General features: G+C 38.0%; 1 protein-coding gene across 9 annotated transcripts; it reads left to right on the top strand.

Annotated features, from left to right (window-relative positions):
• Positions 1–73,233: 73,233 nt before the first annotated feature.
• Positions 73,234–143,901, top strand: DDHD1 (DDHD domain containing 1). Of its 9 annotated transcripts, XM_032482064.1 has the most exons (16): positions 73,234–74,279; positions 74,667–74,774; positions 94,949–95,122; positions 95,758–95,778; positions 102,507–102,608; positions 104,911–105,039; positions 106,124–106,271; positions 111,573–111,679; positions 116,593–116,699; positions 122,650–122,912; positions 124,286–124,361; positions 127,981–128,130; positions 132,250–132,502; positions 133,498–133,689; positions 136,266–136,349; positions 141,336–143,901. In XM_032482064.1, exons 1-16 carry the CDS (start codon positions 73,451–73,453, stop codon positions 141,515–141,517), a joined length of 2,925 nt encoding a protein of 974 aa, XP_032337955.1. In that variant the 5' UTR covers positions 73,234–73,450; the 3' UTR covers positions 141,518–143,901. The 9 variants fall into 9 exon arrangements, with proteins under 9 accessions (XP_032337955.1, XP_032337957.1, XP_032337956.1 ...); XM_032482066.1 differs by lacking the exon at positions 136,266–136,349; XM_032482065.1 differs by lacking the exon at positions 95,758–95,778 and having other exon boundaries at positions 73,235–74,279.
• Positions 143,902–144,179: the final 278 nt, after the last annotated feature.

Genomic DNA, 144,179 nt, shown 5'->3' with positions numbered 1-144,179 from the left:
AGTCTTTTGAGGAATCTCCATACGGTTTTCCATCACAGCTGCACCAAACTACATTCCCACCAACAGTGTAGGAGGGCTCCCTTTTCTCCCCACTCTCTCCAGCATTTACCACTTGTGGATTTTTGAATGATGACAATTTTGTCTGGTATGAAGTGTTACCTCATTGTAGTTTTGATTTGCATTTCTCTTATAATTAGCGATATTGAGCATTTTTTCATGTGCCTATTGTCCGTTTGTATGTCTTCACTGGGGAATTGCTTGTTTAGGTCTCCTGTCCATTTTTGGATTGGGTTGTTTGTTTTTTTCTTATTAAGTTGTATGAGCTGTTTATATATTCTGGAAATTAAGCCCTTGTCAGTCTCATCTTTTGCAAATATTTTCTCCCATTCCATAGGTTGTCTTTTTGTTTTGCTTATGATTTCCTTTGCTGTGTAAAAGCTTGTAAGCTTAATTAAGCCCCATTTGTTTACTTTTGCTTTTATTTCTATTGCCTGGGTAGAATGCCCTAGGAGAACATTGCTAAGATTTATGTCAGAGAATGTTTTGTCTGTGGAGGGACCTTTTGAAAGAGAGAAAAACAGAGACTCCAATCCCTTCTCTCTAAGGGTTAAAGTGGTTGAAATCTCTCTAGGGGACTAGGATGGCCCCTCACTGAAGCTAGATGGCAGTACAGGACACGAAACTCCAGAGGAGAAAATTTACAAGAGTAGGAGGTTCAACTAGATTGAACAAAGACAGGAAAGTAATGCCATGAATCAGAAGGCTAAATGGGATCTGGGAGCTCAAGCCTGCTCACCAGGTATCTAGCCTGGTGGCAGCACACTGGCACCCTGAGTCCTGATCCTCCTCCCCAAGGGCAGCTCATGCTCTTGCTATGTTTCCTAAGCTTTTCAGGGCTGACCCAAGAACTGAGCACCAGCAGACCACACTCTGGGCAGCTGAGAAAAACTAGGGCATTTGACATCAGTCCTAGACTTGGGGTAAGAGGGAAATACATATTTTTAAAAGGTGGGGCAGGGGCGGTAAGGAGAAAAGTAACTCAGAGAAAGAATTCTGTTGTTTCCAAGGGCTCAGTATACATAGCCATGCTTTCCCAGAAATAGTTCTTTTGCCCCAAACTCCAGGGGTGGAATAAATGGTCCCTCCAAACATTCTGAGGATAGAAAGCAGAGGAATCACTGATACCTTTGACCATGAGACTCAAGATAGAATAAAGGAAGGAAAAACCCAAGATCAGGATGGAGATTGGAGCTGTTTGCCTCTAACCAACGGTAAGAAGATTTTACCAATTCTTAATTGAGTGAGGCTGGAGACAGGTAATTAAGTAGGAATACTCCTAACACTAATTAGTCCTAGTGCCCCCACATTAATTGTGAAGTATAAAGTACATAATTCACTCATTGGAATTCAGTATCTTTTCAGCAAATTGGAACTTTTCACAGTCCCTCCTAAAAAGGCCCTCTTGAACATTGCTAAAGTGGAAACTCCTGAGAGAGGCAGGCTGAATCGACCACATGTGATATCTTCTCATCGGTGCATGGAAATAACCGCAAACCCCTTCAGGCCACCAATTATCCAAATACCAAATGTATAGGTGGCCTTGGGAATGGAGCCTGAAATATTGCCATAAGTATAACCTAGGACATTCTGTTACAAGCAACAGGAACCAAGTCTGGCTAACTTAAGGCCAGAAGAGATTTGTGGGGAGGATGTGGCAGGAGCTCAGAGAATTGTGAGAACAGATGGACAGCTGGGTCTTGGGAAGTGCAGACACCTGGGAGCTCCTGCAGGAGCAAATAATGTAACAGTTCACAGCATGGGCTTTGGAGTCAGACAACCTGGGTTTGAACCCCAGCTTTGCCCTCACTAGCTGTGTGACCTGGGATGTTTTCTAAAAGATGGGTGTATCTAGCCACCCTCCACCTTTCTGAGCATCCATTTCTTCAACAGTAAAATGGGGAGAATGTTTACCTGTATCAGATAGGATGCCCTTGGTGACAAGTCATAAGCCCCAAATAAAGAAGGGAATTTAATGTCTTAAATTATTGAAAAGTCCAGTGGTAGAGAGGGCATCAGTGGCCCAATGATTTCACAACATCCCCAGCTTATTTCCATTGCCTGTTCCGTTCTTTGGAGCATCCACATCATTCCAAGCCCGGATGCACTTTGATAGCAAGCTGGCTGCCAGAAGCTTCTGGAGTTTCGTGTTTTCTCATTTGTAGTCAATAAACAGGGGGGCTTCCTCCCTAGCCATCTAACGAAAACCCGGGGCTTTCCCCTCATTGAACCACCTTTGTTCGTATGCCATGAGCCACTTTGACAAAAGGGGTGGTTCTGAGAATCACAGCAGAACACGAGGAAAAGGGGCAGAGAGAATACTGACCCATCATGTTACATCCTGAAGTTGGTCCGAGGACTCAACATATGTAAAGGACTCAGTAGATGAGTGTCAAATAAGTGTGTGTGTGTGTGTGTGTGTCTAGTGAAAGATCTAGAGATAGAAACAGAACTCAAGATATAATTTCCAATTTAAGACCTAAAGAAGGCCTAAAAACCAAAAAAGTTATAGGACCAATATACACAGTATTAACCCCAAAAATAAGTGTAAGAAAATCTAGTAGAGCTAATTTTTTCCCAGGATAATCATTTTAATCAGGTTTTTCATATGTCAAATATCAAATTCTTTCTGAAACACTTTGGTACTGTGCTTGAGAACAGCTTAACCCACCTACTTGATAACCTAACATAATGTGTATGTGTGGGCGGATAGAAGAGTGGAAAGATAAATGAAAGATAGATACATAAATGGGTAGAAGATATATTTTAACTGCTCACATATTTCAAAGCCTACTTAAAGGCAGATATAAGATTAATTTGTTCAGATGTTATCTTTGTGCTACAAGTGCCTCAAAAATGACCCATCTTCTTCTGAAGGCAGAGTACAGAATTCTAAAACTAGAAGAGACAACAGAAATCATTATGCCAATAACTTTCCAGATAAGGGAATCTGGGCTAAAGGGATCTCTTAGCCAGAACCATACAGTTGGTGAGCAGCAGAATAAAACCTCAAATGTCCTGACATCCAGCAAAGCACTTCTCCACTATACAACCCCAACTCCCTTGATAATATTACATTTCTTAGCAAACAAAATCTTCATAAGTGGTACAAAGATAAACTTCTTCTCAGTCTGCCTCCAGCAAATAATCACAATTTTGGAATTAATGAAACCCAGATAATGTAGACATTGTCATCCAGGGTGAGACAAGCAACTTGGAAGAATGTTTTACTTAATACAAGTTTCCCAGGTGTGAGAAACATGGTAAGAGGTGAGATTTATTATTATTGGTGTTGTTGCCTGTCACTAATACTGAGAAATTGAGAAATGGCATGTTAATCAGCAAGGGACAAATTATGGCTATCCTTTTTTTCCCCTAAAAGGTAAAGAGTTAACAGGTAAATTGTGTCCCCAGGAACTTTCCATTTTTTACAGTCCTACTCATAAGTTTGCTCTCTAAGTGAGACTCCAGCTTTAAAATTGCAATGAAATGAAAGGCTACTCTCGATATGGAATATTCCACGGAGCAAACCCATACCCCGCTTTTCTTGAGTGCTCTATTGTTCTCACTTCCGGATGACCACAAATAGCTTTTGGAAACTGGACCAGGTACAGAAACTAGTCAAAGAAAACAAAAGTAGAGGATAAAATTTGGAAAAGCCTGTCACCGATTTTAGCTTCCAAGCACACCACCAAAACTTTAATATTCAACAACTTAAGCAGACCTTTCTCAAGGACTGAAGTTGACTTAACGAGGGTGTGGTGAGGGGATAGCTCAGTGGTAGAGCACATGCTTAGCGTGCATGAGGTCCTGGGTGCAATCCCCAGTACCTCCATTTAAAAAAAAAAAAGAAGTTGACTTCAACAAATTCTGCTTCAGTTGACAAGAGATGGGTCTCCCAGGAAAGAGCTCTCCTACAGCCATACCCACCCAGCTTAGGTCTGAGGTCCTGATACCAAAAACCTAAAACACAGCAGAAGAGAATTCCTGTGCTTCTAGAGCCCTTTTTTCCAGGGCGGGATGCTTCACTCCTATCCAAGCCAAGAGGCAGGATCCACTGAATGCTGCCTTGCATGCTCCTTGTCATCAGCCTGTCCTTTGTCAGAACACTGGATGCCCTTTTCCTGCTGTAAGACAGATACTGAATCACCACATTATACTCTGACCCTGCGGGGCCACGGAACAATATCATAATGTCAAACTGAGTCTGAAAAGAGCTTTGTGTGGGATGAGACAAGACTCTAAAGATAGCAGAGCTGCTGAATCACTTAGGGTATGACCACACATGGTGCTGTGCTCAACTTTGCTGGGGAAAGCTGGTGTCAGAAGCCCCTGGTAAATCTCTGGGCTGATGATGGTGGGTGGGAGGGTGAGCTTGGAAGCAAGTTGTACTTAACCCAGAGATCAGGAAGCCTATGGGAAGAAACCCAAGTTGTAAACCCTAGTAAATAAAATTTTAAATTTGCTGATCGAATAAAAGCATGCTATTGAATAACAGGTAGTTCTCCTTGGAAGCAGGTGCACTGCATTTTTTTTGTTGTTTTTGTTTCTTGTTTTTTGTTTTTTTAATATTAAATCTTCAGAGAGTTACACGATAGATGGCAGCCTGGAAATATGCTGATGTGTCCTGGCAGAATTTCAGACATAATGATTTTTTTTTTCTTTGTAAGCCTCCCATCAGTGGGAAGGCAAGCCCTGCCAAGACTGAGGAACCCAAGCTGAAAGCAGGGAGGCTCCACCACTCAGGCCATGGAGACCCGCCAAGACTCCAAGGCCAAATCGGAAACAACCACGTTGAGTTCATTAAAACAACTGAATGATCAAAGGCATGCAAGCCTTCACAAAGGCAAAAAATTAATCTGTTTAATACTTGGCTAAATTCTCATCTGTTGGAGTAAATTTGAAACGAAATTCATCAAACTTCCCCTCTTCCTGTGGAAAAATCCTTTGCATTCCACAAAATGTCCAGAAGGTGGCAGAAGCGTTCTTTGTTTCTGCAACAGCTGTTTTCCCCCAAATTAATGTGAATAGGTGTGTCTGGGTATAATGCGTCAAATGTAAATAAACATTCGCAGGACATAAGGAATTATATTCAAACATGAATAGGCAGAACTTCACTTGTCAATCTCTTTTTGAAGAAGGAAATATCCCCAAGAAATGGTAAGAATCAAAAAATAAACCATGACCATCAACGAAATGGCCGATGGGAGAACCACAGCCCAACAACTCGGACCCTGTAAATGTACCTCTTGTGGCCTCTGTGAGCCTCTCTTCCCCCAGACCAGCTTCTCATCTCCCTTCCCTTTAATCCTTAAAGACTTGTGCACATCCCTGAGTCATCAGAAATCTGTAGCCCCACCATTAAGCTGACAAAGCTGGAAGATGCAGAGGGAAATTTCTTCCTGCAAAGACCCCTGTCCTCCCCTCAGCCTGCCTCCTGTGCGAGGCCAGCCTCCACAACCAGAGGTTTATCCACAGCCTTGGACATTAGGAATATTGATTCCTGTTGGACAGACTGCAGCTGGTGTAGGACCTCAGATGCCTCAGCTTCCTGGGAGGACAAGATGTAGAATATTCATGCGGTCCATCATGAGGAACAAAACTCATTAAAAAGCCATAGAAATTCACAAAAAGTCTTTCGCTGTTCATTTCATGAAGTGAAAACATTTATTCCGGCCAGATCCAGGGAGGGGGAGAAAATGTTTTCTGTGGCTCCAATTTCCCACTCTCTAGTATGGAAATGAATCAGTAGTAGCTGGGAGGAGTGAAATCAAAGATTTCCTTTTCAACGGTCATAAATCCAGGCAAACCCTGTCTGGTGCAGCACTTGACAGGGCTTGTAAATTCTGAAGTGACTGAATTATGTATTTCAATAGTAATCCCTTACAAAATTAATAGGAAGTGCTAAATTAGGACAAATGGCCTCCAGTGGGACCCAGATGCTTAAGTCTAGATGAGGTAGAAAGTGTGAAAAGTTAGGAACGATACTGATTCTTTCCGAGTTTCTTGAAGGAACTAAGTTCTCCGAGCATGGAATGTAAATACTTAGGGAGCAGCCTGAGTCCCAGCTGTGTTTGTAGGAAGATTCCGAAATATCGGGGCCTGGACATAGAACTGGTGGTGTGAGGAGGGACACGGGAGCCCGCGGGGACAGACCGATTTCAAGGGGAAAGAGAGAGGCTGCTTCAAGACAAATGGGAGGTGTGACTGTTGACAGAGCACAGTGCCTGTCACTCAGCCTGTCTTGCAGCCCTCTTCCTGGACTCACATCTGACTCCCCGACGGACAGAGAAAACGCTGAAACATGGCAACGTTCCTGGTCTCCTTCGCAGTGGTGGCCGTGTTGATGGTGGCAGCAATAAGGCAGCCTTGGGCAGTGTCCAGGCTGACACCACCACCCTCAGGCTGAGGAGCAGCAGGGCGCGGTGCCTTCGGGGTTGGAGGGCATCTGGGGCACTGCTGCTCTGGCCGTTGGTGGGAAAGAGGCATCAGCACCAGACGAAGCTGCATCACGGTGACCTGGGGGAGGAAGAAGAAAATAACGGACCTTATGTTGTGACCAGAGTTAGTCTTCAGAGAACTTGATTATCAGAGACTGAGTAATGACCCCTCCAAAGATGCCCATGTCCTCATCCCCAAACCTGTGAATACGTTAACTTACATGGTGAAGGGGACTTTGCAGACATGATTCAGTAAAGGATCTTGAGATGGAAAGGTTATCCTGGATCATCTGAGTGGGGCGCATGTAATCCCAAGGGTCCTTATTAAGAGGAAGGCAGGAGACTCAGAGTCTGAGATGTGACAACAGAATCAGAGGTCGGAGACACAGAGATCTAAAGGCCCTACATCACGAGCTCTAAAGATAGAGAATGGGGCCCCCAAGCTAAGGAATGCAGGTGGCCTTTAGAAGCTGGAAAAAAGGCAAAGAAGCTGGTCCTCCCTTAGAACTTCTGGAGGGACCATGGCCCTTCTGACGCATTTTAGTTATCGTTCTGACCTTCAGATCTATTAGAAAAGGAGTGTATGTTGATTGAGTGTGCGGTGATTTGTCACAGCAGCAATAGGGAAATGATACGCTGGTGATAGACTCCTTTCAGAGCTTTCAGGATCACTTGTGAGACTAAGGAGGCTCAGATTCCCACAGAACACAAGGAAGCAGAGCCAGGAGGTTTGGGGGCCCTTCTCACTCCATCTGTGTGAATAGGGGATGAGGGCAGAGTAGGGGTGACTAGACCTACAGGTCTACTTTACAGTCCACATTTCTTCAGCAGAACACTTCATCTTAGATCTCACCCGAAATCTTCCTTCCAATAGTCAGCATCTGTTTTCTGCATCACTCTAAGATTCCAGACCAAACTATGCATTATTCTGCTCTCTTCCCTTCCCTTCCCTTCAAGAACTTCTGAGAGGCCAGTGGTGCCATGAGCCCCTCAAAAGATACCACATATATCCATAAATGAGCTCCCAAGTCATTCGAAACCCTGAGCCCCAAGCCCATCCCTATCTTACGGATACTAACAACGTAGCATTTCTGAATCACTTGCTCTAGATTTTAGTTCAACCCTCAAAAGCATTTTGCTGACGAGACATTCTAGAAATGTCTTCAAATGTTTGTCCTAAGACTACAGAAAAAAAATCCAGCCTGCCCACCTGAGGTTCAGGGCTCTCTTCTCAGCCAGGTCATCATTAAAGATGGAGGACTATTTTTCAGGGCCCAGAAAAGTATTTGAGTTGGCTGTATCCACCCAGTACTTTCTGCCAAATGAATCAGTTGTTTCTTCCCCAAAATCAAATGTGTCTAGATCTGAACAATAAATACAGTCCTCCTATTAGTAGCCATTACAGTTCAGTTTTACTAATATTGAACTCTTATCTCTGATTACAATGGAGATCAGGGAATACACAAAAGATTGCAATTAACAAATGATTTCCAAACTTCATTTTATCTTTGATAAAATTTCTCTTAAGAAGTAAACCTTGACCCTGACATTCAAGGGCTGGAAACAACCTGCTCCATGGTCCACCCCAGCTGGACGTGTCCTCTGAACAAATTAGACAACCTTGGACAAGTCACAACCTTTTTGAATTTCTGTCTCCTCCAGTCTCCTGCACAATACTTCCACATTTGTTTTAATATTAAATGTTTCATTTACCTGCCAGTTAAATTATTTAACATTTCTTCTTTACATTTTCAAGTTGAAATTGACACTGGAGGAAATGCTTCTCATTTATACTGTGAGGGCAAGTATTCTACCAGGGAGGTAAGTGCCTTAGTTTGAAAAGCATGGGTCATCATCCCTGCTAACATGCCTGCTAGCTCTAACACCACGCGTGCCTGTATGCTATATACTCCCATCTTCCTTGCTTGGGCTCACTTCATTTTTTCACCTTCTTCTTTCTTCACCATTTGGAAATGCCCTCTTCTTCCACCAATTTTCCAACCTTTGAAGGTCAACTAATGTCCCACCTCCTCCAAAAAGCCTTCCCTGATTACAGCTGCTCTAAGAAATCCCTCTCTCCTTCAGATTCATGGCACTCATCCTGTGTAGCATTCAGTTGAAATATAATTATATCTTCCTTATGATGCCTTCGACTGGCACTTGTATTTTTTTCTCTTGTTTTTTCATGCCTCTGATCTTCCAGAGATCAGAGAGCATGGAAGCTATTGTTTTGCATTCCCTGCAGCACCTACATCTGTGTCTTGCCCACGAGAAGCACTCATTCATTTATTATTTAGCCATTCAACATTTATGTATTAAACTACGTGCTAATTCATAATTCTTGCCTTAACAAGAAGTAAAATGACTCATGTAACAAAAACTGAATAGTTCAATTCTTAATAACTCAGAATTTATCCTTCTCATTTAAGCTTTACTCTTGGTTAACATTACAGGGTAATTTCTCTATTGGCAAGTTTAAACTGCATATATTCTAAACAGGTTTTGAATATGGGGTGGCTGTGCATGTTCTTGTAATTACAATTGACACAAAGTGCTACAGGTTAATTAAGTGCCTACAGGAAGCAGATTTTGCAGACTTATAAACTGCAGAAATTACCAAGACTGACAGAAATAACACTTCCTACAAGCTCACTTGGGAAACTGCGTGTTACATGACAACATACTTGCTTTTATTTAATCACATTTTGCCTTTAGGGAACATAGGTGTGTGCTTGTTCAGTTCCTTCGGTGGCAATAAAGTAGATGCCCTTGATCCACTTTGTAACCAGAATTAATGGCTACCTGCTGTTTCTCCCATAAATCTTGAGTTTCAAGTATTATAACTAAGTACATAAAAATCACATTAAACTGAAAGTTACCATCAAAATTATTAAACCAGTTTCCATTTTAACACAAATCAAAGTGGATTACATTCCTCACATAAATTGTGTACCTAAGAACGGAAGTCCCCAGATAGTCCAAAGGGTCATTCCCGTGTTTTGTCTCACAGACTACACAAAATAGTCTCCATTTCAAAAATACATGCATTTACTTCGTTTTATGAACTGGTTGTCTTTTGCTATTTCACCTGCATGGAACCTGGCAAATTATTTCACTTGGGAATGAAACCATGTGAGGGGTTCTGAGCTGTGAGTGTAATTGGAGAATCTTGGTCACGCGCCACCTGGTGGTCAAATAAATATTTTCCTTCCATAGGTACCGGTTTTTCTGAGAAGTTAGTCAAATATATTTTTGCATTAAAATCACTAATACTTTATCAACTCTTAGTCTTGTGGTGTATTGAGCTGCTGGAGGAAATATTCAAATCATATTAATACTGATTCAAATCTCAGCTCCGGTATTTTTTGTTGCCAATTTCTTTACTTTGGACCAGTAACTCAAACTCTCTGGGGCTCAGTTTTCTCATCCATGTCATAAAGTTGATGTAAGGAAAGACATAAAGTGAACAAAATAATGCCTCGGATAGAGTAGACATCGATAAGTGGTACCAATAGTTGCTCTCATTCTCATTTTATCAGCGTTATGTTTGTATGTATTGAATGCTTACTATATACCTAAAGCATATGTTCTTTACCTATATTACTTCAGTCAATTCTCATAAGAACCCTATCAAGTTGGCATTATTATTTATCAGTTTAAAAATAACAAAGCTAACAGTAAGTTAAATGATTGACTCAGGATCATACAGCAGATCCCAGCCGGAATTCAGACTTGACTCTGCTGTGCCAATGCCTCACCACTATGCTTAACTACTGCTATGATCATGAGTAATGATCACGGTGGTAATTTTGATAATGATAAAAATATTTCGTGGGATTCCCTTAATAAAAATATCTTTTCCTTGTACAAAGGTCATTGGAAATTTCATGAGAACATTTCTCTCTTTTTCCTCCAGTGTACAAAAAGCACAGTGAAAAGCTACCCATTCTATCTTAGACAGAGGTTGCTAAAACGATTTCTTTGACAGACATTATCACCTCCCAGTGTTTCCTCCCAGGGGAATATCTGAGATGCTTCATACACTTTTCTATCAGAAACTTTTAGCAATAGAATTCACTTAGATAAACTTTTGTTTTCAAGCCAATTTGTTTCCAGGAACAGCCCAGAGGAACTCAATGTTCTGCACTCTGTTGCCTTCTTATATTAAAATAGAATATAAATATAATAAAATAAAAATGTTTGAGATATTATCTTTAACATTTTATTACAAAAGTAATTATTATAATTATAGGAAATTATAAGTAATCCAAAAGATAAATAGTAACCATAGTCATACCATGTGGGGAGCATTATTAATACTTGCGCTGTAAGTCCTTTAGTCCTTTTCTCTTTGCAAATACATTTTTTAATGGCACCATGCTATATATCCTGTTTTAAACCTAAATTTTCATTTAATATTAATTAATAAGGACTTGCTCTGCCATATTTGGGTGCCAACCAGCCTCCATCTTTCTAGTCCAGAAAACATTCGGGTGACTTAAAAGCCCCTCAAGCATTTTAAATTAGGAACTGAATAATTCCGTAAGTGAAGGCACAGACTGAAACCTTGTGAAATACAACCTCAACTTTGCTGTAAACAACTCTCTTCCTTGTCTTTAAAGCATACCTTTATTTCACTGAGTATTATTCATTCACTTAAAACATAAACACTAGATAGCACAAGGTCCTGTGCCAAGCACATAAGAGGCACTAATATGAATAAGATACACCATTGTGGCATGTTTGGGGGAGCCAGGTGCTATGCTAAGTACTTCATGAATATCAAAGGCATGCAGTATGGGGTGAGGCTGAGATACAAATATGTTTTAGGTCTAAAGGCTGGACACTTCTTCCCCAGATCTGTTGTGTTCTCCAGTTTTTATGGAGTCTGTTTTGTAAATAAGTTCACTTGTGTCCCTCCCCTCCTTTTTTTTTTTATTCCATTTATGAGTGATATCATATGGTATTTTTCTTTCTCTTCCTGGCTCAGTTCACATAGTATGACCATTGCCCAGAGGGATCACAGGCCCTGAGACCTCGAAGGGCTCAGTGGGAAGTGGAACTAGAGGGTACAAGTATCAAGCTCTTGAGTTTTGAGTACAAAAGACAGAGCAAGCAGCCAATGCAGAGGGCCGGAGCAGGTGATCTGCATTGTGCAGTTGTGAGCAGCCACTGAAGCCACGCCCAGCACTGCAGACGGGAAGTGGGCTTGTGACAAAGCATGAGCAACCTTTGACGCTTACCTTCACATGGTATAACATGAAGGAGCCACCAAACACCCGCACTCGAAATATCTCCCTGAGGAGTCTGATACTGAAGCCAAAATTCCAAGCTGTCAAGTCACTGATGAGTATCTTAGATTTGGTATCTCTAAAACCATAGATGCATAATGAGATACTGGCTTCATTCCCCACTAACAGCTTAGTGACACCTGCTTTCCCTAAGGAAGCAGAAGCTGCCTATCAAGGCTCTGGAGCCAGGGGATAAGTGATGGAGATGGCAGGACCAGAGCACCCAGAGGGCAGCTAGCTTCGGCGGGCTGCAACTGGGTTCAAGGCTTGCGAGCTGAGGAAGGGCAGAAGCAAAAATAACAAGGTAGAGAGGACCTTCCAGTGAAACCCACGTGTGGTTTGGATAACTCAGCACATGCATTTATAGCTAATGGCAGCGTAAGTTATCCCTGGACATTAGTAAATCATGAATACCTCACTCAGTGCCCGCCTCTGCAGCCCTCATGGGTTAGTGCAATGGTCAGCAGCAAGTAGGGTGAGCACACAGGACGAAGATCACAGCAAGCCATGCCCCTTCCCTTTGTCCATGCCTCTGTGTTCTATTTCTCTGCCATGTAATCCAATTTTGTCCTCTCAAGTTTTTGAATCCTAACAAATGGTTGTTTTCCAGAGGAATAAATAAACCTGTAATTATTTCATTGACTTAAATGCACAGTGAACATTAGAGCAACTCCAGGAGCAGAAATGTCAGATAGATGTCTTAGGGGTCATGCCCCAGAGCTAACCACATTGACCTATGGAACAACCAGAGCTGATACCAAGAAGTTAAGGCATTTTAGGTGAATAAATCTCTAATTAACATCAATTGTAAGCAATAAACTGCTATATTGGGAAGACATCTCCGTAGAGATCATGCTGTGATGGCCTCATATGGTTCCGGATTTAGTCAGCACTCCCATTTCTAAGCATACATCCGATACTAAATGGTATCAGAAACCATAAAAATGATCAGCCCACTGGCCTAGTAATTTCACAGCCCCCTCAAAGAAAATTTAACCTGAGCATACCACAGAATCACCCAGAGAGCTTGCTAAAACCAGACTCCTAGGCCCCACCACCACCACCAAGTCCAGTTCAGTAGGTCTGAGAATTTGCAGTTCCAATCAGCTCTCAGGCGATGCTGTTGTGCCTTTCTGTGGATCACACTCTGAGAACTGTTTGAAAGTGTTTGCCCACCCCTTTTACTTTTGTCCTCCAAGTTGCCTTTAGAATCTAATGCTGGTATAATATTAGGTTCTACAGATGAAGTATAAAGTAAGTGCCCAGAAGATGCCAGGCCACAACAGGGCCATTATCATATATTGGGCACTAAAATTAAATTGTGTAGCATATAACAGCATAGAACTGCACAGGACATTACCTTAAATAGTTATATAGAAGTCCCTGTCTTTCAGAGAGCTCAGGGTGCTTCCTGTGTCTTCTTTTTACTTTATATGTAAGAACTATAAAAATGTATTTGATAAAGAAGATATTTACAAAAACAACTGATTTCCAAATCAACAGCCTGTGACTGCTCAGACCATAAGACTAACCACTGTGCTTTGTATTAGCTAGTGCAATTAAGTGACTTAAGAGAAAAAGGTAATGGTGTCATTACATTTGCTAGGATGCAAACAATTAAGGTTTACATTTAATAGGGTATATGCAAAAAGGCACTTTATTGTTAATGTATCAAAATAATTGGATCATGTCATTGAAATGAAAGAGGAAACTTAATTCAGAAAAGCAGGGACATTTTGATCTTGAAACACAAAGACAGTGTTTGTCCGTTATCTAATGAAAGATAGCTGTTGCTGTAGAATTGTATTGCCAAGTCAGTGGCTTTACTGCAAAAACCAGCACCACAATTACAGCATTAGAAATGCACATTATATATTCCATTAATTCTGACGCTTAAGCTTGTATGTGAGGAAGAAAATGTTATTTGGCAGCAAGAAGCCACTCGCTGAAATTTTAGCTTAAAATATAAGAGCTTGGGAAACTAATTTAGATGAAATGTATAGAGAACAGCTGAAAGAAACAACAAATTGCTTTAAAGGGAGGTTTTCATAACTGTGTATTTAACTTTTGACCTATCCTAAATGCAAGACATCTTCCCTAAATGCAAGGAGAGCATTTCCCAAAATATTTTCTGAAAATTTCCTATAAAGATCAAGAATCTTTAAATCCTAAGAGTTTTCTATGTTTATCTCATACAACTGAAATATGTTAAATTAGTAGATATTAAGCAATATAAATTCTGTTACATTGAAGAGAAATTATAATCTATATTTTGTGTTTCATGTTTGCTTTTTTATACATCTAAGCAACTTCAAGTTTGCTTAGATGTATAAAATTTTAAATTTAATGTTTAAATTTTAAACATTAAACTCTACTTGCTGGCAGTTCAAATATTTTTCTGACCTTATGTTAGTAGACACATTCATTCAGTAAATACTTACTGGGTGTGCACCATACATAAGTGAAGGCTGTAAAAAAAAAATACAGATATAAACTCTTCCCTAAAGAAAAAAGCAAATTGCTTTAAAGGGAGGTTTTTCACAACTGTGGAATTTTAACATATGAACTACTTTTAATATAGAATACCCTTCCTATATGTAAAAGAGAGGGTCTAGCATAAAGTTTTCCAAATTCAGAAAATTCCATGGCTGAATAAGTTTTAGAAATACTGATTCTCATTTATAGACTCATAAGTAATTCTCGTATAAGGATCATAAAAACCAAAAAACATGGCTTTCATAAAGTTGACTACTTCATTTACCTCACTTTCCACCAACTAGTCCATCACTAAATCATGTGGTTTCTACTTAAAGATGTATCTCCAATCAGTTTGTGAAAAGACACCATGCAATAATAACCAAAAGATTTATGTCATATAGCATATATTCTCTGACATCATTAAATTAAACTGCAACTCAGTAACAGAAAGATAACTAGAAAATCTCCAAATGTTCATAAATTAGGTGACATACTTCTAAATAACCATTGAGTTAAACAAGAAATCATGAGTGAAATTAGAAAATATTTTGATCAGAAGAAAAATGAAACATGACACATCAAAGCTTGTGAAATGCAGGTAACACAGTGCTCAGGGGGAAATTTATAGCTCTAAACACATTTATAAGAAAAGAAGGAAGGTTGAAAATCTGTAATATACCCCCTAAATCAAGAAAAAGAATAGTAAATTAAACCCAAAGTAGAAAAAAGTTAATAATAAATTAAAATAAAAGCAAAACTCAGTGAAAGAGGAAATATATGTATAATAGAGATAATCCACAAAGATAAAAGTTGGTTCTTTGATAATCTGAAAGAAATGAAAGGGAAACATCAGCATATAGATATTAAAAAGATCATAAGAGGCTATTGTGAGCATTTTGGTGCCAAAGTTAATAATAATAATAATTTCATCTGAAAAGTCAGGTAAAACAAATTCCTTGAAAATTAAAACTTACCAAAATTGACACAAGAAGATATAGAAAATCTGTATAGTCTTATATCTATTTTAAAAATTAAATCCATAATTAAAATTCTTCCAACAAAGAAACTCCAAGATTCAGTCGCTTTGCTAGTGAATTTTCCAAATATGCCCAGAGCTCCACAAAACCCTGTCATCCTCCTCCATCCCTCCACCTCAATGCTCAGATCCTCACTATCATGCTCTGCTTTGAGGAGGACCAATGCCATCATTTTCAAGATCCCTGTTTATGTCAGTCACCACCTGAAGCCCAAGATCATCTCCCATCACCCTCATCTCCACACAGTTCTGAACATTCCTTAAATGAATTCCATTTCTGATGCTTCTCTGATTTTCAAAAAACCTTCAGCTCTGCCCTTTGGAAATTAATTCACTGTCAACTAAACCACTTGTAAATACAACCTCTTCTCTGAATAATCCCTTCACCTTGTTGCTCTAATTGAAATTGGCTTTTTTCCTGAGGACACATTTTTTTCCCTTCAACTCTCTCAGGTGGTGGCTGTTTCCTTTCCCACAGTCTTTGTACCTGGGTCAGGAATATGGATAAAATGCTAACTATACTGGAGTCTAATGGTCTAGATCTATACTGCTTGCTCCTCAGTGCCACTTCCATAATGCTGTCTTTACTTTCTTCCTAAAAAAAAAATCTTGTCTTGAAAACTATGCCCTCAGACTCCACTACTTTCTCTTCCTCATTGTTGTAGCCATCTACATACCCCTGGACCACCCCTCACATGCCTTGATGATTACTGGTACCTGTCACTATCACTTTCTCCTATACTATTCCTGACATATTTTGCCAATTCAATATACATGTTGATAATTCTTCTAATCTCTAGCATTTCAATTCCTTAGCTTCCACTTCCCAATCTTATCCTCCATACTGCCTTAGTGACACACTCTCATAGACATACCATAGACCATGTTTTTATCCATAACTACATTGCTTTACTCCCCTCATACTTAGCTTAGCTGCCATGGACCATCATTATAATCACTCCCTGTCATACACCCTCAAGCTTTTTGTCTTTGTCTGTCTGTCTGTCTCTCTGTCTGTCTGTCTCTCCATCCATCACATTCCCCTAGTGTATTAGTCAGGGTTCTCCAGAGAAACCAAACCAATAGGCTATATAGAGAGATATATTTAAGTGGAGATTCATTATAGGAATTGGCTTATGCAGTTATGGGAGGCCAATAAATCTCATGATTTTCCATCTCCAAGTTGGAGAGCCATGAAAGCCGGTGGGGTGATTCAATCCAAGTCCAAAGGCCTGAGAATTGGGAGGCTGATGGTATCATTCCCCACCTGAGTCCAAAAGCCCAAGAACTAGGAGCACTGATATCTGAGGGCAGAAGATGGATCTCTCAGCTCAAGCGGGGGGGGGGGGGGGGGGGGGAGAGAGAAAGGGAGAGAGAGAGAGAGGGAGAATTAACCCTTCCTCTGCCTTTGTTCTTCTCAGACCCTCGAAGTATTTGATGATGCCTTCCTACATTGGGGTTCACCAGTTCATATGCTAGTCTATTCTGGAAGCATCCTCACAGACAACCCAGAAATAATGTTTTACCAGCTATTTGTGTATCTCTTAGCCCAGTCAAGTTGACACATAAAATTAACATCACACCTAGTAAAATCCAACTGTGAGTATATCTAACTCTTCACCTCCTTTGTACCTGTAGCTGAGTGTGGGTGGAGAAGAGCACACAAATAGGTTGACTAGTCTCATGTAAAATTTTGATACCTAACCTCAAGTAGGTCATTTGTGCTCCCAGGCAACCCGACTGTATTTTCCACCTCCAGAGGTCACATCTCCTCTTACCTTAAATTCCTTGCCTGGTGTTCATGACCTGGCTACCTAGTTCAGTGAGAAACTTCACTGTGAGCACATCTATATGATTTCCCCACCACATATCCCCATTACTGTACTCTGACTTTCCTCCTGTTACTGTGGATGGATTACACATGCTCTTAGTTAGCTAACCCATAGCTCCCAGCTAAGGTCACCAGGTCAGATCCCCCTCTCACCTACTCAAGGACATCACACAAGGAAATGTCCCCACTCACTCCTAAATGATTAAATGCTTCCTTATTACTGGATGATCTCCAAAAATATGCCATAAAATGTATCCCATTATAAAAAAAAAAAATTGGCCCCACTGACCTCTCTAGTCACCATCCCATTTCTGTGCTCTCCTCTCCATGAAGATTTCTTGAAGAAGTTGTCTATACTTAGTCTCCACCTTCTGTCCTATCATTCTCTCTTCAAATCACTCCAGACAAAAGTCTGTCCCCATTATTCCACTGCAACTGCTTTTGTCAGGGTTGTTGGTGATCGCAGGTCTAATGGTCAATTCTCAGACCTCATTTTATTCAACTTCACAACAACATTTGATCCACTGATCTCTAGCTACTTTCTCCTCTTGATTTCTAAGACACCAGTCTCTGTTGGTTCTCTTCCTGCCTCACTGACAGCTGTGTATCAGTTTCCATTGTTGGAAACTTCCTCTCTTTGATCTCTAGATGTTAGAATTCCCCAGAGTCAGCCTTGGACCTCTCTTCTTCTCCATTTACACTCATCCCTAATGACCTCACACAGTTCCATAACCTTCTGTTACATATACATTGACAATTCCCACATTTTCCCTCAATCTCTGGCTTTTACCTTGAGTTCTTAGCTCACACAGGATCATGTAAGATCCTAGAGGACACCCTTAACCCACAGGGAATGAGTTGAAACCAGAGGCAAAACCGTGGGCAAGAGGTGGAACATGGCCATCAGAGTTCCAGTAACTGGAAGACTTCACCTATTCCTTTAAGAAAATACATTATAACATAAATTATTTAACATTTAGCAATTATTAGATCTATAACTTTGAAATATGAAATTATTTATATGATATATAGAAAAAAGGAAGACCAGTACAGATACAAAATCTGATGGAAAAGATTCTGAAATAGTCAGATCTACTTAGATAGTTTTGTTGTCCTACCTAATTCTGAACCATTTAGCTGACATCAAAAGATAAGGAGTCTTCTGAGCAATTAAAATGAAATTAGTTTGCCTGGACAAATGTCATATAAAAAAGCAAAGTATTAGGGGAAAAGGTAGATTTTTCAAAGCAGTCACCTTCTAATTGATATGAAAAGGTAACAAATAGAACCAAGTAATAATATAGATCTTCTTATGATGAACAATAATAACTTCCAAAATGATATATACAAAGTACGTCTGTAATTAGTGGTCCACAGTTAAGAAGAAAGAAGATTTTAAGAGAATGGTTAAATTAAAGGAGTATTAAAGCTGAAATATATTAGGTAACCAGAGCCTCATAGACACCAGAGATCAATGGAGGAATCAGAGGAAAACAGAGACCTAAGTAGAGTACAGGTTGTCTTGCAAGAGAATGGAGATAAGTGTGGGATAACCTCCCACATCCTATTCGCTGACTGGCTTGTTCATCTGCAGCAAGTATGACAACATGATTTCACAAGAGCCATCCCTGTCCTATGTTAGCCAGAGGAGAATATTCTGATTAGCTCCTGCAAGAAACCGAGGATATATTTACACTACCTCCAGTTGATTGAGCCTGGAACTAATTCCCGTCAGAACTGAAAGAAATAGTATTAGAGGTTGCAGACTGTGAGGGAATGCTAACGACTGGAACTATAAAGAGATACAGCAGGACTGAGAACTGTTGGGTACTTAGCCTTTTTTTTTTTTTTTTTTTTTTGAGTCCTTCAAATGATACCTGAAATGTTTTGCTTCTTGGAATGGCAGAGAAGACCACTTTAAAACCAACTCTCTTGCAAAGAACAAGTGGGAAGGTTAGATGAATTTTTTTCTTAGAATCTACTGAAAGGAACTGGAAATCTCTCTAATTGAAGAAGATTATAAAATCAAAATCCAGAAGAGGATGGAAGCCAAGAGAGGATAGTGTAGCATTTGAAGATGCTTTTCCAAATTTTCTAATTCCCAAAACAGCATCTGAAAGTCTGAGTAGCTGAATAAAGACTTTGTGGGAACTCACTCAGAACCCCGAAATTGGTATAAAGATTATTTTAAGAGGAAACAGTTGAGACTCAACAGATGCAGAAAGAAGCTTTCTTGGAGCTTCATTTATCTGACTAAACAGAAAATTCCGAGAAATGAGGCTGCTATAAATTCCTCTTCGGGGCAGGTCTATTCCCAGGAGAGAGACCAAGAGTAAACCTACCGTAAATCTCCTCTCCGAAGAGTTGCATGGCCATGAAACAGAAAGACCGCTTGCACCTGCATAAGCGAACATTACAGACCTTCTTACCTTTCGTTTATTCTCCCAAAAAGCCCATTTGTCTTTCCTAAAGAAACCTATTTGCTCTTTCTTTAGGAGCCTTTACTCCCTGCTCTCTTTCTCCTCTATATTAGGTGTATAAGCCCCAAATTCTAACCACCCATGTGAGTTAGTCATCACCGAGAACTCCTGACATTTTAACAGTTAAATCTAACTATTTTTCAAGAACTAGGAAATTCTACAATTGAAAAGATAAATGAAATTAAGAACTCAGTGGGTGGATTTTTAAGGTTGGTTCAGGTATAGGGGTTCCATTTCTGTGAATAAATAGCCAAGTAAATTTCTGTCACACCCACCATTTCAGAAATAACAACTCCAGGCAAATTATAAAACAGTTCTCTGCAGGCACCAGAGAATGACTGAAAGTAGGCAGGTTCTGAAAGGGAGTCCACACTTGGAAGAACGGGCTGGCACTGAGTGAGTTCTCCAGTTTTAATATTTCTAGCTAGAGGAAAGGTGCCAGTCAGATCCTTGCAGGAGAGCTAAAACTCCAGTTTTTAAAACCCCACCATCCTTCTGGTGTGAGGAGCCAGAGCGCAGAATCAGGGCACCCACAGCAGCCGCGAAGTGAGGAGGGGCAGAGAGGGGAGCCCCACGTCCTGCTTTAACTCACTGCTTTCCCTCCATTACCAGCATGTGTTCCTGAACTTAGAAATTCCAAAAGTGAATGGGCCAGCCTCAGCGGGATAGAGACACCTAGAGATTGTGTTGTGTTCCACATCTGGCTGGGACAAGGAACCCTGAGCAAAACTAGTAGGTAGCGTCAGAGGGAATAGGAGCAGCAGCCCTGTCTTTGTCGACATTAGGAGGAAAGAAAGAGGACCACCAGGGAATCCACCCAGTAACAAGCATCCCACAGCAGGTCCCCAGCACCCCTCTCCCAACTCCTACTGTACGCAGGCTCCAACCCCTTCCCCACCCTCTCTTTTACTCCAAATTTGGAGACTTGCCTCAGGGCATTAGCAACCATTAGTGACCAGAGTATAAAGATCCCCATTCCAATTGCAGGGAAGAGTGAATGGTGTTGGCATCCACTAAAATGAAGGTTAAATCGTTTGATGTTATCAGTTGGGGGTTGAAAACTGTACCGCATACCCTTGTCTTTCCTCCTCCCGTTAATATACCAGTGCTCCCACCTTTGTTGACTTACATGGTGGAGATAAAAATTTTCCATGCCAAACCATGGTCCGATTCACATAAGAGTTCATAATAACAAATAATGTTGACTATGTGCTTCCTGCCTGATAACTCAATTCATGTTCATAACAATGCTCTGATGTAGGGGTTATTCTTACCCTCATTTTCCAAATGACCGAACTGACACAGAGAGAGGTTAAGTAACGTACACAAGTTCAAATTACAAATTGCTAGCAAGCAGGTAGTCTGTATTTACACCTAGGCTCCAGAATCCATGCTCTTAATCACTATACATGCAGTTTCTCATGGGCTCATAAGACCCTTCACTAAAAATGTGAAATACGAGAGTGAATTTTCATTCCGGTAGGCATCAAAAGATTACAGATATTTTTTTCATTTTCCACAATTTTTCCCATTGATCAATACCTGCATTTTGTATAATCCTATGCCAGGTTAAACAGGTAGAAAGCTAGAAAAGAGGTATGACACACACACAAAAAAAGGCTAGAATTGAAAAGACAGCTCACAAGTTATATGAGTCTAGTTTTTATCCAGATAAATAAAGAACTGTGGAATCTTAATGCTTAGGGACTTTATATCAAGAAATGCTTTGAACTGGCTGAACCTAAACATATCAAAAAACAGTGTTTCCATGGAAAACTATATTAGGATTGGCAAATACAGCCTAAGTTTTTACAATTAAACTTACTAGTACTTATTAGCATACCTTTAAAACAAAAGTAGGTATTAAAACATATTTTTACATTTATTTATTTGTATAAATGCATAGAGTAGGTCTTATATTCTCGTGAATAATTTATGTCTTGTAGATTCATTTTGTACGTTTGGGGCACCCTTTGACCAAAAATTCTTTCCTGAGGAAAGAAGAATTTGCAGATTGTCACAGAACATACAGAGAAAAACGGTCTTGTTAACCAAAAGATTTTGATTGGTCATGTGGTAATAGTTGGGTTTGATGCACAGAAGACTTTTCATTAGTGAGCTGATTCCTAGCTAAATCCGTGGGAAAATATAACACAAAAATATAGTTAAGAGAATCAAAAGAACAGAAAGGCAATATCAATGAAGGTATTTTGTACCTTTTTGCAACTTAGATGTGTGTGAAACTAGGTAGTTTGTTGAGATAAGCAACTATGCTGGAGATGGAAGATGATTCTGTCCTAAAACACCACTCTGCTTATGTCAGTCTTATGAGTAAAGCTCTGCTGATCTCCACCTTCTGTAGGTTCAAACCCAATTCCTGCAATCCAAGGCCATCTTCCAGCTGGCACAGGCTGGGCTCCCACTTAGTAGCGATGAGACCTGAATTTATCACTTAACCTTCCCAAGCATCAGCTTCCTCAGCCCTGAAGTGGATTCTGAATACAGTCTGCCTCCTTTGGAGGGTGTGTCAGTCTGGGTCCAGTCAGGAAAACAGAAACCACTCTCGTATTTCAAACAGGATATTTAATACAGCGTGTGAGGTAACCAGATGATGAAAGGGCTGAGAAGTTAAACAGGGGACCATCAGGCAACCCAGAGGTCTGCAACAATAGAAAGTTACTACCAGTCCTAGGACTGCAGGAATATAGCATCCAGCCCCACCTGGCAGGACGCTGGTGAGCCTCCCTGATGGGAGCTGGACCAGCAAACAGAACATGGGAGCAGGCTGTGAGCAAGAACCAGGACCAGAGAGGAGATGCAGCTGCTGTCAAAGATCAGAGACAGGATAGTTGTCTTAAGAGGGCCAGGTGACTTGGAGCAGAAGGATAAATATCCCTGACTGGGGACAAATTAGGAATCACAGTCAAACTTCAAGGGACATTCAGCACTTAGCATACCAGGGAGGACCATAGGGCCCTAGCTAAGCAGGAAGAAGAGATCAAGGGTGTGCCAGCTGCCGAGTTAGGACACAGATGCCAGTGGGGTGAGCAGTGGCCACAAATAGGGACATTATCTCTACATAGAACAGCAAGAACTAGAGAGAGGCTCATGGACACCGCATGGACCACTGCTCCTCCTCACTACAAGGACCTGGCAAGTTTCTCCAGATGTAGAGTCACCACACTGGGGAGGAGAAAGGAAAGGAGAGGGAATCTGAAAGACTTGTCATTTATTTTAAAAAACTCACATGGAAAACCAACTGTGGTTACCAAAGGAGAAAGGGCGGGTTAGGGATAGAGAGACACACGTTGCTATGTATGGATGGATAAACAACAGGGACCTACTGAGTAGCACAGGGAACTATGTTCAGTTTCTTGTAGTGACATATAATGGAAAGGAACCTGAAGAAAATATAAATATATCTATGTATATGTATAACTAAATCACTTTGCTGTACACCTGAAACTAACATTGTAAATCAACTACACTTTGATTTAAAAAAAAAATTTAAGGTAGAGGGAGGGGAAGACTTTATTCACTTGGACAAAGTTGGCTACATTGTTTTTTTCTTCATACTTGATTTTTTTGTGAATACTTATGTATTGCTTGAAATTCGCTTATTTCACTTGAGACCATATTCTGGAGATATTCCTAAGTCAGAACAGTAGGTCCACCTCATTCTTTTTTCCCACCAAATGCTATTTCATTCATGACAACAATTTATTTAACTAGCATTCTAGACAGAGAGTTAAGTTGTAACATATTTTTTTCCCAAAACCAATAGAGCAGCAACTCACACCCTTGGGAAACACTGCCCCTGCATCAAACTTAAGGGCCGGGTTCTCTTTCCCAAAACTACCCCATCTACCTTCTCAGCTCCTCACTGAGACTGGGGCAGGGCCCACCAGGCCAGCACCAGCAGGGAACACAACTTAAATTTGGATTTGATTCCCTGCTTCCAGCAGTTGAAAGTCAAAGTCACCAGAAAATTCCAGTGGCCTGGTTATTACTGTCATCACCACACGATGCTTACCACACACCAGGTATGGAGTTATATCCTGATCTATGTTTCCTCATTAAATGGTTGGGAAATACCTGGCTGACTCAGAGCTATTGAGCATGGTTAATTCATTATATGCCAATAGGCTCAGGCAAATTCCCTCTTCTGAAATGAGCTTCCTGGACCACCTGCTTTTCTCCAGCTATCCTTCTCAGGCTGTGCCTCCCACAGGGAACAAAAATTAATGTATCAGCCTCTGCCACTATTCCTCCACCTAGTTCCCAGCTGCCTAGTGGACCCAGAATCACAGCAGTCTCCCTGAGGCTCTCCAGATTACTCAACGGTTTATATAAAAGCAGCCTCCTTTGCTGGAATGAATCAGAACTGCAGCTTCAGGGTGTTGACTCTGGAGATGCAGAGCAGGGTTACTGAAAGGCCTCATATATCCTGGATTATCTGCCCACATGGCTGTAATGTGCCCCAGACATGGGGCACTACAATATTTTATGTAAGAAACACTCAGCAGAATTTCAAAATAATTTATTAATTTATTACTTAATTGATATTCTCAAACTAAAATGATTAAATACATTCATTGCTTAGAAATTATTGTGGTCAATAAATCTTATTAATTGATTTATAGTAACATTAATTATGGATTATTCCAAGCAATTTGCATATGTGAATTTATTGTCTTCCTGTATGCACATTAATTTTTTATCTTAACTATTTTAATGCATTCACTTAAATAAATTCTTTTTGTTTGTTTTTTTTTTTTTATTCTGAAAGACTGTGCTCTGGAGAGCAAATTTGAATAAAAGTAGATGTATGCCTTAGTCATTATAAGGGTTACCATTCAAGGTACTGATTTCTATATTAGTTGTGGTAACAACAGCTGTAACAAGTATCTTCAGAATCTATCCTAGCTTTACATGTTAGAATTTGTTTTTCACTCATCTCAATTCTAAGCAGTAGAGAGGGAGTGAACTAGAGGCTCTGCTCCATGTAGTCATTCAGGGTCGTAGGCTGTTGTCAGTCAGCCATCCTCACCGCAAGGTCATGTAAGGCACAGACATCCAGGAGAAGAGACAGAAGGAGATTTCAAAGGATTTTTTTTGGACTAGACCCCAAAATGAGGGCATCACCCATGCCCTCATTCCACCGGCAAGAGTCTGCTCACTGGCCACACCTTGCTGCAAGGGAGATTGAGAAATACTGTTCACCTATGGGCCCAGGAGTAAAACCAAATGGTTTGGTAGACAGCCAATCTCTGTCTTATGCTGACCTAATAATGTCATTCCTGAACTCCATCCTAAATAATCAATCCAAAATATAGAAAATTTTACACAAAGAAGTCTTATAATAGTGAAAAAAAAACCTGGAAGCATACAATACATGCAAAAATAATTAAATTCTTACTACAGGCATTTGATAGACTGAATTTCATGCAGTCATTTTAAAAGTGGTACCACTGAAACTATGTGGAAACACTAGTAAATACTTAAACTATGAATATGATGGAATAAAAGCAGCATCCGAATTTTTATATACTTATTATGATTATATTCAAATGTTCACAGGAAAATAAAAGATTGTAGAAAAAGTACTAATAATGTTTAAAGTTCTAATAATAATGATCATTTAAATCCTGTCTGGGATAGGCTAGCCAAAATGCTAAGAGCTTTATACACTTGATCTCTAATGCTAACCACTCTGTCAGATAGATTTTACCTGCAGCAGACAGAGTTAGTTGCCAACAGATCTCTGCCAAGAAGAGAGGCTCCACCCCATTCCAACACTAAATCACTGGTTGATGGGTTCATATATGACCCAATTCTGGCCATGAGATGTAAAGGGAAGTCAGCTAGATTTTGGGAAATGGTTTCTTCCCACATGAAAGATAGAGTTCTACCCACCCCACCCCACCCCCACCCCATGCCTTGCCTTTCTGCAATGGATATGATTATGTGAGGCATTACTTTTGAGCTAAGGTGGGCATCTTGGCACCATGACTTGACCAGCCTCATAATGAAAATATTCATGATGTGAAAAGAAAAGAAAAGAAAAGAAAAGAAAAGAAAAGAAAAAAAAAGAAAGAAAGAAAGAAAGAAAGAAAGAAAGAAAGAAAGAAAGAAAGAAAGAAAGAAAGAAAGAAAGAAAGGAAGGAAGGAAGAAAGAAGGAAAGAAAGAAAGAAAGAGCGAGCTTAGACCTTTGATTACGTCGTCAACATTCTGCTTACCTTCTTTTTTTTTATCTGCTAACCTTTTTAACTGATATACTGGAATGTCTCTACTACTTAAGGCACATTTGGTTGGGTGTTCTGCATGTTGAGCTAAATATATTCCCAAGTGATACTTTATCCTTCCTTTAGAGGCCCCACAGCCAGTTAGTAAGAAGCAGAACTGGGATATAAACCAGGTTACTCTGTTCTAAGGTCCAAGAATTCTCTCTTCCACCACAGTATGGTAAAAATCAAGGCATTTCCCCCTCCCCTCTTTTCCTGCAAGTTATTTCCTATATTCGCACATGCACTCTCAGCACAGCCAACAAAATCCATTTCCCTCTCTCCTTGTTACCTTAGATGCCTGTCAACTTCCCTCATTAATTTGACAGATGGTATTTTCTGCTACAGGTGTTTCCGAAATTTCTGTAAATATTACTCCCTTTTGGCATGTGTCTTGATACAGTGATCTTGCAGGTAGGTGTTTGAGAAAGGAATGATAACCCCCAAAACATGTCTTTTTCTGACTAGGTTAAAAATCACTTGGTTTTGTTCAGTTCAACAAATTGTACATGAATCTTTACTTTATTCAATGTATTCAATCACTATATATATGCCTTTGGTTTTGAAACTACACTTCCTCCAGTGCAGTCCTTTGTTTCCCATGTGATATCCTCCTGCTGTATGCTTAAAAAAGGAAACAATCTGAAAGAAATCTAACATGGTAACAAGAGATACATAGTTGAGATACTCTCAATACTGCCAAAATCACCTTCAGACAGATTCCTACCCACTTTGTGTCTATGTTACATATTTTTCACTTTTTTCTGCTTTATGACTACATAAAATGAACTTTGTCCCTCTGGTTACAGATCTCTCTGGCACAGTTCTCTTCTGTTCTCATTTATTTCTACTCTCACTTAACTAGAACACGAGAAGTGGGAACATCATGTAGAGAGGACATTAACTTGCTCATCTGGAGAAAAGGACACTTTATTGTTTAAACCCAATGTCTTGACCTCAAGGAGATGCTTTGGAGGACCTCCATCCGTGATGATCTTTCAGATTTAAAATTGTGTTGGGTATTCTGGAGGTATGTGATCAAATACTGTGGAACAAGCTCCTTAATATCCTCTGTCACCACCTATTGTAGCAGAGAAGGCAAGGTAAAGATGAATTCCCCAGATATAAAAATATGTCCCACTCCCGAGAAGGGCAAACAAATAGCCTGCAGAAGGGAAATAGTACCTATGAATTTTCTCTTTCCTCTAAATTCAGAAAATTTTCATGCACCTCAAGTCCAACTCTAAAATTGTAAAGTAGAAAGACACAATTTAAATGTTTACCTTATTTACTATTCAATGAAACCAAATCATACAAAATGAAAGAGAAAGAAAAAACACAGCTCCTACAAGTTGAAATAAAGCACTTCAGAGAGAGTCGACAGGAAAGAACTCAGTCTACGTATTTGGACACTCAGCTTTTAGTTCCTGCTCTCTTACTAATAAGCTGTGTGTCCTTAGGGAAAATACTTACCTTTCTGAGCAGTGTCAGCTTTCTCATATGTCAAATGATAGCAGTGATAATAATATATTTGTACTGAGCTTCATGGTTACAAGGTCCTTTTACATACTTTGATACAACAACTCTGTGAAGTGTGTTAGACAAATATTATCCCCATTTTAGAGATGAGGAACTAAGACTCAGAGAGTTTAAATGACTTGGCTGAAGTTCATACAATTTCTAAATAGAAGGTGGTATTCAAATGTAGGTCTTCTAAGTCTGAAACCAACTCTGCTAAGCCCTAATGAGCAGATAAATACCCAACATGATTCAGTCCCTATGATGCTTTGATCAAAGTTCCTAGAAAGTAAGATTAAGTTATTTGTGTGTGAAAAGAGAGATTAAGTCCTTGGTTTTGATTTTCTTTTTCTTACCTGTACCATTCTTAGGACAAAGGCCACAGAAGTGAAATGAGAATAAGCCAACGTTCAGAAATAGGAGAAGGGGCTATGTAATTACACAGGAAGAAGAGAAAGAGAGAGTAATGACAAGCTGGGGACAGGAAAGAAGGAGCTGTTGAGCGCTTCCAAAGAAGAATTTTTATGAGCCAGGAAATCATTCTGATTCCAATAAATCAGTCCTCTTTTTCTCCCTTGTGAAACATGTCTAAGTACTTTGATTAAAGGATTTTTTTGTTTATTTGTTTTTCTATCCACTATTCTATCACAGGCATTTTTATCATCTCAAAAGAAAATCCTGCTGTGAATTGAACTGTGCAACATAATCAGCTACTATTACAAATATGTAATAGTTACAAATATGTTTTCCCCTTTCAGTCATCATCCTCTTGGGGTATACAAAAGTAATAAAATGAAATAAGTTCGTATGCTTTATTACTCCCCTGATCTAACCTGTTGCCCATTCTGAAAGTGAGAAAGAACCAGTGTATAAGATTTCCAAGAGTTGAGGGATGAGGGATTAGGACCTCAGAGATACGAAGGAGGGGAATTTTTTCCTCTGTGAGTTTATTTAATCTTTTCGTATGTAAATGTACATTTTTCTAAAATGCATTTGAGGCAGCTTAGGGTAAAAGACACACATAATGAAGTCACTAAAATAGAAGTAAAAACAGCTTTCATTTTTCTGTCCATCCTAATTTTCAAGGGAAAGTTAGAGTGAGAGTGTCTCACTTCGAAAGCAAATAATATTAGGAACATATATTCCATCTTCTCACTGCTGGTAGGGAGAGAAGATAGGGAGTAACCATGTACAGTCTGCCTATCAGGCGGAGGGGATATCTCAGTGGTAGAGCACATGCTTAACATGCACAAGGTCCTGGGTTCAAGTCCCAGTACCTCCATTCAAATAAATAAATAAATACCTCCCCACCCCCAAAGAAATAACAAAACCAAAAGAGAAAGAAAAGGTCTGCCTATCAAAATGCTTCAGGGGACTTAGCCCAGGCTATATTTTCTGAAGATACGTGGCTCTGCTCGTATACGTAAAGCTCAAGGTGAAAGGAAGGACAGAGCAGTCACAGTAATTAATCAATACAGACAACCAAATTCAGATAATTTAGTGACAGTCAAATATTTGCCAACTTTTTCTCTGTGTGTGTATATTAGCCAATTTTAACTCCGTCTGTGAAAATTGATGGTATGTCATTGCAATTACCTAATTATCAGATAATGATATAAAATGGTATGTTATCCTAAATATCAGAATGCTGTAAGGATAAAAGGAGTAAAGTATTAATAATAAAACGTCAAAGAGAACACTTGCTGTAACCAGGGTTAGCAATGTAATATGAAGACCTACTTCACATTTTCAATTCAGTAATGTAGGATTTAGTTTTTTCCAGTGTTTATTATCAGACTTAGAAAATAGCTACTTCTTAATTTTGTTTATTCAAAACACAGAAATCTCTGAGGGGAAAGAAATGAACTACCATTTCCCTTCAGCAGAAATGAGAAAAAATAGTAGTTCTATAAAATCTAAGAAAACATCGATATTTCTGATCTGATCTACCTGGAAAAGCTTCATTATTTCAGAATTCTTAGCCGAGTCTGATAAAATCCCCCTAACTCCCTCTCTCTGACCACTGTTCTTCCAGTTCTTCACTCCTTTAATCTGACCTCATTACTTCCTACCTTTCATCCCAGGGAGCTCCTGTCCCACAGGTCCCACTCTCCTGATCTAATTTATCAGCTTTCTACTTCCACAGACATCCCAGACAGACCCACAGGTTCTCTATTTCCAGTACGCTCTTGACAGAATCCTCAGACCCCTTTTTCTTCACCCACAGATCAATCCAATTTTCTACTTGTATATGCTCCTGCATACTGTGGCCAGGTGGATTACTGCCCAAATAAATGCATGATCTCCCACTGCAGTCACTATTCTGTGTCAGACATTATTAGGCACAGGAAATATAGAAATGACTGAAGTGCCTGTCTGCAGGCAGTTCAAAGTCTATAGAGACGGACCAGTAAACCAAAAACTATATGAGAGACCAGAATGAGATACCATTACACATCCACCAGAATGGCTAAATTTTAAAAATCTCACAACACCAAATGCTGGTGAAGATATGAAGCAACACATTTTTGGTAGGATTATAAAATGATAAAACCACTTTAGGGAGAATCTGGCAGTTTATTGAAGGGGAATTATTGTGGGTTTTAAGCATAGATTGTGGGGTGATCCACCTTGCACTTTAGAAAGATCAGTCTGAAAACAGTGTGAAGGAGAAATGTCCAACTGCAAGACGAGGCAGGAAAATGAGGATGAAGCCTGCTGCATCAGCTCCGATAAGTGGTAAGCATGGCCTGATGTAGGAAAATGGAAGTGCAGGCATTAAGGAAACACTGACTTTGAGATCTATTTAAGGTGTAAGATTGACAGGAGATAAAACTGACAGAGGTGGTGATGGAGTGGTTGTGTGGGGAGAGAGAAGGAAGAAGAGTTGAGAATGATCCTAAAGGTCCTGAGTGAATAATGATAAAATCTAAGGAGTGGGAGGAGCAAGGTCTAGGAGAGAATATGCACACAAATAATGAAAGGTTTATTTGTTAACGCCTGTATGTCCAGGTGGACCTGTCCGGGGGTTATTGAACATAAAGCCTGGGCCTCAGCAAGGAAATCAGCATTGGATTGATTGATTTTCTTTTTTTTTAATTTAATTAAATGTGTTTTTATTGAGGTATAATTAACATGATTGATTTTCTTTTTATCATCTACTCACATCTAACTCCTTCCAAAGAGGATTTTGGAGGTAACACCCAGTACATAGCTAAAGCCGTCAAACGATGTGACCTGGTGAATGACTAGCCCCTTACAAACTGCAAAGGGAAAATCAGTCACTGTGTTCTACAGGCCCTCACAGTTTGTGCTTACCCCTCGGGGATACAGTCTTCTGTGCGTCCATGATGTAACAGAAAGAACACTAAACAAGGAGTTTGGAAACGTGATTTCTGTTTCCAGCTTCCCCATCAGCCGTGTGATTGTGAGCAACTCTTTTAAGCCCTCAGAGGCTCCAATGTGAGACAGCTGAATGATCTGACCTCTGTGGTCCCTTCCAGCTCTCAGGTGGGAATTGGCTTTGCACTCTATGTCATGGTTTATTATCCAGGCCCTTAGGCCCTTTTCCTCTCTCAGTGACCTTCACTTGGCCTCCAAGGTACTAACTAGCACTTCAACTTGAGAAGGAGAGGAAAAAAAGTGAAAAAATGGTAATAATAAATTGAGTAATGAATGCATAAAAAAAGACTATGAAAGCACTTTTACAGTTTAAGTGCTATGAAAAACATACTGCAAACAAATCTCCTAAGATCTAGTTATAAATGCAGATTCTGATTCAGAAAGCCTGGGGCGGGGCCCGAGAGTCTGAATTTTTCTAAAGTTCCAAGGCAGGCTAATACCATTCCCAGACCACACTTTAGGTTGGAAGACGCTGTAACTGTAGTTCCCAGCCTCGACTGTACATCAGCGTCCCCTGTGGACCTGTGACAGCATAGCGTCGGGTCCACTTCCCAGACCGATTAAGTCAGAATCTTAAGCTGTGGGTCACAGGCATCAGTGTCTTGTCAAAGCCCTTCAGTTATTTTAATACACAACCAGAGCTGAGATCAAATGATACCTAAAATAATCACATATGATATAGTCACATTACCTTAAAATCCAGATTTATGTGATTCAAATCATTGGAGTTTTATATTATTTATGATTATATTGATATTGACAAAACCAAATATATCATTTTATTTTCTTTAAATCACTTAGCATAAAATCATATTGTCATTCAGAAGATATCATCTAAATCCAGCTAGAAAAGAAATTTCTGACAGCTTTTAAAATAAAGCTTTGCCTAATATTTACTTCATGTTTCTCAAACTACCACGTTTTAAAAGATCAGTAACTATTTTAGACAATTATAATTATGATATGTATTTTTCTTAGAAGTAGGGCAATGTATCCCTAAAGAAAGTGCCTTCAACATTAATCGATGCCAAATGTCAGATTTCAGGGCATCTGGCCCTGAAATGCTGGCTTCCAGAGAGGACCATTATTTTTACAGTCTGTCTTAATGAAGCAGAGTCAGGCTTTTTTCTTTTTTTTTTAATCCATTTTAAGAAAAATTATCAGATAAAAGTGCATATTTACACAGAAGATACATTAGCGAGTGTTCTTTCATACTACAGAAGATGTTAGTACATACTTTCAACTATTAAGCCACCAGAGTGCCTTTAAAATAGAATCCAAACTGCAACTCAGTTTCTACCAACTTTCACAAACACATCCATGCCACAATGTAAGGAATGCGTCTATGGTGTTTTAAAAAGCAGCCGGAGAGTACTAAACTTTCCAGAATTGTGGTGATCTGTTTTGATATTGCTCTAGAAATAGGCTGCCTAATCCATCCCAGGTCCCTGCCACCCAGGCTCCGAACGACAAGTTCTAGAGTCACCATTTGCCAGAATGCGTGTTAAAACGTCACGCACAATACTGGGTAGGTACTTGGCCAGTGCTGCAGCCGCCAGCGTTCTGTGCCGAATTCTCAGGGTAAGAAAGAGAAGCTCAGTTATGCATTTGGGTAAGCCAAAGCTGAGCGCAATGAATTAGGCCTCTTGCAGGCCTCTGATTCTTCAAAAATAAAAGATTGGAATGAAAAGCTTTGAAAGACTAATAGTTAAAATTCTTTATTAGGTCCCAGCTCTTAGGATGTTTCTTTTCTGATAATCTTAAATATCCAGGCAATTGTAATCATCAAAGACACATTTTAAACAGCATGATTTGCATATAAGATTGAGTAGGAATGGTGCCAAGTTCAATAAATTGTTCTGGTAGAAAATAACCACCTGACAGAAAGGAGACATGACAAATAAGCCCAGAACTGTCTATACATAAATTGCCTAATGGACTGAAATTCTTATTCTTGTGGCTGAACTCAAAACACAAAGGTGCTTTGAACACATTAAGGAAAGGTATTCTGAAATCTAAGCTCTGATTTTTATTCCCTTCTGATTAATCCAACACTTTAAAATCTGGTTTCCAGTTTTATCTTTTTTCTGAAACTTTTCCAAGATCATCAATAGCATCCCGCAAAAAAGAGAAGAGGTACCAGAAATCTGAAGAGTACCCTTTTTTATTCTTGACTTTCAACAAAGGGCAGAATATGACTTTTTCTAAAAACCGATGGATGGGAGAAAACACATCCAGGAGAATGCTCAGCACAGAGCCTGGCACGTAGTTAAATGCCCCAAAATGCTAATTATTATTATCGTCTTAATTATTCATCATTATTTCCTTTACTTCATGAGTCTCTGCCAGGAAAATAAATCTGTCTTTTAAAACATGTTTCAGACAATTGAAAAGTAGAGTCCTGCCCTTCATTCCGTGCTGTGTTTTCACTCTGGTGAATGAATGACTCTATGATCTCTTGCCTAGCTTCCTACATTGGAGAAGAAGGGTGCCAATTATGCAATTTCTGTCTAGGTTAATGTGTTAATATCTGGCCTCCCACAAGCTCTTTATTTGGACTTTCCTGAACTTCCTGCTGTATAGTTATTTCTAAGTAAATCTGAAAAATGTTTATAAACATAATAGCTACCATTTATTCAGTGTTTCTTGTGCACCTAACACTCAGCAAGGTATCCACAGATAATCTCTAAACCTCACCAGAACCCAGTGGGGTAGGTATTATTCATTCCATTTTATGCACGAGGAAACTGAAACTCAGAGGATCTTAGAGGCTTGTATGTTCAAAGAATCAGCTGTCAAGTCCCAAAGTCACCTTCTCTCACTTCTTTGAGGCCAGATAATTGTCCTCAAATATTTTAGCCATCCTGGAATGGTAGCCTCCCCTCCAAGCCCCAAACCCCAAGTTCCCCAGCAGTTCTTAACCTTAATAGGATATTTTCACAGATGCATTTCACACTCAGTGCAGAACAATCATAGCTTCACCTGATCCCTGAGAGTCACCCGAATCACAGTTGTGGTGAAGGCATCCAAGATTCTGAAAGAATTCTTCATTAAAGTTCCAATTCTCATCTCTCTGGACTCACAAAGGTCAGTCCTTACTGACAGTGACACCTCTTCACCCTGGTCACACTAGGACTCCAGATGTAAGCCCTCTTTCCTGTGACTTCTCTTCCAAAACTTAAATGACCCCATAAGAATACACTCCTGCCTTTGAGCCCCCGAGCCACCCCATTGTAAGAACAACACCCCTCAGGGACTAATTCAATTGAGTTACATAGAAAGTGTCATGGTAATATGCAGTGGAAAATCCATTTTCAGCTGAGATTACATTTATGAAGTAATTAAGGAAGATGTTAAAGACCTCTCCATCACTGCAGTGTCACCAATTGCTTATCCACAAAGAGTAGATTCAAACATATGCAGGGACATCTCACATAGGAGACCAGAGCTAAAGCAGCCAGGATTCCAGGCTATAAATCAAAGCCAGAATCTCAAGTCTCCCACATTCTGGGTTCACCTTTTCTCTAACATCCAAATGTATTGGCTGAAACCCCCGTTCTAAGTATTGTAGGCAATCCAGAATGTCTGGTGGGATTTTCATTCATTCTAACAACTTTTTATTGAGTGACTACTGTGTGTCAAGCTCTATTCTAGGCACTAGAGATAAAGCAAGCAAAACACAGGTTAAAAAAAAAAAGACCTACCCTCATGGAGCTTATGTTCTTTGTGTGTTCTTGGAGCAGGGGAGTTGGGGATGGGGTAGGCTGTTCTGGTGAGTCCATTCTGAAACCTGTAGTCTCCTGTATCCTGGTAGCTGCTCCTCTCTCTCCCTGCCCTGGTGGGAAATACCACCCCCATATTCTTCACTCTCCACAGATGCCAGCTAGTGTGTATAACAGGTTTTTGTAGTAGGTGAAGGGTAACAGACGGAGATCATAGCATAATGACATGCAAGCACCAACTTAAAACGGAGTATTAAATACTGCTGATCTAAAAATCCACTACCTATCCTCTCTAGTGGGCCTTTTCTTGCTGGCCATATCCTCGCTCTGGCTCTGGCTTGTTGCTGTCTTCTCCCACCTCTCTCCCAAGATCCTTTTCCCAGCCCCTGGCTCTCCTAACTGCCAGCCTCCGACCCTCAATTTTCTTTTACTTTTCTCATGCAAAGCAATTCACCCACAGCTTCTGGACCTGCCCTGGGGTGAGGAGGATGGAGAGAGAGGGGCTTCACCTTTCCCATCCCAAGTCAGCCAAGATATTTTTGAAAACAAAGAGCCATCTTTCCTGTTGTAAATCACGCCACTCCCCCACCACGTGAAGGCAGCTGCAGTCTGTTCTAGTTTCAATAGAATTTTTTTCTCACTGCCGTCAGCCAGCATTTGTGGGAAAAGGATATGCAGAATGAATTGCTAAAGACTACCCCTAAAGTGGAATTTTAAGCACTCTCATTAACAAAGCCTTGGGGAAATGTCATTAAAGATTCCAAACAAGTTAGCAATTAATCCCAGTATACTCCATATTGAACAAGTAGAAAGGGAGAGACTTTGCAGGGGAATAAACAAGCTGGATCACTACCTCACGTATTATATCAAAATGACTTTCTAATATATGAAAGACTTAAACATAAAAAAGAGACCACAAAAATAATAGAATGTGATTGAGATTTTGAAAAATAATATTCTTAGAGTGGAAAAGGTTTTCTAAATATGATATTGAATGTAGAAAAATAAAGGGGAAAAGTTAGCAATCTGACTACATGGTAGTCCTTTCTCTACTGATCCAATACCAGTCTAAAAGGGGCCCCTATGAACTGTTTTTATGATACTCTGGAAAATGCAAAGTTATTTTGGAAAAAAAAAACACATCAGTAGTTTCAAGGAACAGGGGCTGGAAGGAGGGTTGATGACAAAGGGTAATGAGGGAATCATTTCAGGTGATAGAAATATTCTGTATCTTGGTTGTGGCAGTGATTACATTACTGTATGTGCTTGTCAAAACTCCTAGAATTGTACACTAAAAAGGGCAACTTTTTCTGAATACAAAGTAAGGCTCAATAAATCTGACTTTTAAAAATTGCCAGGAGTAGTTACAAGAGATCTGTTTGGAGGTGTGCTCCCCAGTCTACCTTCACAACTTTACCAAGACGGTGCTGGTCACAAATGAGACATGAACCAGAAGTACCCTCCATAGCTTGGCAACAATATGCAGTAAGTACAGTACCCAGTTCATCCTTACTCTGGTGGATCTCTTCATGTACATTTTTTGCAAAGTCCCATTTGAGAACCTCTGTTGCTATCAAGAAGCCAAAGTGCCAGAGACTGTTCTCACGTGATTTGCATCCAGATTTCTCCCAGTGTCTTTCTCTGACTCTGAAGTTAACCGCTGCCATTTTAGAATAGACTTTCTGAGCCTCTTGAAAAACTTGGTCTCAGGATTTCATAGGCGCTGGGGTATTAGCAAGGGCTGCCTGTGAGCCGTAATGATCAGCCTGAGCGTTTCTCGTAGCTTCCGTATTATCCCCTCTTGCAGGAGCGCCTGCCTTTATAGTAGCTACCTCCTTAGGAATCATTAGATCACCTAAAAGTTCTTTAAGCTGCTGACCATTTTTAGACTGGTTTCCTACTAACATTAAAAACTTTTATTTTCAAAGCATTCCAAAACCTTGGATTTATCCAAAATCATTTCTACTTTCAGTGTATGTGTTAACTCTTTTAGCCCCAGCTAACTGACAAAGTTTGATGAGTGCCATGAGTCCTGCCACCTACACAGGTTTTTGCCTCTGGCAAGAGGTCATATTTTGGAGGCGAAGTGACATCTATCACAATGCATCCCACTTGTTTCAGTTTTAAGGTATGACCTGTCAACGAACAAGATTAAGTCTGAATTTTCTAAAGGGATTTTAGTAAATCAGTTTGGGGCACAGTCCACAAGCAGAGGCTGAACAGTTATGAGTTTCTCCTTCTTCAGATAATGGAAGGATAACAATTTTAAAAACCACAATGATGACTGGGAGAACATACTAGGATTTCATAAGAAGTAACCCTGCTTGCTCAGAGTGTTGCACATTTTCAATGTGCAATGAAGATTATACAGCATGAAGGACCATTGGGTTTATTTTCAGTCTTTTGAGGACTTTTCATACTGTTTCCATAGTGGCTGCACCAAACTGCATTCCCACCAGCAGTGTAGGAGGGCTCCCTTTTCTCCACAGCCTCTCCAGCATTTGTCGTTCGTGGGCTTTTTTAATGATGGCCACTCTGACTGGGGTGAGTTTTGATTTGCATTTCTCTGATAATTAGCGATATTGAATATTTTTTCATGTGCCTATTGGCCATTTGTATGTCTTCACTGGAAAAATGCTTGTTTAGGTCTTCTGCCCAGTTACTGATTGGGTTTTTTTTGTTTTGTTTTGTTTTTTTGATATTAAGTTGTATGAGCTGTTTATATATTCTGGAAATTAAGCCCTCTTATCTTTTGCAAATATTTTCTCGCATTCCATAGTTTGTCTTTTCGTTTTGTTTAGTTTCCTTTGCTGTGCAAAAGCTTGTGAGTTTAATTAGGTCCCATTTGTTTATTTTTGCTTTTATCTCTATTGCCTAAGTAGACTGCCTTAGGAGAACATTACTAAGATTTATGTCAGAGAATGTTTTGCCTATGTTTTCTTCTAGGAGGTTTATAGTGTCTTGTCTTATGTTTAGGGTTTAAAGGAGACCCTGGAACCAAGTCAACAGAAACCACTAGTTTAGCTGCTGCAGCTGTTGCCCTTAGACAAGTCCAGCAGGTTTTGCCACTGAGTCAAGGGTCTATAGTGAGCATTGGTGTTTGACAAATGCCAGTAAGGTGGAGGTCAGACCTCTCAAGTCAAAAAAGGTAGAAAGAATTATAATTAGGCAAAGCCAGGCCTATTAATGTTTCAGGTGATGGGGAGGTGGTTTGGGTACCCATGACTTAAAATCATGTGATGGCATGGCAATTTCGGTAGCCAGTGAGATACTGGACTCATCTTAAATGTCTCTTCGTACCAGATGGGAAAGTTTTTAACAGTTTGTAGTCTGTCAAAAGTAAGGGATTTACTGCTGGATAAACTAATGTCGCAGCTCATGACAAAGTTGTAACTTTCTTTCTTTGGAAATCTTGTGTCTTTCTGAGCTAAAACAGCAAATTAATAGCAGGATTAGTTTTAGAGCTTAACTAATCTTTGAAACACAGCCAAAAGGTCATCCACATATTGCATGAGACTAGAACCACGAGTTGTTACTGGGGACTTCTGAAATGTAGGAGGACACCTCAATGAGCCCTTGGGGCCCGAGAGTTCAGGTATATTATTGATTTTCCCAGGAGAAGGCAAACTAGTACTGACAGTTTTGATCTAAAGGAGCACTAAAGAAAGCGGAACACAGACCCATAGCTATAAAATATACAGCCTCTGAGGCACCAAAGATGAAATCGTCTTTGGGTTTGTTACCACAATTTTGTATAATAGAAAGTTCAGCTGGCCTTTGAATGAAGTTGTACTGTCCAGGGATAGAAACAGCCCACTAGTTCTGTACCTATGTAACTATCAGCCTAAATAAAGAGGTCCACTGAGGGAAGCTCGAATTATGAGAGATTGAGTGTATTCAGGAATAGCAGAGGAGTTGCAATTTGGGAAAAATGCATGCTGTAGCAAGCTACGGGCAAGTCTGTTGAGGGTTTGGGGTGGGCTATATTTATAGGCAAGGAGTACAATGATGGGGGAGTCCAGCCAGGGTCCAAGCAGAAAGTACACTGGCCTGAGGATGGGGAGAGATTCCTGTCAGATGTTTATTGGTCAGCAGATAAGTCTCAGTTTTCTGTAAACCAGGCATTTAGGGCAAATCAAAACTACAATGAGGTATCACCTCACACCAGTCAGAATGGCCATCATTCAAAAGTCCACAAATGACAAATGCTGGAGAGGCTCTGGAGAAAAGGGAAACCCTCCTACACTGCTGGTGGGAATGCAGTTTGGTGCAGCCACTGTGGAAAACACTATGGAGATTCCTCAAAAGACTAGGAATAGACTTACCATATGACCCAGGAATCCCACTCCTGGGCACATATCCAGAAGGAACCCTACTGCAAAAAGACACCTGCACCCCAATGTTCATAGCAGCACTATTTACAATAGCCAAGACATGGAAACAGCCTAAATATCTATCAACAGATGACTGGATAAAGAAGAGGTGGTATATTTATACAATGGAATACTATTCAGCTATAAAAACTGACAACATAACGCCATTTGCAGCAACATGTATGTTCCTGGAGAATGTCATTCTAAGTGAAGTAAGCCAGAAAGAGAAAGAAAAACACCATATGAGATCGCTCATATGTGGAATCTAAAAAAAATACAAACTTGTGGTTGCCAAGTGGGTGGATGGAAAAGGACAGACTGGGAGTTCAAAATTTGTAGATACTGACAGGCATATGTAGAATAGATAAACAAGATTATACAGTATAGCACAGGGAAATATATACAAGATCTTGTAGTAGCTCACAGTGAAAAAAAAATGTGACAATGAATATATGTATGTTCATGTATAACTGAAAAATCAGGCATTTAGGGAAATCAGTCTCTCATTTGTTAATTTCCTTTTTTCTGAGTGGGTGTGTGTGAGATTCTCCATTTCATATCCTCAGGTTCCACTTTTTTTTTTCTTTTCTATGAATTTTTGTTATTTTAAATTTTTTATTGAAGTATAGTCAGCTTACAAAGTATCAATATCTGGTGTACAGCATAATGTTTCAGTCATACGTATACATCCATATATTTGTTTTCATATTTAGATTGAAATCCTTTTACATGACCAATCTTTTATGAGTAGATGTGGACAAGGGGGAGGCACTTGCTAGGTGGATATTGCTGACTGTCATCTAGAACAGCACAGTGGCCTAACATCCCTTCCAAAGGTGGAAACATTCGCCTGTAAAGACAGAGAAGGAGGAACCATAGCTGAGGGTAAAGGAATGAATAAAGGGGTTATGCAGTGAGGTAAATACAGTGCCACATCATCAACACTTCTAAAGAGACTCAGGGCAAGAAATGATATTGACTCCTAGCTCAATCATACCAGATGCCTTTAAAGGTGAAGCTATATATTGTTGAGATCATTCCTGCTTTTAGAACCTGACAAGATCTAATGGAAGCCTGCAAACCGGAGTGACCACACCCTGGAAGACATTTTTATCATGTGATATGATGATGGGCTGGACCAATTATTAAAGACTAAATGGGATGGTAGTAATGTGCCGATCTCTTTTGACTTTATTTTTCTGGTTACATCTACCATACTGTACACTGGCATTATCAGTAAGATTATGATACTGAGTATAATACTGGCATTGATAGTCAAGTGTATTAGGAGATTGAGTTAAAATCCTCCTATCCTTATGCCACACTGGCTGCTCCAAATGTTAGGCATTTAATAAGAATGATGGCCAAAGGCCAAGGGGTGGCCTATTGTATAATAAAGAATTTCACTTCCCTTTACCCCTGTCTCCTGTGAGAGGGACTCCAAATTCTTGTAATATCTTGAGTGATAAGAGTCTTTTTGTTATTTGTGAGCCCCTTGGATCACACCTGAGTTTATACTAAGAGGCAAGATGGCTCAGGATGGGGGCTGGTCACCAGAAGAAGCAGCCTTGTGATTAGATGATTGGGAATTTGAGCCAGCTGCCCTCAGGGTAGGAGAGGAGGACTGGAGATTGAGTTCAATCACATGGCCAATGATTCAGTCAATCACGCCTCTGTAATGAAACCTCAATAAAACTCTAGCTTCCTGGTTGGTGAACACATCAATGTGCCGTGAGGGGAAGGTACCTTGATTCCACTGGGAAAGGGCATGGAAGCTTTGCATTTGAGACCCTCCCAGACCTCACCCTCTATGTCTCTTTTTGGCTTGTCCTGATGTGTATCTTTTCTAAAAAAAATTTGTAATTGTATGTATAACACTTTCCTGAGCTCTCTGAGTCATCCCAGTGAATTATCAAACTTGGGGGTGGATTTGTTGAAAACCCCTGGATTTGTAGCTGGTTAATAATCAAAGCAGGGGCCCTCACTTGCAGCTGGAGTCTGAAGTGGAGCAGCTGTTATGGACTGTTTCCTTTAACCTGCAGAGTCTGATGCTAATTCTGAGTAGTTAGCATCAGAGTTGAATAGTTTTGCATCACAGTATTTGGGTAACAGGGTAGTGTGGAATGACTGTCTTATGACCCCCAGGTCCTGAATGAATTTCCATCCCTGCCCACTGAGTTTTCTGACTCAGAAGATGGGAGAGAGACAAAGACAAGAACAAAGGGCAATGAGTCCCTTCACTGTGAGCCTCTCAGAGTCTCTAGAGCCACTAAAACCTTTGGTTTTAGTCTTTCTTTAGCTTCTGGTTTTAGTGGGTGATGCGGTTCAGGGCTGGCCACCCCAGAACATGCCACTTAGGCATGTGGATTATTTTAAGCTAGAGATGATCAAGGCCCAACAGACTCAAGAAGAGCTTTTTATCTCCTCCTTAACTGTCTAAAAGAATTTAGATAGAGAGTCTGGTCCACGAAGAGAACTGTCATTAAAGATAATCACAAAGAATATAGACTAGATACGGTAAGCTGCAGGGGAAGCTGGGTAGGGCCTGGAGATCAAATTCCTCTCTGTGTCCATTGTCTCTGCATCACATGGCAAATATTTATTCACCAAACATTTGCTCTCCCTGTCTTCCTATAAATCATCTTTCTCCCCTTTGAAGTCCCCAATCTCTACCCTCTTCTCCTTAGCTCAGGATGGCATATAAGCTTCAATTTCCTGACTGCCTGTGGGTCTTATATTCTTATGGGACTCCTGTACATATGTAATTAAATTTGTTTTCCTCCTGTTAATCTGTCTTATGTCAATTTAATTGTTAGACCAGCCAAAGAACCTAGAAGAGAAGAAAGGAAAAGTCTTCCTCCCTACAAGTGTATTGTGCAAGCTTGGCTAGAGGTTTAAACAAGTCAGTCTGAACTTTGGTGGGTTCAACCTAGTAATCCTGCCTACATCAGTATAACTTTTTGTTGGCATTCTGATATCCTCAGTCTTGGCTTGATTCAGACTCAAGGATACCTGAAAGTCAAAGTCCAAATTAGTTATAATTTCATTATAAATAGAGAAGTGTCTAGCAGTTTCAAAGAAGAGATAGTTGAGAAAGCATTTAAACTGGCAATTTCATTTGCATAATAAATCCCTCCCTACTAAGTGAGTATAGTGTCACCAAAGAGGAAAGATTCTTCCTCAGTTAAAGGTCCTCTGGTAAGAGTTAAGATCTGGGCCATGAAGAATATCTGAGAATTATTGGAGATCCCCATTAACTGAGTAGTTTGTTGACCCTGGAGAAGCGGTTGTGTGACAATGGTAGGGTCTTTGGTTGATATTGTAGTGTCCTATTTGGAGAAATTTCTCCTCATGAGCTTAAGGGTAAAACAAAAAGTTGGGCTATTGATTCTCCCTTAGAGCACCTTCACTGATCACTCACTTCGCTATTTTCCCCTCTCCTTTCTTAGTTAACACAGACAAGTCTTTTTCCAATGTCTTTTCTATTTACAGAAACCACAAGTGTCTTTAACAAGAGACTTGCTTCCAATAGTTAATGACAGGGGGTGAGTACATCTAGTTGTTTTATCTGTAAGACTATCTATCTACTCTGAGTCTTATTCTGTTTTTATTTTAAGACTCTTTTCAATATGTTCAGCAAGGTGTTAGAGTTCTGACAATGGAGCTCTTTCCCATTCTGGTTCTTATTGCTTACTAAATCCCCTATTTCTGGCTTAAGTCCATTCACAAAAAGATAGGAGAGAACTGAGGTTGCATTTGTGTTAGAATCTACTAAGATGTTAAAAAGTTGATTATTGACATCTCAAATAAGACACATCCTTTCTTTGCTTACAGGACTGAAACAGAGCCCAATCTATTCTCACAGGGAAGACTTTGGGGTAGTCTGCAAAAGAATAGACACAACATCTATAGCTTCTATAAATTCCTCTAATTTCCTGCACACTCAACATCTTTTAAGTCACCCCAGGGTCATCTTATTCTATCTTTTCCATCCAATTATTTTGCATTTGAGGTTTCCTCTAACATATGAGCTATTACACATTCCAACAGCAATGTAAATTTATTTGCAATTTTTTCTCCATTTTACCTAGGCTTTTGAAAGTCTTTAAAATGGCTCTCAGGCCAGAATGAGACTAGGGAATAAAATCAGCCATCGGTGTTTTTTATCCTGTTCTTATTTAAGGGATAACTGGTATTTGGGGAGATTCTATCTGGCCAAGAGGGAGGGGGAGCCTATCAGGAGATACAGGGGCAGAGTGAAATGGAAGAGCAGAAATAGTAAGATAAAGGCCATTAAGTTATACTGTGATTTGTGGAGATTACTTTATGTTTTTCACAGTTGTGTTTTGTGCCTTGGCCAAGCAATCCTTTCAGGAAACAATTTTGGAATCTGAATTTCTTTTGATGCTTCTTTGTACCAATCAAAAAATGTAGAACATTAGATGTTTTAGATTTTGTCCACTAAGGCACCTCTCAAATGAATGCTTTTGTCCATATCGAAGTGTCCCCAAAGTGGCCACGGTAATTTTAAATTATCATTGGTGAAATTGTACATTTAGAAAGATAAGTATACAAGATTGTGTTATAGCATAAACATATGTAAGAAGCAGGAACCTGGCTCAAGAGATGTACGAACTTAAGCTTAGTCCAGTGTGGGCAAACCAGGGTCCTTGGGCCATATCCAGCTCATTGGCTGTTTATATAAATAAAGGTTTATTGGAACACAGCCTTGTCCACTTATTTACACATTGTCTATGACTGTGAGAACAGGACAGTGGCAGGGTTGAGTAGTTACAACAGAGCCTGTATGGCCCACAAGTCTGTAATATTTACTACCGGACTTTTTACAGAAAAGGTTAGCAAGCCCTCAGTTTAGACTAAGACAAACCCATGAAGGCCTGGAAATGGTCAGCTATTGTTGCAGTTAGACCATCTGACTCTGGGCACACCATTGTGACCCTTGGAACTAATCTGTGTAATGTTTTTCGCTTTTTGGACCATGGTGTGCCTTTTGTCACCAAAGCCACTCAGCAAAGGTGTTTGATGAATCTTCCACACTTTGTACCGTGCACAAGAATCTGGTTTTGTTGAGCCTGGAACAACCTCCATAAAAATCGGCTCAGAGAGACTCTGTTGACTTTCCCCACCTCCTCCTGGTCACTTCACTCTAGAAAGGGATCATCATCGCTCAGCTGCTTCCAGGGCCATGGTCAGGATGAAAGGAGTGTGGGCTTATATAAACCTATTTTGAAAACCCAGGGTTCAACCCTGACCCCTGGGCATACTTCTTTCTTTCCTTAATGGCAACCACACGTTGGCCTGATTTGTACATCTTCCGGGTAAAAATGGCCAGTCAAAAGAGGGCTTAGGGCATTCAAACTTATTCTGGGTCAGCCACCCAGATTCTCTTGTTTGATCAACATCCTTCTACATCATAAGGATAATAACCTCTTTGTTGAATACACTGCTCACCAAGTCCTTCTACCCACATGGGCCAAACTAGGGGATATCACGGGTATCTCTGATTTTTATAAAACTCCTTTGTCTATCTTGTAACTGACCCTTTCAGACAGAATGAGTGCAGTAGCAGGTGACTGGAAGAAAGGGGGAGTGAAGTTACAGCTACTGGCATGGGTCACACTGGTTTTGTGGGGTCGAGGGAGAACAACACCTTGGCCCTTAGGAGGGACCACCTGAGACTCCAAAGACACAGAGGAGGGATTTTAATGATCTTTGTTTTTTAGAGTCACCCAAGGGGCCTTCTTCACACCCCCAAAAATGCCTCAATTATAAGAAGGAAAAAGTACCTGGTTGGAAATTGATTACAAGCACCTTAAATTTACCTTGCTGCTGGCTTTGTCGCCCCCCACCCGCCGGCTCTGCCCAGGATTTGATTGCCATTTCCTTTAATGTCATCCAGAAGCCTATCAGAAAGAGCAGAGGATGACCCCTGATCCTGCATCTCACATGCAAATTACTAATCACTACCATCTGATGTCTTCCCCGCTTCCATTCTGTCGTGTTGTGGGGTAGACAGATGTTACCTGGCTGATGGCTGGACAAACAGGACAGGTTGGACTGACTGTCATCAGACAGTCCCTCCAAAAGCAAGGATTGGACTCATTGACTGGAACTAAACTGGAAACCTTAAGGCCCGTGAGGTGACAGAGACTCTATGTGGGGGCGCTGTCCACCTGTGCCCCAGACTGATGGAAGTCCCACTTGGAGGAACCTCACAATCATAAACAACATGGACCTTTCAGGAGCCTGTGTGAGCCTCCAGGACTATACTTCTTATGCAGAAGGTGGGCATTAACTTGCTCGCCTCTCAAATCAGGGTGACTTTGCCCCTGAAGGGCTGTCATAAGAGACCTTCAAGTTTTTAAGGAAGCACCACCTGTAGGTCATGTAGCCTTCAGATGACAACGAAGATCTGTCCAAAATGAGGCTGCCCTTGCTTACTGGGAGGAGTTTCCCAGAGGGACAACTGACTCGTTATTTACGTGCATCCTTGCAGTGTTATCTCTGCAAGGGATATCACTGAGCTAGAAAAGACTGTGTAAAATTTGGCCTAGACTTTAGCTGGCGTGATCAATGACAGGTCGAGATAGAGGCTGAGCTGCAGGCTGCAGGTGGACCCCCACGGCCTGTGCTCTTTCCGCACAGGTTGTGCTCTGACTTTACTGTCATGAGGGGTCCAGAGGCTCAGACAGCAGGGCCCGTAGTCAGTACCATGTAAGTGTTAGTTCTCAAGGAGGAGTATCTAGAAGAAAAGAAAGAAGAAGAAATAATTTTTGGACATAAAAATAAAAAATCTCAGTTGTTAAATTAGCAAACCTAAACCTTCCTTAATTCACTTTCATCAAGGAGAGGCCAGTCAGTAAAGTTACATTTGCATGTAATTTAAAAGAAGTTTGTTACTTACAACCATAAATAGCAATTCTTTTAACAGAATGTCCAGGCAGCTGTTCCCCTGGATCTGCCTTAAAGACATTTTTTAATTAGTAGATATTGGCACATAAATAAGAACAGAGTCAAAGCCCTTAAAACATCCCTTTTCAGATACAGAGGGAAAGTTGCTACCTAAAAGCATCATCTCTATGGCAGCACGGATGGTGTCTGTGTGCCAGGGCTGCCGTAACAAAACACCGCAGACTGGGTGGTTCGAACAACGGAAACATTTCCTCACAGTTCTGGAGGCCAGAAGTCTGAGATCAAGGTGTCATCAGGGTTAATTTCTTTTGAGGCCTTTCTCCTTGACTTGTAGGTGGCCGTCTTCTCCCCGTGTTTCACATGATCTTCCTCTGTATGTGTCTGTGTCCTAATTTCCTCTTCCTATAAGGATACCAGTTGTTGGATTAGGACCTGCCCTAATTTTAACTTAATTACCTCCTTAAAGACCCTGCCTCCAAATACAGTCATATTCAGTAGTCCAAACTGAGGGTTAGGGATTCAACATATAAATTTGGGGGGCACACAACTCAGCTCATAACATTAGTCAAATTTAGAAAGAAAGATATTTGTATTGACAAGGGATAAAAAGCAAGATCTTTCTTTAGCTAAGCCTCACAGGACAAAGACTATATGGTACAACACAGGTCTCTTTTGAAATCTGTTCAAAGTAGTTAACTTCAAAGTAACTATTTAGGACAAATCTGAATTTTCTTCAACATTTTTTGCCTATGATTGTACCTTGTATCTAGACAATGCTATTTTTTAGGAGCATTATTTGAGCAGCTTCTGAATCTTTGAAGAGGGAGTTATTTGAAGAAGAGAAGCTTTTTGTAAATACCACATGTTTTTTCTTTATTAAAAAAATAATGAAGATGGATGATTTTGAAATATCACTATCTTTCCTGAGTTTGCACGCTTTCATAAGAAATCATTTTTGATTCAAGAAGTGTGGTTGTCTTTTAAAAAGTCATTATTAATTAAGTCACATATCTTTAGCCCACTAACCATTAGTGATTAGTAATCTCTAGAGTAATAAGAAACAACCATATAATTGTAGGCAATCTCTATTTGATCATCTGCCCTGCCCAGCCCCCTTTCTGGGGACTGTCCTTTTCCCCACTTCACACGGTTACACAGGGAGGAAATGCCAGCGTCTCTCCATCGTCTGAAAAGTAGACACCTATGCAAACTGAACCAGTGAAACCCTAGCATCCAGATCAAAAGTCTATTCAGGCATCAAGAAATAAAAAGCCAGCCCCCAGACTGAGAGAAAATATTTACAAATCATATAGTTGATAAGGGATTTATGCCCAAAATATAAAAAGAGCTCTTACACTCAACAAGCATCCTACAGGAAACAGATCTGAATAGATATTTCTCCAAATGAGATATACAAATGGCCAATAAGCACACAAAAGGATATCAGATATCATTAGTCATCAGGGAAATGCAAGACAAATCCACAAAGAAATATCATTTCACACCCACTGGGATGGCTATAATCAGAAGCCAACAGTAGCAAGTGTTAGCAAGAATGTGGAGAAATTGGAACCTTCACACATTGCTAGTGGAATTGAAAAATGGCACAGCCACCTAGGAAAAACATGGATGAACTCTAAGAACATTATATGAAATGAAAGAACCAAGACACAAAAAGCCACATGTTGTATGATTTTATTTAAATCATATGTTCAGAATAGGCAAATCTATAGAGACAGAAAGTAGATTAGTGGTCGCAAGGATCTGGGGGGAGAGGGGAAATGGGAATGACTGCTGATGGTGCAGGGCTTCTTTGGGGGATGAAGAAAATGTTCTGGAATTAGATAGTGGTGATTGATGCATAATTTTGTGAATATACAATAGATTCTCATTTTTCATGGTAATTATGTCCTATGAAGTTGCCACAAACATTAATTCGTGAACAGTGAGACACTGCTCCTAAGGAAAATTTAGGATTTGGTTCCCAGAGCTTCTAGTTATAACATTTTCATCAACCAATTAGTACCTTGTTTTGTGTGTGTTTCTATTTAAAGACACCCTACTTAATGTAGATTTCTTATAATTAATTATATGGAGTATTTATACTAAAACACTGGCCAAGAAGAGTTTAACATTTTCCTCACTTGGGTAAAGTGACAGTAAATTTCTTTGGCTTTCGGCCTCACAACTATGCTATCTCCTATATTTTATGTTTTTTTTAAGTTGGTTATCATCTCATGAATCCACAAAGTTAGTCACTTTTCCAACTTCTCCATAACCTCATCACACACTATAGTTGTTACATCAGCACTTTCCAGAGCAGCCTCATGGACAGATTGGTAAATGTCCGCTTCCTTTTTCTGGATATAATGCGTTGTTGATTCATTAACATTGAACTCATAGCCAACAGCACTATAACTCATGCCTGAAAAACAATTATCTAACACGTATTTTCTTTATCAGGCACATTCCAGCCTTCTTGTGTTTAGGAACACCAGACAGCGCTTCAGCTCTTCACATGGGGGCCATTCTAAACAGCAACATCACCAACAAAAAGCATAAAAATGCTAAAAAAAAAACAAAAGTGCCCTAAATAGACCAAAAAATGTGTACTTGTCTTTAGTATGAGAGCGTATTCCAGCAATTCAAATTTTTCAACATTCTGCATATGTCTACAATCAGCGATTGTACAAAAAAAACAGTGAGTTGTACACTTTAAAAGCTAAATTTATAGTGTTGTCGGACCCAACTTGGATACCCAACATACTGCGAGGCCAAATAAACTGAAATGTCAGAATTTGGAACAGAAAAAAATTTAGTGCAGTGTCAAGAAAGAAGAGTGGGCAGCTCCTGTTCAAAAAGCCCAAACTCCCTGATGGTTTTCAGGGAAAGTGATTCTGTAGGTGAAATTTGCAGGGAAGGCTGTGTGTGGTGTGTGACCTTCCTCTGGTTGGTTAGTTGGTGGGGAGGTCACAGGGTGATGCTCCCGGAATGTCAATAGTCAATCTTCCAGTTCTAGTCAGTCTGGGGTCCAAGTGCTTGTGCTCAGCTTGAAGTCACCATCCTCCACCTGGGTGGGGGCCTTTGTTTCTGTAGAAGAACTCAGAGGTATGTATCAGATTGTTGTGTGTGTCCCTTGAAGAGGAATCAGGACCGTGCCCCATGACTGCACTATTGTTTCTTGACTGCTCCTCCTTTGTTTCTGCATTCCCTCCCTTCCCTGATTAGTAACTGCTCTAATCTTTGGAACTCAGAGAAGATCTAGGAGGCTAAAGCCTTTTTCCTACAAAAACAAGAAACAGGAGACACAGAAGGTCTTCTGTATCCAGGAGGCTCCCATAGTGTCCTGCTCAGTTTCAAGATTATGTGCTTTTTTAAAAAATTGTATCTCATTAAAACTTTTTTTTTTAACTTAAAAAAAATTAGGTATTTCAGTGGGCAGTTCTACATGTAACATATAAAACTGATGACTCTCTATAGCTTTTTTTTTTCCTCCCCTGCATCTTGTGAAACAGAAAAATTCCTTTCTGTTCCATGAGAGAATGAGACTGACCAGCAGAAAGAAGCAGACAAAAAAGATGCCCAGCAAGAGGACTTTCTGGGCTCCAGACCCTGGGTCCTACCCTCTCAAGGCCTGCTCATCCAATTCTTTCTTTGATCTCAGTGTTATAAATGCCCCCTTCTTAAGTTGGTTCAAGTAGGTTCTATTTCTTACAACCAAAATCATTATAATTAATACAATAGATTTTTGGAGAATTTTCTGAAATCTTTTGATGAAACAATGAATTAATTAGGTCTTCATCTAGAACTTGAATAGATGTTAAGATGACTGTGAACCATCCGACTGAATTCCTTGAGAACAGGATATCATCATGGTGTTTGGTCTACCCAGATTTTAGACCTACTGATGCAGGAAATTGGATGTGGGGCGTGAGAAGGGCTGAGTCCCAGGTTTCGGTTGAGCCCCTGGGACGTGCCCTGCCAAGTGTGGGTCCTTGGCTTCGTGCAGGAAAGAATTCAAGTGCGAGCCACCGTTGAGTAAGAGGCAGATTTATTTACAGAGATACATACTGCATGGAGTGTAAGGCAAGAGAAAGACAAGGAAAGAGGTGTGGGAATTGGGTGCTCAGGTTAAAGTAAAAGTAGGTACACACTCCATAGACGGAGTGCAGGCCGTCTCCTAAGGGGAGAGAGAGTGCGAAGGGCCACTAGGTGTGGTGGTGTCACTTTTTATGGTCTCAGTAGCTTCACAGGCCTGCAGGTGGGATCAATCTAACTGCCCCGGGGAAGGGGCTGGCATTCCCAGGGATTGGGCCACCACCCATTCTTTGGCCATTTGCAGCTAGCCTTGGGGCTGTCATGGCGCCAGCCGGCATGTTATTTTATCTTGCTGTTACAATGAGCATATAATGAAGCTCAAGTTCTATTAGAAGTCAAACCTCTCAATCCTTAAGGCCAACTAGGAGGTGAATCTTCCACCATTTTGGTTGCTGTCATTCCTTGAGTGGCTGTGCCCTGCCCCCTTCCCTCCTGTCTCACTACCACCCATTCCGTGTAAGGCAAATGTTGAGAGTTGTGAGGTATTCCTGGCCCTGTAGACAGTGTATCAGCACCCCTAGAACAGGCACTCTTTATGAATGGTAACGACTGATTTATAAATGAGCATGTGGTGCTGACTCTATCACAGGGAGACCTCTGTAAAATAAGGAGATCAGAAAAACAACCAGTTCCTAAAGCCTCTTGCAACTCTGATATTTCTTGTTATTTAAATTAAACAGACTTCTTAAAATAGTTCCTACACTCTTGATTATCTTATTCAACCCTCCTTCATAGCCATCACTGAAGGTAAATGTCAACTCAAGCTGACTCAGCCCAATGCACCAGATCAAGTATCCAAAAAAGTACCATTCCAGCTCTCAGCTGAATTAGCAAATTCCTATTAAGACTAGAATTGTTCATTTAAGTGTTATTTTCATGGAGAGACCTTTGGGGTATTTTTATTTTAATAGGATTAAAAAAAGGATCTTAAGCCTCATAAACATTCAACCTTTCCACTGTCCAAGAGCCCGGGGCCCAAAGGAGATTTCCCAGGTGATCTGAGCCACCGGTACACAGCAGTGTGGGAGGGCCTGGGTGCAGCGGTGGTTCTCAAACTTTAGCCTGTAGCAGCATCCCCCAGAGGGCTTGTTAAAAAACAGATTGCTGGACTCCACCCCAGAGTCTCTGATTCAGTAGGTCCCAGAAAGTCAGAAATTTTACATTTCTAGCTGGTTCCCAGGCAACTTAAACTGTTAGTTGTTGGTTCAGAAACAAACTTTGAGAACCACTGAGGAAGAAATTCTCAAGGAGTCAGATAGTATTGCCTCTGAGGTTGTCAAGTTGGGGCGTTGCTGTAACAGAGACTGCAGGTGAAAAGAGTTTCCATAATGGCTTTCACTGTGGTCTTCACCTTTCCTATTTTTAACTTTCCTAGAGAGAGAGAGAGAGAGGGAGGGAGCTTCTCCTAAGAGGTTTTTAAAGCATTAGGTATGTCTCCTTTCAAAGTCCCATGACATGACAGACCAACTGAAAGAAACCTGTTCCCTCCTGAAGCATCTGCCTGATTGCTATGTAATGTGAGAATAGTTCCTTAATGAATCGGGTACGTTCAAGCCTTACATGAATGTTTTATGCCACATCCTTTATCAAGTAGTGACTCTTCTCCCTCCCCTTAGGTTAATCTTAGAGATACTGTTTTCTGATACTCCTTTATGAATGCCTACCATGCACAAGGTACCAGATTAAGGGCTACAGGAAATGTAGATGCTTAAATACACTGGCCGCAATGCATCCATACTGCACTTATAAATGCATAAATTTACTTATAAATGTAAATCATATAAATGCATTTATACAATTTACAATGTTGTGTTAGTTTCTGGTATACAGCATAGTGATTCAATTATATATGTATATATAATGTACATATACATATGCGTGTGTGTGTGTGTGTGTGTGTGTGTATTCCTTTTCATATTCTTTTTTATTATAGGCTATTACAAGGTATTGCCAGCAATCCCACTCCTAGGCATATATCCAGAGGAAAATATAATTTGAAAAGACACATGCACCTCAATGTTCACAGCAGCACTCTTTACAATAGCCAAGACATGAAAGCAACCTAAATGTCCATCAACAGTTGATTGGATAAAGAAGATGTACATATATATGCACACACATATACAATGAAATACTACTCAGCCATAAGAAAAGAATGAAATAATGCCATTTGCAACAACATGGGTGGACCTGGAGATTGTCATACTAAATGAAGCCAGAAAGAGAAAGAAAAATACCACATGATATCACTTATATGTGGAATTCTTAAGGTTTTGAGCTTCTGGAAATTTGACCCTTTGTCACTTGGTGTTTAGTGCCTTTTATGGTACTATGAATGATTAACCTAACATTAGTAGTGTAACATTGTCTCTCTAAGAAATAAAAAGAGAGAGAGCTCCAGACGACAGAAGAAAGTGAAGGGCTACTTACCGAATGGGAACCAGGAAATGACAGTAAGGTTACGGGTTACGCCTAGTAGTTCAGTGAGACTCCCTCCTCTAACCTTGTATCTTCCCCTTCCATGTCTCACACACACAGCCCTCCACCCACACTATCCGTTTTCAGCTTGCTCATGGGCTAAGCTAGCCAGGCAATTTGCAATTTTAGAAACAGTGGAGAAGAAGAGCATAAAAACAGGTTGCTCACCTTATAATTTGGAGCTGTTGGAACAAACGTACTTGCAATTCCACTGGGACTTGCACTTGTATTTAGTATTAGAATGAATAGCATTGTATGTACCAATCTCTTGAGTATTTCAAAACAGATATAAGTGAGAATATGTGTGAAATCCAAAATGTGACAAAATACAAGTTTGTGATCATACTTAAAATTGAGATGGGGAGAAAAGTATCTTAAACTTTTTAAATTAAGATATAATGGACCATATAAAATTATATGTTTCAGGTATACAACATAATGATTCAATATAGTTAGATACTGCAAAATGATCACCACCATAAGTCTAGTTAACATGTGTCACCACACATGGTTATAATCTTTTTTCTTGTTTTAAGAACTTTTAAGATTTAGTCTCTCAGCAACTTTCAAATATACAATATAGTATTATTAACTACATTCACCATGCTGTACATTTCACCCCCAGGGCTTATTTATTTTATAACTGGAAGGTTGTACCTTTGACCCTTTTCACCCATTTCATCCATCCCCAACCTTTACCTCTAGAAACCATCAATCTGTCCTTTGTAGCTATTAGTTTGTTTTTGTTTTTTCAGATTCCACATATAAGCGAGATCCTATGGAATTTATCTCTCTTTTTCTAACTTATTTCACTAAAAGTATCTTAAGTTTTAGCAGCAGGTGGGGAAAAAAGTTACCTATACCCAAATTATTATATTGTAAAGAAAATGTTAAATGGGCTCTCAATACACAATATAGTCTTTTTATTTTATTTAACTACTCTAAGCATATTTCATTTCAGAAGTTAGAGTAGAACAAAACAGATTGTATTTGGAGAGGGTGTAGAGAAAAGGGAACCCTCCTACATTGTTGATGGGAATGTAAACTGGTGTAGCCATTATGTAAAACAGTATGGAGATTCCTCAAAAAACTGAAACTAGACTTACCCTATGATCCAGCAATCCCACTCCTGGGCATATATCCAGAGGGAACTCTAATTTGAAAAGATACATGCACCCTAATATTCATTGCAGCACTATTTACAATAGCCAAGACATGGAAACAACCTAAATGTCCATCAACAGCTGACTGGATAAAGAAGATGTGTATGTATACACACACACACAATGGAATACTACTCAGCCTTAAAAAAATAAAATAATGCCATTTGCAGCAGCATGGATGGAAATGGAGATCTTCATTCTAAGTGAAGTAAACCAGAAAGAGAAAAATACCATATGATATCATTTATATGTGAAATCTAAAAAAGGGACACAAATGAGCCTATCTACAAAACAGAAACAGACTCACAGACATAGAGAACAAACTTACATTTACCAGCAGGTAAAGGGGGTAAGAAGGGATAAATTGGGAGTTCGAAATTTGCACCTCATGGGGAGTGATGGAAATGTAGCTGTCTTGTGGTGGTTTCATTGGTGTATACATCTATCAAAATTCATCAAATTGCACATCTGAAATGTGTGTAGTTTACAGGAATCTTACCACAATACAGGTGTTAAAAAAAAAAAAAAAAAAAAAAAAAACTTAGGCTACCCCAGAGCTTTAAAAATGAGACACGATTCCATATTCTTTTAAAACTGTCTAAACTTTATTGGTCTCAATACTTGGCTTGTTTTCATACTGGAATGTCTTCTTTTTTTTCCCCTTAACTTTGTTCAGAAAAGGAAAATGTATCCTTCCTAGCTTGGATAGAGTCACTTAATCATAATCAAAATAACATTTGTTAAATACAATTTTATGTCTAATGCAATGCTAGGAGATACATAAAACAAGTGAAAAAGAAATCTGCTGCTCTCTGAAAATACGTCCCCAAATCAGTAGCATAGATAGCAAAACTTGAAGGTTTATGGTTTCATAATTCAAGGTATAGAATTTTCTCTTGACCTATCATGAATTCCTTATTTTCCAAAACACTGAAATGATTATCATCTTTTCCCCCCACAGATCAGCCTTTTGAAATGCACTCAGAAGTCATTTTCATTCTGATTCGATACATAAACTGAAAAACAGATTGGATCCCTTGTCTTCTGTGAGCAACTTGAGTTCAGGAAACGTAGATAATTTTGATAGCCTCAATGCCTAGCCCACTCCCAGGCACGACGTAGGTGCACAATAATCTTTGAATAAATGAATAAAAGGATGTGTTGCCTCCTATCTCTGGCCAATTCTCCAAGGCAAAGGGAGGGAGAACAGTGGAAGCAGCAGGTGCCTTGGCCGCTCTGAATCTTCATCCCGGGCACCAGGACAGTGAGCAGCCAACTTTCCTGGGTCTAAGTTCCTGATTTCTGGGGATTCCTTCCAAATGATGATGCAGTGAAAAGACCAGGTGATATGCACCCACGTGGATATGCACCCATGTGGTTTATTATTTTCATTGACTTTGACTTCAAGGATTCTTTCAGTTGCCCCCTGATATCTGAGACTGCCTCAGCCTTGCTAGCTTTTGTAGCAACAGCACAGCTTCGGAATAGATCACAGCTGCTCACTACTGTTCACACTTACGCATTTTTGTATGTCTGGCATTTCACGGAGAGCCTGGATTTGGGATCAGAAGATGCTTGTTAAATTGAATTGCAGAAGCTGCTGTGTCTGAGCAATACAGATGCTCGACTCTCAATTAAATCAGATTCTGGTCTTGAGTGCTGCCTTGCATCAGAATATTTTAAAGTTCTTCAGGTCATCAGAAGGCACAGCCGAGGCTGAGAACTATTGAACAGACTTCACACACGCTACCTCTTATTAAGAGGGAGATGAGTTGTTCATCAGAAGCCACAAGGTGTTGAAGAGAGATTAGCACCTAAAAGGAATTTTCTCTGACAGAGTCAGAATTCAAAGCTTAGCCACAGGGGTTGCTATGGAGAGAAACGACTGTCACTCCCTTTATGTACACCTCTCAGCGGCATCACGTTGTTCTGGAGATGAGATCCAAAATCCTTAGCATGGCTTGCAAATCCTCTACCAGGACCCCAGCCTGGCTTTCCCACCTCATTTGGTGGTCCCTCTTCTCTCCACTCTCTCAGCTCTTGACCACCACACCCTTCTCACTTCAGACCCTCCCAGCCGTGGTACCCCTCTTCCCACTCTTCATCCTGACTCCCATCCCACCCTCCCACTCATCCCTTTGCCTTGCTGACTCCTACGCAGTGCCGAGGCTCACAACTAAACTAAACGTCACTTTGTCAGGGAAGAATGTTTTCCTTGACCCTCAGGCTAGAAGTTCTGTGTTCTCAGCACCAGGCACAATGCCCATCACAGCTGGCACCAATTATGTATTTGGTTAATTACTCAAAGTCTCTGTGCAGGGCTGGGATGGAATCTACCTTGTTCACCCTTCCACAGGGCGCTGTGGCCAAATCATTCTGTAACTTTGGGCATGTTATTTCACTTCTCTAAGCTTTAAGGTTCTAATTAGTAAAATGATGATGTCACTAGGACCCATCTTGTAGGATGGCTGTAAGAATTAAATGAGATAGTTCATTCATGGGCTTGTGAACCAGTGCCTATCACACAGTAAGTGCTAAGAAAAATGAGAAGGATGATTATTTTGCAGAAGTCTTTAGATGTGATTCCAATGGCCTCTTAAGGTCCCTTCTAAACTCCATCTTACAGTTGTATGATACCATACAGTTTTGGAGTTTAGGGATTAAATAAATAAGAGCTCCTTTCTTTGTTTCCAAAATCTGCAATCAAATAAGAAGTAAAACACAAGAGACAGAAAAATAAATATTAGTTAATTTTATAATAGATAAAGCTGACTGGATAAAGTGGCTTTAGATATGATGCCAAAGGGGTTTATAAGACCCTCCCCAAATGGAATTCACCCCAACTCTGAGGTAGCAGACCTCTCCTTAGAGGCAGAGCTGCCTCAGTGGGCGAACCACAGGGAAGAGCAGAAGATGTGGGAAGCCGGGAGACAGACTGACTCTGAAAGATAACCCCCCAAGGTACAAAGCCAAGTCAAATCACCAGTCCAGTAGGTTATCCCATCTCTCTGGGGGAGGAGGGGGCAGGGGAGCAAAAGATCAAAGGAGTCCTGACGGGGCCAGTTACTCCTGGGAAGGAGACGGATGATCCATCCCTGTGTGGAAACGTGTGTTGCTATCAAAATTAGAAAAATAAGTCATGTAGCTATATTTCTAGTGAAGTTAAACTTTTGCAAGGCCTTATTAAGACATATCACCCACTTTTTTAAACCATGGACTCTGGAAAGATGACTCCAAACTCTACCCTTCCTAACAGTGTTCCTTTAGGCACATTACCTCTTTGTATCTCAACGTCCTCATCTGCACAATGGGAATAATAATAGTATCCATCTCACATCGTTGTCTGACTAAAATAGTTCAAGTGGCTTAGAACAGTACTTTGCATATAATGACTGTTCAATAACTGTTAGGCACTGTTATTCACTGTGAAAGACCATTCTTTATTCTCAAATTATATCCACCCTTTTATTTTGGTGTTCAAATGTCTTTCTTCATGAAATAATAGCAATAGTTTATAGTCAATATCTTTTTAAATTTCCTGACAACAAATTTTCAAAAAAGTTGGCATCCTTATGTTAATCCCTCTATTTCTTGTTTTTAAATGTAACTGACTTATGAAAAAAAATCTAAAAATCACTAAACTTTAGTACAATACCTCCCACTCTCCTTTTTTGAAGACCTTTAAGGTAAAAAGGAAAATATATTTTGTAATTAAATAACTTAGACTATTACCAACTCTCCTGCCCCTTTATCTATATAATTTGTCTTTGTTGCAAATTAACAAGATCGCATTGGGTATTCACACAGGGGTCTGGAGGGCTCTGAGAAACTGTGTGCTAAACAGTCTTGACTCACGGGCAGTTATGTTGCCTATCTGTCTTGCCTTGGCATCGTGCAGCGGTGAATTTATGTGAAATACTATTCCATGATGATAATGTCTGTGATGACAGTGATTCTGATACTCTCTGTCACTCGACTTGAGGCAATGGAGGCACTGAATGAACAAACTATTTGTACACGTTTCACTGAAAGACAGTGGAAGACGCGAAGTGAAAATGAACCTCATTTCTATCTACAGGTCTGACCTTATGAAATCAGTCACCCTGATGGTCACTAGCAGGAGGTAAACTCTTATTTTGAAATAAGTTGGTAATTAAAGAAGAAGACGAAAACCCATGTAGTAAGGAAGATAACACGTTGTCAATAACACCCAGAAGTTCTACAAATTCTACTGAGATCAATTTGAAAAGTCCAGCACATTTTCCCAGGACAGCCTTTTGCTTACACTGCAGCATTGCAGATTAAAACTGTGATTAGTTCTAGCCATACTTAAGGGGTAATATTTATCATACAAACATGTAAGCCTTTCCTTAAAATGAATATGTGAAGGTATCTATTACTATTAAAATATCTGAGCCCCCTCGCCCCCAGCCGACTCTGAGCACCTGATACATCTCCACAAGTGGGCAAAGGAGTGATGCCAAAGCCACAGTCCCTTGTGGGAACTCTTGATCTGCCTTCCCTGACGGCGTTTTTTGAAAAGGAACAGAGAGATAAGGGAGATGCCTGGCTTCTGGGAATGTGACAAGTGACAGTTTCCATCAGCATCTGTCTCTACCTGGCAAAAAAAAAAAGGGAAGTCTAAAAACAGGCTTCTGTGGAACATGCTGACAATCACAGACCATCCTGAGTGATGCCTTCAGAATCCAGGAATACATGCATATTATCTGTCATAACCAGACACCAAGCCTTCTAAGTGACTAGAATTTGACCTTCCTTCACTGAAATGAAAGCAATCATTTATTGACCAATTGATTCATATGCATTGTCTTTAATCATTACAATAACCCGTCCAATAAGGATTACTATCCCTGTTTTCTGGCTGAAGAAAACCAAAGCGGAGGAAGATTTGTTCATCTCACAGAAGAGCTCACAGCTGGTAAGCGGAGGGGCAGGGGTTCCAACTCAGGCCTGCCTGGCTCCCAGGCTCAGGCTCTGGCCTCATGCCGACGGACCGCTTGCTCCATAAGCAAGTCTGGGCAAGGTAAGGCTGCGCTCCGCAAGACAGGAGCATGATTGTGAAACTTTCTAATTAACCTCTGTCCTGAAGTGTTTCTCAGAGAGGACCACACCATCAGGGATTCTTAAGAGTTTGACTGGCCTGTGTGTTCCTGTCATTTTTCCAAAATCTAAAGCTAGGAATAGTGAACATACTTGTTTCAGTGCATCTATTTCCTCCTTGGTCTGAAGTTGATTCATCTTACCTCTCACTTCACCTCAGGAGAGTCTCCCAAGCAAGTTATGTCAGCCTTTAGCCATCACTGATGAAAGGACTACAAACAAGCTGTCGAAAAGAAATTTTTATAGGATTATAATTAGATCCCAAGTATAGTATCTTTTTCAATAAATGAAGACAAGTAGAGGAAATTCAATTATAGCTTAAATGTCCCAGTCCTGACCCCTATCATCCTAAGAAATTCAAAGTCCTCATGTCTGGGCAACAGTAAACCAAAGAGAGGTCCTAGGGCTTGACATACATATCTGAAATCTGTCCAAGACCAAAGACCTGCAATCAGAAAGGCAGGAGACTGGTACAAAAGTCCAGATTCTTAAGCAGCCAATCAGCTGAGGGTTGACTAAGCATGTACAGATGTGCTGGGACGAGCTAAGTCTCATAAGGAGACACTGAACCAGGTGCAGGCAGGTCAGGCAGGACAGTGGGAGCCTGAGAATATTCTAGGTGACTTCTTGTGCACTGACCCTGGCCCGCTTTGCTGGGCCAAAGGTGGAATGAAAGGATCCAATTACATTGGAAGATCTTAGAGGTAAAACCGTGTTATGGTCTGACTGTCTGTGTCCCCCTAAAATCCATATGTTGAGATCCTAACCCCCAGTGTGATCATATTAGGAGGTAAGGCCCTTGGTAGGTGATTCGGTCATGAAGGTAGAGCCCTTATGAATGGGATTAGTGCCCTTATAAAAGAGACCCCAGAGAGCTCTCTCACCCCTTCTACCATGTGAGGACACCGCAAGAAGACAGACGTCTGTGAACCAGGAAGCAGTCCCTCACCAGACATTGAATCTGCCAGCGCCTTGATCTTGGACTTCTCCAACTCCAGAGCTGTTCGAAATAAATTTCTGTCCTTTATAAGCTGCAACTAAGACAGACTTCTTACAACTTTTGCGCTGAGAATATGGGTAATAAGATCCATCTGAAAACCATAATGTCAAGAACTTTGCTTGTTACTCAAGGAATATGCCAAAAACCAACTTTTGAAAATAAATTCTGACTGTATTTCAAAAAGCAAGAAACAGCACACTTACATGGTAGGCGCTTCCCAAGAACACTGAAGAGTCCACTTCCTTCATCATATTGTCCTGACCATGGACCAGACTGGCTCAGTATATCTGAGCCCACAGCAAATGCCAAGCACCACATAAAGCAAAGTCCTTTCCCATTCCGAGTTTTAGACCTCACCTGAGAAACCCTCAGCCCCTCCCCATGCTTCTCCATCCGTCCTCATGGTCCTGTCTACCTGCCGGCTTCCATGCCTGTCTCTAATTGGCTCTTTCTGACAGCAGGTCTGCAGTTCTACCCACAACAGCCCTGCAGATACTCCTTCACATCAGTTCGTTCTGTCTCGGGGGGCTGCTCCTTTATCTGAGTTTTCCTCCCTTACCTGCTCTGTCCCAGCCTTTCAGGGAGCGGGGAGACAGTACCCATTCCTTTACCCTAAACTGTGGAGTGGTCATTCCTGCAGTGAAAAAAAGTAAAAATCTCTCCCCTACAGGTATTTTAAATTCCATTTGTAGTGATCCTTTCCTTTGTATAAAACATTGACCTATCTCTACTACCCTCTTTTAAAGTTTAAATACTCTCATAGGATAGAGATTTTTAGCATGAATGAAACCTCTTATTTTCTCCCTGGGACGGAAGAAATCGGATAACAGAAGCAACTCAGAGAAAAGAAAGCCCCAAAAGACAGAAAAAGAGAGAAGAAAAGGAAAATAGAAGCATCAGGTGACATCAGCCCTTTGCAAAATCACTGAATATGCACAGCAGTGGACTTGGAGGTTGGAAAACAATACCCTACCTTAGCTACATCTTTAGAATGAAAAAGGCACAATAGTTTACAGGCTTATTATTGTCGTGCCCCAAATCAAGGATTAAATGTAGACTCATTAATATTGGTGTAGTGGGATAATATTTTGAGATACTAACCTAAAGCTCTCCCCCTTACTCCCACCATCTACTCCCTCCCCCAACTCCCCCACCTAGTAGTGCCTGGTACCCCTAGGCCCTTCCCTGGGCCCCAGGTCTAGGTCCTTCTACATTCACTGTCTCAGGGAGGAGCCTAGGGAAGCCTGCTAGGTCCTTCATCTCTGCCCACTTGACCTGGCGTCTGAGAGGAAATGTTCGAGAGGGCCTAAGACAACTTCACAGAGTTTTGCATGTGCCACTGTGGTGCTCAAGCTGAACAATGCCCAACATACAGCTGAGAGAGGGCTAGCAGGCCTGGGGACGCCTTGAGGTTGGGAAAAGGGACACGAGTGACCCACTGACCATCCATCAAAGATCAGACAGGAAAGCTGATAACCTGGGCAGATGCCAGGATGGACAAATGATGACAACACAAAACAGATGCTCCTGACTCCTCCTCTAGTCTGATGCCTTGGCACCAGTGAGCACCCAAGGACTCAGACGCTGAGATTACTTTTGACCACCTGGCAGACTAGAGAAGGAAGAGGGTATGGTTCTTGCATAACTGCATATGTAGCCTGAAATGTGTACTCTCCACAGTGGGCTGAGGGAAAGAGTTGCAATTTAAACAGAGAGAAAAATATTTTTAAGAAACAGGAAGACAGGGCACAAGGTGGACATGAACAGAAGCAAATCAAGAGCCTCTGCCTCGAGCAATGTGAGTCACATGCACCTGCACTGGATGACATGCATAAGGGTCCTCTCCCTGGAGCCCCAGGACCAGGAACTCCTGCAGGGGCAGCACCACCCACTCTCAGCTCCAGAGGCTTTGCCCAGTGTGAACTGATGCATGAAGTTGGCCGGGATTGTATTTCAGTTAGCAAAAGTTACAAGCTGATATTTCTTTCAGACTCCAAATTCTGGAAATTCCTTTGCAAGAACACTGAAGCCTGAACAATGTGAAGGAAAGAAAAGGATCAGAGTTGGAAGAGGAATATAGAACACTGTAAAGCACAAGAATTGAAAAAATGAGAGAAACATAGACAAAAAAGATAATATATAAGATCGTGTAAGCAGTCACTAAGTCATATCCACTATCTCCCCAACCCCTAGGGCAATCCTGCTCTTCCAATAGCTTTAGTTCCCTCTAGGTTAATGTGACATATCCATTTAGTTGCTTTCTTGGTTGGTGCTAATAATGACAGTAATTTGGCAAAGAATAATTTGGCATTAGGGCCAAAAACCTTATGTGGTCATTGATGCTGAATTTGGGAGGAGGTAAAATAACCATAGAGGATCATAACCAGAAATGACCTTAACCCAATTTCCTCATATGACTAATGAGGCTAAAAGGGTTGCCAGAGGTCACATGTCTAGTTGGTGGCAGACCCACGTCTAGAATCCCAGTTTCCTAATTTCCTGCCCCATATTCCACCCCTTCATTCCCATCAGCTGCTATTCACTCTACATCTTGAAACACACACGCTTTCCCAGATCTCTGTCAATAGTACCAACTTCTTTCCCTTCCATTTCTGTGAGGGACCCTGCTAAGGACAGCTGGGATCCTCAAGGCCTACCTCATCCCCTACAAAAAGAAAAAGAAACTCATGCTAGCCCAGATGTTATGTTTTTCCACACCTAGATCTCTACCTGCAAAAGTTCTGAAAGAGACTTCATGTAATGGTGACAAATAATAATAATTTAAAAAACCCACTTAACTGGTTCTGTAGTCACTTGAGTACAGCTGATGGACTGGACGACAGCAGGTCTCAGTTGGGCAAAGAGTGAGCCATCATTGCATCACCATGTCCTTGCTGAGCTGTGGGAAACATGGTTAAAACATAGGAAGTAAACAGAAATTTGGGCAGGAAAAAAGTGATTTTGCTCAATGTGATTGCCAATCAAACAGAATTGCTGTTCACTTATTTCTTTGAAAGAAGGAAATAATATTTATGTTCATTTGGGGAAAAGGCATCTTCTAAGAGGATTGCAGTATTTTAAAAAATATGTATCAGAAAACTCTTTGTTCTTGGAGTAAAGCCAAACATTAAGGACGCCTCATTAAGGAAGGCTATCTCTGCAATGAAGCGGGACCATTAAAAATGGATGGCATAACAATTTTAAGGAGGCTAAGAAAATTGTTCTTCATGTGTCATGGACATTGAGAGGAAAAAGTAGCACTTTCTGTAAATGGAACTCCCCTAATTCTTGATGTTGATGTCTCATGATTTTTGTGGAAAGACAAATTTTCTTTAAAAGGACACCTCTGTTCAATTTGAAAGATGAGTTCTGGGTGTTCTTGTGTGATATCCATTTAGACAGAGTCTCATGGTACATTAGCATCACTTATCAAGCAGCAAGCTCTACTGAGAGACAATGTAATGGATGGAGAAGTCAGTGCATAATTCAGTCCTTTCTCATGAGTTTTTCCAAAGCTAGATTTTCGACAATATGCCTGCACAGATCATTTCCGGAACTGTTCCCTCCTCTTTACAATTGTGGGAGGCAATTTCACATTCTTTAATCTATCCTATACCCCTATTGACTAATTTATCTTCCTTTTAAAAAGAGGGAGGGAGCCCAGATGATGTTACTCTCCAGCTTAAAAAAAAGTCTGTCAATGTGTTTCTAGAATTACAGAATAAATTCTAACCTCAGGACCATGGTACTCAGGGGCCGCTGTGATCTAGCACAAACAAACTTTGCTTAGCCCAGAGTGGCATGCAATTATTATTTTACTTTGTTTCTGTTAATGTGCCAGATAAATCTTTTATCTGATTATTTTAAACATTTTTAAGTTTTCTTTTCCTCTTTAGCTAATATTCTGTTCATAACTTTTGCCCAGTTTTTTGACTGGGGCTTATTCGTTTTTCCAATCTGTGAATCTCAACTCTTTATCTATTAAGATTTGTAATCTTATGTCACTCATCTTTATGACAACGTTTTCTGTTTGTTGATGATATTAACTTATGGGTGAATTTAGAAAGTCAAAACTTAATCACTTAATTAATAGAGGCAGAGTCTGTCTTCCACACAACTCATGTCTAGAATCTCTTTTTTGGAAGCTTTCTCTCTCGTCCTCTGCCCTTCCTGTTTTCTACCAAATCCATATGGAACTGCCTAGCGTTTTCTGGTTCCGGCTCTTTCATACACTGACATTGATTGGTCGTAAGAGTTTTAATACTTTGTGCCTTTACCAAACTGATAAACCATTGGGAATTTATTAGGTTAATGGGAAAAAAAGCTATCTTTTTCCTTCTGGAAGGCAGAGCTTCCTTTGTGCCCAGGATGCCCTAGCTGGGCCTGGGCCTTAATATTTTCCGAACCTGGATGTGTGTGAGATAATACAAAATATGTGTTGGTCTCTGCCCCCAGTTCCTGGCACAGAGCTCCTGAAACCCTTGTAACTTCCTGGGTGATGGGGGTGTCTTGTTCTAATGAGGTGACTCTGGATGGGTCCTTGATGGCTCCTGGGTGAGAGCTGGTTACCCCAAAGACCAAGCCCTGATTAGAAGCTTAGAATTTTCAGCCCTGCCTCTCATCCTCTTGAGAAGGGAGAAGAAATGAAAATGGAATTAGTGATCGATCATGCCTACATGATGAACCTTCCATAAAATTCCGAAAGTATGGGGTTCGGAGAGCTTCCAGTTGGTGAGCACATGGAGGTGCCAGGAGAGTGTGGGCCCAGAGCGGGCACAGCAGCTTCAGGCCCCTTCCCACATCCCTTGCCTTATGCATCTCCTCATCTGACTCTGCTCATCTGTAGCCTTTATCATCTCCTTTAATAAACTGGTAAACGTAAGTGTTTCCCTGAGTTCTGTAAGCTGCTCGAGCAAATTAATCGAAACTGTGGAGGGGTCATGGGAACCTCTGATTTGCAGCCAAATTAGACAGAAAGCCTGGGTAACCTGGGAGCCTACTACTCGTGATTGGCATCTGCAGTGTGGTGGGAGGGGCAATCTTGTGCGACTGAGCCCCTAACCTGTGGGATCTGACTATCTCCAGGTGGAGATTGTCAGAATTGAGTTAAATTGTTGGACACCCAGCTAGTGTCATGGAGAATTGCTTGGTGTGGGGGGAAAACCGCCACACATTTGGTGACTGGAAGTGTCAGAAGTGAAGTGGTCTGTGTGACGGCAAAGGAGACCCACGAGGGAGAACTGCAGCTGGGGAGAACTGGGTTTTTCCTATGCAGTGAGTATAAGTGAGAAAGTTGTCGTTTTAGAGTTGCAGTTTCCTTTGTACCCAGAAGTGGAGACTTCTTCCTCTGCCTTTGGAGGAGACTATTCCTTTGTTCTTGAGATAAACTATTAAGGTGCTTCACGGGTTTAGTGTGTTAACTTGACCACAGATGCTCGATGTTCCGATCTGATCACAAAATGTTCTGTACTAGTTGACTCCAAGCTTTATCTTTATCTTTTATACTGTGGAGGGGAGAGGGAGAAAGAAGAGGAATGAAGTTGAGATTTGGCCCTGGGGACTGGAAATTGAAGGGAGATGTTGAAGGGGAAGCTTTGTGACTCAAGGCAGAGTGGTACTGCTCTAAGTTCCAGGTGAAAGATGTGGCTCAGAGCTGGGGAGAAGGCTGATCTCCCCTTCCGCTCAACTCACCTGGTGCTGCTTTGGTACCTGGATGGTGGAGGCTTGGGGAGAGTCAGGAGACAGCAATTTGGCAAAGCCACTGCCAGCATCAGGAGGGAATGGCACCATTAGCAAGGCAACAGTGAGGTTCCTTCAAGACCCTTGGAGGCCAGTAAGGGCACGTGGATAGACACAGTGTTGCCAGAGCAGTAGAAACAGAACATGGTGGGAAAGGATGATTATTGTAGTGGACAGAACAGATTGTGAGCAGATATAAGCCATCCTTCTGGGGACAATAGGAAATAGTTGAGAAATGTTTGACTAGCAGTCAAGTCAGTGGGGGCTCAAGTTATAATTTGGACATTAAAACCAATATGACCTCATTTTCACTTAGTGAAAAGCCTGGCCATACCACTTGCACGCATTTTAAGGATACATTGAAAACAGTGCTCCAACCTTTATTATGTAGCTCCAAGAAAGTATCTCAAATTATGGGTGTATGTCAGACCAGGTAGGAAGGAAGGACTCACATTGGCAGGCTATTAAGGAAATATTTTAAAGCAGATTGAGCTTTGCAATGCCTTTCCCATCAAAACTGAACAAAGATTTACAGAGGATGACCCCCTGGTGGGACTACATGAGAGTGATGATAATATCAGTACAGGTCATGGAATGAAGCACATACGTAGGTAAATGAATATATACAAACGTGAGTCTATATACACAGAGTGTGGGTTTGCTTGCTTTTGTAAGGTAAAAATGCAATCAAACCACAGATCATTTTTTCTGTAACTTGTTATCTTCACTTAGTAATATGACTTGTGCCAGTACATTCTCTTTAATTGCTCTTTGCGTAATGTTCCATAGTCATAGATGTACAACAGATTATTTAACCATTCTGCTATTTTCCTCCCAAGATATTTCCTACTATGGGTTGGTTTTTTGTTTTGCTTGTTGTTACTATTTTATTTTCAAAACAGAGATAACACACTTTGAATTGTATTTTTGGGTACGAGGTCTCTGTTCGTAAGTCTTTAGGAAAGATACTCTCTCTCCCATTGCCTCCCACCCGCAAATGTTTTGTAGAAAATCTGTGACTTATCTGAGAAATTTCAGAAAGGAATATCCATAGTAAAGTATTACAATAATACATTTATCACTTAAAATTCTAAAGATGAAAATAAGTAATTCCTTTTACTAAACAATGCTTTATTTCCTTATTTATATATAAAGAAAAATATCACTCACCATTTCATTTTATTGAGACCCTGGATCATATAAATAATCTACTGGAAAGTTTAGAGCCAAACCATGGTCTATCTCTAGTTCACAAATCCACAAGACTTTCCCCGATATGTTTTATTCCCTGACTTCTTATTTTTCTAAACTCATTTCTCCCCTTTCTCCAATTTTTTCATTTATATTCATTGTTTTGAATGCTTTTCTAGAAATCACCTTAAATTTTTTGAAGAGGTGTGAGGAGGAACAGATAATTGGATGAGTGGATAATGGAAATGGTTGAGTAAGTTAAAAGACACCTTTTCCTAAGCTACCCCTGTCATATATCATTTTTGTTTTATAATGAATCACTGCCTTTACTGTAGTAAATGTATTGCAAAATCTCCTTTGTATCATATCCTTTTCGGCATTTGCAATGCTGAACTCCTGCATCCGTAGTTATGATTCTACATTTAGCATTTTCATTTAAATATACAAGTTCTCCAAGTAAAAATTCATCTAGTCACTGTCTACATATATGTTCAACAAAGTTGTTTAAACATGTGTTTGCATGTTCATATTCACTGTCTATAGTGGGTCGAATAGTGTCTCCCCAAATTCTTGTCCACCTGGAACATTCAAATGTGACCTTTCTTGGAAATACAGTCTTTGCAAATGTAATTACTTAAGATGAGGTCTTACTGGATTAGAGGGAGGGCTTAAATCCAAAGACTAGTGTCCTTATAAGAAGAGAGGACACACAAAGACAAGGGCACACAAGGAGGAAGTTCACATGATGACAGAGGCAGAGATTAGAGTGATGCAGTTATAAACCAAGGGTTGCCAGCAACCATCAGAAGCTAGGAGAGAGAGATGGAAAAGTGTCTCCCTCAGAGCCTTCAGGGGGAAACTTCCCTGACGGCACCTTGACTTTGAACTTCTAGCATTCACAACTATGAGAGAATAAGTTTCTATTCAAATTCCACAGAGTTTGTAGAAATTTGATATGGCAGCCCTGGGAAACTAATACACTGTCCCTCTATATCTTTGTTAAAATTATCTCAAGAGCACCTGTGGATTACAGTTTCTAACCTGGAAGTACAGTTACACGAGGGATCAAGGTTTATAATCCCTAACTTGAGAAGCATGGTCCTACAAATAATCAGAAGAAGGACTGTTGTGCTCCCTCACTGATGATTAAGAATCATTCTGAAGCTGAAGTTCTAAACATAAGAAATGAAGAAACAAACAACCCAATCCAAAAATGGGCAGAAGGCCTAAACAAGCAATTCTCCAAGGAAGAAATACAAATGATCAATAGGCACATGAGAAAATGCTCAATATCACTAATTATCAGAGAAATGCAAATCAAAACTACAATGAGGTATCACCTCACACCAAGTCAGACTGGCCATCAATCAAAAGTCCACAAATGACAAATGCTGGAGAGGCTGTGGAGAAAAGAGAACCCTCCTACACTGCTGATGGGAATGCAGTTTGGTGCAGCCACTGTGGGAAACAGTATGGAGATTCCTTAAAAGACTAGGAATAGACTTACCATATGACCCAGGAATCCCGCTCCTGGGCATATATCCAGAAGGAACCCTACTTCAAAAAGACACCTGCACCCCAATATTCATGGCAGCACTATTTACAATAGCCAAGACATGGAAGCAGCCTAAATGTCCATCAACAGATGAGTGGATAAAGAAGAGGTGGTATATTTATACAATGGAATACTATTCAGCCATAAAAACTGATGTTCCTGGAGAATGTCATTTTAAGTGAAGTAAGCCAGAAAGAGAAAGAAAAATACCATATGAGATCGCTCATATGCAGAATCTAAAAAAAAAAGAACATAAATACAAAACAGAAACAGACTCATAGACATGGTATACAAACTTGTGGTTGCCAGGGGGACAGGGGTTGGGAAGGGACTGGGATTTCAAAATGTAGAATAGATAAACAAGATTGTACTGTGAAGTACAGGGAAATATATAAAGGATCTTGTGGTGGCTCACAGCGAAAGAGAATGTGACAATGAATGTATGTATATTCATGTATAACTGAAAAATTGTGCTCTACACTGGAATTTGACACAACATTGTAAAATGACTATAACAAAAAAAATAGTTTAAAAATAAATAAATAAATAAATAAATAAATAAATAAAAGAAAGGTAGGAAGGAAGGAAGAAAGAAAGCAAGAAAGCAAGCAAGCAAGCAAGCAAGAAAGAAAGTAAATTCAAGGCCATGGTTACTCATTTCTGTATTTAAAGTACAGGTTCTTGAATCTTGAAGAAGATTACATTTCTGAAGAAGTTTGCATTCCTACCAGCCCATTGTAATTTGGCATTTAGTATAGTTAAAAAAGCCAGTGGGAAAGCTGTGAAAGAGGTCTGTGGGCTTGTGAGTCTAGAGTCATATATTGCTCAAACTACAGCCTTGCATTTGAAGTGCTGACACATTGTGCAAGGAGAAACACAGTCTCTTAAGCAGCAGTTGCAAAAACAGTGAATCGATTTGCCATTCAGTCCTTTAAAAACTCAGCGAATTACCCAGTGTTGCTCTAATGGAAATCCCTGTTGAAACGTCTTCTTTCTTCTCTCCTTTTGTACTTTTTATATGGAAGCCAGAATAACTACACACATATAAGATGCCGGTTTCAAGTCTTTCTCAGTTTTATGCTATGCTGATCAATTACTTTGTATTGAAGGCCCATATGAGTTATATATGATACTTTGTGGATAAATAAATATGTGCTTTCAGTTTAGCTCCAGGGTGAGATAGGAAAGCATCCATCCTGGAGCACCAAAGTCATCAACTGCATCTATGATGGATGCATAATGTGGACCTCACAGCAGCCTAGTTACAATCCAACTTATTTTTCTAAGCCAAATCTGCTCTTTCTGGTGTAAAGAAGCTGATGGGGATTTTGTGGCTGCCTCCACAGAGGACACATCAATATTGTATTGATCTACATTTTCTTTCATTTGAATATAGACCTTCAATACAGTTGACATTTAATTCCAGCAGGAATATAAAAAAAAATTTATGAGGTTTTGGTAAGCACAGTTTTATGGGCAGACTTTTTACAAATCTTTATAAATGCAGTTGATAATTCTACACCTTAAGTGTGACTCCAGTTAAACATAAAAACAATAAATCATCAGTAAAACAGTACTAGACGATAAATATTTGTTGAATGAAAAAACAGAAGGATGAATGACTTTGTTCATTATGTATGCCTGTTATTTCTGCTTACCTCGCTGCCTTTTGATTGTAACTTGACTTCCTCTATTGATCTGTCCTTAGAGAAAGAATGACTCCTGTGGTCATTCTGGCATTACAACTCTATTCCTCACAGGAACTAAAAAGTTGGCATTCTGGGTTTGTCTAAAGATACCTCTAGACTGATGAATGCTTCACTGTAGGATGTAGCATAGTGCCCAAAACTTAGTAGACACCTTATACAGGCTCAATGAATGTTTCCTGCTTCAGGGTATGTTATCATTCTATCCCTTGTGCACCAAAGAAGATACTCTCTGTATGGTCTGAATGTTTGTGTCTCCCCAAAATTCATATGTTGAAATCCTATTCCCAAGGTAATGGCATTAGGAGGTGGGACCTTTGCAGGTGACTAGGTCATGAGGGCCCTCATAAATGAGGCCTCACAGCGCTCCTTAGCCCTGTCCAATATGTGAAGACCTAGTAAAAAGATGACCATCTACGAACCACGAAGCTCTCGCCAGACACCGTATCTGCCAGCACCATGTTCTTGAACTTTCTAGCCTCCTGAACTGTAAGAAATTAATGTTGTTTATAAGCCACCTAGCTTATTGTATTTTGTTGTAGCAGCCTGAATGGACTAAGACACTCTCATTTTAAGAAACCGAATAAATAGTAATCCTAAAAATAAAAAATAAAATAAAATTTAAAATGTAGCAGATGGCTTATCAAACAAGAAGTACAGCGGATTAGGAGTATGGTTATACTTCCCTCCTTCTTCATTCTAAATATTCCATCATATACTTTGGACAAAGCCATTTCAAGTACAGGTGTGGGTTATTGGCTCAGAATAAATTATATGGCATAGGCTACTCCTAATATTTTTACACAGGTCAAAATTGGTTAACATGGACAACAAGGACAACCTTCAAAAGACAAGAAAAGGGAACGGTGACACAAAATTGTACCATGTAACTTTTGAGAGGTGATGAGGGGATGATGGCCTTTATTGCTAGAGATATACCCCTGCCACATGGCCAGTGGTGAAGGGAGGGTGGCAGGATGTTCATGTGAGCTGCTTCAGTCTCATATTAAAAACCAGCTGGCTTTGCCTCTTTTTCTGTCCTATATGTATGAGAACTTTCTCAGGCTTGGCTTCACATTCACCTGGTTACTGCAGCAGCATAGGTCCACAAGTTCCAAAAGCTTGGAGCAATCATACTTATTTGGCTTATGTGAAGGAGGCTTGGTCTTAGGGAATTATTAAAATGAAGTAGAATGCTTTACATACAACCATGGAGGTTCAGATTCTGCTGTGTTAATTGCATACACTAGTAACGCAGAGTGGTGAGGAGCCACCTGATACCTGTTTCAACAAATGGGGCCTGGAACCCTTGCCCCTCTTGTCAGGATCATATGATCTGAAAAGATGCTCTAGAAAGCAAAAGTAGGAGAATCAGATAAAGGATGACTTCTTAAAGCAGAAAAGAAAGTTGAAGAGAGAAGCTTTGTGACTTTTGCCTTGATATAGCTAAGGAATAATAATGAAATTAACACATACAGTTCACAAAAGGATAATCTTCTCAATATAACCTAATAAGCACAACATTTAAGCAATAGAAGCATTCGTTCAATACAGGGAAGAGAGTAATTTTTTTTTTTTTTAACAGAGGATAATACTCATTAGTGGGAATTGTACTGTCCTTGAGAGAGAGAACCTGGCTAAAGTAATCTGACCAGACAGCTATACAGGTAGTTCTTATTCCATCAAGAAGCCTAAAAGGTTAGAGATATTTTAGATGTTGTGATATTCCTTATATTAAATTCCATTTATAGTATTTTTCACACTGTACTGGAATGTATTTTTTTACTTGTCTGTATCCCCCACTAGGCAGTAAGGTCCTTCAAGAACCATTCTCTTTTGTATTGGAAGCTAGCACAGAGATGCCTGGTACATAGGTGACCATCAAACCACTGTCATGGGTAGTAAGTAGACCAAAGCTCATACCCAATTTCATATTCTGCAAATCATCGATAGAAAGACTGGAGAAGAAATTGATATGCAGGTACTTAGAAAGCAGTGTAAATGGAAACGAGGGCTCTGATCTTAGATGCTTTGAGTCAGGGCTGCAGTGTTCAGTTGGGCAGGTTGTTCACTGCACAAGATTATCCAGCTGTGGGCACAAATTGGGGCAGAAATCTAGCCTATGCTTATCAAGCTATGAACCCCAATAGTGCTTTGTATCTGCCCACATGAAGCAATGCTTTTTTTCAAATGCAAACAAATACACTGTACAAGCTAGAGAAGGGTCTGCTTTAAATAGTGGCTTAATCTCTGACAGGTTAGATCCCAGGGGCAAGAAAAGCTACTCTTATCAGTCTGATTCCACCACAAATGGAAGAAAAAGAAATAGTGAATATTTTCTGATCTTGAATTGAGAACACTGACATTGGAAATTGTTATTCTCTGGATTCTCAACATAGGGTGACTGGCTTATAAAACTTTTTTCTAACATAAAAGAACCACATAGGGGAGCCTCAGCGTTTAATCTGATCCCAGAAAATGAGCTAAAGAATCAGAGATGCTTAGAGTACAGGAAGAAATCTTGACGGTCACAGAATTCCATTGCTGGAAGAGACTTTAAGAGGTCATCTAGTCCAATGATCACTTAATTTTTACAGATGAGGAAACCAAAAAGATCGAGATTAAGTGACCTGCCTGCAGTTGGTTCTCAGAACTAAGTCTAGAGCCTCGTTTTCTGGCTTCCAATCTAGTAATCTCTATAACAACCGGCTGGATTTGACATTATAATCTGTACCGATTGTGCATCCACTGTGTGGGAGAGGTTGAGACATACAGACTTGGCCTCCAACAAGGGCCTTCAATAAGGCTGAGAAAACAAAGTAGGTGTTGAAAGACAAGCAATAATATGAGGTTGCATATGAAGGGAGGTTTACACTTGGGTTTGAGTAGGAGTGGTGATTCCGACGTTAGGAATTAGTGGGCATCGGGGTGGAGTGCCCTCTCGTGGGCTGACAATTCTGGAGGGACCAGAACCAGATGATTGATAAGGTTCAGCTGGGGTCGCAGGAGGGCCTAAGGTCACAAAATCAGTCAGGAGAATCCAATTTCCGGGGGTCATCTCGATGGGCAACTTAAACTTTTGGGGTCATGACTCAGATTGTAAGGATGAGTCTGGTAAAGCTTTTCCAAATCTGGGCTCTGACCCCCAGAAGGGCGGGGGCTGAGGCGGCGCAGCAGGTAAGGAGGGGAGGCGAAGGGAATTGCGGAATCCTGAGCTGACCCGGCTGCGGCGGCGGGAGGGGCGAGAGGAGGAGCTCCCGCGCGGCGCCGGCCGAGAAGGGGCTTCCGGGAGGGCGCACGCTGCAAGCAGGGCGGGGCCCGGGGCCAGCGCCGCCTACGTCGGGCTGCGTGACAATGAGGCGGCCGGCGGAACGCGGCTGCGGCGGCCGCGGGCCTCGGGGGGGCGGAGCCGCTGCCGCTACCGCCGCAGCCCCGGTTGGGATTTGAAAGATTAAAACTCCCCGAGGAGAGGGCGGCGGCGTTGAATGTGTGGCGGAAGCGCTAGGGGCCACGGCTCGGCGCCGGGCCGGGCAGCCGGCGGCGTCTCCACAGCATGAATTACCCGGGCTACGGGTCTCCGCGGAGCCCCGAGCGTAACGGCCGGGGCGGAGACGGCGCCGCCTGGGAGCTGGGCTCGGATGCGGAGCCGGCGTTCGGCGGTAGCGTCCGCTGCTTCGACCACCTGCCGGCTGGGGACCCGGGCGACGATGAGGTGCCCCTTGCCCTGCTGCGCGGGGAACCCAGGCTGCACCTGGCGCCGGGCGCGGAGGACCACAACCAACACCTGGCGTTGGACCCCTGCCTCAGTGACGAGAACTATGACTTCAGCTCCGCCGAGTCGGGCTCCTCGCTGCGCTACTACAGCGAGGGCGAGAGTGGTGGCGGCGGCAGCTCCTTGTCGCTGCACCCGCCGCAGCAGCCGCCGCTGGTCCCGTCGAACTCGGGGGGCGGCGGCGCAGCCGGAGTGGGGCCCGGGGAGAGGAAGCGCATTCGGCCTGGCGGCACGGCCGCCCGGCACCGTTACGAGGTGGTGACGGAGCTGGGCCCGGAGGAGGTGCGCTGGTTCTACAAGGAAGACAAGAAGACCTGGAAGCCCTTCATCGGCTACGACTCGCTCCGCATCGAGCTCGCCTTCCGGACGCTGCTGCAGGCCACGGGTGCCCGGGCCAAGGCCCAGGACCCGGACGGCGACCATGTGTGCGGCCCGGCCTCCAGCTCCGGGGAGGACGACGACGAGGACCGCGTCTGCGGCTTCTGCCCGCGCATTGCGGGGCACGGGCGCGAGATGGAGGAGCTGGTGAACGTCGAGCGGGTGTGTGTGCGGGGCGGCCTCTACGAGGTGGATGTGAACCAAGGAGAATGCTACCCGGTGTACTGGAACCGTGAGTAGCCGGCCGGGAGAGGGAGTGGGACGGGCTGCCTCTGCAGGGGCGACACGCACCCGGGTGGATTTGGAACTGGACCAGGGAAAAGCGAGGCGCGTGAGGCCTGGCGTTTGGTGGGAGAGGGATGGAGACAGTGCAGGCAGCGCCGGCAGGTGAAGGGTAAAACGAGCAGATGGCAAAACCCCAGGCGACTGGGGTCAGAAGGAGAGGATACTGCCCGGGTAGCGCCTCCTGGGTAAGCCGGGTGCTGCTGCCATCCTCTGGATGTGATCCAGGAACGGATGGCCAGCCCGAACTGTTTAATTTCGTTATCCTACCTGAGCTTTGTTCACCCGGGGATCTGATTCGGTCTCATTTACCCTGAATTGCCTGTGATTTAAATAGCAGCCTGTCCTCTGGGTTGGGAGTGTTTGAGAGGATCTGCACGAGATTCAACAGTTCACTTACGGACTCGGGAAAAGAAAATTAATCCCTGGCGGGAAAGGAAAGGAGGTGAGTTGTACCCACCGGGTCCAGGAGAGCTGGAAAGCACTGCTCGAAGCAGTTCTGGCAAGTGGATCTGCTCACCCTTTTTGTGGAATACTCGTTTTTTCTCTCTGAGGTCCTTGTTTACGTATTTTTATTCTTGCCTCTTAACCTTGAAAAGTTTCAAGGCTTATGCCTTGTTTTCGTCTTCTCTAAAATAGGGATAATTGAACCTACTTCTTAGGTGGAGATTAAATGAAGCAATATACCTCAGGGGTTGGATGTGTGCTTGGCCTACATGTGTAATACACGTGTTAACAGTAAGTCCTGATTCATTAGAGAACAACACAATCAGGTTTGTAATTAGATTAAGGATGAAGGCCGTCAGAAATCTGCCATTGCATGTAGCAAATGTTATATATGAAATATATGTTACATATTCTATAGTAACAGAAGCTATTGGCCCCTAGTAATTTGTAATTTATAGTTATATTCTTTATGGGCCCAGTGCCCTGACTCAGATGTCTTTGTTGACTGTCACTAGCCCTAGGGCTTCCCTACATCTTATAACATTCTGCTTTGTATTGATTATATGTATTGATGACTTAGCTTCCTTTCTGTATGTTGAATGTCTTATGGGCAAAGTCTGTCACCTTTATCTTTGTATTCTCTTAGGGCCTAGTGCAGAAAATATTTTAAAAATAAGTATTGAATTGCATTAGTGATTCCAATAATGTTAAAACATATGTTAAGCGTGAGTGACTCAGAGAGCAATTACAACATGTATCAAATCACCAAATAAAATAAGCATAGCAGGAAATTTAATTTCTCACTACACATTAAGATGAAGTTGAAGGCATTTGTTACCATTTTCACAAGGCCAAATCCATGTGGGATCTGTCACATCACTCCTTTTGATTACTATATGCTCACTAAGGACAAGATTTGCTGTATTCACTCATTCATTCATCTGTGATTTCTACCAGTATTTGTGCATAACCCAGTCCTCTTGCGAAGGCAGTGGGAAGAGTGGAAAAAAGGACAGTCCTCACCCTTCAGGAGCTTCCCACTTAGTCTTTTCTTCAAATGACCTAGACATCACGATAGATTTTTTTTTTCCTTTGAAGATAGGAGCAGAAGGACTTAGTGGAGTCAGAAAGTTGAATAAAATCCAGGGCATCCTTGGAGAGGGAACTGGAAACCAAGAGGTGAATCTTACACTTAGATCAACTGAAGCTTATTCACCTGGGATACTGTGTGTTCTTGTGGTTTATGATGAAATTGTTAGTTTGCGTAGTGCTTTACTGTCAACAGAGTGATTTTTTACATTCATTATTTCATTGTGATGTCAAATGAATGCTGATGTTGTATATATGAAGAACGGGCTAAGCAAAGGTAATGAACTTGTCCAAGGTCACTCAGCTAGAAAGTGGTAAAGCAGTTCAGAGTCTTTCGGGAGAATACAGTGCAATGTTCAGAGAGCATCTGATCTACCCAAGGGTGAAAAGTGTCAGGAAGGCTTCCCAGATAATATGGGACTGAGTCCTAAAGGACGAATTTAATCAGACAGAAGAAATGGAGAGGTGGGGAGAAGGGCATTCCAGCCACATGAGGTGATCTATGCAAGTACACAAAAATACGAAACTGCGTGGCATTTTTGAGGAAATTAGGACTGCACCTGCAGGGGTCAAGACACAACAGCTTAGGTTAGAGATTTGACTACCACAGAGATAGAGGTGTTTGATCAGGGACAGGAGATCATGAAGGGAGCAGAGCACGTACCTGTGAATGGTGCATTTGGGAGAATAGCTAGAAAAGGACCAAGGGTAGATATGCAGTGCTAAGCAGGTTGGACTTTATCCTGTAAGGATCAGGGAACCAAACAACTGAAGGTTCATTCTCTATTACTTCAGTGATTAGCGACAACACAAAGGTTGAACTGGACAGTTGGAGAATGTCATTAGAATGTTAGTGTCATAAATCAAGTGAGAAACAGGGCCTAAAAAGTTAACCCGAGAGGACCGTGAACTTAGTCTTCTCAAATCTTCTTTCCTAAAACAGATTGCCAATAGACCAATTGCCAATAGACCAATTATAGCTTATACATTAATATTTTTTAACTAGCATAACAACAACACCTATTTGGACTCCATTTTAGCATTTTCTAAATAGTTTCCCGCAAGATACAATCTTGTGGGTGTCCCAAGCCCTCATATGAACTACACTGAAAATACAATAGTGGTTTTTGCCCATAATTTACCACTTCTCACAAAATCCCATGTAAGTTTGCTCTAATTGGTGCTTTAGGTCTCTGTGTATTATGTAAGTTTTCACACCTTCTCAAGAGGGTTCAGTCCTAGTATGGTCTCTTTAGCCTTTCTTCAAATGGAAGGAATCTTAACAAACTCTGCAGCTTTTGACCATTTTACTTTTCTTTTTTAAACTTTCTGGAAGCTTTCTGAATAGTGGTGATGAAAGGTAAAAAAAAAAAAAAAAACAAAGTCCAACGAGTTCCTCGTAGAATGGTGGTAGGATTCCAGTGGCCATTGTGACTTTTGTGACCTAACTGAGCCCACTTTATCTGGATATTGAAGCCAACAATTTAGCTATGCCTAGTCTAAAAGAAAGGTGTTCATTTAAATTTATATTTACTCTTCCTTTTGAACTCGTACTAGCAGATAAAATTTGAACCAGTTTGGGGTACATGAATCAGAAGGGGAACAGAAGTTTTGTTTTCCATTGATAGGAAGTCAGTATTATTACATATGAAAAAGGTTTTAATTATAGGAAACATGTATTTGTTTTATTGACTGTTCAGATAGTTTTCTGACCACATGTGGACATTTTAGATAAAAACTGATCATTGCTGAGTAATGGCTAAGTGAACTCTCTTGCTCCCTGTGTTTTAACTAAGCTCCTTGTATCCACCTCATAGTCTTGTTTTGAGAATTATTATATATAACATGTGTAGAACAGCGGTTGGCACAAAGTACTAGGTGTTAACTGTTTCTGTGTAGATGTCAGAAAACAGGATACCTTATTTGTGGAAACTCACATGAAGGTTAAGACTGATCAGTGCAAAATTGTTGCGTACCCAGGATTTGTTATTGGCCTGTACCTCAAGACAGATGAAATGTTTGTCAAGAATAATAGTAGGGAAGTGGCCAAAGCATTTAGAAATAGCTATGGGAAGGCATTAGGAATATAGTTAGAGGTATTTGATGAGTTTAGAATAGTTTCATAGCAGCTCTGATGGCAATGATGTATGCATTGTACACTAGGGAATATGTCATTTCTATTAATTGACTAAAGTAATAAAGGTATTTAATTGACCAAATATTTTATGTGAATGTATAGTTTCCAGAAGCAGTCACTAATTATTAACCACAGCTTCCCCCACCCCTACCCTTCCGCCTTTTGGTGTACTTATAAAGCCTACTTGCATTATTAAAATTCTAAAGGACTTGCAGTTTCAGATGCTTTAGAAAGTGGTTTTCATGATATATTGAAGAGAAAATGTTGCTCCCAATAAGAAGGTAGAAAAATTAGGGCTTTTCCTGCAAGTACCTAAATTACATGATATTTATTAACTTGGCATAGCTGTAGCCATCTCTTAGGTCTGTTTCATTCGAGGGTTAATAACCTAAATACTTAATAATCCTTCATGAGGTACAGGGCATCATGGGAAAGTAGTGGAGTTCAAGCTAGCAGAAGACACTCTTTCTTCATCAGTTTCTGCCTCTAATAAAGCAGAACTATAGGAATAGAGATGCCTGGCTCTAAAAAAGTATTGGAGACTTATATCTCTTAGCCTTTTTAACTACCTTATCTCCCACTAGCCCAGCCTGGAAAGCAGCCGTGGGCTGCATTGGAATTCTGACTTTACTGTTTTCGAACAGTGACAGAGATTCTCTGAGAGCTCCATTCCAGATCAGGTCTGCTTTAGACTATTTTTCAGTGACCTACTAAAACAGCACAAAGATATAAATGACTAGTGAGTGTATTTGTGTGGAGGGCAGGACTTGGCACTACCTGAACAAGACATTCAGGACTTTTCTTTCCCTTTGCATTGTACTGTTAGTTTAAAAACTGATCTAATATTAGTTATTAACCCACCTTGTTTGTGTATGGCTCAGATGTAATAATGATGTTGTGCAAGTTAATTTATATAAATTTTCAGATTGGTACGTTCTTCTTCCCTCCATCTGTCATCACTCTCTTCTTTTCTTCCTTCCTTTACTATTTTATCATTAAAAAATATTTTTTGTATTCTTCCCTCTTCCAAATTTTATTTCTTGGGTCTTTAATCTCCACATCACACCTTATAATTTCTGCTTTGCTTAAATCTTTGATTTCTGAAACCCTAGGGCTGATCCTTTTCTGTGGAGAACAAGGGAAAACTAGATGTACTGCACTGGTCATGGGACCCTCTGAGAACTATGGTCACCTGGTAAGGAGAGTAGGGGCATAGAAAGGAGAGAGAGAGATGGGGAATGTGTTCACAGGAATCTTAAGATGAAGAGATGGGGAGGTACACAGTTCTAGAATCCCTGATTGCTGGGAAATCTGAGACCTTTATCTTTTCATGAGCATGATGAAATTTAAACTGTACATGTTATCAAGAAAAACTTCACCACTGGTAAAGTGTATAGATACAGTCTCTTCTTTTTGCCACAGTTCATTCCTAAAAGCCCAGTTAAAAAGCAAAACAGGGAAAACATTTTTATAGCCACTGTATATAACCTACAATTCCTTTTTGAGTTTGCCTTGGAAAAGGGGAATTGTGCCTGCAAAAGTTGTTGAATCTCTGACAAAAGAGTGGATGAATTGGATGAAGAGTATAATACAGATACTTTTTGATACCGCTGGATTAGGGACAAGTGAAATTCAAAGTGGTAAAAAGTAGAAATTGCCTCTGCCAGAGAACTAAGAAAAAACAGTAGAAATACTGATATGATGATATAAGAGTAATTCTATTTTATGTACTACTTTCTAATTTTGCCAGATTTTTCTATTATATAAGAGTAAATGATATACTCATTAGTATTTGTTCTGTGTCTGGTTACATCAAACCGTATCTACATAATCTTTATTATTACTGCACTTGTATATTCAAATAAATTCTGTTGACTGACTGTTGGGGGCATGGCTCGCCTTTCGAAATTACACTGTTAATGGTATTTCTGTACCCCAAGACCTCAGATATCTGGAGTCTTTGAGAAATACAAATTCCATCTGAATGAATGACTTTTCCAAATAGTTGAGAGTTAAGCTTTTATTTGCTAGAGTATTATTTTAACTATGTGAATGGAAAACTCTCTAATAGTACTGATTCTCCCTGTGGTATTTCTCAGTGAACCTTCATTCTGAACATCGATGCTGGATGAACTGTGCTAAAACATAAGATTCTAAATCATGGGCCATGGAAGGTGCTGCTCAGTAACTTTAGGCGATGCAAGCACAGTTGGAATTACTTCTGAGCCTTGATATACGTAGTTAAATGCAATCCCTTCTTGTGTTTTACTACCTACTACAAATGATCCACTTTTAGTTAGTATTTTATTGACTGAACATAGTATTTTCTTCTCATTCTATAAAATTGCTTCTGGGTAGGCCCAGGGTATCCTGTTTCTGCCTGATCCACCCACCCAGATCTTCAGGAAAACATACATTTTAACAACTTGAATATGTATTAACATTAAGTGCCCCCAAGTTTGTTTATTCTTTGGAAAAATGAAATCTTTACTGTAACTCCAAAGACATTGGCAGTAAAGTCTACTTAAAAAAGATTGATGAGGACCACTCCCCATAGGGAAGCACAGTGTGGCTGCGCAGGCCTTGCAGAGACACCGCTCCTTCCACGCTGGCTCTGTGCTGCTGAAATGGGCCCTTCTCCACGAATGGCACTAAGTGAGACAGGAGTACGTGTCTGTCATGTTGATGAACAGATACTTGCCTTTGCTCTACATTTTCATTGTGTAGCTGACCACTCTTAACTCTTCTTGTTTAAAATTAGCACCACTACCAATGGGTCTGCTCTTTGCTTCTCACTAGGAAAAAACTGGGACTTTATATTTTAGAATATCTTTCTGGATATAGTTGCAGTTTGTTCTTTAACCTGCTTACTCTTTATCCTCTTACATTATTTTGTGTAAACTACATGATACACTTCTTTGGTTTGGGAGAAGGGTGTAACTACCTCATATATAGTGAATGACCCTAATTCTAGAATACTGTATTGAATTGTTTAGAATTCTGATTGCCTGCCAAGATTCTGTCTTTATAGATGGACCTAGAACCCATCAAAGTGTATGGTAGGTCACAACATAAAGGGTGGACCTTAGGTTATCAGTTTTGTCCCTGCCACCTCCATTTCAGCTCTTACTTGTGTTTCTAGAGAGGCAGCATTGTATAGTGTTTATGGAATGTCAGTAACCACTGGAGGTAAACTGGGTCCAAATCCCAGCTCTTCCATATACTGTTTGTGTCATTTTGGGCAGTTTAAACTATGTTTCTTCTTCTGTAAATGTGAATAATAGTATCTACCTTCTAGGACTGTTGTAATAAGTAAGATATTTAAAGATCTTGAAACATCCCATGATGAATAGTAAATTCTGGCGTATCAGTTAGCTGTTTTTATTTCTCCATTTTCCTGCCTCTTTTATCTTTTGAAATTTATAACTCATTTGACATTCTTGGCTTTCAACTCTCCTGTTTCATTTCATAGTCTTTTTCCTGACAAAGCGGTTTCTTGGCTTGCTGTCTTGATAACTGACTCTGTTAGGTACAGCCCCTGAACCTGTATTAACTGTTGCCTCCTCTTGTGAGAAATTGTAACTGATTTTTGCCTAGCCTTTTGGGCCCCAGAAGGAGCTGTGCTGTCTTGAGTCTTCCTGGCTTGGATGGCAGAGGAATGCACCAGTCATTATCTTACAAAGCTACTGCCAGTGGGAAGGAGGAATTCTTTTCCATAAAAGCCTTCTATATTCTTAAAGCATCTCCTTTTTGGGGGGGATACAGACCTTGTCACCAGAGGTACAGTGTGCTGACTCCACCCCAAAAAGCTCACTTAAAACATCTCTACTAGCTCCCAGGATTTTTGATATAATGGAGGACTTTACAGCTTTCCAGATAACTGCTCAGTTTTCGTTTGAGGCAGAGCCAGTAAGTAGTCTGGATTTTCTGCCATGTTGGCAAGAAAGAAGTGGCCTATAAATCTTTTTACAGTGGAGACCCCAGCTTGAAAACTTTGAGGAATTCCTCTCAAGTGACCTGCAGTTGAGGCAGCAGTGCTAGTGATGGCAGCTAGTTTCTGGCACCTGGTACAAGATCTAGCTTCAAATATGAATCTGCTCTTAGGGATCTGAAGCAACCATTCTTTATCCAGCATTGACAGTAAAACCCAAGTGGGCTCAGAGGACAGATCTTTGTTGTCAAATTCCCTTAATTTGGATCTTTGATTTCCTGTAACTGCATGACTTTGGGCAAGTTACAATCTCTGTGCAGCCAGCTTCTTCTTTGTAAATAGGGATAATAATAATAGGGTTATTATTGAAGATTCTGATGAAATACACATGTAGAGTGCCTAGCGCAGTACCTGGTTCAGTACATGTTAGCTATTGTATTTAAGTCTAGCTCGTATATTAGCTCTTAAACTAGAAGTCAGGCCTAGCTTCTAGAAATGAAAAGCATGTGGTTGACCTGTTTTATTTTTGAAAAAGAAGGATGGAAGGCTGTGGCTCTACCAAAAGTACTTAAGCCTAAATTTAATGACCATATATGCACATAACACATACATACACTCATATTCCCCCTCCCTTCCTCTCCCCACTCTCTCTCTCTGTATATACATCTTTGCGCTCATCTTAAACCCACTTCACAATGAAGTATCACAATGCCAGAACCTTAGTTCCTCCTGTAGACTCTGAGGTTGAACAATATGAATACCTTTCCAGGTGAAGTGAGGACGGCAGAATACTCTTCAGCCTCTGACTCCCCTCTGCTGTATTCCCTTGCCTGTGGAATGGCACCTTGTCTTAGACTAGCAGTTTACCTATTTCATTTAGCCTAACAGTCACTGGGAGGATTGAGAGAAATGCATCTTCTCAGATCTCATCCTTGGAAATTAGATTCAAGAGATCTGAGCCTGGGGTCTGCCTCTTCAGTAGGTATCCCTGGTAATTCTGATTGCAAGGAGTAGGGTGGTGGTTATAGACCTCACATTGATGACCCTGTTAGTTCATTAATTCCTCTGCTTTAAATGGCTCAAAGCTGCCTCATCTTTTTTTTTATTTAAATATTTTATTTAACATTATATTACCATCACAACAAGTAATCAGTATAAACGTTATTCATGAGATATATTTCATTCTTTTCTTTCTATCAAGTCTTTTTTTTTTAATTGAAGTATAGTCAGTTTACAATGTTGTGTCAATTTCTGGTGTACAGCACAATGCTTCAGTCATACAGGAACATACATATATTCATTTTCATACTCTTTTTCACCATAAGCTACTACAAGATATTGAATATAGTCCCCTGGGCTATACAGTATAAACTTGTTCATCTATTTTATATATACCAGTCAGTATTTACAAACCTTGAACTCCCAATTTATCCCTTCCCACCCAAAGCTGCCACATCTTGAGTTGTCTTCACATACACTCAGAAAACTACCAGTCCAGCCAATCCAAAGTTGCATTTGAAAGAGTTCTAGAGGAACTAGCTTTAAATCCACATTTGTATCTTATTTTATCTGTTTTCCTTTTACCTACTTATTTCTGCTCTGTCCTTCCAGTTTGAAATTTGTATATCCTTATTGATTTTTCTGTCTACTCATTCTATCAGTTATTGAGATGGAAGATGAAGTCCCCAACTATAATTGTGGATTTATTTATTTATTTTTAATTCTATTGGTTTTTGTTTCATTTCTTTTGTGGGTTTTTTTTTAAACTTTTTTTTATTTGAGGTATAATTGATTTACAATATTGCTAATTTCAGGTGTACAACATAGTGATTCAATATTTCTGTAGATAATACTCCATTTAAAGGTACTGTAAAATAATGCCTATATTCCCTGAGCTTGTGCCTTATTTATTTTATACATAGTAGTTTGTACCTCTTAATCATCTATCCCTGTCTTGCCCCTCCTCCCATCCCTCTCCCCACCGACAACCACTGGTTTGCTCTCTATATCTGGGAGTCTGTTTCTGTTTTGTTTTATTCATTTGTTTGTTTTATTTTTTTAGTTTGCACATATAAGCAATAACAGTATTTATCTTTCTCTATCTGATTTATTTCAATAAGCATGATACTCTCCAGGTCTCCACATCTTCTTTCCCATTCATCTGTTGATGGACACTTAGGTTGCTGCCATATCTTGGCAATTATAAACATCAGTATTTTTCTTTCTCTTTCTGGCTCCCCTCACTTAGTATGACAATCCCCAGGTCCAACCATGTTGCTGCAGATAGCATTGTTTTATTGTTTTTTTTATGGTTGAGTAGTAGTCCATTGTATAAACATCTTTATTCAGTCATCTGTCGAAGGACATTTAGGTTGCTTTCATGTCTTGGCTGTTGTAAATAGTGCTGTTATGAACATTGGGGTGCATGTATCTTTTTGAATTAGAGTTTCCTCTAGATATATGCCCAGGAGTGGGATTGCTGGATCATAGGGTAAGTCTATTTTTATTTTTTTAAGGAATCTCCATACTGTTTTCCATAATGCTGCACCAAACTACATTCCCAGCAGTGTAGCAGGGTTCCTTTTTCTAGTGGAGGAAGATATTAAGGAAGTGTAATGCATGCTATCAGTGCAGTATGAGTAAGATGTAGGGTTGTCCAGGTTATCTCTTAATGTTTTTAACTTGGGTGGATTGTGGAAGAAGAACAGGTTTCCCACCCAAGTCCACTTTGGGGTGACAGAAGGAAGCCAGATAATAGGATGACATTGTGTTTAAGGTGCCTATTTCACACCTAGGTAGAAACATCAACTAAGCATTTGGGTATATAGGTCTGGAGCTCAAGAAAACAGTGCTGCAATTAAAGATGCAGAGATCCTCAGAATTTAAACCAATGGTATCTAAAATGGAGTATGCAAGCATGTTATTGGGTGTATTACAAAGAAAATGTTTGAATTTGTATTTACTTTGTGTTTAATCCTCTCAAATTTTCAATTTTTGTATGTTTTGTAATGTGTAAAACATTTTAGAACAGTAATACATATGCATGATTTATAAATAGGTATCTATGTATGAGAATATGCTTAAAATATTTTTGGAGATACTAATTTAAACTGATTGGAACTAATGGTGATTTTGAGCATTTTGCTTTGCAATCATAACCTGGAGAACTTTTTTAAAAATACATGCTTTTGGACCCTATCTCCAGAGACTGATTTATTAAGTGTGTAGCAAGGAATCTGAAAAATCCATCTTTTAATTTAATTCCACAAATGATTCTGATAATTGGCCAGGTTTGAGAATCAAAGGTTAAAACCATGGAAAATACATAGGATATAGGAGAAGATAGGGAGAAGGTAGATAGGTTTGAATGACATTTTGCTGATTCTAAAAGCTCCAACTATGTTAATTCATATTCTTTTGATTCTTGTAGTATGATAGAATGGCCATAATCAATATTGAATTAATTATCTCCACTAAGCTAAAATTAACATTAAATATTTTAAAGTCTGTTTTAATGTTATATAGTCCATTTTTGGCTAGGATTCTCTCACATATCTGTGCAGATTGTATCAAACATTTTTTGACTAGCCAAGTACCTGGAGAGAACTTTTTCCCTAAGCATGTAAAATCTGCGTTGCTTTATCGATCAAAATATTAACCTTGGAAAGATGAGGACAAAAGGGCCTGTAATGTAAAGCCTGTTCTTCACTTTGAGATGGAAAGATTGCTAACATCTAAAAACTGTCTTCTGTAAATTAAAATTTGAGGAAAGGATGGTAGTCTCATGTGAATTCCTGAAAGGGTCATGTAATAAAAACTTTTGAACACTATTATAGACTGAATTGTGTCCCCCCGCAAACTCATATGTTAAAGCCCACCACCACAGAATATGACAGTGGTTGGAGATGGGACCTTCAAAGAAATGCTTAAGTTAAATGAAGCCATTAGAATGAGTACTAATCCAGTCTGACTAGTGTCCTCATAAGCTGAAATTTGGGCATACAAAGAAACACCAGGGATGCACGTGAACAGAGAAAAGACCACTTGAGGCCACAGAAAGAAGGTGGCTATCTGCAAGCCGAGAAGAGGCCTCAGAAGAAACCAAACCTGCCAGCACCTAGATCTTGGGCATCTAGCCTCAGAACTGTGAGAAAATAAAAGTTCTCTTGGTTTAACAACCCAAAATGTGCTATTATGTTATGGTAGCCCTAGCTGACTAATCTAAGGATAGTAAACCATTTATTTAACTTTACATTTAAATTAATGAAGAAATAAGAAATATATTCAGTTTTTTAAAACCTTATGGCTTTGTTTCTTGATTCAAAATAAGTAAACAGAATTTAGGGTATAATTTTATTGTCCAGAGTTTCTCACCCCTGTGAAATTGGTTTAAATTTGGCGAGTCATAAATATTATTGACACTAGCTCTTGTCTAAACATAATTTAGCATTCTTAGTGTAATTGTTACTTTCAGATGTGATCCCAGATATGTTTTGAGGTATAGGTATTTCTTTCATAATGCAGAATTTTGTATGATTGCTAACAACTAACCAGATTTTGCAGTTACAACATTTGTAGCCAAGCTAAATTCTGATTAGAATAATGGCTGTTTAGTTACTTTTGTCCTACATTGTTCCTCCAGATTGTAGTTCTGTCCAGTGAATAAGCAAGTGTTCACATATTAGAATGGAAGGTAGCATTTTGTTGTATAGGAACTAGTTTACTACCTTTCATTCCATTTACCAATTAAACATTATTTTTGTATATAATGTTTTTTTCACCCGCATTCTGAGAAATCTTAGTTTATTATTTTTAATATTGATTTTTATCATGAAATATCTCAAGTATATACAGAAGTCTAGATAACATAACCAATAATCAGTACTCCTATTACTTAGCTTATTAAACATTACAGATATAATCAAAGTCTCTTCTGCAACTTCTCCCATTCCCTTTTCTTCAAGTCCAAAAGTAACTGCTCTCCTAAATTTACTGTTTATTCCCATGCATTTTTTAGATTATTATTCCCATTAGCTTTTTTTTTTGCTTGTTTTAACTTTATATAAATAGTGCCATTTTATTTGTATCCTTCTGTAATTTGCTTTCTGATTCAGGTTAGATTTTTGAGATTTGTCCAGGCTGACACATATAACTTTAGCTGTTTATTTTCTCTATGTATAATAGTATTCAATTGTGTGAATATACCACAGTTTGTTTTCTTCTTTGGATACTTAGGATTTTTGTAATTTTTTGCTATTATAAACAGTAGTGTAATAAAATTTTTTCTATACATCTCCTTGTACTAATGTGCCAGAATTTCTCTAGGGTATATACCTAGGAATGCACCTGTTTTCTGATTACAAATGAATCTGAGCATATTTCATGTTATAGGTTTATTGACTATTTGGTTTTCCTGTTCTGTGAAAATCTTGTTGTATCAGTTAGAGTCCAATCAGGAGACAGAAACACAGTAACTGCAACAGAGGAAATATAAAGAATTACTAACAGAGGAATGAAGTCACAGGACAAAGAGAACTCTGAAAAATATAGAAATAGCAAATGCAGGTAACAGCCACCACCCCTAGGACTGAGACAGAGCACCCAAGGAAGAGGCCATTTCTTCTCATTGCTAAGATTCTGACCTTGGAGAGAATGACCTTGGTCACTGAGGTGCTACCCCACAGGGACTGCTGGAAATCTGCCCTCTGGAGTGCTAGGAGAAGCCTTCCACAGGAAGGTGCCTAGCTTCAGAACTCACTACAGGCTGCCTGAGGGGATGTGCCTGGCAGGTGAGATTCCACTGTGAAACTGCCTGGAGGGTAGTGATGCTGGGCAAAGCTGCCCATGGGAAGGTGCCACTGCTTAGTACCTGGGCATTGCTGAAAAAATGAAATGTGTACCCTGCAAGAATCCAATAAGGTAAACACACTGGAACTAGGGAGAGAAACCCCTTCCTCTTCCATTATAAAGGATGGTTTGGTAGAATTGATTCATCAATATGTTAGCTACGTAATGGTTTAGGTGGGTCTCCGTGGGGCTGATCTGGGACCCTAGCCACCATTTATAGCATTGATTCTATGAGAAGTATAGTCAGAGTATATAGTACTAGGTAGTAAGTTTACAACAAACCGTAAGAATGAATGACAAATATTTTTCTTAATCTTCTACTTCTTACTTTTCCATCCTCCTTGTCTCATATCTACTTCCCCTTTTTTGTGTGTCTTCTGCTTTTCTTTTATCGAATCCTTGCTTATTTCATCTTCCTCTGAATGCCAATACTCCGTCATTCGGATTTCCCCTTACTCTGTGACTTCCTTCCTCTTTAAGTCTTGTGTGGTCAGATTTGGTTGGTAAGTTTCTCGAGCAGTGAATTTTAGGCATGCTTTGGACCTGAAGTAGGTAAAGCTGTAAAGGCATAGCTAAGCTGGAGGGAAAGGGTCAAGACTTTCTCTCTTTAAATATCATGCTTTGCAAAGTACTATATGGGTTGAAATAGTCCTTGAAAACAGTCTTTTAGAAATCTTATCATTGTTCCTTCTGCCTCCTAGTGTAAATATAGCTTTTTAATACATAAAAATCTTTTTTACCAAATTTCCCCACCCACATAAAAGAGATCCACTCAGAGTTTTGCTTAAATGAAGGAAGTGTTCATAATGGACAGTAGACCTTGCAACTGTTTTCTAGTCAAGAACCACCCATTTTTCTTTTGATTCCAGTCAAGTCATGCTTTTTATTGTGATTTGCCTATGAGTTATAATTAGGATTAATGACCTAGTTATTTTCTGACAGGTATTTTTAATGGTAAGTACTAGTCTTTATATTAAGTTTAAATTAACTCTCAATGAGTGTTGTTATAAGTGAAAAGATAATACTTTGTTAGTCTATTTCCAACATATTAATTTAATCCATCAGTCCTGTAAAAAGTTTGTCTCTAGTCCCTGTCTGTGTAGTCTATTATGTTATATATCCGGATATTTCCATTCTGTAACAGAGTAAGGGGACATTTTAAATTATATCTGTGTAAGTCCCTATTAGCATAAGATTCTGCTGCATATGATTTTAAAAAGCTAAAATAACAGTGGCTTTAAATACAAAAGGGTCTGTTTCTCTCCACATAAAAGAAGTGTGGATATCCTGAGTTCAAACATATGTGGCAACTCCACTGTAATCAGGGGCAGAGGCTCCTTCTGTTATGCAGGTTTCCATTCTTTGTAAGTGACTTGATCTAAGAGAGCTGGAGCTCAAGACATGGGTGGCAGAAAAGAAAGAGGGCAAGGCCAAAGAGCTGTACCACCAGTAATTTCTGCTGTATCCTGTTAATCCAGATTCAATCACATGACCAAACTTAGCTGCCCAAGGTGATTAGAAATAGTTATTTTTATTAAGCATATCACTGCCCTAAATAAATTGGAATAGGGGGAGAACAGGTATAGGATGGGCACAGCAGTGTCTTCCAATATATGTGATCTTTATTTTTGCTGAATGTATTAGGATTCTCCTGAGAATAAGAGAGATTATTAGGAATTGGCTCATGCAGTATGGAGGCTGGCAAGTCCAAAATCTGCAGAGGACATATCCAAGTTCAAGTCTGAAGGCCAGCAGAGGCCACTGTTAGAACTAGGAAGAGCCAGTGTCTCTGTTCAAAGGCTACAGGGCACGAAGAGCTTAATGTTCCAGTCTGAAGTTCTTTTCAGGCCTACAACTGACGGATGAGGCCCACCTAGAATATGGAGGGCAATCTGCTTTACTCTGTCTATGGATTTAAATGTTAATCTCATGCAAAAACACCCTCCCAGAAACACCCAGAATGTTTGACCAAGTGTCTGGGTACCCTGTGGCCCAGTCAAGTTGATACATAAGATTAACCGTACTGAATATAAAACACACTTGTTACATAGAAATGGAAAGTTCCTTGTATTCCCACCTCCTAGAGATATCTTTTAATAATAGCTTCATGTGTTTTTTTCTGCTTATTTTCAACACATATACCATGTATATTTTTATAAGACATACTATTTATACATATATATATATATATATACACGTACAAATATATATACATATGGTGTTATGATGTCATTTTTATTCTAGACATTATTCTGTGTCTTCTGAACATTATTTTACTATGGATGTATTATTCATTTATTCATATTTTAATTTATTTAATAAATATGTTAACACCTACTATGTGCCAAGCATCATGTATGTATCCAGTCATTTATTGGTAGAAATGTAGGTCACTTTGTTTGTTTCTTTCTATTCCTTTTTCTGTTGTAAAATGCCTAGTTAAACATCTTTGTACTGTATCTTTAGAAATTTTTGGAAGAGTTTCTATAAAGTGTATTTCTGGTATTACTCTAAATAGAAGTGTTTTTAGGTTTTAAAAGGTACTGCTAAGCCAGAGTTTCTCAGCCTCACCACTGTTGACAGTTTGGGCCAGGTAACTCATTGTTTCTGGGCGGGTTGGGGTGGGGTGATGGGGGGCTGTTTTGTGCACTGTAGGATATTTAGCAACGTTTCTGGCCTAGATGCCACTAGCACCATAGGCCCAAACCCTGATAAATAAGGGATGACTTTGAGGATAATTTAGGAGATACAATAAATAGTACTTAGTGTGTGTCTAGGTATAGTTGTAAGATGCATGTAAGGAGGCAACATCTTGGATGACTCCCAGATTTCTGTCTGGAGTGAACAGCTGAATACTGTCAGCACAACATCCACCAAGATAGGGAACACAGGTGGAGTAACAAGTCTTGTGTTTTGTTTCTTCCAGGAACCCAATGTGTTCCATGATTATTTGTGATTCTGGTAACTGTTGATCTGCCTACTAGGGGATGATTGGTTGGCAGTTAAATATTTGGGTCTGGAGTTCAAGACAGAGGCCTGAACCAGAAAGATATAGTATTTGACAGCATACTGCTGGAATTTAAAGCTTAGGTAAAACTTGCAAACCATTTATCCAAAGAATACATGCTTAGTTTTATTAGGTTCAAGAATGGAAATGATTTGGGAGTCTGGATTTGTGCTGTAAACTTGTTTTACTCTCTTTAACTCTGCTTTTTACTTGCGTTGTTTTTATGAGCAAGGCATGGTTGGCTCTGGTTTGTAAGTCTCATAATAGACTGGCAATATGAAATAGCCCAACTTATTTATTCTTAAATTATCAACACAACTAAATAGCCTGCATTTCTTGGGGAGAAGGCTAAAAAGGGACTTTTCCTATTTGAAATATAGGTTGCATTGTATTAGTAGAAAGAGTTTGAATGAACTTTGGAGTTAAATTTTGGTTGGAATCTTGGTTTTCATAATATTTAGCTGTGTTCTTCTGGGAAAATTATTTAGGTTCATTAAAACTTAGCTTACTCATTTGTAAAACTGAGGAAATTTTAGCTACCTTGGAAGATTTTTATTAAGATTAATGAAATGAGCTTTTGGATCTGGAGGAAAGTAGGAACTGTCCAAATCTAAATCTCTCCACACAGTCTCCCAAAAAGCCATAGGCGCACGTAATACGTAAACCATATATAACTCACTTCAGCATTACTACAAGATAGACAATACCTTGAATTTTCAGTTACCTGTAAGTAAAGAAATAGCAAATTACAACTGCTCCTGTTATTGCTATAAACCTCTGAATCTGGAGACTAGGACAAGGAGAGGCTGAAGAGACAGTGAAAAAAGAGAGGAAATCAGAAGTTAAAATGAAGCATAGAACCACCCTCAAAAGAAAATGTCCCCCACAAAACTGGCAAAATATGAACACAGTCCTGGAACTTAGTAATTCATAGCACTAACTGTGGGGAAGGTGTGTGAAAGTGAGAGGGACTAGAAGTAGCAGCATCAGAGAAACATTGCTGGTGGGAGAGGAGAAAGAGAAAGGATGGTGCCCTTAGAGCCATGGCAGTGAGAGGAAAGAATGAAGTAAAGAGAAAATTGAGAGTCCTGGAGAAATGAAAGAAAAGGCACACCAACCCAGTCTTCACCCCCAGCTACCATCCCTACCATCACCACATCATCATCCATTAAAGGAGCTGCGCTTACTAATCAGCAGCAAGCACTCTGGAACTAAGAACCATCCATACAATGCTCAGGAATAGAAATAACTCAAATGCCATATATAGCTACTTTAAGAGGAATACAGAAAATGTGAATCAATGCATTTCCACTGATTAAAATCCCCCCCCCAAACAAACACAAAACAAAGAGAAACTGTAAAACTCTAACGAAATAAAATATCCTCCAACAAACTTGTGGATATAGTAATAGGACATTGATGAAAGGAATATTGATGTAAAAGGCATTGATTAAAGAAAGGAAAACAACCAGACGAAAAACAAGATAGTTGAAATGCAATACCACAGGGAACAGTATAGCTCAGTGGTAGAGTGTGTGCTTAGCATGCATAAGGTCCTGGGTTCAATCCCCAGCATCTCCAGTTAAAAATAAACTAATAAACCTAATTACCCCCCCCAAAAAAACCCTAAAAATAAAATTAATTTAAGAAATGCAATACAGGCAAAGGAAAACCCAACATAGTTATAATTGGAGTCTCTGAAGAAGAAAATCAGTGGAACAAAACTATTAAAACTATAATCCAAGGAAACTTTTCAGAAGTAAGAGAAAACCTGAAATCTACATATTAAAAGAACCCACCTTGACAGATTGATCTAGAGCAATGAACTCTGAGTCATAAACTATTAGATTTTAAAGACTAGCAAAACTATAAGATTTTTAAATTTTTTTTTTCTGGGCCTCCTGGTAGAAAAAAGATCACGTTACTAATATAAAAAAAAATTAGGCTTATATCAGACTTCTCAAGAACAATATACAGGGTAAGACTACAGTAGAGCAGCATATTTTAAAACTCGGAGAAACAAAGTTCAGGCTAGCCAACCTGTCCTTCAAGGGCTGTAGATAAACAGTTTTGAACATGAAAGAATTTAGGAAATACTTAGAATTTAATATATTGTGGATCCAAGACCAAAACAGTAATTGTTACACATTCTGACAAAGTAGGAAGAATAAAACTAAAAATAACTGGGTGAAGAGAGAAAAGGGAAAATATTATAAGATCATTCTTTATTGTATAAGTAATAAATGGGAGTTTTGGATACCACTTAAAAGGGACAGACTAGGTAGTAAAAGGTTAATTAAACAAAAAAGATTAAGGACACTCAAATACATATGTGCACCCGCATACATGTATGAAAGTAACCAGTGGTACCAAAAATGCAAATATTCCTAAATACCAAAAGATAATTTTTTAAAAACAAAAATACCAACTAGAGAAAGAAAGTATAAATAATAAAAGTGGTAATTATAGAAAAATAGAGTTCAAACATATCAGCTATATCAATAAGCATAGATGGGTTTAACTCACCTATTTAAAGAAAAATATTTTCAGATGGATTTATAAAGCAAAATCCAATTCTGTGCTGTGTTAAAAGACATCTAAAACAGTGAAAAGGGTTAAAAATAAAGGGATGTGTAAAAACATCACAGGCAAATGGAAACAATAGGAAAGCAGGGGGTTGTGATCTTGATAGAGTGAGGCAAAAAAATCATGCAATAAACAGAATATGCTTTATAATGTTAAAAGCCATAATTCACAATGAATTTGTGTTTTTGAGTATCTGTGCACCAAATAATATTGCAAAGACCTGGCTATAGCAGAATTGCTGTAGCAGAATATGTGGTAATGCAAGAAGAAATAGAAACACACAACAGGAGATTTTTAATAAATCACAGAACAAGTCTGATACAAGATGTTTCAGGATCACCTAGTAAATTTCTTATTTCAAACCTGAAATTAGCCCTTTCTTTCAGGACTCTTGGTTTCTTTTAGTGGGAAATAGTATCTAGAGATCACGATCTTTATATCGGGAGTGATTACTTATACTGGATTGGTCTTTATTTCTGGACATTTTCAGTAGACAAAGCTTAGAATTTTTTTTTTAAGGAAAAAATATACCATTAGTTCATGCTGATTGTTTCCAGTTGAAATTTAAAGTACAGTTTTTATTTCTTTGATTTTTATGTTTGTATCATTTAGTACTTGTGTTAAAAATCTTGGCTTCTAATTATATTAACAAAACTAATATATTCATTTTAGTCTACAGTTTGAAACTAACAATACCAATACTATTACAGTTATTAACAATTATAACAGTGTAGCTACTGCAAAAGGTTTAAGATATGTTTACAGTTCTTTTTGTCCATAGGATATATCCTAAAATGTATATACAAATTGCTGTGTTTGGGATCTCCTTGAAGTAATTTCTCGAAATGTGACTAAACCACCAACTCTACATAATTAGCTTCATTTTTTTTCATTTTGCTTTTTATTTTTAGGGTTTTGTTGTTTCCATTTTATCTTTCCTTTTTTTAATTTTAAAAGATTGGAGATAGCTTAGCTGATAGTTTATTTTAAATAAATAAATAGCAACTAAAAATTTTAGGCCTATGGGAGAGTGTTTAATAAAAGAAATGTTCAATTGTTCACAAAATTTTTTCTCAACTTTTTCCTAAAATGGGTAAGGAATTTATTGTAATTAAAGGTTTTATTTATTTTTGTATACTCACTGGGAACCCTTGACCTCCAAGGCAGCCCTAAAAAGTGTACCACGCTACTATGATACACACTATTTCTAAACTACTTCTGGAAATTGATATCAATGTTTTCTAAGATGTTGGAACTATCACCAGAGTTTTGCATGAAATTTGTCAACCCATTGACCTACTAATTTTGGTTATATGGGGCCTCCGTTCTATAGATAACTGGTCTTTTTAATGCCAAAGCAACTTTTATGTGTAATATTTAATACAAGTAAAATTATATGCTAAAAAAGTTATACCCTGTGGCTTGAAACCTGAAATGTAGAACTTTAAATGATTCTATTGGGTCACAAAAGTCCGTTTTTGCCACAGCAGCAGCAAAATACAGAATTGTAGTTACTGTGTCACTTCCTTGGAGGTTGGATCCTAAAATGTTTAATTCTGTGATTTCTCTTTTCAGAGGCCGATAAAATACCAGTAATGCGTGGACAATGGTTTATTGATGGTACTTGGCAGCCTCTAGAAGAAGAAGAAAGTAATAAAATTGAACAGGAACATCTTAGCTGTTTTAGAGGTCAGCAGATGCAGGAAAATTTTGATATTGAAGTGTCAAAACCCATAGATGGAAAAGATGGTAAGACCAATGAATACACTTAATGTTTTGTAAACCAAGTAAGTTGTTGATAAAGTTTAGAGTAGATCCTAAGTTTGACATAGTAATTCAGAAGTGTTAGAATTTACGAAATTTCTGATTATTTCAAATATTTAATTATTATTTTAGAATTTAAAACTGCTTTGAATTTCTGAACTATTTCAGTTTTTATTTTACTGAATGTGTATGTTCATTGGCATGACGCTAAAATGATTTACTGTAAGTGTACAAATTGTTATAATGTGTTCTCTGAATTAGTCCTTTTTAGTAGCTTATTTTAGTTATCAAAGAGAAATGAACTTACAAAATATCCCTTGTCATTAAATCAAAAGAGCAGTTTTGTTAATATTTTAATGTTGGTTCTTTTTGTGAAGTTTAAAAAATTAATTTCCTTTGTGTAAGGGCCTATTAGCTGTCTCCATATTAAGCATATCAGCCTTTAATTTGAAACAATCTCCTCCTTATATTTCCTTATTCAGCATTTGGATATGTTTACAATAGTTTCAAATATTTGCATATTAGCCAAGATTGCCGTGTTTCATTATGTGTGTGATCTTGAGTAAAACTCAAAATATGTGGTAAAGTTAAAAATACTTCTATTGTTCCATTTACTGCAGGCAGTGGGATCAACTATTCTGGTGAGTATAACAGTACAGGTAGATTAGAATTTGTAGATTTCTTTAATTTTTTTTTTTTCCCTGTAAGTGTTTCTTCACCCCTGTTTGCCTTTGTTTGGGAAGTTTCTTGGCAAGCCCTACTTAATCTAGTTGAATTAAACTATGAATTAAGTGATTTTCTCCTTCCCCTTGTAAAACATCTCTAAAGCAGAAAAACTCAGTACTGATCAAGTAATTCACAGTGCAGTTTGGAAAAAGTGAACTATGTAGTTGGAAGCAATTGTTTATATAATGGCAGAAAAATAAGTTTTAAATTGGCTTATTTTTTCTTATTGTTAGTAACATTCCAAGTCTTTTCTCTCTTCTATTCTTTACTCTTTTCTCTCTCTCTCAACACTTACACATACCCCACAAGCAGGGAAACTGTACAGTTTAGCTTATACCTAGTTAAAATTATCTTTTATATCTTTAAAAGTCTACATAACTGAGGAAAGATGTGACTTCTGCATAAATAGTAGTTGTTCAGTCTAACAAATATATGTAATAATAGTTGTCTGTTATGTACCAGATACTATTCTCCAGGAATTTTAAATATCTCATTCTCCTAATCTGTAGAGTAAGATATGGTCTTATTTCACTGTAAAATACAAGCTCAGGGTTCTTACATACCAATATGTAAAGAGCAGTTCGTTATGGACAGAGCAGAGCAGTATCTACATTCCTGCAGATTGTCATAAAGATAATACTTTGGTGGGGGGGGTATAGTACAGTGGTAGAGTGCAATGCTTAGTATGCACGAGGTCCTGGGCTTAGTCCCTAGTACCTCCATTAAAAAAAAATAGATAAATAAATAAACCTAATGACCCTCCCCCGCAAAAAACAAAGATAATACTTTGGTTAAAGCACAAATAGCAGATTTTGTATGTATATGATCTTTTACTAGTGCCTGAAGTATTTTGTAACCTCTCATCACCACCACCAAAATAGTTACAAAAGCCTATTTGATGGTATTTGAGAGATTGGATTTTTTTCATGATTTTATGGCTACTGGAGGAGGCTGAATTCTGGAATTTTTCCTTTCTATTAATTCTCCTTAATGTCTTGCATCAAAAATGGCAGTTCACTTTAACAGTCCCAGTTTATCCACCCAAATTCTTTACTATTTGCATGAAAAATAACCCAAGAGCTTGAAGGAGGAAAGGGATGAACGTGAAAAATAAAAATATAAGTAGATTGTCCCCCTTTCTCATACTGTGTTCAAAACATTTCTTTTCCACTTGCTGATTCATCCTGTGGGAGTTAGTCATCAGCTGTTTTATCTCTAGATCCCGTCTAGTTGGAATCTTCTATTACAATAAAAGTTTGAATTTCATGTGTCCTTTTTATTTTCATTCCCTACTAAAATGTTAAATGGAGCAGCATACTTCAGTTTTCTTAAAAGCACCCTAATTTTATAAGCCAGTTAGTAAAATAACTCTGATAAAAGAACATGGTTTATTTGTATGAATAGATTTTTTCAATACATCTTTGAGTCTATGTCAATTCTAGAGTTTCAATCTAGGATATTATAGTAATATTTTTTTCCAGCTTTAAAAATATACATTGAATGATAGAATTCTACTTAGTAATAATAGAAAATGTTTAATACTTTTATAGAAAAGAACACTTTTGTATTGTGATCTTTCAAAATGATCATCTTTGAGGTTCATTAGAAAAAAATTTAAGTTTTTAAATATACTGTGATAGATAGGTGGAGCATCAGCATGTTTTATTATTGACAAAGATGGTAAGTTTGATTCAGTGTTGATACTGTTGCATGAATTTCCAGCCATTTTATTTGTCATTCAGTATTATGTAAAACATACATTTATGTGTAAAAATGGGACTTTTGACTTTAAAGATGATGAGAAATTCTGTACTATACTTGAAAATTATCACAGGTCTTAAGGAAAGAACATTTGCTGTCCAAAAAGCCACCATTGTTGGAAAAATAACTCAAATTTACAATACAAAGATAAAAAATACTATAATCTTTTGATTATTTTGCTTCTTACCTCCAAGCTTCTGAAGTTTCATATTTTGTTAATTTGAAGGGGAGGAATAGCTTTTCCACCTAAATTTTCTCATGTATATAGGATAAAGGCTTGATTTTTCACATTGCTAGAAGACTTGGAATGCTTGCTTGTGCAGATAGTACTATTGCTAGGCACTTTTGTGAAAGAAGCAGAGTTTTGATCCTCAGAGTTTTAAAACTATTAGGGATGACAAAGCTGACAGATGAGAAGTTACCAACAGTTAAGTGCAAGATGACACAGTAGACAGTGCACATTATACATTCTGAAAAGGGATGTAAAATAAAGTTGGCAATCACAGTGCAGTGGAGTTACTTAAATGAGGCTTTCTGGAAAAATCCCATTTAATAATTTAAAACATTTTGAAATATATTTAAGAACTCTTTTTTAAAAAATGCTAAAAGAAGCAGACTACAAAAGAAAGACTTGCAGACATAGTAAACAGTCTTATTGTTACCAGGGAAAGGGGGTGGGAAGAGATAAATTTGGGAGTTTGAGATTTGCAAATGTTAACTAATATATGTAAAAATAGATAAAAAACAAATTTCTTCTGTATGGCGCAGAGAACTATATTCAAATTTTATAATAACCTTAATGAAAAGAAAATGAAAACGACTGTGTGTGTGTGTGTGTATATATATATATACACACGCATGCATGACTGCGACATTATGCTGTACATCAGAAATTGACACATTGTAACTTACTATACTTCAATAAAATAAATAAATTTAATTAATTAATTTTGAAAAAAAGAAAACTCTTTATAAGTGCTCTGGGGAATTCCTAAGAAACTAAACAGAGTTCTTGCCTTGAAGGTCAGTAAAATAAAATACAAATTCCTTCTGACCTTATCTTGTCTTGATTAGGGTAACTGTAGCCACAAATACACTGGATATATTTATTATTTTCTCTGTGTTAATTTTCCTACTAATCTTAAAGTAAGTATTGGATTAAAAAGATTGATCAAAGTTCAGCATAACTCTTTTTATCATGGAAAGGTAATCCCCCAAAATATAATCATTTTTATTATTTTGCTTTCATCTTCTCTGAGAATTAAAAAATGATTCTCTTCCCACCCCACCTCCTAGGCTAGGAAGCACTTATCTAGCACCCTAACAAATGAAAGCCTAGAAGTTCACTGGGGAGAAATCATACAAATAAAATCAGGCCTTCAAATAAGTAATTTTATAAATACCTAAGTTTAGTACTAGAGTAGTACCTCACTTATTTTATAATTTTTCTATCCAAGCAGTAATGAGTAAAAAATGGTTGAACCAAATGGGTTAGTCCTGCACCTCCCTCTGGTCAAAAAATGCATAACCTCAATCCAATTATGAGAAGACATCAGACAGACTCAAATTGAGGGACATTCTATAAAATGGGCTGACCAGTATTCTTCAAAAGTGTCCAAGTCATAATTAACTAGATGGGGGAATCCTTTCACAGTGTATATCAGATCACCACAGTGTACACTTTAACTATCTTATAATTTTGTCAGTTGTACCTCAGTAAAGATAAAAAAAAAATTTGTGTCAAGGTCTGAAAGACAAGGAAGGACTGAGGAATTTGCCATAGTTTAGGGGAAACTAAGGAAACATGACAACAGAATTCAACTTGGCACCCTGGATTGGATCCTAGAACAGAAGAGAACATTAATAGAAAAACTGGAGAAATCTGAATATAGTCAGTATTTTAGTCAATAGTATTGTACCAGTGTTAATTTCTTACTTTTGATAATTGTACTATAGTTATGCTAACATTAGGAGAAGCTGGATGAAGGAGATATATATCCACACACACACACATATATATATATATATGTATATAATAACTCTCTACTATTTTTGCACTTTTCTGTAGGTTGAAAATTATTCCACAATAAAAAGTTGTTTTGTTTTTTCTTAAGGCCAGTAGAGGAATTAAAATGGTAAATAATAATAATAATAATAAAAATAAATCCAAAAGAAAGAACAAAAAGAGAAGTAAGAATACAGATGGAACAAAGAAAATAAATGGGAAATGGTAGACCTAAATTCATGCATATCAAAAACTATAGTAAATACAAGTGAACTAACACTCCTATTAAAAGGCAGAAATTGACAGATTTGTTAGGAATGCAAGATCCAACTACAGAGGAGTTACACTCAATATAAAGTTACAGGCTGAAAGTAAAAAAGGACTTAACTGTTCAAGTTAATTTGGGGTGCTATGACACCACAAGTGTTGGTGGATCTCTAAAGATTTACAACATTTAACAATTTGGCATATAGTGTATATTTCTATCACTACTCCTGAATAAAGATATCCCAAACTGTGAATATATCATTTCAGAAGTCAGAAAGGTGATGAAGAGAAAGAGGATGTTAACCCTTTCTTACCAGCTTTTCTTTTACTCTCTTTGGTGACTGAGAGGATTCCTACCTTCTAGCTTTTAGTTATTAATTTTTATAAATTTATTTAATTTCTCTGAAGCCCAAAAAGATTTACAGGTGTTTTCTCATAGTTGGGCAAGCCTGCTTCCCCTGAAATTGAGATTATCCAGGTTGCCAGCTTTTATAAAGGGAACAGCTATAGAGTTGTTCTGTTCTACAGATTAGTATATCATCAGCAACCCCCTTTTTTGATGCTTTAGGAATTATATAATGAAGAACATTTCTTTAAGAGATGAATTCTAGTAAGGACGTTTATTGAAAACACTGTTTTAGTACTTTTAATCTTTTTCATTTCTGTGTAAGACCTTAAAACATAATGAAAATTTTTATTGTGTTAGCATTTTCAGTTGTATTTTGCATTTATGCATACTTTTGCTAACACTATATAAGAATTCTTAGCTAAACTTTCTTTTAGTGACCTTTGTTTGGAATGATGGTGAACCCTTTTTGTCCCCACTGTACAAACTAATGGTGGTTCCCCTAATTCTTTGCTTTGGGTTGAAAAAAAATTAACCTCTCTGCTACAGAATGTTATAACAAAGCAAATGATTTTCAAGTAAAAATAAGAATTAAATTTGAGAAGAAGGTAAAGAACCATGTCTATTTAATTTTGTGAAAATGTTTTAAATAAATGTTTATCTGATTTTAGTATATTGTATTTGTCTTTTTGTTAGTCCTTAAATTATACTATTCCTTCAGGAAAAAAGTTTTTACTTTTTGTGTCTTGACTAGTTTTTAGAAAGTGTTTATGTAATTGTAAAGTGTAATCAGATAGTCCATATGTTTCTCATTAGTTCTTTTAATAAACATGGAATTGTTATATGTTAGTTTTACTAGTAGATTTATAAAATCGAGGTTTTGCTTGAATAGTAAAGTCTCAAATTTATGCCAGATTTGATCTACTTGGATATGTTAGCTTTTTCCTAATAATTTTTTGGTTAAAAAATGTTTCCTGCAAATGGTACCTCTCTACTCCTCAGTAACTGACCAGAAGGCACATGAAAGAAGGAATATGTTCAGTGAAGAAAATTGCTTCGGTTGTCACTTTCCACACCTCTATGACAATGAACTGTTTTTATAATCCTGATGTTATAGCCCAGCTTTTAATCCTTGTCAGTACTTTTTTATAATTAACTAATTACATTTAAAGGTATTACGTGTCTTGTAAGCATTTCTCAGTTATCATTATCACATATCTTTAAATATACTTTATCTATATATACAACAGGTTTTTAAAAAATATTTGTAGTACTGTACAAGAATTAGGTATTGAACCTTTGAATGTCACATTAATGTAGAAGGGAGTGAGGATGAAAATCAAATGTATTAAAATATAAATTTGAACCAAATTATAAAATTCTGTGATTCATTAACTGAATTGTTAAGAAACTGATTTATAAGATTCAATTTTAAGTGAATTTTTTAAATAATTGCTTATTTAAAATGTAAAGAAATTTATTGATACATAACTAGCAATATTTGAGAGGGAAAATGTTGTCTTTAAGGTTATCTACATTTGCCAAATAACAAGTCTATGTCTGGCTTTACTCTGTGTTATGCTTTCAGGATGTCACAGCATACATTTTTTACTAATGACTTTTTTTTGTCATTCTATCACTAATAAATCTTTCATTATTTTATCACTGATAAATCAGTTCAAAGTAATTTTGAGGGGGAAGTTTCATTTTTTAAAAGTATTTTAACAACTTGAACAGAGCTGTGAAAAGAATGTTTTGTTTCTGTGGCAAGACTCTATTACACTTCAGTGTAATAGAGGGAAAGCATCTAGCGGAATGTATACTGTGGTATCAGGAAGGCTGCATTAGGTATTTTAAATGTTACTGCATTTTCAGTTTGCACATCAGATGTTGGCTGTGTCATAGTCACAAATTTGATGAGAGTAAATAACCTTAGTATTTCTTAAGCATACAAAAATGCCACATTCGATTTTTTTAATCCTATCTATACAAAGGCATTAAAAATGGTGATCACATAGTTGTCTTTAACTGATTCATTTAGGTATCATTTGCCTTTTTACTTTCAGTAGAAGTAGAGCATATATTTGATGAACATTATTAAACTATTTTGCTTCACTGATTTTTAATTAGAAATTATAGAAATAAGCATTTAGAATAATGTTTGTCAAATACAACTCATTTTTTTTAAGTTAATGTAGCAAAAAGGCAAAATGGCAGACCTCATTTAAAATTTACTTTGAAGCTCAGTGTTTTTGCTTTCTTAGTTGTCTACCACCTCCCTCCCTTCTCCCTCCCTTCTCTGTTCAAATGGAGAGGATTTAAGGAGAGTACAGATGCAGCAGGTCTTAAACGAAAGCGTTCCCAAGGTACAGTAATTGTAGTTTTATTTCTCCGTGTAGTTACATTCCTGGCTTGTAGCATTCAGTTGTGTTTATAGCATTCAGTTGTATTTAGAGCATAGAAATTACTAGTTCTTTAGAAATATTCCCATTGTGTTATTTTGCTTAGTGTTAATTATAAGTGGTGTGAACACTTGTAAATGATGTATATAGTCTGATAATGAGATGTTCACCAATGTTAAAATGTTTTACTTTAAGACAGCATTTGGATGATTTAGGGGGGAATGAAGTTTTGTTGGCTTAACATTATTCTCTTAATATCTTGGTCTTGTAATGTTAATGTTTTAAGCATATGTTGCTCAAAATTATTTTGACAAAAATGTGGTTTTGAAACATTAAGTTAAACAGTAAGTTAAAATACTGACGTGGATCAGACAGAATTAGAAAAGTAAATCATTGTTAAAATCTTGCAAAAGATTTTTTTAATTTATGAAAAGTCCTTTTATTTAAAAAGCCGAGTTTGTACGTTGGTTTTATGTTTTGTTTGCAACTGAAGATACTATTCATGTTTGTTATGTTAATTACATCTCAGTCTTATGTTAAATGTTAGTAATGTATCCTGGCAGGTAAGTAAGATAAAAACTGGCTTTTCATAAATTTTTGAAATGGCATTTATAACATGACTAAGAAGTACATTTTCCTAGAAAGTATTTGCTTTTCTCTGTATTTTAGTAGGGAATAGATTTTCACAGAAATGTCTTAGGATCTTAGATCTTGATCAGGACTATATCCTTTCATATTTAGCTTGAAGTTATTTTCAACCCATCTACAAATCAGAATTGTTGGACTCTGCCACTGACTAGCTTTGTGGCAAGTCACTTAATTTCTTGGTACCTCAGCATCTTTATATATAATGGGGGACAATATTTTGCTTAAAGAGGATTTTAAGAAAGTAAATTAGGCATGGTGATTTAAAAGTGCCTGATTTTCTGAAGGTGAGTATGTGAATTTTTCTTACCCTTGTACCAGAGATAAAGAGGAAAACTTTAAATCCTTCAAAATATAAGAATTCCCAGTTTATCCCTAACTACTGTATATAACATAGATAAACAACATAGTACTGTATAGCACAGGATACTATATTCAATATCTTGTAGTAACCTATAATGAAAAAGTATTTTCGTTTAAAAAATTTTTCATGAAAAAAGTTTTTTGAAGATGACACTAGCATTTATTAAAAACAACAAATCAAACTAATAAAAACCATGGGTGGCACCAAAGCTCACGGCAGGCGTTGAGTGAGTCTTCACTGATGGCAAAAATGAATTAGAAAATGTGTTTTAATGTATATAGGGAGTGGATGCCATCGCTCCCATGTCTTCTCATACACATACAAATATATATATGTATACGTATAACTGAACTATTATGCTGTACACCAGAAATTGAAGCAATATTGCAAACTGACTATACTTCAATTTGAAAAAGTAAAATATAAGAATTATCAAATTATGAATCGGTGGACATGTTATGACAGTGTTCTTAATCTGTTGCTTCCACAAACATTGCTAAATGTGGTATACCTCAGGCACTGTACTAGGGCTCTGTGTTTGTTGCTAGTGATACAGAATTACCAAAATATAGTCCCTGCCTTACAGAGTGTATGTATTCCTGAGGTATATAGGTTTGACTTTTTTTTTAGAGCTCACTTTCACCAAGCATACCTCAGTTACAGAAATGAGATAACCATATTGATTTGAGCACCATCGTCAGAAAAAACCTCTTTGATTTCTTTTTAAAACATCTTTCAACCTTGGAGTTCCGTTATAGTCAACAATAACCAGTGGTAACTGGTTTTAATATCCCCAAAATACCTTATATTCCAGTAAATTAGATTATTCTATTCCCAGTTTAAAGGTAAATTTTTTTCGTCTGAGTCTTGTCTGGTACTGAGTGAAATTTTCACAGACTGAAAAATAAAGTCAACAAAAGAAATGGAACTTAAGTTTCTATGTCACAGGTATTGGAGACTTTCATGAAGGTGTATATCCCTAATACCTAAGGAATGGTCACATCACCTGGGAAAGCAGTTCTTTAATAATCAAAACACATTAACTATAGAGGTTAAAATTGTAGTAGTTAAGCCATTTTATTTCATGTTGTTTCTAAGTCCCTATCCATTTCTTGTTTCACATAAATATATGTTTCAATGAAGTAGTTTTTTTATTGAACTGAGTTCAAATATTGATTCAAAAATCTGTGTGTTATAATTTTCACTCAAATGAAGTTTGTCTTGGACCTTCAAATTAGTTTTTCTTTTTTGCAACAGCTATTCATAGTTTCAAGTTGAGTCGAAACCATGTGGACTGGCACAGTATGGATGAAGTATATCTTTATAGTGATGCAACAACATCTAAAATTGCAAGAACAGTTACTCAAAAACTGGGATTTTCTAAAGGTAATTGTTAAATATTACTAGAGTTTGTCAAAATTTTGGGAATCTGACGTTCTCTCATATTCAAAATAGATTATTCAATTTTTATTTTTAGTATATTTTAAATATATATTAAATTTAGTGACAGTTACTACCCTGTTAAGCTAACTTTTATTAAGGTGATTGAGTTGACATGTATTCGTTAATGAATAATTATATATTTAGAATGATCTGACAAGATTAATAAATAACTTTTTTACTTCTAAAAGCACAAAGCAGTCAAACCTGAGGCAGTGATGTGTGATAAAATATGACAGTTGAAACATAGTGTCAGGGAAGATGAAGACAGGAGATTTTTCATTGGATTTAGTGAAATGTGGGTCATCGGTGACTTAGATGGATTGCTGGGGCAGAGCCACATTGGCATGGGGTTGAAGTCTAAGTAAAAGGTGAAGAAATGGAGGCAGTGAGAATAGACAGATCTTTAAAGAAGTTTGACTTAAAGAAAAGAAGGAATGGTATGGTACCTGGAGAAGTTGTGAAAGAATTATCAAAAAATAATTTTTTTCAAAACTTTTTGTGAAGTCTGATAATTTTTTTACTGTCTCATTTTTCATTCTTTGATAATAGATGTTCTTGAATACCTATTTATATGTTATGTTTATTAGTCAGTTGTTTTGTGAGTTACCTTCTATCTTTAGCCCATTTTGCTATTTGGCTAATTGTCATTTCACTTTTTGATTAGTAAGCTCTTTTTTTATACTTAGGTAGCTACCTTATTGTACGTCATATTTTGCAAAATATTTCCCAGTGTGTCATTCATCTTTTATCTTTGCTCTGTGATACTTTTTTTTATAGAGAAGTTTTTAATTTTTGTGTGTTCAGTTCATCCATTTTCCCTTCCTTTTGCCTTGTGGTTTCTGGCTCTACTGTCATGTTCAGTTCAGCACTTTGTATCAGAGCTGATCAATATGTATCATCTTACAAGTTATATCCCTCCCCAACCCAGTGAAATTTGTTCATAATATTCCTTTTATTTCTTACAATATATTGTGAAAATGCTATTTCTATAATAAATAATAAATTTAGAATCATAATTTTTCTATAGCATCAAGTAGTGGGACCAGACTTCATAGAGGTTATGTAGAAGAAGCCACATTAGAAGACAAGCCATCGCAGACTACCCATATTGTATTTGTTGTGCATGGCATCGGGCAGAAAATGGACCAAGGAAGAATTATCAAAAATACAGCCATGTGAGTTCTTTGGTGAATGCATTCTCCATCTAGTCAGAATTCATACTTTTGTTTCCAGAGGATAATAGAGTTTAATCACTACACCACATGTTTCTCCTGTGCCAACTAGTCTACTATTTCTTAAGTTAATGTGTGAAGTTTCTGGACCAAATTTTAAGAGTTATTATGTCTAGATGATGATACTGATGTTTATTTGATTTTTTACCCCTACAACATGGAGAAGAGGAGGGAAAGGAAAGCCTTTTTAGCTTAATACATTGCTCATATACATTAAACTGAGGTTGAATGGAAGAAAAAAAATCTAGTTTTAAGTTTGTATCTTCCTCTCTAAATGGCAGATACTGAGAATACCACAAAGTCACATAATTCTGAGAAAGCTAAGAATTGTTTAAGTTGCCAGTTAGCAGCTTAACCTGTCCAATTAATTACAACCAGAGAAATTGAACTCTAAATTTTACACAGAGAACAGTGGATGCTTTACCAACACACCAGGCAGGTTATTTACCTCATTTATTTATATGTATATTCAGCTTTATTCTAAAAATATATATAATATGTTGTGGGGAGAGGTGTTTGTGAGTGTTTCATAAATGTTTAGGATTCTGTTAAAAGGAAATCTTAGGGTTAAGGTTTCCACCACAAATTTGGCTCTAGCAACCAGTATAAAGAAAAATCTGATCGGGGGAGGGTATAGCTCAAGTGGTAGAATGCATGCTTAGCATGCACGAGGTCCTGGGTTCAATCCCCAGTAGCTCCTCTAAAAATAAATAAACCTAGTTACCCCTCCCAAAATAAAAAATAATTAAGTAATACAATAATAAATAAAATATTTTTTAAAAAGAAAAATCTGATCAGATTTATGACATGATGAGAACAAATGAGTTCATTGGTGAAAGCACAGTTTATCAGGTTCTGAAGCTTCAAATTTATTTTGCAACATCTCTATAATAATTCAGTGTTGAGTTTTGAGTTTTGTTTCACTTTTTATTAAAACACCTCTTAAAGCCAGCTGATGGATTAAAGTAAAAATACAATTCAATTAAAAAAAAATCTTTGTCAGATCCTGCCTGGCCACCCTAATTCTTGTCAAACAAATAGCTTATATTACAGAAATCTCTCCCTCTGATTCTGATTTTATTTTCTGATGATTTGCACATTACTTCCCACACTATTTAACTTCTTATGTCAAGATGCTAATCTTTTGCTTGGATATCTGGGAACCTGAGAAGTAGGTTTAATGACATATTCTCACTGGAGCTGTTGATAAATGGGAAGGTATCAGGTTGATTTCTTTGGCTGCAAGTGAGGGAAAACTTAACCCGGAAGGATTTAGTACCCATAAAACTGGGAAGACTAACTCTAAGATTTGCCAAACAAGTCATCAGAATCCAGTTTCTATCTGCTCTATCCTGCTTCATTTTTGAGCTATTTTCAGACATCTCCTGTGGCTCTAGATATGGTTTATATTATCTTGTGTTCAAGTTCAAAAAGGAAGAATAAGTCTTTTTTTTCCCCAGAAGTCCCTACTAGTCAATGCATTTCAGTGACTGATGGTGTCACATCCAACTGCCTGAATCTGTACATGTCCTGATACGATCAGCCAAACTCATCATCTTCCCACCCTAGAGTCAGTTGGAAGTTGGCTTCATCATAAGCATAGGGAGAGGTAGAGCCACAGATAAAAATCAAGAGCTATTATTGGAAGTAGGTTGAATGAGTACAAGGTGGCTCAAAAAAAAAAAACCAACAGTGTTCACTACAGGGAAGATTGCCATCATTCCTTCAGAGACAGGTTTAACTTGATGAGAAACGCCTCATATATGTTAGTGATTGATGGAAAATAAATAAAGGAATTCTGCTCAATAACAGATGGGAAAGTCTAGAGGACTTCCTACCCTTCCCCATGCCTTCTACCATTCCTAAGTTAGTTGTCTAGGACTTTAAAGAAAGTACAATTAGCTTCATCCTTGTTAGTGCCATTCTGAAGCTTGTTTTTACTTAACGTTTTGATTTGTGAGACTGCTATTGAAAAGAGCAACGTGGAATCAGGGGTTACCACACTCCACTTCTTTGGCAACCTTTTGTTCTCTAAGGATCTCTTGAAATCATGTCTCAGATGCCTGTACAGAGGTTTTTCCCCCTCTCACCTTATTTTAGTGAATATGCTAATGAATTCAAACTGATTTTAATCTATTTTGTTCCAGCAAAATATGTTTATTATTTTATATGGATTGAGAAAAAAGTTTTATAGACAACTTCTAGGAATATCAGAATTTGTTAACTAAATTGGATGAATGTATTTTAAATACAATTGGATTTATTTTTTGTGACATTTTATTGCAAGGGAAATTTTCATTGATCTTATATATCCAATATAATAAATTCATAATTTTAAGGCTATAATTTTAGAAGAATATGAAGAGACATTTAGTTAAGCCTGGCGGATTTAACACAGAAGCTTATTTTATTACCTCCTGAAACCTCACTGAGAATTTCATAACTTGCTACAAATGTGTAGTAATCAGGACATTGTGGCACTGGCTGTCATAAAGATATAGATCAATGGAATAAAATTGAGAGTTCAGTTGATTTTCAACAAGACTGCCAAAATAATGCAATGAGGAAAGAATAGCCTTTTTAACAAATACTAGAATACCTCGATATCCACATGCAAAAGAATGAAGTTAAACCCCTGCCTTATATTACATACAAAAGCTAATTCAAAATCAATTAAAGACCTAAATATAAAAATTAAACCTGAAAAACTCTTAGAAGAAAACATAGGAGTAAATCTTCATAACTTTGGATTAGGCATTGATTTCTGAAATACGACATTAAAAGTAGAAACCACTAAAGAAAAAAAGCTAAATTGGGCTTTGCCAAACTTTAAAACTTTTGTTTTTCAAAGGACACCATCAAGAAAGTGAAGACAACCCAAAAAATGGGAGAAAATATTTGCAAGTCATATGTCTTATAAGGGTCTAACATCTAGTTTATATTAAAAAACACTTATAATTCAATGATAAAAAAGAAATAATTCAATTTTTTAAATGGATGAGGATTTGAATAAACATTTGTCCAGAGGAAATGAACAGATGGCTCGTAAGCACGTGAAAAGATGCTCAGTGTTATTAGTCATTAGGGGAATGTAATTCAAAACCACGGAGAGATACTGCTTCATACCCACTAGGGTGACTCTTATCAAAAAGATGGAAAATAGCAAGTAGTAGCAAGGATGTGGAAAAATTAGGCTCCTCCTGTGTTGTTGCTGATGAGATTGTAAAATAGTACAGCTGCTCTGGAAAGCAGTTTGGTACCTCCTCAAAAAAGTTAAAGCAGTTTGGTACCTCCTCAAAAAAGTTAAAGCATATGAGCCAGCAGTTCCACTTCTGGGTGTATATCCAAGAGAGTTGAAAGCATATATCTATACAAAAACTTTTTAATATTCATAGCAGCATTATTTATAATAGCCAAAAAAATTGAAACAGTCTAAATGTCCATCAGCTGGTGAATGGATAAACAAAAGTGGTCTATTCATACAGCAGAATATTATTCAGCCATAAAAAGCAAAGAAGTACTGATTCATGATACGACATGAATGAACATTGAAATATTGTGCTAAATGAAAGAAGCCAGACACAGAGGCCATATATAATAGATTCCACTTATCTGAAATATCTAAAATAAGCAAATCCATAGACACAGAAAGTAGATTCATGGTGCCAGAACCTGGAGGGAGGAGATATGGGGCGTGACTACCATGGGTATGGTGTTTCTTATGGGAGTGAATTTAGCGGTGATGATTGTACAATTCTGTTATATACTGAAAGCCACTGTTGTTTTTTTTTTTAAAAAAGAAAGAAAAAAAAGCTACTGAGATTGTGTCAAAAAGACATAGAAGCCAGTTTGAAGAGACTCACTGACTGAAAAAGGAAACAATTTGAGCATCAGTAAGGATAATAACTACAGTGGGTTGGAATACTTCAAATATGTTTAAATCTATGAGTAATGATGTCAAAAAATATAAAACCTCTAGCAACTCAGTATTTTGAAAATTATCAATAAAAAGGAAGAATTAACCATTTATCTTGCCTTTTCTCAATTCATACAGAAACTGTGTATTGCCAGGCAGCCAGTGTTTGATGTGAGGAAATTTCTCTTTCCAGAAGTATAAGGAATGATGGGATTTCAAAAGCATTCTTTTGCAAGCATAGGAAATTAATGGATCTAAGCAATGATTATAACTGCTAGTATCACCAAAAAGAGAGAAAACCAGGTGTATGTACACCTGGTTGATGCCAAAACAGTACAGCTTGAGTCTGATGAGGCCCCAGTATCTCACTGCTAAATAGGGAGCAAAGAACATGTTCAATAACACCATGGGGATGCAGTCATTAAAGATCAGACTCTGAGAAACTCCACAGGATACAAAAAGAATTACAAAGCCAAAAAAGAAAGGGATTTTTAGATTGAAAGACACTTAAGAGAGAAATCTACCAATTGGCAATGCATGAGCTGCATTTGGAGCTCAATTCAAAAGTGTAAAAATATTTTTATGTTATTAAAGGTAACATTTATAGTCTAACTGGTAAAATGAGATTGCTAAACTATGTATTTGCAGAAATTAAAGAATTATTAACTTTTTAGATATGCTAATAGTATTGAATAGGTTATGTTTTCCTTACATTTTAGAAATATAAACTAAGCTATCTACATTTGTGGTATCTGGGATTTGCTTTAAAATATGAGTGAAGGGTGCTACCAAACCATAAAGGGTTAGCATGAGGGTGTTTTCTAGGTGATAGAAGTATTCTGTACCTTCATTATGGCGGGCTAACCGTAAATCTGTGTGGCACCAAAAAGGGAAACAAGTCAGTTTTGCTGTACCTTAGTTTTTGAAATAAAATTTAAAAATCTATACTTTGAGGACAACCAGTAGAGGAATAAATGAAATAAGACAGGTTGCGATATGCTAACATTTGGAGCTGGGTGATAGCACCAGGGATATTTTATTATACTATTCTCTCTACTGAGGATTTATACATGTAATTATTTAGAATATAGTATGGAAGCTTGGAATATTTGAAATAATAGACGGCAAACTTAGGAAAATAGCTTTGAAATGAAGATGTCTTAGTATTGCAAACTGTTGCATAGTATAGCAGTAGTTGAAACAAAATTGGACAAAGCTATAAGCAAATGGAAGTGTTACAATTAAAGACATTTTATACCATGTTAATACATATGTGAAATTATTCTGGTAAGATTTTGTTTTGTTTTATTTTTGTTTTGCTTTTTTAGGATGAGGGAGGCTGCAAGAAAAATAGAAGAAAGGCATTTTTCCAACCATGCAACACACGTTGAATTTCTGCCTGTTGAGTGGCGGTCAAAACTTACTCTGGATGGAGGTACATTTTGTTTAAAAATTGAATGATTTAGTCACTGACAACAAAGTGTTGCTCATTGGGAATGAAGTGTCTTTGTCTTAAGGTATACTCTTGTTCTAGATTATTAAAGAAAATAAAGTCCATTGACTTTTAAAAATAATTACATCAACTTGGGCCATTTGGATTACCATATAGATTTCACAGATGGCATAGTTTTCATGCATGCCCTCTGTGGATTGGGGTGGGGGGAGTTTTTGACAGAAAAGTGACTTGTCAATATTTTTAAGACATTTGTTGTCCACAATTTCATATGATCTTACATTTTCTTCCTAATAATTTTCTTCCCTTATATTTGGAAGATAAAAATCTCAGGATTTTGGTTTTATTGTTGTACCTGCATTCCTTGGGCTGGTGAATTATAATTTAGCATAAAGAAATTCTATAATATATGCATCTTTCTTTATGCAAAACTCTGTCCTTTGAATGTTAAAACCATTAAAATAGAATGTTTAGGTTGATTATTTACATAATGTGAAGAATGAGAGAGTTGTACTAGACATAGTAGCAGCTGCTGTTTGTGGAGCCTTTACTGCGTGCCTGGTTCTCTGCAGTTTGTTTACGTGGAGTATCTCATTTAATTTTCTCACAGATCTATGAAATACATACTTTATTTTCTCTGTTTTGCTGATAAGGAGACTGAAACTCAGTAAAATGTGGATTTAACTAAGAATGGCAGATAGAATCTAGGTCTGCACAATGCCAGAGCCTGTGTTCATCACAGTGCTGAACTGCCCCCTCCCCCCCGATGATTTCCAGGGTTTCTTCCTAGTCTGTGATTCTGCCTCATGGTCAGTTAGGAATGTCAGTTATAGCTTATAAACCAAAATGACACCTAAAAGTTGTAATGAGATTTTTAAAAAGAATGCTAGTGACCAAAGAAGGCTTCTCAGCAGCAACGGCTCACACATAAAGTTCTGGGGTAATAGCACTGTCTTTGAGCTTTTCCCATCCACCCAGATAAATTTTTCAGGCTGCTCAGGAACGTAGATAACATGGATGAATTAACATTTAATAAAACCGCTGAGTCTATAATTTTCTGTTATGTTTAAACTACTGCAATAGAATCTTAAAGGCATTATGCTGAGTGAAAGAGGTTAAAGGAAGAACACCACTGTTTGTTTCTGTTCTCAACACTTCTTATACCAAATGTGTTGGGGATTTTCCCCATACCAACCAAATCTTTAGTTCTTGATAGACATCAGTGGGGTAGCCTACAGTTTAACTCTTTTCCTATACCAGCTGCCCAAAGATAATATAGACAGGTTAAGGTCTCAGTGCCACAGGACTGCCCCCCACTTCAGATGCTGCTCACAAGTTCCAGATTGTCCCCTGTAGTTGTGACTGACTGGCTATAAATTGGTGGGTCCCATTACCCCATCTTGAGGTACAGTAATTTATCAGAACAACTCACAAAATTCGGGGAAACATTTATAGTTGACCCTTGAACAATGTGGGCATTAGGGGTACTGACATCCCCCTACCCCAGTCAAAAGTCCAAGTATAACTTATATTCTGACCCTGTGTTCACAGTTCCTCATCTGCAGAGTCAACCAACTGCAGATGGCCTAATACACTGTAGTATGTATTTATCAAAAAAAAAATCTACATATAAGTGGATCCTCAGAGTTCAAACCCATGTTGTTCAAGGATTAACTGTACCTACATTTACTGGTTTAAATTACATTTACTAGTTTAAAGGATATCACAAAGTATACAGATGAAGAGCTACATGGGGCAAGGTATAGGGAAGGGGTGCAGAGATTTGTCCCCTTCAAGTACACACCCTTCCGGTACCTCCATTTGTTCAACAACCTGGAAGCTCTTCAAACCCTGTTTATTTAGGGGTTTTATGGAGGTTCCATCATGTAGGCATAATTGATTAAATCACTGGCCATTGGCAGCTGAGCTTAACCTCTAGCCCCTGTCCCCTTTCCAGAGATTAGGGGATGGGGCAGAAAGTTCAAAATTGGTTCCTCTGGCAACCAGCCCCCATTCTCCAAGAGTCACGTCATTAGCATAAACTCAGGTATGATTGACCAAGTCTCATGAATAATAAAAGACATTTGTTTTACCCCTATCACTCAGCAACTTAAAAGGGTTTTTGGAACCCAGTGCCAGAACCAAAGGCAAAGACCAAATGTGTATTTCTTCTTATATCACAATATCACAGAAGTCAATCTCAAAGGTTATATAATTTGTGCTTCCATTTCTATGTTATACTGGAAAAGACAAAGCTATAGGGACAGAGAACAGATCAGTGGTTGCCAGAGTTTGGGGGCAGGGGGAGTTGAATTCAAAAGGATACATGTGGGAGTTTTTTAGGGTGATGGAACAGTTCTGTATCTTGATCATAGTGGTAGTTAGGCAAAAGTATATATGCATTAAATTTTTCTATAGATTCTTTTGTATATTCTTTGTAGATAACCATATGACCTGCAAATGAAAACAGATCTTTTCCATTTCTTAAAACTATTATTTCTTTTTCTTATTGTACTAAGTTGGCTAAGACTTCAAGTAGAATATATGTTAAAATAGTAGACATCCTATAATAAAAGCTCTCCAGAAAGTGAGCATAGAGGGAACTTACCTCAGCATATATAGGCCATATATGACAAGCCCACAGCTAACATTATACTCAATGGTGAAAAAACTGAAAACATTTCCTCTAAGATTAGGAACAAGACAAGGATGCCCGCTCTTGCCACTTTAATTCAACATAATTTTGGAAGTCCTAACCATAGCAATCAGAGAAGAAAAGGAAATAAAGGGAACCCAAATTGGAAAAGAAGTAAAACTGTCACTGTTTGCAGATGACATGATACTATATAAAGAAAATCCTAAAGAGGCTACCAGAAAACTACTAGAGCTCATCAATGAATTCAGTAAAGTTGCAGGATACAAAGTAGTATACCAAAATCTGTTGCATTTCTATACACTGACAACAAACTGTCGAAAAAGAGAAATTAAGGAAACAATCCCATTTACCATCCCATCAAAAAGAGTTAAATACCTAGGAATAAACCTACCTAAGGAGGTAAAAGATCTGTACTCAGGAAACTATAAGACACTGATGAAAGAAAGTAAAGACGACAACCAACAGATAGAATGATATACCAGGTTCATGGATTGGAAGAATTAATATTGTTTAAATGATCATACTACTCAAAGCAATACACACATCCAGTGCACAATGCCTATCAAAATACCAATGGCATTTTTCACAGAACTAGAACAAATAATTTGAAAATGTATATGGAAACCCAAAAGACCCTGAATAGCCAAAACAATCTTGAGAAAGAACAACAGAGCTGGAAGAATCACACTCCCTGGCTTTATACTACAAAGCTACCATCATCAAAACTGTAAGATACTGGCACAAATACCAACACATAGATCAGTGGAAATGAATACAGAGCCCAGATATAGCACATGCACTTATGGTCATCTAATCTACAAGGGAGAAAGAAAGAATATACAATGGAGAAAAGACAGTCTCTTCAATAAGTGGTGCTGGGAAAACTGGAGAGCTGTCTGTAGAAGGATGAAATTATAACATTCTCTAACACCATATACAAAAATTAACTCAAAATGGATTAAAGACCTGAATGTAAAATCAGAAACCATAAAACTCCTAGAAGAAAACATAAGGGGAACACTCTTTGACATAAACCATAACAATATTTTTTTGGATCTGTCTCCTAAAGCAAAGGAAGTAAAAGCAAAAATAAACACAGGAGACCTAAGTAAACTTAAAAGCTTTTGCACAGCAAAGGAAACCATCAACAGAATGAGAAGACAACCTGTACATATAATGTGAGAAAATATTTGCGTAAGATATGACCAATAAGGGGTTAATATCCATCAGTTCATGTAACTCAACATCAAGAAAAACAAACAACCCAATTAAAAAATGGTCAGAAAACCTGAATAAACACTTTTCCAAATAAGATAGAGGGCCAACAGGCACATCAGAAGATGCTCAACATCATTAATCATCAAAGAAATGCAGATTAAAACCACAATGAGCTGTTATCTCACACCTTTCAGAATGGCTGTCATCAATAAGAACACAAATAACAAACACTGGAGATGATATGGAGAAAAGGGAACTCTCATACACTGTTGGAGGGAATGTAAATTGGTGCAGCACTGGAAAACAGTATGGTGGGTGGTTTCTCAGACTAAAAATAGAACTATCATATGACCCAGCAGTTCCACTCCTTGGTACATATCCAAAAACAACCTCACTAATTCAAAAAGATATGTATACCCCAGTGTTGATAGCAGCATTATTTAACAGTAGCAAAGATATGAAAGCAACATAAGTGTTGCTAGTAGGGGAGGAACAAGTTTAGTGGGTAGGAGATTAAGAGGTATAAACTACTCTGTATGAAATAAAGAAGGTATGAGGATATATTGTACAGCATAAGGATTATAGTCAATATTTTATAATAACTATAAATGGGATATTACCTTTTAAAATTGTGAATTACTATGGTGGACACCTGAAACCTACATAACAGTGTACATCAACTATACCTCAATAAAATTTTTTTTTAATTTTTAAAAAAGAGAGATACCCCTAGCTTATTCCTGATTTAAAGGAAATGTTTTTAACCTTTCATCACCAATGAGTGAAGTGATGTTTGTGGTAGGTAAATTGTCTTCACTATTTTTGAATATCTATAGTAAAATATATATATAGTGAAATAAATAGTAAAATTTCAAGAAGAGAAGGTTCATTAGATTCATAGCTAGTCTTGAATATTTAAATGTTAACTTAAAACACTGTTATTTCAGAGAATGTAATTTTTTTCACAATTTTTCCTCAAACAGATCTTCTGTAAGTTTAATTTTTTTTTTTTAATTTGTAGACACTGTTGATTCCATTACTCCAGACAAAGTACGAGGTTTAAGGGATATGTTAAACAGCAGTGCAATGGACATAATGTATTATACTAGCCCACTTTATAGAGATGAAGTAAGTATCATGATTATCTTCTTTCTATTGGGTATTTTTTAGAGTGATAGCATATGTGTCCTGAATTTTAACAGTTTATGCTTTTTTTCCCACAAGCAAAAATTATAGGAATCCATTAATCTATAAATAGCCTGTAATTCATAGTGTATTTGATAGTCTTAAACTACACATTGGTACCCTTAATAAAATGGATAATCTTGGAAGTGAGAGATTGGTTAGAAAATGGGTCTTTAAAAAATATCAGTTTTCATAAATCTGATTAATAACTGGGTATTTTCCTCACAAGAGTTTTAGACACTTAGAAATGTCCTTTAGATGTTTTGTATATAATAGACTTGCTTCTATCGTGTCATTTCTGTAGTGGATTTGTACAGTTCTCAAGTAGTAATGTTGCTGATAAATCACAAAAATAACCCTAAAGTGGCAGTGGTGGGTGGGGTGGGGGTGAGGGGTGAAAGTTTGCTCAGAGGGATGAGAGAATCTCTGCTAGCGCAGTTTGTCACTTTATCGGTAAGAGAAGAATTGTGTTACGTGGAAATAACTTAATTACCTAACATATTAATTTGTTTAATCCTTACCCTATGAAGTAGGTATGATTAATATCCTCATTTGAAGGATGAAGAAACTAGTACAAAGAGTAATTACCAGTAGAACTCTGTACAGCTCCAAGCCAGTCCATTTCTGATTTTGTTCATTCAAAGTAATTTCTTAACTTCATCCAAGATACCATTTACGTATCTTCATTTACAAAGTCTACAGAAATGTTTGTTAGTTGCCATAGAAACTTCCTTCTCTTCCAGCTACCATCCCCTTAGGATTTGTCTTCATTCCTTTTGCTGTATTCCCTTCATTGCCACATACCAGCATTGGGCAAAGTCTGCCTTGATGTGATAGAGAACAGTAAAAGAAGCTACAAGGAGAACTGCTATTCTGGACTTAATTCTAACCAACAAAGTAGACCTAGTTGGTGAAGCAGAGTATTAATAATTTACATGTTCATAGTCCTTTAGAGTGTACAGCGGGCATTGTTACATAGGGGGTGGGGGGAAGGAAAGAGATTGGCTGAGAGCATATTAGTGTACACACACACACACACACACCCATCCATCTCTATATACCTTACACAGATACAGACACACACACACATACAGTGAGTAGTACTCCTAAGAAGGTATCCTGAGTGTTCAAAACTAAAATGTTCTGAGTCATGTCCCCCAAAAGTAATAATAAGTGCTTTTTTAAAAGTTTTAAGTGGAATTAATATCCGGAAAAACTAAAAAGGTTAAAGTGTCAGGCTCAGAGCTCTGGCCATTGGCAAATGATGACTGAGAAAGTGATCACTTCTTATTTTGCTCTTATATCTTCAAAGATAGTTATCCTCAGGATGGGGTCAAATAAGACAGATACTCAGTAAGAAAAGGAAACTGATAGCTAAGATAAATGAAATGGAAGTGTTTTAAATTTGTTGGTTTTTTGATCCAGTTGAATTTCCTGGAAAAGTGCTGACAGCCTGTGACTGAGATTCATCAGCAGTGTTCAGCAGTGTTTCCCAAACATCCCTAATTTGAACAGTCACTTGTGGTGCTTATTAAAAATACAGGCAAAAAAAGAACCCCATGGGGGGCACTGGAATTGAGAGTATTAATGTGAATGTATGATTTTGAAAATACGTGAATGTATATAGATAACATCTATGTAATTTAAACATATTTTTAAGCACATAGAAGTATATACATGCATATATTTCCTACCTTTGTCCACTGAAAAGGCCAAGAAGCAAAGACACCCCAGTCTAATGAGCACAACTAGCACCTAGATCTTTGCCTCTGGTACTGTTATTCCCCACTAAGAAAAACTAGAGTTTCTTAGGAAAATGGCTGATTGCTGGGCAGGAGCAGGATAGGTCCAAGTCAAAGCTGGAACAACTTGTTTTGACAAAAAGTAGAAAAATGCTCAAAACAAAAGGACACAAAAGTCAAATTAAAAAAACAGATCCCACTGGCCAAGTCTAGAACAATTTGAGCACCAAAAAAATTAAGTAATTGTTATTACTTATTGTAAGGAATTGTTAGTAGTACTTTTCATATAGATTTTAATTCTATATTAAATATAGAATTATAATAAGGATGTAGGATTATAATAAAGATGATATACTAAGGAATTCTTAATCATTGAAAAATGTCTAAGTCCATATTGATTATAAATAGATAAATGGAGGAGCAAGGAGGTCCTTTGCCTACAGTAGAATGCCAGGGGCTTACTAGCAAATGTGGAAGGAATGCTGGAATTGAAAGAGTCTCATTTTGCAGCTATCGTGGTGGATCAGGAAGAGGACTGGACTAGAATCATCAGTGGATGCTGAAATGAGGGCAGATTTTTTATGAGAAATGGATTATTTGCATGGTCTTAAAGTGTATCCTCTCAGACTGCAGAAAAGTAAATGATGGGGAAATCAAGCAATGTCTTTACTGAATGTTCTGAGGGACACCCAGAGAAAGACACAGCATTATTTACGCAGTATTCCAATTATGAGGACACATCAGACAAACTTAAAGTGAGAGAATTCTTAAAAAAAAAAAAGTAGGAATGAGACTATATTCTTCTAAAATGTTGACATAATAAAAGACAAAGAATAGATATGGAAACTGTTACAAATAAGGAGATTTGAGATACGATAGCTAATTACACCTCATCCTAGCCGTACCCTGTACTGGATGAGGGAGGTGCTACAATGGATATTATTAAATCAACTGACAGAATTAAAACGTGGATGGTAGGTTAGGTAAAATATTATGTCAAAGTAAATTATAACATTGATAACTATGCTATGATTGTGGAAGAGAATATTCCTACTCTAATAAAGAACTAGGTAATAACTAAACCTGCCTTAAAAATATAGAAATGTCACAAGGAAAAAAATTGTAAATAATATAAGGTGATAGATTTTAACTAAACTAACTGTGGTAATCATTTCATAATATAAACATAGATCATTTCACTGTACACCTTAAACTTATGCAATGTTATATGTCAATTATATCTCAATAAAACTGGGGAAGAAATGTTTTTAAATGAAAGTGACCACTTTAGTATGGAGATACTCACTGGGGTAGATGCTGACTGGCTCACCATAGGTGTTATGGAGGCAACTTTTATCATCACAGTAGTTTAAATTAGATCGTCTCTGAGGCCCCTTTTTACTCAAGATTCTGAGATGCTCATGTGAGGACCCCAGTTAGTGATTGTGCAAATAATCACTAAAGAGCCATGTTTAGGGGGAAAGTTTTGCATATCGATCAGTACTTCTCAAGTCATACTTCTGAGGACCAGTTTTTTTTTAAAAGAAAGTAATTCTAGACTATCAGGATATCATCGAGAGCCTTTGGCTCTTTCTTCAACCCTAAATAAAGTAACATGAAAAATCCAGAGAAAACTACATCTTTTGTACATCTGAACTCTCTTGTCAATGGCTTTTTAAAATAAAGAACTATGAAGAAAATTGTCATGGCCCTAACTTGCCATTGTTACTTGAAAATTATCTAATTGATGTATATGAACACTTTAAATTACTTTTTCTCATTAAAATTTCCTGGAGTAGGGAGAAGGACAAAGGATTAATTATATTCTTCAGCCATATTTTGGGTGTTTGGATTTTCTCTTGAAGCTACTGGGTTTTTTTCCTTTTGGATTGATTTTCTTCATAAATTTTAATTTTTATCCAGTGGTTATGAGAATTAGAAATGCTTTTAAAAAAAAACTTTTGAAAAGCCACCCAGTGCCTGTTGTTTGTGTTAGCTGATTTGATTAGATAATATTGTAGAGCTAATGAAATTAAGATCACAAGTTATATCATTAATCTTGGTTCAGATATCCCAAATGAATATGGCTGGTCACAAGGGGATCCTAGCTGGGAGAATATAATTGGATCAGAAAGGAGAAGGGGAAAAACAAACCCTAATTAGAGTAGACTTTTTGGATACAAAATCGAGGTGGATTTCTCCTTTTGCTGCTGAGTGGATGATTTATAAAAGTATTTAGAGGTAGTGCAAAGCCGTTTTAAAAGTTAGCTTTCAAAATCATAATGTATCGACCACAAATGTTCTTTATATGTACGCTATAAGCAAAGATTAAAAATACTATACTATCTAGATATGTTCTAATAAGGAAAAAGACCATTTCTATTCATGTATATGATTATTAAAACAGATGAAAACATCAACTGTTCAGAAACTATCCATTCTAGGTTTCAGTCCATGGTGAAATACTGTAGTGTCAAATAGGCTTTCTCTGTCTTGGATATTTACTCTTGTTTTGTTAACCAGATATGGTTGCTAGACTAAGAAAATGTTGGGTATAGTGAGTGATGCTTTAAATTTTTTTAATGTGAAATAGGTTAACCACTGGTAGGTCTTTTCCCTTTTTTCAACTTTAATTTGGGGGGTGGCTGGTATTTTTTAAAAACAAAAAGATTGAGTACCTTTTGCCAGAATACTTAATTATATATCTTTTAATATTTCTAGACTTAACATGGTAAGAATCTTAAAATCAAGGCTTTCAAAAGTAAAAACTATTAGCAAATGTTGCTTTTAAAGGAATTTATTTATTTGAAACATTAGCTTTTTCTATACTTCCCTTCATGTAGATTGTAAATCAGGAAAATGAAAAAATTTTAAGGGCTAGTTCATGTTCTTGTCAAAGCCAAGTCCAAAGCTTTGTTATAGCTCCCTTTGAACAGAGCATGTAATTTCACATCACACTGCCTACTTCTTAAATTCTGTTGACTAGAATTACCATGTCTTAGAATATTTTCATATGCATTTGCCACTAACTTGTAGTCCTCAGAAGTGCTGGCTAAGAAACTCTGGGATGGAGCCCAGCAGTCTGTATTTAACAAGCACACTGAAAGAGAATTATTACACTAAAGCATGGAATTCTTTTGCTTTTCCCAGGAAAAAGTAAAATGTTCAGTGAAAGTAAAATTTTTGCATTCTTCCCTAGAGAAAAGGCAGCTTGTCATCCTTCCTCATGTTACCAGCTCATCTTGTCCATCTCTTCCTTCACTGGCTGAATATATTTCATCAGACCCAATACGTGGTTTCAGTAGCTTTAACCAGACCTCAGTATTGCATTGTAGAACTGAGACATCAGCGACCAGAGAGAGCACCACGCCTTCATTCACGTTACTGCATTCGTGTCACTCCTGTCTCTGCCAAATATGAGTGCTCAGATAATTTTCAGTTTGTGTCTGCTAAATAATGTTCAGTGAAACCTGATGAAGGCTAGTTGTCTCTTGAGACAAAATAACAAGATGAAAATGGAAACAATGCATAATTAATGTTTGTATGCCAGAGTAACAGCTGGCATATTAAGAAGTACTGAAATGAGAAACTGAATATCAGGCAGCAAGTTTATAATCAAATAGAAGTAAGCAATGATAGGAAGAGAAAAGGACTGCCTTAAAACTCAGTCAGAGCCACATACGGATTTGAGTAACAAAAGAACCTTATTCTAAAGCTAAATTTCAAAGGAAACAGTTTTACAAAGAAAAATTCCCACATTATTTATTAACCTCTAAACCTGAAAAAAGCCCTGCTTACCAGCCATATAAAACAACTTTTTGCTCATACCTGTGTTACCAACTTAATGGGAATTTTGGAATATCAAGTAGATCAACATTAGCTTTTTCTTCAATCATACAGTGGCCTTTTATTGCATTACTCTTATTTAAGTGCATAAGGTAATAATATATATAATATGTAGCATATGCAGTATGTTAGTGACTGTTACTATATACTTAGATAGTCTTTTCCTAAAACTTACTGTGGCTTAAAAACTAGAAGATACAAGAATTTAGGGTTGCATATGAATGCATTGCAACAAAGAAGAAATTTCCAGGGCTCTTTAGAAATCTTACTAGACATCTAATTTGATGTTTTCTTATTTCAAACAGCTAGTTAAAGGCCTTCAGCAAGAGCTGAACCGACTGTATTCCCTTTTCTGTTCTCGGAATCCGGACTTTGAAGAAAAAGGGGGTAAAGTCTCAATAGTGTCACATTCCTTGGGATGTGTCATCACTTATGACATAATGACTGGCTGGAATCCAGTTCGACTCTATGAACAATTGCTGCAGAAGGAAGAAGAGTTGCCTGATGAGCGATGGATGAGCTATGAAGAGCGACACCTTCTTGATGAACTCTATATGACCAAACGACGGTAAAATGCCCTAGTCTCTTAAAGGAATTTTAAATATCTTCATGGAATTACCGGACCTCCAAGGAGAAAACTTAAAATTTTCATAATAAAGAAAAAATACATTGTCTAGGGTACAAAGTTTATTAGATAACGCCTAATCAAGCTAGAGACTATTAATTTTCATGCTAATTACGTGTTTTCCTATAGCATAAAATAGTCATCTTTTTTTTCTTTTGTCTCTTCTTCACAGTTTGTTAGAGTGAAATCTAAAACTTATTCAAAGCTGAGTCACTCTCTAGAGTCCTTATTGAAAATGTTTACCAGTTTGTAATCCTTTGTAGTTTTACTAATCTTAGAGATGGGCCTTTACCTTTCTTATTATTCTGAAAATAATTTTAAAGCTCTTTTTTTCTTGAAAAATATATTTTTGACATTTACCTGATCACTTTTGGCCATCCTGATACCATCTTTTAATTCTTTGCTACATTCCTATCTTCATCTCTAGTTAGATGCTCAGTCTTTGTTCTCTTAATGATCATCCAATTAATTCTAATAGAACAATGAAAAGTCACTCTTTTTGATAGTTAGCATTATATAAAAACAATCAGTTTAGTTGACTTAAATTTTTACTCAAGAAGCATTGAATTTCAGTCTTATAGAAGTTGTCTAAGGATTTCATTTACAATCTTGTTACATACCATAGTATAGATACACACATTTATAGTGTCAAAATAATTGATAGTTTTGAAAGAAAATGTCATGTTGGCAAGGCTCAGAGCTGCATTTTAGATGTGAAAGCTAGTAAAAAAGAATTTTTATAACAGGCTTAGGAAATGAACTGCACCTTTTCTTTTAACTTAGTTCCATTGTTTATTAAATGTAAGTAGATATGAAACACTAATAGGAAAAAATTGAAATAACTTCATCAGCAAAGAAAGGTTTAATCTGTATGACGTGGACAATTACACAGTTGTTAAAAAGATTGAAGTAGATCAGGAGGCAATGAAGTGAAAAGATCTCTAAGATTCATCATTAAGTGTAGAAAAAGGACAGACATAGAAATAGTGTATATGGTATGAACATTTGGTATGTTTTTTTTAAGGCATATACATACTTGGATGTTCCTTAACATTTTACTAAAGATTTCCCCCAGAAAGCTATTAACAGCATGTATTGTGAAGAGTAGGAGTACTTGTACTAATTATTCTATAAACTTTTATAGACTTTTTATGCTACAGCAGGTACATTTTTAAATACTGTCAGTTAAGGATTAGTTTGAGGGATTGGATACTAGGTCTTCATTGTCTTCTTTATGCTTTAGGGAACTAGTGAGCATCTAATACTTATAAAATTTATAAATATGAATGTGTGCATAATCTCATACTCCTTCCTAGGCTGAGAGAAATAGAAGAACGGCTACAAGGATTGAAGGCATCGTCTATGACACAAACACCTGCCTTAAAATTTAAGGTAAGGAAAGACAGATGAGATTTTCATTTTTCATCTCAGTTGTTTTTCAAACAGCATTTGAAGCATGATGTTAGGGTTCAAATGAAATCCTAATTATTCTTTCAAATGAAGATTCTTTCTGAATACATGCAGTGTGAAAAGAATGGACGTGATGGTTTCCTAGCTCTCAAAATGCATAACGCAGTGTTATTGGTTGTGGAGGGATACAACTTCATAGCACCCCCAAGAAATATCAAATAATCTCAAATAGTGAGACAAGAAACATAGAGACAGATCTTGGAAATATTTAGTATTTAGAATTAACAAACTTTACTGACCAACTAGTTGTATATGGTAAGAAAAATAAGTGGAATTCTATCAGTGGTGATTCCAGGGATGGAAAGCTGACATTTCGGTCAGTCAGTAATGTACGACAAAAGCACAAGCAGAGGGTGCACCAGTTAGTTTGGACCAAGGTGGGCAAACCAGTCTGGCTAGAATATACAGGACTTGGCATGGGGGCTGTGGGGAAACAGGAAGAGCTTAAAAAAAAAGGGGGGGGAACTTGTATTTGATAAATGCAGTGGAAAGCTTTTCAGGGTTTTTGAGCATCGGAATAGAGCTGTCAAAAGCAATGGTTCAGAAGAATAAAAAGTGGCAGGGAGACGCTGACATTGACCTAACTATTGGGAAGGACACAGCCTATAGCTAAATAACAGTCTGTTTGCAGTGTTAAATGGAGCGTGACTTAAGTTTCCTAATACTCATTTCCAGTTGAATGTACACATGGGTCTAGTGTGCTGTATTATCTCTTCTTGATACCCATTTCATTTATCATAGGAACTTAAATACAGGTTAGGTAATGGAAGGATGCAGAAATTGTTTTAAGCAGTAAGAATTTTCTTACTGAATCTATCTCTATGACTTATAAAGGTTTTTTTAACTTACACATTTAAAAGTTATATAAGATAAATTTAAAAGTCGTAAGAGAATTGGAGTCTTTGGAGTCATCTCCTCCTGGAATTTGAGTTCTATCTCTACTACTATTATTATATATACTCAGTGTTAAATATGTAGAATTGATCTGGTAGAGTAAACTCTCCTCTTTCATATCCTGGGTTTTGTACTGAAGAATTGAGTATGATCCACAAAGTAGATTAGAATCTCAAAATTCAGTATCACGTTACTAGAATTTGTGCTCTCCGTAACTGTCTGTCCTTCTAACACATAGTCAGGAGTCTAATAATATGAATTTTTAATTATTTAATTACTCATAGAAAAAAAATATGGAAATCCGAAATTTAAAAAGGAATATATGATGAATTGGCAAATTAATACTTAAGACTCCAGAGTTAAAAAAGGAACAGAAGTGTTTGTATGTCTATTATCTGGCAGATGGATTTATTTTCAGAATGAAAGTGTTAGGTCATTAAAATTTTTAAAAAGTTAAAAAATATTGACAAACATTGGTCTGGAAACTGGGAAACTTTGGTTCTGATCATGAGGCTTTGCCACTAACTAGTTATATAACATTAGGCAAATCTCTGCATTCATGTGTTTACTCATCTCTGGACAAGGAGGTTAGACTAAACACCTGAAGTTCTTCCTCACCTTTAAAATTCTTTGATGGATGTAGATTACACTAAAGCAGTCATTACTCTTATCTGAGAAAGAATAATTCCTTTCTGTGTTAAATGGCAAACGAATCATAAACAAAGAAAAGTTGTTTATTCTATGAATTTAACAAACATTTATAAAGTGCTTGACCAACGCATAAAGCATTTTACTAGGGTGTACATGTGTAAGTGTGTGCATTTCAGCCCTGTCACTATTAGTCCAAATGATTTTTCTTTTATTTTTAATTTATCTTAACACAAGTTAGATTTCTTCAACCTTCAAACATGTTGAAGTTCCCCAGTCCTTAAAAAAAAAAAAAGCACTTTCTCAAGCTTTCTTTAATGTAAAGGTACCATTTCAGAATACATGTTCATTTATATTTATTTTTTCATTTGAGGAAAGAAAAGAATAATCACCCCAGAGGTGTGGTGAAGAGATTAAAGATTAAAGGTGTATAAAGTTGAAGGTAGGGACACTGTTAACAGCATAGTCCAGATGAGAGGTGATGAAATGAAATGTTGGAATCTTTTGGGATGATTTCTTAGATATTGGGGATAAGAGGGAGCGATGAATTGGGATGACTTGCATCAAGATATGGGACATACAAGAGAGGTAGGGTGGATTTAGGAGGGGAAGCTGTCATGTTATGTATAATCCAGTGCTCCTGACCACCTTATTTTTCTTGAAGCCCTCTCCTCCCTAGACTTCCATGATGCTGCATTATCCCGATTCTCTTTCTCCTTTCAACCTCTCTTTTATAGCTTTACCTCCTTTACCTGCTAATCAAGTGTGGACATTCCTCATAGTTCTATCTAAAGCCATTTTATTCTGTGTACTTCCTAAGCTATCTCACCCATTCTCTTGATTTTATACATCACTTATATGATGATGACACAGCCTTGGATATGATATATTCAATTCTACATCTCTTATCCTAACTTCTGTTACCTGTTAGGTATGTTACAGATACCTCAAACTTATTATGAACAAAAACATAATTTACTTAAAATTTCCTGTTACAGTTAATGGAACCAGTATCTTCCCAGTCAGCCAGACCCAAGTCTTGTGAATTGCCTCTGGCGCCTTCTTTTCCCATCTCCATGCATTCATGTTGATTCCACCCTATCCTCTCACATTTCCATTTCTGAATGGAACAGTTTGTCCTTCTGGGCTCAGATTATCTTTTACCTAGACTCTTTCATTAGTTTTCTACCTTGTCTCCAAGTCACCAGCCTCTTAATTTTCCAATTCATTTACAAGCTACTACCAGATTTACTAACCTCCTAAAACATGGGTCAAATGTTTCACTAGCTATAAAATCCAACTTTCTTAGTCAGTCAGTGTTCTGTACACTCTCATTCCAAATAACATTTTCCCCACACCCAATTTTTCAACCACATTAGACTATTCTCTGAATTAAGCCAGATTCTTTCCTGCCTCTGCTTTACTTCATGTGGTTCTATCAATATTCCATATTTTTCTTTCCAGCCCTAGTATATCCCAACCCCAACTTTGGAAATCCTTTTCATCTGTTATGGCCAGTGGAGATGCTTCCTCCTTTGTAAGGCCCACGAAGTTGGGATGAGTTACTCCTTTCTCTACTCTCATACAGCACATTTTCCCTCTATTACGCATTTATTTTACTCTGCCTCCTCAACAGGATTGTAAACTCTAAGTGCAAAAGCTCAGCCTTATTGTCTTTATATGTTTCGGAGCACCTAATATATTATGACTTTACCAAAAAAGGGTAGCTTGATAAATCTTCCTTCTCCTTATTCTCATTCGTCATTTTCTCTTAGATTTAAAGATACTGAAGTTGCTTCTGGATAGATTGCTTAAAATAATTCATGGTTGTTACAGAGTTAACAAATAATGCAGATACCATCTAGACAAAGCTCATTCAAAAATATATATATTTGAAGATAATTTTATTATTTGTATTTTATCATATATTATGTTATGCCCAGATTCTGTGAAAAACCTTTTGTCGTTTTTAAAATTTAGGATGACTTTGTCATTTTAGGTTGAAAATTTCTTCTGTATGGGATCCCCACTAGCAGTTTTTTTGGCATTGCGTGGCATCCGCCCAGGAAACACTGGAAGTCAAGACCATATTTTGCCTAGAGAGATCTGTAACCGATTACTAAACATTTTTCATCCAACAGATCCAGTGGTGAGTTCCAAATATGGACATTTTCCTCTCAATATTAAATTGTTCCTAAGAGAATCTATAATAAATCTTGCAAGGTACTGCTGAATTTATGAGAAAGGGTTCATTTACAGACATACCTCGTTTTATTGCTCTTTGCAGATACTGCCTTTTTTTTTTTTTTTAAACAAACTGAAGGTTTGTGGCAACCCTGCATTGGGTAAGTTTGTTGGTGCCATTTTTTCAACATCAGTATTTTTTAATTAAGGTATGTGTTGGTTTTTTTAGGCGTAATGCTCTGACACATTTAATAGACTTAAGTATAGTATAAACATGACTTTTATATGCATTGGGAAGCAAAAAATTAGTGTGATTCACTTTATTGCAGTGATCTGGAACCAAACCTGCAATATCTCTGAGGTATGCCTTTATCTGTTATATTTTTGAAATATTTGTGTTTTGGTTAACTTAAGGCCCAGGTAGTAAAATACCTTAAAGATGTTCTGTTTATATTGTACTTGTAGGATAAAAGCATAATGTAAAAATACTATCTCTAGGACAGTTAATACAAGAGACAGGAGTCTTCTGGACTTCCAAACCTTAACCAGTTGTAATACCAATAATAGAGCAACCATAAATTTTTAAAAATCCATTTTAAGTATTTTTTCTCTAAAGCATGCTGCAACATTGAGATGTGTTTGATAGATCCTCTTAGAAATGAAAATATTTGAATACTATGTATTAAACCTGAAAAAGTGTAAGAATTTATTTTAACCTGGTGGAATTATAACATTTTGGATTTTTACATTCTCTATTACGTTTGTACTGTAAATAAAAATTTTAATGTAAACACTAAGGATCTTGCATCCAGGTAAACAATTTAATGCCAAGCAAAGTGTTTTTTTTTTTAACACCTTTATTGTGGTATGATTCCTGTACAGTGAACTACACATATTTCAGATGTACACTTTGATGAATTTTGATAGATGTATACACCAATGAAACCACCACCACAATCAAGATCACCACAACATTTCTATCACTCCTCAAGAGAGGCAGATTTCGAATTCCCAATTTATCCCGTCCCACCCTCTTTACTTCGTGGTAACCATAAGTTTGTTCTCTATGTCTGTGAGTCTGTTTCTGTTTTATAAATAAGTTCATTTGTGTCCTTTTATTTATATTCCACATATAAGTGATCTCATACGGTATTTCTCTTTCACTTTCTGGCTTACTTCACTTAGAATAACAACCTCCAGGTCCATCCATGTTGTTGCACGTGACATTATTTTATTCCTTTTTATGGCTGAGTAGTATTCCATTGTACATATACACCACACATCTTAATCCAGTCAGCTGTCAATGGACATTTGGACATAGTGCTACTATGAACATTGGGGTGCATGTATCTTTTTCGAATTAGAATTCCTTCTGGATATATGCCCACGAGTGGGATTGCTGGATCATAGAGTAAGTCTAGTTTCAGTTTTTTAAGAAATCTGAGTGCTGTCCTCCATAGTGGCTGCACCAATTTACATTCCCACCAACAGTGTAGGAGGGTTCCTTTTTCTCCACATCTTCTCCAGCATTTATCATTTGTGGACTTTTTAATGGCCATTCTGACTAGTGTGAGGTGACAGCTTATTGTAGTTTTGATTTGCATTTCTCTAACAATTAGTGATGTTGAGTATCTTTTCCTGTGCTTGTTGACCATCTGGATGTCTTCTTTGGAGAAATGTCTATTTAAGTCTTCTGCCCATTTTTTGATTGGGCAGGAGGAGTCAGTGCCTGCCCACTGCTGGGTGGAGCTTGGTCCTGGCCCTCTGCTGGGAAGGCCATGTCTAGGGGCATGTCCAGAGGCAGTTGAGGGCTTAGGAAGTATGGGGATGCGTGGGGCTGCTTTTCCACCCATTATGTTGTTTGGCCTGAGGCTTCCCAGCACTCAAGACTACAGGCTGTTTGTTGGGGCTAGGTCTTGGTGCTAATGACTGAAGCAAGATGCCAGCCTCCAGGAAATCTCATGTAGATGAACACTCCCTGAATATCAAATGTCTACCAGCTCTTATGTCCCCAAGGTGAGCCACAGCCACCCCCTACCTCCCCAGGAGACCATCCAAAACCACCAGGCATGTCTGGCCCAGGTTCTTATTAAGTCACTGCCTCTGCCCTTTTACCTGCCGCTTGTGAAATTCTGTGTGTGCTTCCCAAGAGAGTAAAGTCTCCCCTAGTCCTCTGGGGCTCCTGGAGTTAAGCTCCAGTGGTGTTCAAAACCAGATGTCCTGGAGTCTCCTTCTCCCAATGGGGGAACCGTGGTCTGGGGAGCGTGACGTGGGTCTCAGAACTCTCACTCCTGTCGGAGGGCTTCTGTGACTTAATTCTTCAGCTTGTGGGTCGCCCCAGGGACAGAGGGCTTGATTATATCGCAAGTATGCCTGCTTGGTTCCCGCTGAGTTTCCCTCTTTATGTTTCCAATTGAAGAGGATCTTTTTTGATAGGTTCCAGTCTTTTTTTCCGATGGTTGATTAGCAGTCAGTTGTGGTTTTGTTGTAGTGGTGAGGAGAGGCAAGCTTGTGGTCCTGCTACTCCACCATGTTGATCAGACCACAAATATCCAAGTAAGGTTTTTAGATGAGAAAAAAACACTTCCTTAAATCCTTTTGGGGACAAGTCTAGCTATAACTAAATTTAAAACAAGCGATTTTAAATAACATTTATTCTCTGAAAAATAGCTTTATATAATTGTGTAAAGTCTTCTAAAAGATTTTTAGCTAGTCCCAAATAAATATAGCATTGACTAAACACTAGAATTTTAGAAAATTTCCCATATGTTAAAGAATCAAAACTGCTATATTTAAGAAATAAATCTCACTGAACTGGAATCTAGTATTAGATTCAAAGACAGACTGCATAGTGTTGGCCAAGTCACGTCTGAGACTATTTCTTATCTATGTAATGTAAATGATACTGTTTTACCTCGTAAGTTTGTTAGGACTAAGTAAAACATGTATAAACACCCAGCTAGACTTTCAGTATTTCATTATGTACATTCATTTTACTCACTTTCTTATAAATTAAACATGAACTTGAGTTTGTAGGTGAACTCTGAGCTTTCAGTATACTTTGTGTAATCTTAAACTTTGTTATACAGTTGACCCTTGGACAACTCAGGGGTTGGGGTGCTAACCTTCTGCACAGTCAAGAATCAGGGTATAATTTTACAGTCAGCCCTCTGTACGCACGATTCCACATCTGCAGATTCAACCAACTGCAGATTGTGTAGTACCGTAATATGTATTCATGGGGAAAAACTCCACATATAAGTGGATCTGCACAGTTCAAACCTGTATTGTTCAAGGGTCAACTGTATTGTAAATAGGAGGGTTCTGAACTCATTGTTAAAAATTTTTTATTACTCGTTTTATAGTTTTTCTGTGATTTTTTTTAATAGCTCATGTCAGAACTGTGCTAGGAAGTTTTTCCCAAGTTATCTATTCTTTCCAACAGCCTTGTAAGGTAGTAGGAAGTGTAATCTCCTTTCTACAGCTCAGGAAACTGAGGCTCTGAGACCTTGTGACTTGGTGAGTGTCATATAATTAATAAGTTACAGAGGCCAGAATATGAACTCGGGGAATTCTGATGCCACATCCATTACTTTTTCTGCAATATCATCCTTACTTCACATTAGGCGGATGGTCTTATATCACCATCCAGTTTATGTGTTACTGTATTAATCTGTTCGAAAATAGGGTTTACTAAGAACTTAGGTATTAAAAATTGACCTTACTTCCTATGTTCTAGTTTACCATTTACTGCTTTAGTTTTGCTTGTGAGACTAACATAAATCTAATTGTTAGATGATATCAGAACATAATAAAAATGAATCCGTTTCCCTGAAAGACTAATTAGTGGGCACTGTTAGCCTAAACTAACTCTTAATTGTGTTTTATAGTCTGATCATTAAGGATACATAATTAGACAAACTACATATTATTAACTGTGAAGAACTAGAAATACATGTTAGGAATATCAGGTTTTTAAAATATTACCTAAGGTCTGCTGAGCATACAATAGAATAAGAATAAACAGCTTACTAAAATCCAAGCATTGTATCTTAATGTTGTGTGTTTTTTTTTTTTAATCAAGGCTTATAGACTAGAACCGTTAATACTGAAACACTACAGCAACATTTCACCTGTGCAGATCCACTGGTATAATACTTCTAATCCTCTACCTTATGAGTCCATGAAGCCAAACTATCTTCACCCAGCAAAAGAACCTACCTCAGTTACAGAGAATGAAGGCATTTCAACAGTACCAAGCCCTGTGACTTCACCAGTCCTGTCCCGCCGACACTATGGGGAATCTATAACAAACATAGGCAAAGCAAGTATATTAGGTAATTTCTCTTCAGTATGCCTTATCAATGAATTTAAGCACATTTATATAGACATTAGATTTTCGGTACTTGGAAATACTCTCTGTATTATAAAACATTCAACAGTTAATATTCATGTTTAGAATTAACTACCCTCTCACTGTTCAAATTTGAGGGCCAAATCCCTGAAGTACTAGATCAAATCCTGTAGTTAAAGAATATGAGATAGCTGGATGCACAAGAAAAGGCTGGGAAATAAAGTCCCTCATTGTAAATCTTGAGCACGTCACTTACTATGAGATCTCGGGAAGTCACATAGTTTTTAATACTCTGCTTCCTCATCCATGAAATGAGGGAGTACTTGAATGCTAAGGGTACCCCTGCCAACCAGTTCTCTGATCCATGTCCTACAAGTCTGTCAACCTGTCCTTCCTGAGGGCAGCAAAGGTACTTAATTTCTCTTTGAATGATCTGCGGTACCAGCCACAATGTTTGGTGTAGCACTGGAGCTCAATTGTGTGCCATTTTAACTTGTCTATTGCTTTTGGTTATGAGTTGCCTTAATACAAAATGCCACAAGATGGCGCCATAAATAGGGTTTATCTGCTGCACTCATTGATAACGACTTCGCCATGCAGATTTATTCATAGCTTTTTATAACATACCCACTTAACTTTAGTAGTAAGTATATCGATAGTAAATTTATGCGCATATGAATGACATGGTTCTTTCATTAACATTTTTAATCTTATGAAGTACTTTAATAAACAATGATCACTTTAATAGTCTTTATTCCTTTGTAAGCTTTTTTTAGAGTTTGTGCAATTTTTATTCTATTCAACACCATTTTTATTTAGAAACCTACAATATAAATTGTAACTTACTTATGTTTCCACCCTGGAAAAACATAACTAGGGCTTGGTCCCTCTGCAACTGGCTGTAATTATGGGTGGTGCTCTTTAGCTTGGTATGTGGTGTAATTCAGCAGAATGATTGCCCTGTTTTGTGAAATGCAGGGGCTGCAAGCATTGGAAAGGGACTTGGAGGAATGTTGTTCTCAAGATTTGGACGTTCATCTGCATCGCAGCCATCTGAGATTTCAAGAGACACTATAGAAGACGAGAAGAAGCCGATTGCCTCACCTCCTACGACCACTGTGGCAACGCAGACCCTCCCACATAGCAGTTCTGGCTTTCTTGACTCTGCATGTTAGTTCATACTGTGCTCTGCAGCTTTATCTGGTATCTTTTTAAAGCTTCAGGAGGACAGAGAGGATTAAGATATTAACACTAGCTGTCAACTCTATAATCTAAAGCATGATTAGCTTTTAAAGAAAAAATGATTTCTCTACTTATATTTTTAAGAATAATCCCCAGGTAAATGCAGTTTTACTCTCTGCTTTGATGAATTAAGTTAAGAACATTAATAATCAGGGTCCTGTGGCACAGAAGTCTTACATGTCAAGCGTAAGACAAATCCCTCATTTTTATAAAATAGTTTTTTTTTTAAACATGGTCTTCTCAGCCTTAAAACTTCATGTAATCGCTTCAAACCTATGCTGTATCTACTCTTGATACTTTTTTAAAACTGCTGTGCCAAAACCATCCTGCTGCTAATCCCAGGGCTCCCTTCATTTAACCTAATTATAAAACCTTCAAAGCTTTCATTGTATTGGATCCACTGTATGGCTTCCAATCCTATCCCAACTATATGGGGTAAAGTAGACACTCAAGAAATGGGTGAATGAATGGATAATTCAGTCTCACTTAGCATTAGAATAGAGCTTTATTTAATTTTTTCCAGTGGATTTATAAGGTCTAAAATCTTGAATAGTTGTGAAACACTAATTACACATAGTATATGTTTACTTCCAGGGATCTAAACTTGAACCTTATTTTTAAGTGTCCAGTAGAAGACTACTAAGACCTAGTTTTCCATTGACTTACATAAGGAAATGTAGATTCTGAAACTTGCTACTTTTCTGTAACTATTACAAGAAGAAAAGTTTACTTTCTTCCTCTAAAAAATGTTTGCACATTCCATTTCAGATACTTAGAGCCTTGTTTTCTTATTGTATCTGCTACTCTGAATTTTAAAAAGACCAGCATTCATCGCCATTCATAAAACTTACTTAAAATGGAAGTTCAAGTGTGGCAGTCCTGGAGGCTGGCTCTCTCTATAGTCAGCCCCACTCCAGGGTGAATTATCCTGGCCATTCCTGAACTGGACATTACTATTTAGGCCAATAGCATTTTTTTTTAACCTAATGCTGTCTGTGTCAGACTCTGAGTACTGAAAATTTTATAATTGCAGGTCTTTTAAACACTGCCTAGAGAATTCATTTTAGATTTTGATGTTTGTACAAAATTCATAGTTCTCTCATGAGAGTTCTATACTATTGCTGACCTAAAACTCACTTCTGCTTAATATCAGACATGACATTGTAAAAATACAAAATTCTGTGTAACATGCAGATATCAAAAGAAAACTACTCTAAACTTCTGAGGAAAAATAATTTCAAAGAATTTTATAAGAGTCCAGGTAAAAAGTCACAATTCCTTGTACTGTTAGTGCACAACAGTGATACTAGTGAACATTAGTGTGAATGAGGGAAGAGAAGGGACAGGGGAGAATTTGAGCCCCAGGGAAGTCATACAGAGAAGTCTCTAGGATCTGAGGGGAGAAAACTGACCTTTAGTTTTCTTACTATTTAACATAGGAATTTCAAAACGATAGTAAAGAAACCTGTTTCTTCTTTCAAGACAAATGAGTAGAAATGCTTCCCTGTATTACATTATTATATCTCGATACCTTAACAAAATACTTTTTCTGTCATTCTTGCATATAAATTCTTTGTCGGTCTTAATGGTAAATTCCTTGCCAACTGTAGACTCAGCTAACTATGAGCTAATCATGATTTCTTATTTAGATATATTCACCTTTAGATACAGATTTTAAAAGTCCAACTTTTAAAATTAGACTACTTACTACAGTAGAATTATGACTTTTAAATCAAATCTCCAAGATTGCCTTACTAATTCTTGGACTTGTTTTGGTAATATACTCCTCTATGTAATCTTGATTTAGACAAATTTTTAAACTCATAATTGCTTTTTTGGCTGTATCTTGTAAATCATAAAACCTTTTTTCCTTAAATCTCCTTTCTGGAATTTAGTCACTGTGATTAGGTGATTCTGGCTTCCTTCCTTACTTTCTGCTCACTTTGATTGCCTCAGTTCTTCTTAATAACCTTTATTCTGAAGCTACGACTTTGATTCTCTTGCTTTTTTGAGGGTAAGATGGACACAGACTATGAATTCATGATCAATCTTTGAAGAGTTAGTGTTGTCAGTTGAAACCACTTTATTGACATCAAGTTGAAGCATCTTACATAGCTGTTCTTCATTTCTTTTGAAAACTATAGGCTTATTTCCAGTGGTTTTACTGTTTCATTTCTTATGCTATCCTGCATTTGTAACATATGGAAAGAAAAGATCTGTTTCTTTTAGCACTGGTATGCTTCTAGGTTAGAACTTCAGTGAACTATAAATTGGGAGGATATCTGGGTGTTAACAGATGATGACATTATATTTGAACGTTAATTATGATTGCCTTTTCCATGAAGGAGCTCTTCACAAGAACCAAAGTGTGTACTTTTTTATGTATGCAGGGTTTAATCAGCTTACATGGGAGTATTGTTCTAACTTCTGGCTGCTGCATCATTGAAGGCCATTTGTAACCATCAGCCAGTATTTTACAGCATCTTGTGTTTTTTTTTTCACAGATTTCAGACTTCAAGGATCGTTCTTTAATCTCCCACAACTTCTTTTTCCGGAAAATGTAATGCAGAATAAAGATAATACCCTCGGTATGGTATATGTCAGGAATAGCATTCAGAACACTACAAAAATGATCTACCTAGATTTCTTCTGCTCATTGAAAAATTGAAGCAGTTCTTCTATGAGATCAGCTTGAATGTTAACATTATAGACTATTTTATACATATTCTCTGCCTTTATTTTCTAATCTTAAATGGTAGTGATCCTGAAACTCGACTACCGCTGAGACACTGAGCATACTAAATTATGTGATACTCCTATATGCTTCTACAAAAAAGAAGCCTTTTAGAGAGGGAAAAAAAGCATTCATCTGTTTCCTTTCTTCTCTGTTGCCCTAGAGCTTTCAAAGAGGTTCACTATTCTTTTCATGTAATATACTTAGATATAGAAGGATTTCATAGTGTAAAGAATTTAATCATTCCTAGTTATTTCACATGTCAGTGACACTACCCTAGCACTGTTGGTATGCCATAGCTACTATCTAGTTTCAACACAAATATTTAATGTTCTTTAGTGGCATAGGTACACTTTGAAAAATTAATATTATTGGATGCAAGAGATATTTTCAGTCTCTTAATTTTCAGCAGATTGAAAATGCATTGGTAAAAGCTTAATCTTAGCAGTTTAAAATAACTTTTATCATTAACTTCTCATTCCTTTTTCTGCAGTTCCTCTCCTTTTTTTTTTTTTAATACTGGATTTTGTCTTTAACAAAAAACTATGTTAAAAGTTTTTCCTTGGATTTTTTAACCACATCTAATTTTACAATTTCCATATTTATAATTGCTAATTTTCATGCATTTTTTCAATTTTTTTCTATTTTCAAGAAAATTCTTACTTGATATAGATTCCAAAACACTGTTTCAGCATAACAAGCTGTTTTTTTGTTTTGTTTTGTTTTTTGGCTCCGTAACAGCCATTTATGTTGATCTAACTCTGTGAGGTCCCCTCAAGAAATGATCTTATTTAAGTGCTCTCTCTGGTCCCTGCTCATGTAATAGTCATTTCCATAAAGAAATAGTTGATCTGTGCTTTTTGCATATTTAGCTGAAAAAAGAAAAATTAATCTACTCATATATTTGTCCTGCCTTCAAGTGGCCTACACTATCTTAAAGCCATCCCAACTACCTAAGCAATTAGACCACTAATCATAACTACACCGCACTGATTCAGATGGTAATATGTATATGGCTTCTATTTTCCCTTCCCTTATTACTCATTCAACAGTTGTTTATTAAATGTTTACCAGGAGCCAAGTAGGTAGTCACTAGAAAAGATACCAAGATAAAACACTTCAGTGCTGCCCATAAAAATGTTAAGTGCTGATGTGGGAATGGTTTTCTAGAGGGCATATATTCTAGTAGGAAATGTAGGTAACTACAAATATAATTATAATATATGTTAGAATGTGATGAGCCACGTAACAGAGATACAGGTAAAAGCCTCTGTCAGTTCTAAGGAATGAGAAAATGCTTTCACGTGGAGAAATCAAAAAAGGCTTTGTGGAAGTAGGATTTGGACAAGAAGAGATGAAGAGACATTGCAGAGAGAAGAAACAGCAAAAGCAAAAACAGAGGTGGGGAGCACAGGGTATGCAGAGAACCAGAAGTTCATTCCCTTGAGAAGAACCTAGGAAGAGTGGAAGAGGGTAGTTCCGAATGTGATTGGGAAGCTTTCTCAAACCAGACTGTAGAGGGTTGGCAAATGTGGCCATCTCCAGCAGTTACCCACAGAGCCTGTATTTACCCAAATAGCCCAACTGTTGTCAAATGTTAGGTATCTGAGTGTCTTTCAGGGTAGATAAGTATTGGGAAATTTGGGGGAGACAGAAATGACAACCGATGATAAAACTCAGTATGGAGGGTTTTTTTTTTTTTTTTTCAAATGAAAGATGGTTAGCAAATATTCTTAAATATATTTGGAGCTATGATAAGTCACAAAATGTAAATATTCCCTGGATGTCAGATACCTAAGCACATGAAATGTATAGTCTTTCCAAAGCAGCACAAAAATAAGAAGACATAACTTATCAACAAGAACTCTGAGCACAATCTAACTACAAATGACTTTCACCAGTCATTTGGAAACCCAGTTTCCTTTACTAGTACTCTAAGTGTGTTTCTTAGTATACCTGGGGCCAAAAATTATGCAGTTATGACTATGATTATTATTTATAAATAAGATAACTATTAAGTTTTTTTAAAGTTCCAGAAGGAAAGTTAAGAGACTTTCATTAAATAGAAAAAAAAGTGTCCAGTTAGTACACCTGGTAATACTAAGATGCTTACTTTCTATTCATGTGTGTTACTTTTTAACATGAGATCCATGCTGACAGGCCCTGTGCACAGGAGAGTTCTCTGCTGAAAGCACAGTGCTGGGGACACTCTCCCTTCACTGTGTGGACTGCAGACATTTGCTTTGGGAAATAGGGAAGTGTGCCCATAGGCACGACTCCCCCAAAAAGGAAAATAATCCATGTTTTAAAACAGTATAAGCAAACTTCTAACAGTAATTTAAAGCCAACAGTCTTTTTCTCATTTTTACTTCTCAACTGTTCAGGAATCTCATTCTTATTTTGTAGATAGAGGAACATTAACACTTAGGCACTCGAGAGAGAGAGAAGGACAAAGTGATGATTTTATATTCTCCTTTCTCTTTGCCCTAACTTAGTGAGAGAAACTAGGAACAATTACTAACCTGTATGGTGCCACCCTCTCTGGATATGGTAATACTGAGAAAGTAGGTCCAAGGCAATTCCATGTAGGTCACAAGCACGTCTCACAGCACATATAGGATGGTGCTTCCATGTAATAATCTCACTCCCTGGGGATTCTGTGATCTGCATAAAGGGAGAAGATGAAACATAGGCCCACCTGCTTCCATCCATCCACCTGAAAAACCAACACAAATGTAACGTCAGCTGCTGTGGCAGTCTGGCTGGGGTAGACCTTCAAAGAAAGATGAGAGACTTAAGACAGGTTCATCAGATACAAACTGGCTACTTAATTCCCATGTTGATAGGGACAACCTACAGATAATTACAAAGGACTAGAGAGGGCCAGTCTAGTTAATGACACAAGTTGCTATAGGTGATAAGAATTGCAAGGACATGTAATATAAGGGGACAATAAATTTATCATTCAAGTTTATAGTACTTGAAAGGCAGTGTAGCACAGTAATAGCACATTAATACATTTCAGGGACAAAATCAAAGTGGAACCAAATAACACTAGGTATAACAGGGAAAAACCTCCCTTTCTTTGACTTTAAAACAGCAACTCAACCTGAGACTGTTGGATTAGGAAGATATTCTACAGTGGCATGTGGAATTCAATTCTTAGAAATTATAATGTGGTGTGGTTTCACCAATATTAATGCATATGTTTCTGGTCTCTTCTGTTTTTCCTCTTATTTCTCCTTTTATCTCTATGACTAACTTCACCTTGACTCCTCTTCGTGCTTGAGAATTCGTTTCCTCTTTTCGTCTTCATGTCTGTGGTACCAGAATGTACCTATGAAATTAACATCCATGTCCTGTGGAATACAGAGGGTAAAAGATGTAAGACATTACTATCCCAGAGTTCCACATGTGGATTACAACTATTTGTGACTTATTATGGATTAGATTACCATAATTTAAATGAGAAAAATAGCAGTTAAAAAAAAACTTTGTAAAAAGCCTATGTCAATATATTTTACAAGTGTTTTGTAACCTAATTGATACTTATGCTGTTTAAGTGTAAACCTTATCTGAAAATGGATAGTCAGACCCATGGGTAGTCCTTGTTAGAAAAGCACAATTGAATAGAAAAATAACTCTAAGTGCATTTTTAAATCACCAAATGGTATTGTCACAAAACACATGTTTAAAATAAGCATTAGCTAAACATTTATATGAGATCATTTTCTAAAGCGATGTGATTTCCTGCTTGTGATTACCATATTCCCAGTGTACAAGCAAAACCCAACTTTTTCTCCAACCTCCTTAATTTTTGCTAGTTTTTACTTTTCAGATCCACTGGCACTCTGGGCAAAGAACAGACTTAGTGTCTGAACGGTAGTGGTTTGGGTGCTTTTTAAAAGTTTTTAAGACCCTTCAAAATACTGTATGGCTCATTGACAACTTTAAAGGAGTTCACGAAGATGAAATTGCCATTTTTCTAAGTGTTTTAAGGATTTATGAGATGAACTGATCTCAGTCTTCTTATAGCCTTGATTTTTAAGGTGGTTTTTCTGTAGCAGGTATTTCGAGGACTTTCTCTGTGTTTTAGGAAAGACTTGATAGAAATCACTGAATTGTTTGAGGACAGCATTGCTATAAAATGAAATCCTTCCTCTCAAGGATCAACATTGTTCCTTCCAGTGTAATTTTCCCAGCCACCTAGTGGATTCTTTTATTGAACAGACATTGAATGAGCACGTGTTATGTCCCAGGTGCATGTTAGGCCCTGCTGATTGAATGGAGGCTAGGCTGTGTCGTGGCTGCCTTTGAGGAATTCAGCCAAGTGGGAAAGGAAACATTCCAGGACTGCAGTAGATGTTATCTTCCAACATGTCCCCACTGAGACAGCTGACGGGTAGGGCCTTGCCAATGAAGGAGCCTTTGAGTGACGTGCTGCATTCTTACAGGCATTATTGCTTGTAAGCCTGGCCCGTGATTCTGTGAGAAGGCTGTTTTCCTTATTTTACAGATTAGGCACAAAGATTAAATGGGAAAGCCAGGATTTGAGCCCGGTTTCTTTACTACAAATATACTATGATACCAAGCAAGATTTTTGTTTCTCTGCTTCATTGTTGCATATTGACCTGAGCACACAAGGAGAAAACTCACCAGATAGAATTCTGAGCTGCTGAGCCTCTTGAGTGTTCTCTCCCGTAAGATTAGTGGAAAGTCACTTCTTAAAAAATAGTAATCAATTCTATTAGGTAAATTTTTATTCTCAACTCTAGTAAGTCTGTATAGAACTGGTCTTATTGTAACATCTATTCACTTGTTTGACTTCTTTCCTTTCTAGTGGAACTGGATCACAGAATTGATTTCGAGCTCAGAGAAGGCCTTGTGGAGAGCCGCTACTGGTCAGCCGTCACGTCGCATACTGCCTATTGGTCGTCCTTGGATGTTGCCCTCTTTCTTTTAACCTTCATGTACAAACACGAGCATGATAATAATGCAAAACCCAATTTAGATCCAATCTGAACTCTTGAAGGACATTAATGGCCCAAAGCTGATTTTTTTTCTGTTAAAATATGTGTGTCAAGATATGGACGTTTCAGGTTTAAGTATGTTTCAGTTTTGTTTAGGGCAAGAAATATTTGAATTTAAAAGCACTTTATTTTATTTAAAAAAAAACATATGTTAAGTCCAAAATAAGTAATTTACAATTTTCATCATTTTAATTATGAGTCCGACAGAGCCCCCTACAGAAATCAAGCAAGACCTGGAAGTAAGGAAGGTTTGGGTGGACTGCAAAGTTGTAAATCACAGTCTCACTTCTCCCAAATATAAAGGCATCTTAATGGGTTGAATCTAATGTGTTAACCAAAATATGTTCTAAATCTAAAATGGTGAAGGTCCAGGGTATTCTGTGTAAAGATCACGAGGTGGTATCATTGTTTTAGATTTTTATGAAAGCTTCCATTTCCACAGTTCCTTTGAAACTTGAGTATAAGAGATTTAAAATGTCTTGAATTAAACTTGTTGAGAAAAACTAATGCTAGAAAAGAAGCAACATTTGAACTACTGTATTTATAATTTATTATCTCGGACTAATCACTTTATGTCAATGTATGAAACATGACATTTTTTTAAATGTTTCTTTTGAGTGATTTAAGAACCACATTTGTTTTCTATAGTGTGAAGACCCTTTTTTCTCAGAACTCCATCTTTGTACTCTTCAGATGAATATATAGACACTGTGGCATACTTTCAGTATTTTTTTTCATTAAAAACTTGTAGTTTCACACAAAATAACACTAGTTCAATTATTTTGAAAAAAGTGAACTTTTTTATTATGTCACGTAACCTCAGAGAAAGCTAAAGTTTTCTAACTTTGACATGAAGTACCCCATAATAGGTACATTTAATTAACTACTGGAAAATTAGTAAACTTCTTTGGAGTAGGGAGTATGACAACTATTTAAAATATATTAGCATCTGTGTGCCAAACAATTACCATATAAAGGGGGATGGAGTGCCACTAACAAATTTTATTTGTAAGTGTTTTAAGAAATCGCAATTGAGACACAGGCACAATAGCAATAGTTCAGGATTGAGGCGTTGGAAGAGTTTTCTTAGCTGTAGTTTTTTTCCACAGTGCTTTTCATCTGAGGAGCTCAAAGTGCTTTAAGATTCAATAATGTATGTAGTAACTCCTTGAGGTAAGTAAGTAAGTGTTATTCTCATGTTACTTGTTAATACACTAAGGCACCAAAACATTTAAAGTGCCTTGAATTAGATTACAGAGCAAGTCAGAAGAACTCAGATTGAAGACAGGCCATATTCTTTTAGATGCTGTTCATTGACTAATAATTCACATGTGACCTCTTATTTTTCAAACAGTAATAACAGAAGCAAGTTGCAGTTCTTAATTTGGAGAAATGACTGTGAAGCCAGTACTTTACCCTCCTAGTCATATACATTCCTGGGTTCTCACACAAAGGAGTTACTTCGAGGGGGTCAGTAACCATCGCTGCCACAACCACCCCTCACTTTCGAGTGGCTTCCACTAGGTTCCACTGAAGGTGCTGTCTTTGCTTATCTTAGCTTCCCCATGATCACTGTCAAACTGGGAGCATAGTGGGTCAGTCACACATCTCATTCCTTTCTTTATAAGATACTAAAATCTTTGGCTTAGTTGTAGGTTCTGCTCAGCACTGTCAGTCCTCTGTTTTGGCCTTTCATTGAATTTGCACAACATAAAGCACTCATTTTTTGTGCTTAAAAAGATCCCAAGGCTCCATGCCCAAATATGTGACTCACTAAGAAACCCTTGCTATAAAAGGTTTTGATGCGGTCCTAGCAAAGCTGAAGCTGTGTCTTTCAAATTTAGAGATTCCTGTGAACTCAGGTCATTTTCATACCCTGTTTATTTTGTAGGTCTGTTCTCATGTCTCCTATGACTATCTCATCAAAGGTACTTGAGCATGTGTTGCTGTGGGTGGTATGACACTCATAAAAAGAAATACTTTCCCATGGCTATAGGAATATGTCACCTTCCCTTTTTTTTCATATTGAGGAAAAAGATCAAATTTAACCACTTGGAAGTTACTTGAATTCTTGAAAAGAACAACATCCAAAACCCCCTTTACAAAATGAGACATTCTGGATTATTGGACCTAGTTTTATTTTTAGCTCATTTCGTCAATAGAGATGGTGACTTTGATTTTGCAGTACTCTTGCTTCCATGTCTCTGCATGTTATCATGGAATGTACTATACTCAAGTAATATACAGAGTATGTGTAATTCTAGCTTGATTTAGAAGCTAAGTCAGTTACTGAGTAACATTTTGCAACTTTATTCCAGCAAGCACTAAATTGGCCAAAAAGTTCTGTTTTTGATACCATTAAAATTTTATTCTCTATTTTGTGTACATGCTATGATGATTCTTCTGAGTATTGGTCAGATCGTTCAAACAATTTTAATCCAGTTAGGTTCCCAAGGGTTATTTAAATTTAGAATAAGAATGTTTTGTTCTTAACTTTATTTTCAGTAGTAATTATGCTTATGTTATAATCCCGTGTTGCAGCATATTAGAACATAATTACAAATACCCTCAGTTTCCCAATAACGACTTTGTATTGAAGCAAGCCTTAAGAATCTTAAGTTTTACTTCCATTAAATGCATCTGTCAGCTTTGGA

The sequence above is a fragment of the Camelus ferus genome, chromosome 6 (assembly GCF_009834535.1).
Source record: "Camelus ferus isolate YT-003-E chromosome 6, BCGSAC_Cfer_1.0, whole genome shotgun sequence".
In the NCBI taxonomy this organism is placed as follows: Eukaryota; Metazoa; Chordata; class Mammalia; order Artiodactyla; family Camelidae; genus Camelus; species Camelus ferus.
This window is presented reverse-complemented; position numbering and strand designations above follow the sequence as displayed.

What these genes read in the sequence shown, in the direction of transcription:
- DDHD1 (XM_032482064.1), top strand. Translation starts at nt 73,451, where the DNA reads ATGAATTACCCGGGCTACGGGTCTCCGCGGAGCCCCGAGCGTAACGGC. An exon ending in CTGGCGGGAAAGGAAAGGAG is followed by an intron (nt 74,775 to 94,948) that starts GTGAGTTGTACC and finishes TTCTCTTTTCAG; the next exon opens with AGGCCGATAAAATACCAGTA. An exon ending in CTCTATATGACCAAACGACG is followed by an intron (nt 122,913 to 124,285) that starts GTAAAATGCCCT and finishes ACTCCTTCCTAG; the next exon opens with GCTGAGAGAAATAGAAGAAC.